This window comes from Canis lupus, chromosome 23, assembly GCF_011100685.1.
Source record: "Canis lupus familiaris isolate Mischka breed German Shepherd chromosome 23, alternate assembly UU_Cfam_GSD_1.0, whole genome shotgun sequence".
NCBI lineage: Eukaryota > Metazoa > Chordata > Mammalia > Carnivora > Canidae > Canis > Canis lupus.
The window spans coordinates 43,639,975-43,784,153 of record NC_049244.1 but is presented as its reverse complement, the minus strand read 5'-3'; the positions used below and the strand labels follow the sequence as shown (position 1 = coordinate 43,784,153).

The following is a 144,179-nucleotide window of genomic DNA, read 5'->3' as shown; positions in this document are numbered from 1 at the left end:
AGCAAGACAGAAACTCTCAGATACTCCTAATAGGAACGTTAAATAGTCCAAATCTTTGGAGATCAGTTAGGTAATACATAGTAAAGTTAATGTATCTCATGACACAGAAATTACAACTCTGAATGTATACCATGGAAAAACTCTTGTATGAATTAATAAAGAAACATATACAAAAATGATCGTTGCATAATTCATAATGGCAAAAAAACCATAAGAAAGAAAAATACATCAATTGGGAAAATAAATACTGCAATTCATCTTGCAGAATATATCAATTTTTACATAAGCGAGATCTATGTTTTTATGTGTGTGCTTGTGTGTGCCAACATGATATACATTTAAAAAATTAAGTTAAAAAATAAAATAAAATAAAAATAAAAAAATAAAAATTAAGTTAAAAATAAAATAAAATAAAAATAAAACAATAAAAATTAAGTTAAAAATAAATTCTAGAATGTGCAAATTGCATACCATTAATATAAATTTTATAATCCTCCAATGTAGTATATAATAAAAACAAATAATGTTTTGGTAATACAGGATAAAATACAGAGAACCAAAATTAAAAATTTTTAAAGCATCATTAATTTACTTTTAGAAAAACATTTAGAGTTACCATTTATCAGAAGGGAGATAAAATTTTATTAACTAAATGAGGCAAAATAAGGAAGAACACAAATACAATGAAAGAAATCTACAAATAATTCAAACCAATTTTTTCAAATTCTCCCTGAGTTTGTTAGAACTGCTAAAACACAGCATAGCATCTTTTGAGTTTCTTTTTACTTCCTCCACCCTCCATACAAAAGAGGCTAATTAACAGTGAAATGATAAAGACTCAGGGGCCAGAGGGAATGAAAGACCAAAAAAAAAAAAAAAAATCCTAGATAATTTACAAACTAGATAATCAACTCTGAACTAATCAGAATTTGACTTTAATAAATACCAGTTCACACAATAAAATTAAGTCAAATATGGAACACTGTTCTGGGACTGTTCTTTGTAATCAGTTTGACCCCTTCCACACCGTCATTATCAGGACTTAGGACTGGATAAAAAGCTTCTGCACAACAAAAGAAACAGTCAACAAAACTCAAAGACAACCTACAGAATGGGAGAAGATATTTGCAAATGACATATCAGATAAAGGGCTGGTATCCAAGATCTATAAAGAACTTATTAAACTCAACACCCAAGAAACAAACAACCCAATCATGAAATGGGCAAAAGACGTGAACAGAAATTTCATGAAAGAAGACATAAGCATGGCCAACAAGCACATGAGAAAGTGCTCTGCATCACTCGCCATCAGGGAAATGCAAATCAAAACCACAATGAGATACCACCTCACACCCGTGAGAATGGGGAAAATTGACAAGACAGAGTTTTAGGGGATCCCTGGGTGGCTGAGCAGTTTAGCGCCTGCCTTTGGCCCAGAGCACAATCCTGGAGTCCCAGGATCGAGTCCCGTGTCAGGCTCCTGGCATGGGGCCTGCTTCTCCCTCTGCCTGTGTCTCTGCCCCTCTCTCTCTCTCTCTCTCCCTCTCTCTCTGTGTCTATCATGAATAAATAAATAAAACCTTTAAAAAAAAGAGTTTTAGAGGAAATTAAAGAGATAATGCATGTAGAAAATTCTAGAACATAGTAGAAATGCAATAAATGTAAGGCAGAGCACATTCCATTGCCTTATCAATTCAATGAGATCTTTCAAGCTAGTTCTTTTAGATTCATTCTGATCCACGGCTAGGATTCCTGTATATGCCCTTCCCTCCCCATGGAGTATCAAAGTCTCCTTCTCTCTGAAGGATTATACGAAAGAATCTTAGGCTGCTGAGTACAAATTTGTTGATATTGGGGTGGAGATGGGAGTGTGGAGAGGGGCCTGGATAGAGTCTGAAGAAACAGATACGCATCAGGCCAGAATGTGAGATTTTTAGGAACAGACTGGCTGTTGGATTCACGCTGTCCCAGCTTCTTTTTTTCCCTCAGCATGTGGGGTACAGAATCATTGCCCTGGTATCCCCCCCCTCGCACACACTCTGTATAACTCCTAACTGTATTCTTCCCCTGACTGTGGTATCTCTTGATCTAGTCTTTAGGAGCAGAGGGAAAATTGTACAACAAACTCAGTTGAGATTCTGGGACTAGTGGATTTTGAGCATGGCAACAACTAATAACAGCAAACATTTGATGTTTACTATGTGACAGGTGCTATTCTAAGCAAGCTACGCATATAATCTCACGTATACAACAACACTGTTTCACAGATGAGGAAACTGGGGCACATAGAGGTTAAATAACTTGCTTGAAATAAATCAAATATCAGCTTACAAAGCTTGCATTTGAATTTAGAGTCTGGCACAAGAGTCTGCACTGAAGCACTTAGCTATGCTCCTTTCAACGAGACAGCTTAACAGGAGGTTCTGGCAAGACCTTCAAGTCTAGCTGTCAGGGGGGTGGTAAGGAAGTGGTTAAAAGATGCTTTCAAGGTGAAAATGAAGGAGTCTCTGAGTATAGAATGGGAGAAAGCACACCAGTTAATACCTCAACATAGTATCTTTCCACAAATGAGTATCAACAATAACCATAATAGATCATATAGAGAATAATCTCTCATACTAGATGTGGTGCGTCCATTAGTTTATCAAACAAGTGAATAAATCTTTTTCACATTATAGTTTTATGAGCTTTGTATTAAAATCACGTGTGAGTCTTGTCTTGCAGTATTTGAACACCAAGTTCCCTAATTTAATGTCAAAATTAACTAATAGATTTTAGAAAAATAGTCACATCTTGATTGATCTCATTTGAATAGCATATTAGCTCTTATAAGTACTCAGCTTCAGAGTACAGCGTTTCCCCCTTTCTTTTATGTGCTATCCCAACAACCATTTAAATAATGATTTTTATTTTTTTTGGAGGATAAATATTCAATTAACTCTGGTTCTTTCTGTTAAATATTTTCCAATTTTTGAAACGTTAACTTGCAATTATGTGTGTAGCTAGCTGTTCTTTCTGAGCTAAATTTTGAACTCTCAGTTGAGTTTTATATTATACTCCTGTGATAGGCTATGAATTTTAAAGTATCCTAGAGATAACACATAAATCAATTTGGTAATAGTCTATTGCTTTTGGGATAATTGCATTACTGTTTTGGTGTCAAGAGTTGTCCTGATGAACAAGAGTCATCTTGTTAGTCATCTCTATATTTCAAGCATTAGTAAATGAATGACACAGTGTGGAGTGTAAATTAGAAATGGATGAATTGGTTGCACCAAATTAGTATTCCACTTTTACTACTCTGGCATATGAAATGGTATTTCATAATTCAGAGTCACTCTTCAGAACACTTCTCCTTGCCACTTTTGCTTACCACTTTTATTCCTTTAAATGATTATTGAATATTGATTTTTCAAAGAGGAAACTATAGCATGCTCCTTGAAGTCATTTTTATGTCTTATTTGCCTTTTCAAGACTTCCTCCTTGTTGATATTTTAAGATTGTTTCTTCTTTTTTTTTCAAGCTCAAGCTTACTCATACATCTTTAGGCGGGGGGGGGTCTCAGTAATGATACTTCAGACAGTGAGAGTGGACAAATTTTCTAATGCACCCCTGAATAAATGCAACTTGAAATTTTAAAACAGTTTTTTTGATCACGTGTGGCTATATCTACTTACATAATTGTTTTACTTATTAACCTCCTATTTAAAGATACTAAATACATGATAATCATGTTATAAAACATAAATATGCAGCAAGTTGTCATTAAATGACAAACCCTCATTGGCCTATAAAGTATGACTTGATTAATAAGAAAAATACTTGTATTTTTAACTGAACCTCTATACAGTAAAGAAATATCTTTGTTTATCATAAAAGACAAATCTGACACTAATATTTTCTGATAATTTGAGTTTACTGGGAAAACTTTGTAGTCTATTGTTGGAATAGAGATAACATGATACTATGGTGAATGTTACCAAGATGCTGATTAAAAAATAGTGATATAATATTAGTATTCATGCAAACATGAGGCCTTTCATTTCAACATAGACTCAGTTCTTGGAAGCTTATTAGTATTTAATACACGATCAAATGCATTCTGTATCCACCTTGAGCTCACAGTTTATAAACAAGTACACAGTAGAAAAGTAATGAGATACATTCTGATATTTTCAAAATTACAATGTAAATGAGAACTGCTATAGAATGTTTCTGTGTGTTGAATGAAACAAATTCCCCTCCATCTTGGGAGAGTGATGTCATATTGAGGCATGTAATGTCCTGTATTGTGGCGGGATGGGAGGCAGTTCCCTGAAAGAAAACAATTGTGGCTAAAACCCCAAAGGATGAACTCATGCCCTAATACGTCTTTATATCTCACATTGCAGCAATTCTGTGGGTGAAGGGAACAACACACAAAATGATAAGAAGGAAAACTTGAAGTACTTGTGTTTCTAAAAACATCATTTAATAAATTATAAGAAGACTAAAAGGAAGTCAAGCGACCGAGGAAGCGTGGGCTATTCCCTAGATGGCCTTTAAAAGATGGGGAGGAGAGAATACGTAGTGTTGACTGTGGATAAAATATTTACAAAACAAACTCCACAAGCAATAATAATTGAATATTTTATATTTTGACTTATTCAACTTTTATGATATAATTCTTTTTTCTTCATTGAGTTTAATTATGCTTTCCCCAGGGTCAGCGCCCTGAAGACTTTGAAAAAATAAAGTATTTTGTGTACCAGGCAGGTTTCTGCAGCCCTCTTTTAACTGAAGTATATATTTTGTTAAAATCTTTTTCCAAGGGCTGATGTTCAACATTTTTAAGGTGTATGCTGCCCCATTAAAAAAAAATCAATAATGTGGCAGACAGTGCCTTCTAGGTGAAGATGTTTCTCTAAAGTTTTTGGCACAATACTGATATATTTTATCTAATATGAATAACATCTTCAATACCTACATTTAAGAAGCATAATAATATTCTTGTAAATATTTTCCACTGCCAGGTAAGTAAGTGTATATGCTTAATATAAGAGAGTATTATGGAACCATGATTCAGATATATAACCAAATATGTATATTCAAATAATTCAAGTTTTTCCTTTGTTCATTTATTTATTCCAATTATTGTTTAAAGATATTTATTTATTTATTTATTTATTCATTCATTCATTCATGAGAGGTAGAGGGAGAAGCAGGCTCCATGCAGGAGCCTGATGCAAGACTCGATCTCAGGAGCCCAGGATCCTGACCTAGCCAAAGGCAGACACAACCACTGAGTCACCCAGGTGCCCCTCCAATTATCATTTAATTTATCTATCTCTATCTCTATATTCATCCTTCCCTTTGTGCATTCATTCATTTGCATAACAACCTGCCATGTGACACTTAAAATGCTAGGAGATACTAGTAAAGGAAATAGGAAAGAAGAAAGAAAGAAAGAAAGAAAGAAAGAAAGAAAGAAAGAAAGAAAGAAAGAAAGAAAGAAAGAAAGAAAGAAAGAAAGAAAAGAAAAAAGGAAGGAAGGAAGGAAGGAAGGAAGGAAGGAAGGAAGAGAGAGAAGACTAAACCGACACCCTCCGAAACCTCCATCCAGCCCGCCCTCCTCCTGCCCTCCCAGCTCTCCTTCGAACCCGCCACCGCCGCCAGACACCCCCTCCCACCCTCCCTCCCCCTCCACTCCCTCTCCTCCCTCCCTCCCTCCCCCCCCCTCCCTCCCTCCCCCCTCCCGCCCTCCCTCACTCCTCCCTCCCTCTCTTCCTTCCTTTCTTTTTCCCCCCCCCTCCCTCCCTCCCCCTCCCCCCCCCCATCCCTACCCTCCCATCGCCCCTCCCTCCTAAGTCCAACCAGCACCTGTTGCTCAGTGGTTTAGGTGCCTTCAGCCATGGGTGTGATCCTGGAGATCTGGGATCGAGTCCTACATCAGGCTCCCTGCATGGAGCCTGCTTCTCCCTCTGCCTGTGTCTCTGCCAGTCTCTCTCTCTCTCTCTCTCTCTCTCTCAAAGAAAGAAAGAAAGAAAGGAAAGAAAAAGATTTAGTTAATGTTTCCTACACTTTTCTCTTTAGAGTGAACTCCTTCATACTTCTACATGATCTAATTTAAAAATCAGTTACCTGATTTCTTTTTTTTTTAATTTTTATTTATTTATGATAGTCACACAGAGAGAGAGAGAGAGAGAGAGGCAGAGACACAGGCAGAGGGAGAAGCAGGCTCCATGCACCGGGAGCCAGATGCGGGATTCGATCCCGGGTCTCCAGGATCGCGCCCTGGGCCAAAGGCAGGCGCCAAACCGCTGCGCCACCCAGGGATCCCAGTTACCTGATTTCTTAATGGCTCTAGCTTGGATCTTGGACAGGTACAGAGAAGTAGAAGGAAAGGACAACACTCTCCAGTTCTTTCACTCCCCACAGAATCCAAATATTGAGACCTAGAAATTCACTAAGAAAGGCTTCCCTGATTACCACTGGAAAGAAATGTAGCCATGGTGGGATATAGGAGGGCAGATAAAGAGAGAAAGTTGTTATTTTTTAATAAAATAGATCACATTTATTTTATATATAACATCTATATAACACACTGGGTTTCTTAGAGCAAAGTGCATGAATCAAAAGGAGATTTTTGGAGGATCAGCATTTATGCGTTTACTTAATTTTGTTAGAAAACATTTCCTCTATCAAAAACAGTTATCTTCACTGTCACCTTGGTGCTGCCCAAATGTGTTTTTAAAAAATAAAGCTATCTCCACATTTGTTTTAATGATATCGATGAGTTTTATTATCAGTAACTAGGGAGATAAAAACTCGCTTATAAAAAATAAGTCATAGAGGGCTAAAACACATAAAAACACATAAGAGTGGGCTATCAGGACCAATTGGAACATGATAATTCTGCCAACTACATGTCCTATATGTATCAAAACGTCAAAGAATTAAAAATTCTCTTAATGCTGGTTGTTTTTTTTTTTTTAATTTTTTTTTTAAGGTAAAGTGACTATCTTTTCTCCCCCCTTTATAACTTTTGTGAAAAACTCAAGACCTTTTTACATGGAGTCAAAAGTATTGAATATACAGGAATGGAACCCAGTTTTCTGGGTAATTTAAAATATCTCTTTGACACTATTATTTATTAAAAGATCTCCAATGTTCTTTTTCTTTTTAAATATGTAATCATCAGAGCATCCAACTCTTGATTTTGGCTCAAGTCATGATCTCAGGGTTCTGGGATAGAGCCCTGCCTCCCGCTAAGCTCAGTGAGAAGTCTGCTGGAGAGTCTCTCCCTCTCTCTCTGCCCCTCCCTCCACTCATGCTGTCTCTCCCTCTCTCTCTCTCTTAAATAAATAGATAAATATTTAAAGATTTATTTAAAATATAAGTTTATAAGTATATATTTATATATATATATTTATATTTAAATAAATAAATCTTTTAAATGTGTGTGTGTGTATGTATGTATTTATTCGATCAATAGTTAGTGACTGGAGGTTCTGTGTATGGTAATATTGTACTTACTAAGGTGACCACAGCAGTGTTGAGGATAATATTGTTAAGTCTCACATTCACAATTACCCATACACACTCACAAATTTGACTATATAATTCCAATTTTGTCCATTTTTGTCAATGTAAAGACACAGCCCAAAGTATATTTGTTTTTGATGAATGCTTATGTTTTTTCCTGACGTAATGAGATGGCAGTAATAGAAGTAGCATTCACAGGAGTAGGTGGTAAACGTTGTCAGCTTGGCATTCAAAAAGTTATCTGTCCTGCATATACTATATATAAACATACATACAAGTATATGCAGATACATATGTATGCATATGTATGCAACTGTTACCATCACTGTTTTACCACCAATAACAATGGCAGAAAATGTTGAATGTTTACAGTAAACTATTTGTTTTATTTTATTTAAGTGCTTCTAGACAGTTTCCTATTCTCCCCCCTCCCCCCCCCCCCCCACACACACACATCCATCAAGGTCTTTTCATTAAAAAAAGAAAGAAGAAGACATTCGCTGTTCAAACTATACAAGTTAATCTCTGGACAAAGGTAGTTCACTGGGAAATGTGATTTTTACCACATTGACATTGTCACAAGAATAACACAAGAGATAAATCTTCTACACACACAGACATAAAATCACAAACATACACATGTACCAGAAATACCTGTATGTGAAAGATACAGATAATTTACACAAGCATTCCCTACTTTTCTTCTGACACTCCTGACATATCCAGTAACTTCCACCTTGGACTCTGAAAATCAAGTACTATAAATCAAATAGCATAGACTTGAGACCTGATTTCCTTTTTTTCTATGAGACAGCCAGCCTCCCTCTATGGAAGCTGTTCTTAGGTCTTGTACTATAGCTCTGTTGAAAAATTGCGCTGGCTCGCCAAATATCTTAATGACTTTTCTCTCAGCAGTTGGTAATGGTGAAATGTTATTCTAGTAACCATAATGTCTCTCATAAAACAATTGCATACAATATGTACTGTACTTCTATTTTAGTGAGCTCTTCTGTCAGAATAGCAGTGCCAGTAACCATTTAGCATTTCATAGCAAAGTGCTTACCAGTCCTTCAAGTGTAATATTGCAGAAAGAGTGAAGAAATGCGTGATTAAAAACATTCACTGAGAGTGGACCATTTAACGCAACCCGATGCTGCAAAATAAACCAGCCTTCACATATGTAGGCGCTCATCATATAAATGACAGTTCTATGTGGTCATTTAATTTTACGATCTCAATTCTCGCATATATTGCTCACATAAATATAGTGTTCTCCTGCAGGGAGGTCTGCTGGGTGTTATAAAATCAGTGAGACCTCAATGGGTTCAAATGGACATCTTTTATAATTATTGCTATAAAATTTCTTGACAATGCATTTTGTTGTCCAATGGCTAAAGAAAATGATTTTCCAAAAGAATGGGTTTCAACAAAGAGAGTAACATACCCTGGGAATTTGTTCCTGTATTCACCCATACTTAAATTACCTTGGTTACTCTCACCTATTGGAGGCCGTCTTTCTCTTCAGAATAAAGTCTTTACCATGTGGATTCCAGTTAGAGGTGGGCCAGGTTTGAATTGTTTTCTGGTTTCATGAGGCAGTATGCAATATCCAAAGGGAAGGATTAATTTACTGTTAAGTGCAATTAAAATCTATTTACAGGGAACTTTGTCAAGTACTTGGAAAGATAAAGAAGGGTAGAGAGAAAAGTTCCATAAACTCAGGATTAGAAATAGTTTGGAGAAAAGACACATCAGCACTGGATAATGGTTCTGATAGTACTATGCATTGCTTGAAGGACTCTTACTTTTTCTGACTTCTTCGGGGTCATATGAAGAAGTGAATATGGTAGATTTTTCTCTGCAACGTATTGGGATATTTTGATTCTTTTTTTTTTTTTTTGTATTTCCGCTGGAATAATAAATTATAATTATTATTGTCACCTTGTGTGACAAGTGTTTAGTGGCATACTACTGGATCTGGGTATTTGTCCCTACCATTGTCCTGTAACTACTATAGCAAACTTATTGCCTAAATGTCCGTTTAGAAATCCAATGAAACGTTTCCTATTTATTGTGGAAAAGGAAACAAATTGCTTAATATGTTTTTAAATGTAAAAACCTTAATGAGTAGTCACATTCCTTGAATTAAAAAGAAGGAAAGGATGAGTCATAATTTTTCCCTTATGGCGAATGCAGAAGTGCAGAGCAGTAGCACAGGTGGAGAAAGCATATCTTGAGGACGTTGAGATTTATTTTTCCATAGGCCATTTCTATGACCACCTGTAGGGCTCATTTGTCTTTTGCTTCTACTGATTTCGGTGTTAGTCTGGCAGCAGCACTAATGGTAGGATAAAGAGTGAGCTCTCTCACTCTCACTTCTGAAGCGTGGGCATGGTTCCACCTTCACATGCAGGGGTTAGGGGGTGTGTATCAGAAGATAAAGGTGAGAGGGTTTCCTCTCATCTCAGAGATTGGTTCAAACAGGACACATAACCAAGTTCAGTTATGAAAATCCTAGGCCAGGAGATTTCAGATCATTTTGTAAGACAACTGGAAAAACAAAACCAAAAATAAAAACAGAAAATAATGCTGGTTTGGAAACTGATTTTACAGTTGTGAGGGTAAGGACCTCTGTTCCTCTCATCTCATCACCCAGTGGGACCAGAGACTGAAGTTTCCATGTGGAAAAGAACAGAAATAAACCAGAGGCAATGAAAGACCAGACCTCAGATCACCATTTGAACCCTCCAGATAAACCTCACTAAAATAAACTTGCTCCAGAAGATTTTAACTAAAGTAAGTTGAGCTGAGTTTGCTGAAGTTTGCTATTGAGAGAGCCCTGAATAATCCATATGTTTCTTTCTTTAATTTTCTCATGAAATCATTAATTATCACTCTTTTATTTTTTGCCTAAGGTCATTCAGGTTCAGTTTTAGTCACTTATAATCAGAATAATATGAATAAACTCTTCTTTGCTGGAAGCAGATTCTATTTTGATCTTTACTTCTCTTGTGTCAAAGCTATCAACTTATTCTTTCATTTAATTATATAATTGTACTGATACAACTGATACTTGAGTGTCCTCCATGTGACAGACACTATTGGTGCAACAATAAAAAGCTCATAGTCTCTGTTTCTTGAGGTAGAAAGTCTAATGACAGAGAACATCATTAAAGAAGCAGTTACAATAATGGTATGAGGGGGGAGACACACCAAGTTTTTATAAGGACTTAAAGGAAAACCAAGCCCTCATCTAGGAAGTCCAGAAAGCTCTCCTGGGTGAGGGAGCATCAAACCTGAGGTTTGAGAGATAAGTTGGATAAATCTAGAAAGGCTGAGGGCAAGATAAAGAGGAGGAGAATTAGAAAGTCCAAATTCCAGAGAAATCATGATGACTTCAGGAATCACAGCTAATTGTTTCAGCTAATTGTTTATGAAACAAAGAATGAAAATTTGGAGAATCTGTGTCTGGCCTGGTCCTTATAAAAAAGGAAGGCATCTGTGAGTTTAATATGAGGAAGAGTGATTCATTGCAGTCAACCATATCCTAGAAAACAGAAGGGTAAGGGAACCTCTTTTTAAATTTTTTAAAAAAAATGTATTTAAGTAATCTCCACACCCAACCTGGGGCCCAAACTCACAACCCCAAGATCAAGGGTAGGAGTTGCACGCTGTAAAAACTGAGCCAGCCATGTGCCCCAGGGGTGAGGGAACTTCTTAAACATTGCTGTTTTCCAGGATCACAAGGCTCAGGTAAAGTTTAATATGGTCAGGATTTAGAAAGACCACTTTGACTACACCATGGAAAATAATTTGAGAGGACAGGAGACCACAGAAAGTGTACAGTACTTCAAATGCAATTGCCCTAGAACAAGGTAGAGACACTAGGCACATGGGGAAGCAAATAGATTGAAAGATTTCAAGATTCAGAAAAAATAATCTTAGAATTTGAATCTGGGTGGTGAGTAGGACACTTAAATCTTACATCACGAGTTAATCCCATTAGCTGAAATTTCCTTCTTGAATTCCTCAGTGGTCTTTTTGATTTTTCAATCTGCAAGAGGTCCTCTGAAACCACTGTTTTCCAAACAGGTTTTATTTAATCTATGGGTGTAATTATTTCTATTTTCAGAAAATGTGCCTTCTATGTCATCTTCAAATATTTTTGTCTATTTAATTGTTCTTCTTTTCACTGCAGAAGTTATACATGCCCTGAAGGTACTTTGACTCCTCCCTGGAGTTATTTTGTCTAGTGCTTTGCAATTTTGTCCTTCTCCTTTTTATAGATCTTTGTTTCATTTCCTGTGTGTGCTTCAGCATGTCATCCTTTCTGACTTAGCATCAGGATGATGTTAGGCTCTGCTTCTGGGTTTGGGGGGGAAGAAGTCTTCTTGGACCTTGAGTCTAGGACAGATGCTACAAGTACTGCCAGCCAGTTTTATCATCTAGAATAGCATAAGCCTCTACAAAGAAGATCCCGGTATGTACAGCTGCCTCAAGAAATGCATGAATGAAGAGTGATTAATAGTGAGGCTTCTGAGCAGACACTATCTAATGGGACCCAATTTTTACCATTATTCTTATGCCCAACATGCTGGTCCAACACAGAAAAGTGCTTTATAGCAAATCTTAGAAACATATTATGTCGATGATTAATGCAAAAGCTTCTGCTTCATCAACAATTATCCAAGTCATTAATTTCCCTGATTTGACAAAAGAATAAGATGTAAATCAGATATTTAACTAAAGCATGCCTTTTTTTTTTTCCATAATAGAACTCTTCTACTATGAATACATCCAATATTTCCCTTTGCTTGGATCATTTTGATAAAGATCGCATCAATCTCTTCCTATTCTCATGTCTCTTTTAATTGCTCTAAATATTGGGAATTGGGTCTTACATGACTAATTATAAAATTTTATATCCTTTCTATACTTGAGAATAAAAGTAATTTTTTTCATCTAAGAAGAGTATTTTTTTTCTGGCACATATCATTCGCTTGATTTTTATGTGGGTTGATAGTCTTCCCATGCTTCTGCAATATTGGCTTAGGTTGGCTTCTCCAGGAACAGACTCTGAGACAGGGATTCACACAAAATTCCAGCCTTTCCAGTCTTTTCCGTGTTGTGGCTGAGTATGTTCCTCAGCACTTACTCTGGGTTTGGGTTCTTGCATGAATGAAGAAGTTGTCTGAGAGGGATGCCTGGGTGGCTCAGCGGTTGAGCGTCTGCCTTCGGCTCAGGTGTGATCCTAGGATCTGGGAACAAGTCCACATCAGGCTCCTAGGAGGAAGCCTGCTTCTCCCATTGCCTGTGTCTCTGCCTCTCCCTCTCTTTCTCTGTGTCTCTCATGAATAAATAAATAAAATCTTAAAAAAAAAAAAAGAAGCTGTCTGAGAACAGTAAGTGCTGAGGGAGGAATGTCAGTACAATGATGGGGAGTGCTGTGAGCCACCAGTTGTGCCCCTCAGATTCACCCATGCTTCACTTTAATTTTACTATGTTTGATCACTGATTCTTTAAGATAATGGCCTGTTGTTTCAAAAATAAAATATCCTTTAAAATGATACAAAATGAAGACAAAAATGGGGTTGTGATTTTGCCTGTTGGTCTCTAGGTCATAATTTGTAAGCCATACCCTTTATCTTACTCTTTAACAATCTACCCAATCTTTGTTCCCCTCACTCTTAGCCAGCGCTTCTGGTGGTCTAGGTTGTTTGCCCAGTGGATAAGCCAAGCCTTCATTCCTTGGGGATATACTAGTTATATTCCCATTTTTAAAAAATATTTTATTTATTTATTCATGAGAGCCGGAGAGAGAGAGAGAGAAGCAGAGCCACAGGCAGAGGGAGAAGTAGGCTCCCTGTAAGGAACCCAATGTGGGACTCCATCCCAGATCCTGGGATCATGCCCTGATCCAAAGATAGATGCTTAACTGCTGAGCCACCCCAGTGTCCTTATAGTCCCATGTTTAACCATGATTAATATAGTTATTAATTTAAGTTATTACCAGGCACTGGAACATTAAACATATGCCTTCTTGCCCCCTTCATGTAACACCAACCTACTTCCTTATGATGGAGTCAATTATTCTCATAGTACAGTAATATATTTTTTTTTTTGCCTGCTTGTCTACCTGCTTGAGGACCCTAAAATGACCAGATGAGGGGTATAGCTTTGTATTTAGTGGAACCCTACTGTATCTCTTGGGGAAAATTTTTCCCACTTTGGGAACCAAGAATTCTAATCCTGCAGTACTTAAATTTTAGGGACAGAAAGTACACTTTACCCAAATAGTCAGAGAATCAAGAAAAACCACTGCTACCTCCACCCTTTGGTTCTCAGATCATTGTATTTTAACTGTCTGAGACACAACACCATATAATAACCATTAATTGGAATCATGTCTCACACTTTGAAAAATAGCATCCCAAACTTGCACTTGCCTCAGCTGAAACTTTAAGAACTTACCATGTGGTATATGATTGAGTCAGTGGGTCCTGTTGTCTTTTATGCATTACCTCACCCTGGATCCAGAGCATCTCATTGAGATTAAGCAGGTAGATCCAGTTAGTATGTAGGTACTCTGCAAGATCTCAAATATGATGCTAGAGAGTAAGGGAAGGAAACCCATAGCCAAAATATATATTTGTCCTAGTAAGGATGAACCACTATTACCTCTTGAGAGGAAGGAGTCCAGTGTAATCAATTGCTATCAAGTGGCTGCTTGTTTTCTTCAGGGAAGCTCATGCATAGGTACGCAATTCGTGCTCTGAGTTGACCACTATTGCTTACAATATTCACCAACCACAGTAGCTACATTAGCCTTGGTGATAGGAAGCTTAGGATATGGGACTGATGCACAGTCTCCTCTCTTACCACCATGACTCTTCTCTTTTTAAGCCCATTGAACAAGTGTTGGTGTGACCAAGGACTGAGTCTGACTCATATCTACTATCCAGCTCATTCTGTCCTCCTAGTTTTAAGAGCTTCCTTTGTTGTGGATGCCTTCTGAGACATAAAAATCTGTAGACTTTGTGCCCACTCCAGTTGGTTCTGCCGTAAACCCCTTTCTCTGATTCCTTGGTACCCAATAATCCCAGCTCCAACTGTCTAACTCCCTGCCCAACAAATCAAGACATTTTCTGTTTCCCAGGAATCTATGTATATCCTTGTGTCAGACCACTTTTCCTTACCAAAAGAGTTAATTATCTAGTATATTGCTAGAGGATTTTCCCTCACCACTGTACATTAGGCCACCCATGTGTAGGACTGTAGTCGACAGATATCTATTTTTAGTTTCTACGAATATACTGAGTTTACTCATCTGTGAACTCTTCTCTCAACTGGTCATAGAAAATCCTCCCTACCATGAAGCCATAGGAGTGATCTGAAGGAGAAGAATCAGAACTACAGAGGTAAATGGCAGGAGGTATGGGTCATCTGTCCAAGAAACTTATGATCCACAGGCCTGGTGGAGTCTGACCTCATCTTCCTATAGCAAGTATAATGCTTTGCCACTTGGGTCATTCTGTGACCTAACCTCATTAACTCTGCCATTCTGAAAATGTGCCTTTACTGCAGACCCCATGTTTTCTTCTGGATCTTAGTAAACATAATTACTACAGGTGCTGTGGGGGCAGCAGCAAGAACCTTGAGCTCACACCATGAGCCCTCCTTATGGTTATATGTCTCCCTATTATCTCCTGTGCTCCCAGAGAGACCTCTGGCTGAGGTACACCAAGGCAGCTTCTCTTCTTCTTACCCTCCTTGTATTCTCCCTACCTTCTTCTTAAGGAGAATCTAGATCTGAGGCCCAAGTTTGCAAGCAAGAGAATGTGTAGGCCTGGGTAGGGAAAAAGACCAAGATTAGGCCTGGCTCTTATCTCCAAGTGAGTAGAGACTACACCCTCTTCTTTCCCATTAAGGGAGCCAATCCTATTGGGTGACCCCAAGACCTGGTTCTCATAGCAGGAGAAAGAGATGGAGGGAAAGGTGCATAGACAGAGTTCCAGTTGCACTCTTACCAGAATGATCTATGTCTGTGTCTGCTTGTGGAGGTCATTTTTGTATTGTCTCTCTTCCTGGAAGTCCATTTTATATAATAAAATGATATTTCTATTAATATAAACAATGCTCTATTGTGAAGTAAAATACTTTTTTTGCAATTTTTAATTATGTTGCTATTCATCTATCACTATTATCCTATTACATAAGTAAAAAAAAATATTCTTAAAAGAAAACTCTATATTTTAGTACCTTTAATGGCACATTTTTCCTGCTCTTTGACAGGGGCCCACATTTTCATTTTGCACAGATTTCTGAAAATTATGAGAACTTCTTGATAAAATTCAAAGAGCCAGAGAGGGGAGGGAGAACCTGAGGGAAAAGAAGAGAGAATAATGGGGGGAGGGAGAAAAGAAACCGCCACATTAAAGACTAGCATAATTGTAAAAAATACGTATCATATATGGAGACTTTTGTGACACTTGTAAAACAAGTTAATCACAATGTCAAAGTTAATTATTGCTAATAACAGTGGTCATCACTTTGTGGCCTTTGAGGGTGATTCTGTTAAATATCAAAGGCACTCTGTGTGTTTGTCCATTTGTATTCAACGAAGGTTTGATTTTGATACCATTTATCTGACACTTTTATTAATTGCTTAACTTTCCAGAGGTTGGAGCCAAATGTATTTGCCTTGGAAGCAATTGAAACAAAGTGTTCACTAACCATAGAAATTATGCATCATGCTCTGCATTATTATTAGGGCTACCAAGAAAAGCTTTATTTATGCAAGAATATAGTTGGAAGAAAAGTGAAAGTCAATTGCATTTTTTAAAATGGAAACAAGCCAAGTGTAATCAATTATACTTGGACATTTTGTGAAAGCAATTCTTTCTGTTGTATTAATAATAGGTGTACCAGAGGAAAAGGACTGCCAGTCAGGGAGATGTAGAAAGTACGGTGAATAAGCTGAAGGGAACGTTATGAGCTGCACAGTGGCTAAGAAGGGAGTGTGGGTGTTAACTCCCCAATAATTTTCAAAGAAGAGGAGGAAAGGTGGTGGAGTAAAGGTCAATTCAGTTAGAACCTATTCCAACTCTTTGAGGAACAAGATAGAGTTCGTTTTTTATCTTTGTGGTTCGAGATACAGAAGTGAAGTCCTTTTACTCTTTTTCTCTTCCTATGATTTTTCTCTCTTTGGATTCCTCTCACATGTTTTTATTAAGCAGGGATCTTCTGGCAGCATGTCTCATTTTCCTTGTTTCTTCTGCCCAACTGGCTTCTGTATTTCTTTGAAACTCTTGTAGTGGAATCTGATCTGTTTTCACTACTGTTGGAGGAAAACTCTCTCTACCATTGGTTCAAATGATTGGGGGCATGCAGTTAACTGGCAACAGATTAACAAGAGAAAAGAGAAAATGTATTCATACACATATGAGTGCACAAAAGAATTGGCTCCTTGAATAGCTAGAGATAGGAATTTATATACCCACTTCATAGGGGAAAGGGTGCAGAGAGGCAAGGCTTCTATAGAAAGAATAAATGAGCTTAATGGGAGAATGATAAATGGGTTTTTAGGGAAACAAATGGAAAGTAATAATAATGTTTGCTTGAAAAAAAAAAATGTTTGCTTGAAATTTCTCACCTCAACACCAGTGGTCCGGCTCTTTACTGGCTATGAAACTGCTCCAGAAAGGGGACTTACCACAGCCTCATTCCCTAAAGTTTCTCTCTTTAGTCAGATAAGGGAAGCTCCACGGTGGCTTTTCACATCTTTTCACATCTATTGCATCTCAAATCTCTTCAGTTTAAAATCATCTTCATACCAATTCTGAAGGTCTTGGTGGATTCCCATACTACCAACGACAAAGAAAAAGCTTAAGGCAAGAGGAGATTGGAGAATGCTCTGACCAAGGATCCTGTTGACTTAAGCAGGTAGCTATAAGGACTTTTCAGATGCTGGAGGGCAGCAGAGTATGACACCCCAAATATGCCAGTTTGGTCTACTGGTTATTTTGAACTGTAGTCACTTCAAAAACACCAAAATGCAAGGAGAGGCTTTCTCTGAACTTTCCTTATTTGCCTAAAAACAGGTGCTCCAAAAAGGAACTCACCTGTTATAGATCCCTTCCAAAGAGGTTCATCAACCAGGCAAGATTGACTTTTCTCACCGGAGAGGAGAGGAGACCCAGTCAAACTTTGTCATAAACTATCATATTCCTATCTATTCTTGTAAGGACCCCTTCATCTTTCCTAAAATAATTTACTCTCCATTAAAAGGCCCGCATCTCTCCCTCCCCTTTTTCTATTAAAATGGTACTTAATTTTCAATTCTAAGCCTCCTTGGGAAGTTTTTCATTTTTTCCATCGGTATTTTCAATGTATACATGAAGCATATATGTCAAAATTCAATTTGTTTTTCTTTTACTAATCTTTTATTGCTGATGTCTCAACTAAGAATTAAGAAGGGTAGAGGGAAATTTTTCCTCCCCTGCAATGTGTTGGGGTAGTAAAGAGAGAAAGAAGTGTTCTGGAAAAACAGAACTAACCAGTCAACCACATACACAAACAAAAAAAAGGAAGACTCTCCCCTAATAAAAGTATACTTCTTTTTCAATTTGTGATGGATTATATCCAGATAAATTCATTGTAAGTTAAAAATATCTTAAGTCAAATGCATTTAATGCATCTAATCAACCAAAGATCATAGCTTAGCCTAGCCAATGTTTAATGTATTCAGAATAGTTGCATTAGCTTACAGCTGGGCAAAATCATCTAACACAAAGCCTATATTAAAATAAAGTGTTAACTATCTCATGCAATTTCTCAGATACCGTAGTGAAAATGAAAAGCAGAATAGTTATATGGGTACAGAATGGTTGCAAGTGTATTGGTTGTTCATCCTCATGATCACCTGGCTGCCTGGGAGCTGCAGCTCACTGCCCAGCATTATGGGACAGTATGGGCATCACTAGCCCAGAAAATATCAAAACTCAAAGTACAGTTTACCCTGAATACATATCACTTTCACACCATCATAAAGTCAAAAAAATTGTGAGTCCTAGGAGAGTGTGGGTGGCTCAGTCAGTTAAGCTTCTGGCTTTGGCTGGGGTCATGATCTCAGGGTCCTGGGATGGAGTCACTGTTCCCTGCTCATTGGGGTGTCTGCTTTTCTCTCCCTCCGCCCCTCCCTCAACTTGTGCTTCCCCTTTCTCTCAAATAAATAAAATCTTTAAAAAATATTGTGAGTCCCAGATTGCCCTTATTTGTGTCATTTCCTCTGTTCTGTCTTGTATATCTTTTTTTTTTTTTTTGTCTTGTATATCTATAGAAGAACGCGGTCTGCCTAAAACAGATAGATCTGCCTTCAAAGACCAAAGAAATACAGTTCAGACCTACTGAAAATTTTGTATCATTTCACCTTTTATTGTTCTCGGTGTTAAGACTGATGGCTTTAAAAAAAAATTTTATTTATTTATTCATGAGAGACACACAGAGAGAGAGAGAGAGAGAGAGACAGGCCAAGGGAGAAGCAGGCTCCCTGCAAGGAGCCCCATGTGGGACTCGATCCCCAATCCCACTGTCACACCCTGGGCCAAAGGCAGATGCTCAACCGCTGAGCCACACAGGCATCCCAAGACTGATGGCTTTTTGCAGAAGCTAATTAGTATATTGATAAATGGTACAAACCAACCTTGTAAATAGTGATGCTCCCAGGTAGGTACTAATTTATGCAAGGTGAAAATTCAATAGCTTGGTCTGTCCTGATTTTCATACATCTCAAAGGAGGGTGATATTATGGATTGATCTGCATCCCCTAAAAGTTATGCTGAAATCATAACTATCAGTATCTGTGAATGTGACTTTATTTGGAAATAGGGTTTTTGCAAATATACTCAAAATAAAATGAGGTCATAGTGGATTAGAGTGGGCCCTAACTCAATCTGACTGGTGTAAGAAAAAAAGAAACACAGAAAAGCTCTGGCTATGTCAAGATAGAGGCAGAGATTGGAATTCTACTGTCACATGCTAAGAAATGCCTGGGACTACTAGAAACTGGAAGAGGCAAGGAAGGAATTTCTCTTAGAGGCTTCAGAGGAAGCAGAGCCCTACCAACACCTTTTCAGGTGTTGATGAAGATTCACCGGAAGAATCTTTCAGGTGAAGATTTCAGACTTCTAGCCTCCAGAAGTGTAAGAATAACTCTGTGTTGATTTAAGCCATCTGATTTGTGCTATTTTGTTATAGCAGCCCTAGGAAACTACAGGTGATAAAACACTTTTCTTTCTTAGGGGGCAGTATCTGTTTCACCTGGCTGAAGCATCCTTGCTTTCAGGAATCTGAGTAAGTTTCTCAACTTTTCTTTTCCAGACTGAGTTCCTCACACTTGAAAGCACTGTTGGTTCTTTTATAGACCTGGGTGAGATGTATTTTAATTTAGATATGAGTCCCCTGTTGTTCTTTCTCAGCTGGTATAAAAAGTCAATTACATTGTGTGTACTAAGTATTTCACAAAAGGCTCTCTGAATAAAATCTAATGCAAAAAAGATTTGAAGAGAAGTTATACACAAATTCAAATTCATTTAGTTCATTTCCCCTTCAGATTTACTGATGCAACTTTAAACACTTACTTGCACCTTGATTTTAGCAAAATAAATATTGGAAATAGTTATTTTAGGATCAAAATAATAATGTTAGATGCAAATAGGTTTTACTTTAAAACACTGTGCAGTACCTAGTCAGCACCTAGTAGGTGCTGTATTGTGTTAAAATAAGGAATTTTTGAAGCAAAAAATGAAGTAAAACTGGAGTTTTGACTATTTGCACATAAATGCAATGTACAGTCTAAAAACGTCCCATCATATGCTTGAGAAGGCATGGTCTTTTTGTTGATGAACACAGAATACAAATGTAAAATAGTTTAAAATAAAGTCTCTGTTGGGATAAGGAAGTTATTTTGGCACAGCCCAGGCCCCTAGTATTTTTATATTCCTAACCATTTTTTCCAGTAGAAAGTACAGGACACATAATAAATGACACCACAGGGATGGAAATAGCAAACTTTATAGAAAATTTTATAGAACAAATTACCTGGTTCCTTAAATGAATAAATAATAAATAAATTTCATTCAGAGGTGCACACACACATGAGAGAAAGAGAGAGAGAGAAAGATGGAGATGTAGGTAGAACTATAAATTATAAGAATTCTGAGATATATATCAACCAATACTAAAGTGCAGATTTATTTGGATCCTGATTTGAACACATAAATCTGTAAAAAAAAAGTGTTTATGACACAATAATACATTTAATTAAAAAATTAATGTCAGGTGGGCCGCTGGGGTTGGTGAAGGATCTCAAGATGGCTGGGTGAAACTTGCTCTAAAAACCATTGACTGGGTAGCTTTTGGGGAGATCATACCCCGAAACCAGAAAGCCATTGCCAACTCCTTGAAATCCTGGAATGAGATGCTTACCTCCAGGTTGGCTACTCTTCCTGAGAAACCACCTGCTATCGACTGGGCTTACTACAAGGCCAATGTGGCAAAGGCTGCCTTGGTAGATGATTTTGAGAAGAAGTTTAATGCCCTGAAGAAGGTTCCTGTGCCAGAGGATAAATACACTGTCCAGGTGGATGCTGAGGAAAAAGAAGAGGTGAAAAGCTGTGCTGAGTTTTTGTCCCTCTCTAAGGCCAAGATTGAAGAATATGAAAAAGAGCTGGAGAAGATGAAGAACATAATTCCATTTGATCAGATGACCATTGAGGACCTGAATGAAGTTCAGATTCCAAATTAGACAGAAACCAAATTAGACAAAAAGAAGTATCGCTATTGGCCTCACAAGCCAATAGAAAATTTATAGACTTGAGTTGAGGAGAAAGCCCTGGCTCTCATATTATAAACATTGGACATTAAAAATAATGATACGGAAAAAAAAAATTAATGTCAAATTTTGGGCCTTACTACAGTATTGTAATTACATTAAAAAAAAAACCCTGTTACCTTTTAAAGATATGCTGAAATTATTACAGAGCAAATTATATATCTGGTATTTAATTCCAAATACCAATGGGGGTAGAGGAGAAATAGATTGTTATATAGATGAGATGAAATTGGTAATAAATTGCTAGTTGTTGAAACCAGATTATGAGAAAATGGTTATTTAACATTTTTTTGTTTTTAAAAATGTCCATGATAAATTCTGAAAATGTATGTTTTTAAAAATTTGTATATGTTTTTAAAGATTTCCATGATAAATGCTGAAAATTTTTCAAAAATGTTAATAGGTCTATTCTTTGGCTTTCAGGGCTTCAAAATCTAGTTACAACATGTGTGAGTACATAAAATTAGCCACAGAGATTATCAGTTGAACAATGCAAAACTCCAGGTACAAAAATTTAAATTATAATCACAGGTGAAGGTCATAGGAGAAGAGAATATTTCTGACCTGGATGTAGAAGAATGGCCAAGACTAAAACAGGCAAAAGGATAAAGGAAGAGGGAATTATTTGATACTTCAAGCTATACTTTGGATTATACTCCCCTGTTTAGTGAAAGAGTCTTTGTTCTCCTTTACTCTTACACTAAATACTTCTGACATCAGATACTGATCACTCTAACTCCAGTGGGGATGTCTTACAATCTAATTCAGTTTTGACACTGTCTACCTGGATTTAGAGTGAGATCCCACAGGTTAAGGGCTCAGTCCTATAAGACTGCCACCACTCAAATGTCAGTCTCAGATCCCAGGTTTTCACCTGTACTTGACTGACTGCTTATAAATCAGGGTTCCCTGGACCTCCTTCTTGGGTTCAACAATTTGCTAGAATGACTCACAGAACTCATTTAGCAGTTTTTTATGAAAGATACAATAAAGGATATCGATGAACAGCTAGATGAAGAAACACATAAGACTCCACAAAGGTTCTGAGTCCAGAACCTTCTATCCCCAATGGAGTTGGAATGTGCCACCCTCCCATCACATGGATATGTTCAATAACCTAGAAGTTCTCCAAACATGTACTTTAGGGTTTTTGTGAACGCTTTATTGCATAGACACGGTAGACACAACAGATTATAACTCATTTTTTAGCCCTCTCTCTGGAGGATAAGAAGTAGGACTTAAAGTTCCAAGCTTTTTTTTTTTTTTTTTTTTTAAGTTCCAAGCTTCTAATCATGGCTTGATGTTTCTAGTGCTTAGCACCTAATCAGCAGCCCACCAAGAGCTATTTAATTAGAACAAAAGACACGCCTATCACCCAAGAAATTACAAGGGTTTTGAGAACTCTGTATCAGGAATGGATCCAAATCAAATATTAGGAAGAACTGAGGGCAGAGACTAATATATATATTTCTTATTTTCAGTGATATATATATTTCTTATTTCTCATTTAATTGTACTTCCCTTCAGTCCATTCCTTAGGCCCAAACCTAGAGGTCATGCTTATTTCTTTTTTCTCTAAGGCTTCACTATCATCAAATCTACTATCAAATCCTGTTGACCCTACCTACAAAGTACATCTGAAATCTGACCACTTTTCATTATCTTATCCATCACCACCCTAGACAAAGCCACCACCATGTCTTGCCTGGATACTATACCAGTCTTCTTACTGGTCTCCTTATGTCTTCTCTTAATCCACACTTACTCCAGGGTAATCTCCACATAACAGCTATGGTGAACATTTGACAAATGTAAATCTAATTACATCCTCGCCTGGTTAAAATCCCACAACTTCTGATCATAGCCCTCCCTGATCAGCCCTTATATGTGTCAGATCTTATCACATGACTTTCTCCCTTGCTTCCTACACTTCAGTCATAGATCAAGATTTTCCTTGCTGTGGGGTCACTGCAACTTTTGCTTCTACCACTTTGCCTTAACTATTTACAAGGCTCTCTTTCTAAAAAAAAAAAAAAAAAAAATTCAAGTTTCTGTACTTCCCTGATCACCCTCTTAACTATCCTATAACCCTTCTCTATATTTTTAAAATGTCTTCGTAACAGTAAAATTGACAATGATCTATTTGTTTAAACCTGGTTATTGACTCTATCACTATAAATTCACTTCCAAAAGGTAAGGGCTTTGTCTTTTCAACTACAATTTTCCTTCCTCCTAGAACAGCATCTGGCATGTAATTATAAATATTGATTGAATTAGTGAATGATCAATAAAACTAAACTATCTTAGACATTGGTGGGGCTGGGATCAGTGATTAGGGACAATTGGTTTAGCTAAATTGGAATTTAATGTAGGAAATTAATCAGTAAGTTTACAACACTAATTAAAAACTAGATTTTTATAGGACTAAAAACCTAGATCGTATTTAAGTGTTTCTGCCATTTAAACTATGCAAGACTCATTGCTGTTATAGGCAAATGGATTAAAGCCATAACTACCTGGCAGTCTAAAAAGTAGAGAAAAGTAACGAGGAGGGCATTTGATGGGATGAGCACTGGGTATTATACTATATGTTGGCAAATCGAACTTAAAACAAATGTAAAAAAAAAAAAAAGTAAGAACACTGCTCCATATTGAACATACATGGCTTTATTTAAAACAAAAAACAGGGGCACCTGGCTGGCTCAGTTGGTGGAACATGCGACTCTTGAATCTGGGCTGTAGGTTTGAGTCCCATGTTGGGTGTGGAGATTACTTAAGAATAAAACCTTAAACACAACAAACAAACAAACAAAAGTAAAGAAAAATAGAATGAATACTTTGACCCATTGGAAGGCTGCTGAAATAAGGGGCTTGGTTTTTTGTTTTTGTTTTTTTTTATTTCAGTGACTTTTCATCATTTATTACAAAAGACTGTAAAACCTAACAATGAATAGTAATAACAGCTATCATTTACTCATGACTAGAGACTGGGTACTCTACCAGGAACTTTGTAACATTTGGTTAATTTAAACCTCACAACTCCACAGTGAGATATATTATTTTTCTTCCCATTTAACCTGTAAAGAAGTTGAAGTTTTGAGAAGTTAGATATCATCCCCAATATCCTAATATTGTAAATGACAGAGCTATAGTTCAAACTATATTTTAATGTGAACTTACTGGGGCACCTGGGTGGCTTAGTTGCTTAAGTGTCTGCTTTTGGCTCAGGTCATGATCCCAGAGTCCTGGGATTGAGCCCCACATCAGGCTCCCTGCTCAGCTGGGAGTCTGCTTCTCCCCCTGTTGCTCTCCTTGTTCATTCTCTCTCTCAAAAAAATAAACAAAATCTTAAAAAAAAAAAAAAGTAAGCTTATTGATTGAAGTTTAACATACATAAAGAAAAATATGCAAATATAAGTGTATGGCTCAATGAATTCTCACAAAGTTGGCATACTCATTTATACATAATATTACTTATACTGAAATAGCTCCTTTAAACTTTTATCATGACCCAGATCCTTTGGTGTTAGAGGGTGGCTGGGGCTTCCTCTGTCCTGACCTCTGTAAAAGAAACGTTACACTAGACAAGTTAAACAGGAAAGGAAGATTTTATTCAAGACTATTGCAATAGGGTAGAGAAATTGAACTCAACTTTATTGAAACAAAGGGCTAAAGGGCTGAAGAGTTTTTAAGCACTGATGTGAGCCAGTGGAAAACTACTAGAGGATACTGGGTGGAGGTTGGTCAATACAACTAGGCCGTCTGTTTGCTAACTAGCATTTTTTGAAGATAGGTTCCTACCTTCCCATAGAGAAAGATATCGTCTTTTTTTTTTTTTTTTTTTTTAAGTTACATTTCAAAAAGATGGCTCCCATATCCCTTCAAAAGACATTCCTGGATTTTAAAAGAATTATATCTCAAAGAACCAGAGAAAATGTCTAGACTTACAAATTTTTTAAAATAAATACTCTGTAGTCAGGAAGAAACCCATTTAAAATTGAGTCAAGCTGAGAGGAAGGTCAAGATTGTCTTGGGCACCTACCATTACTAATATTATCACATATTCATTTCTGTCCTGAAGATGATCAAATTTAGGGCATAGTTTTGCACACTACCACAAAGGAGACATGCTCTATCTATATATAAAGATGCAGTCACTCTGGTTCTTCAGATAACTGGAATCTAGACCACAGTATTATGAATGATAGGGGATTTGCAGGACATGGTCTTTGCAGTGAGGTTAAGGGAACATTATTTGCCCAATTCTGTTTAGAGAATAAACAGTACAAATGATTGGGTGGCCTGGGTGGCTCAGCGATTTAGCGCCGCCTTCAGCCCAGGGCCTGATCCTGGAGGCCTGGGATGGAGTCCCACGTCGGGCTCCCTGCATGGGGCCTGTTTCTCCCTCTGCCGGTGTCTCTGTCTCTGTCTCTGTCTCTCATTAATAAATAAATAAAATCTTAAAAAAAAAAAAGTACAAATGATCGCGGTAGTGCATAGATACCTGGGAGGTGATAACACCCAACAGGAAAAGGAATTCTTTAAAATTGTTAAGGGTAGTGTAATGAGATATAACAACCTGAAACTAGACCATTAGGTTAGACTTTAGGAAAGTATTTCTAAATGTAGGGCTGATTAGATTTAGGAACAACTGGCTGAGAAAAGGCCACTAAGGTCACATGACAAGAAATACTCAAGAGTAGATTAGATAAAGTACAAATTGCTATTTATGACCATAGTGACAGAGCCAAATGCACAGTAATGCAGAGGAACAAATTCTGTGACCCTGGAGATATTTTCCCCCTCTATAATAAGTTCTACTTCATTTTACAAAACAACAAAAATAGAAGCATCATAATATGTAATATTAACTCACAACTGAACATTCCCACAACAAAAATGCATTTCTCTTTACCCCTTTTTCTTTTAAGCTAGCTTTTAGAGGGTAGATGTTTACATCAGTAAAGAGAATGAAAATGATGCCCATTTTACATTATAAGGAATTAATTTGCAGCCAATGTGCTTATATTAACAAATTGTTACTTGGTTAGAAAATAGCCTGAGCAGTACTTTGTCTCCTTAATGGCCCTATTTAACAATTCAGTTTAGCTGTTTTTGCTTAATTTTCATGCTAATTTTAAGCTATTCCCATTCTTTGAAGTTTAACAGTATTTTAAATTTAACAGTGTATTGATGTTTGCATTTAATTTTTATTTGATTTAGTTTATTTTATTCCAGATGGCTTGATTGGCACTTGATTGTTTTGCAAATGATGCAGAGTATTGGATAAAATTCCCATGTATGCTATTGATTTCCTATTATAATAAATGTTGGGGCAGGGCCCTTCTAACTACCATGTAAACTCTCTAGAGTAAGTCTGCCTTTCTTGTCCAAAGAGGGGAGATACTATACATAAGGATTCATTGCAGATTTTTGGCAGGTATGGCCATTTGCCTTGCTACCTTATCTCTTCTAGCTCCTTCCTGATGTAATACCTGTAACCATTTAACAAATATTAAAGAACAGTCCTGTATGCCAGGAACTGTTCTAGATTGTGAATGCATACCATGCATAAGGTGATGACTTTCACGTCTGAAAACCAAAAGAACCAGTGATCATTGTAGTTTTCCTCCTTATGTGAGAACTGAGGCCTAGAAAGAGAGTTATCCAAGTCAGAGACAAATCATAATAATAACTGATGCTTTCATAGCACCTTTGAGTTATATGCTTACAGTGGGGATGGTAAATGTAGCAAATACTTGGCCACTTCTTCCCCTCCCCAGTTCCATTCCACTGCTCATGAATTACTCTTGTTGCTGACTCAAGAAGGAAATCCTTCTCAGCAGTGTTTCAGGCATCCACTACAAACTGACATGCAAGTTGATGCCAAAACATTTACTTGTATCCACAAGGTTTAGAAGGAGTTATGATGTAGCACAAACACAGACACACACACACACACAGAGGACTTGGAGTTAGAAGACTAAAAATGAAGTATTCTTGCCACTTCGTCTTCATGTAACCTTGGACAAATCACCTCACTATGTCTATGTCTCCTTTTGATTATACGTGGAACTTATTTTTCTAATCAGCTTTGAAATTTTATGTAATTTGAGATTTCCAAGTGAACTAATTCAAAAGAGTCCTCTTGATCTGTGAATACTAGAGACACTGTTGCTGAAAATCCGGATTTATGAAATACCTTTAGCCATACAGGGATCATTTGGGTAATTACAGTTAGGTAGCAGCAATGCTGTATTTTTCTCTGATTTGAATTGGATATAGAGGGTTATAAGTCAAGAAAAGTGACACTGGGGGACACCCAGGTGGCTCAGTGGTTGAGCATCTGCCTTCAGCTTAGGGCTTGATCCCCGAGTCTCAGGATCGAGTCCCACATCAGGCTGTCTGCATGGAGCCTGCTTCTCCTCCCTCTTCCTATGTCTCTGTCTCTCTGTGTGTGTCTCTTGTGAATAAATAAATAAAATATTTAAAAAAAAGAATGTGACACTGATTTTTAATTAGATCAAAGCAATATTTATTTTATGTCCAAGGAGTATAAATCAGCCTTCTTGACAAACAGGAACAAAGAAATGACTCAGGTAACAGGTAGATTTACTTAAACATCTCTAAATTACTTAAAGGAAAGGTGCTTTTAGTATTTGTATTAAAATATCACCTAGGCATACCTGAGTGGCTCAGTTAGTTGAGCTTCCAACTCTTGATTTCAGCTCAAATCATGATCTCAGGGTGGTGAGACTGAGCCCCACATTGGGCTATGGGTATATATCCTGATTAAGATTCACTTCTCCTCCCTCTGGCCCTCCCTCTTGGGACACACACACTCTCTCTTAAAAAGAAAAATCAGGTAACTATGAAATGTAAGTATCTATTTGATACTTGGCTATCTGTTGAAATAACAAATGATAGGAGTTCATTGGTTATTTCCATATGATGTCAAAATAGTCAATTTAATAATAAAATTTCATCAAATCAGTTATTGGGGAGTATGTAGTAAAGAATTTAGCTTAGCAGAACAGAAGCTTGGTCTCTGCCCTAGGCTTCTGGGAGGTAATCTCTAAACCCTTGGAATGTCATGATGCCTAAAAGTATCTTTGTTTGCTTGAGGACCTTGAGCCAACAAGCTAGTAACAATATCATGTAGGATGGGTGCTCTGAGCTATATTTTACAATGTGATGTAGGGTGGGTGGGTCATGTGGTATCAGTTGACCTCCGGAGGGGCTAAAGACTGAAATCACCCATGTGGGCAATTAATCATGTCTGTGTGATGGAGCTCCAGTAAAACATATGGTTGCTGAGGCTTGGTTGAGCTTTCCTAGGTGGCAAATATTCATGCATATTGTCACACATGGATTTCAGGAAATCAGTGCTTTTCAGGACTTCACAAGGAAAGGACAAGGAAACTCCATATATATAGTACTTCTATGCATTTTTTTCCCTGTCTGATATAAATCTCTATCCTTTCTCTGTGATAAACCATAACTGTGACTATAACAAAGTTCAGTGAATTCTGTGAGTCTTTTTGGTGAATTATTGAAACCAACGGTGGTCTTAAGGATTCCCAAACTTTCTGTTGGCATCAAAAGTGAAAGCAGTCTTATGTGGACTATGCTATGCTCCCTTTAACTTCATAGTTATCTAACCTTCACAGGTAGAAAGTATTGACCATCCATATATGGTAGGCCATTAGTCACACATGACTTGCACTTGAAATATAGTGCCACTTGGGAAGTGAATTTCTAATTTTATTTATTTTAATCAACTTAAAAAACAAAAGCAGTGTAAGGTTTTTGCATTAATTTTAAGCTAAAATAATATATTTTGTACACATTGGGTTAAATAAAATATAGTATTAAAATTAGGCTCATTTGTTTCTGTGGTAGACTGAATAGTGACCTCCAAAGATGTTCACGTCCTAATTCCTGTGAATGTGTGAATGTCCCCTTATTGGTTAAAGGGACTTAACCAATATGATTAAATTAAGGGCCGTCAGATAAGGAGATCATCTTGGATTATCATAGTGGGACTAATGTCATCACAAGCACCCTATATGGGAAAGTTGGAGTTGAGATCATGGAGGAAGTTGGACTGATATGAAGAAGGGGCCAAGAGCCAAGGAATGCAGGGGGTGTGTAGAAGTTGAAAAGTTAAGGAAACAGATTCTCTTATCAGAGTTTCCAGGAGGATCCAGCCCTGTCAACATCTTGATCTTAGCCCTGTAAGACTTCTTTAGTATTTCTGACATCTGGAGCTATAAGAGAATACATTTGTATTGTTTTAAGCCACTAGGTTTGCGCCAATGTTACAGTAGCAATAGGAAACTAACTCAACTTCTGTTACTTTTTAAAATTTGATTACTATAAATTTTAAATTATATATGGCTGCATATTTCTATTGGACAGCTCTGGCCTAAATATTTATTTTTATTGCATGCTAATAGCATTTTTATTATTATAAGATTGATTAAATCTTTCAGTCTAAATCTTTTGTTTATTATCTCCACAGGACATTTTTCCTAATGAGTATTAAAACATTTGGTGATTTTCAAATGCTCAGAAGTTTTCTAAGTGATGTTAGGGATAAAGAAGTATTGGACATATGAAGTTCTTGATGTTATGAGAGACACACATGTAGGAGTTCATGAAAGAGACCTATAAAGAGGCTGGTCTGACCTATAAAGGTGGCTTCCTGGAAGAGTATGGACTTGGGATGAGATTACAATAATGGATAAATCGTCAGTGATTTTGAGTAAAAAATATAAAGAGTAAAGAGAGCGCTGAATAGAAGTGCAAAGGAGACAGTTAAAATAGCACAGACAAAATTGAGAAACTCCAGGAGCTTAGCTTGATGATATTGAAAATCGGGAGCTATTGAAAGTTTTTGAGGGAGACAATGATGTAATTAAAATATGTATTAGGAAGATTTTTACAAAGATATTTTTCACATTGGTTTAAAGGAAGAGGAGGTGAAGTGAATAATCAGTGAGCAAGGATATATTAGCTATATTCTATGTAGGAGCAAAGAGGGCTGGCTAAGGAGAGTGATTAAGGGAGGCTAGATTACCAATTTTTTCCCTAGTACTGAGAGTCTGGCTTTTTGTGTTTGTTTGTTTGTTTGTTTTAATTTAATGGAGACCTTTAATATAGCATTCTAAAAATTATTCAAATGACCTAGCCAGGTATAGCTCCATTATTACTATTACAACTGTAGCCACTGTCGCCATACTTTAAATACTTCTGTATATTTCTTGGAGTTGATAAAGTATAACATAAAGAGCACCAGCTATGGAATCAATATGGTTTGAATTCTAACTAGGCCATTTACCTACAAGTTAGATAACTTCTGTTAAGCCTCAATTTCCTCATCTAGAAATGGAGTCATTGATCATTTCACAAATGTCATCTTGAAAATTAAAGGGGAAATAATATACTTAAATATTCAGTATAGCATAGTGAGGACCAGGGGAGTGCAATAGTATTCTAATATTCTCATTTGAATTCCATGAATTCAACTATACTGACCCTACGAAAAGAGAGAATTCTTCACTAGTTCAAATTAAACTAATCTCCACTATTCCTCAGGAGTCTAAAACTAAAATACAAAGGGAAACAGAAAGAAATAGTTTTGGCCTTTCACTTTATAAGGTTCTAAGATCTAGAAGTTCAAAGACAGCACAATAGATTTTCACTGGTAATTTTGACTCTGCAAGATTTTTTCTTACCTGCTGACTTTAGAACCCATTCCTTGTATAAATGTAACTTCACTGCAAATGTGTTCCAGAAGTTCATTTTCAAATCTTTCATGGACTTCCCACTTAAGAAAAGGCATTAAATCCTATTATAGTTAGTATTAAGATAGTGTCTGGATATGCCTACATTTGACAATTAGCACACGGAATTGCAGGATCCCCCTGTCCCCAGTGCCAAGAAAGGGGATGTGACATCAATTTCAATTCTTGCATCCATCTAATTATAGAGAAGCCATCTTGCACATGGGTGTGGTAATGTTTTCCTCTGTTCTGTGCCAACATATTTGTAACATCTTTCTAATTCTTCTGTTGCAAAGACTGTGATCACTAGGTGACTTATTATATTGAATTGAACTAGGAAGATTTTTTTTTTCCCAAAGGTGAAAAAATACCCAAACATTTGCAAGCCAATTCGTTATGATAAGGAATAAAATAGGCCTTGTCTGGCCAGATACACTTCTGTAGTATCTAATGTAGTCATTTTATTTCTCCTTATACTTTTATTGTGTTCTATACACAGATAATATATGTATGTATCTGTTGATTTGCTTTGTTAGAGACTGTAAATGAAACTTCACAAAACCATCTTGAAAATCATGTAGTGAAACAAGAGTTGGAAACATTTTTTTTCTCCTTATCATCATTGTTGCTTTCAGTTGAATAAATGTACATTTCTTGCTGACTGCAAAAAAAGCCATTAAAAAGCTGTTGCCAGCTAAAAGGTTTCAACACATAGGGAATTACATCACTTGCTTTGTTTTCCCCCCTTAGCAGAGACAGACATGGTTGTAACAGCCAAATCAAAGAACATTTGTTTGAATGATCTGTAATCAGCACTGCTGTTGTCGGTGGAAGTTGTGAACAGTTCTACACCCTTAAAAGCTTGTACCTGGAAACCTATGTTTGTTGCTTTCAACCTAAGCACAAATATTTTATTTTAATGCTAATATTAAAATAAAATACCGACTACCTATCCTATTACTAAGTCCGTTAACTGTGAATGCAGTAGGATTAAAATGCAATCTGAACAACAAATATCAAACAAATGGTAGAAGAGAAACAAACAAAAAACACCCACTGAGTTGGGTGGTGAACTAGAACAACCTAGAGCAGGAAGACAGAAGAGTACTAGGAATTAGTCGCATTATTGTCTGATTTTTTTATTTCCCTCTGAACTGCACAATTTTCTGATTGAACTTCAGGTTAATGTCTCTTTATCACCTCGTTTGTAACACATTGCTCAAATTCCAACTTTCAAATAATGAAAGAATTTTTACAATCTGTGTGTTTTTTTTTTTTAATATTTTTTTCTTTATTTATTTATGATAGTCACAGAGAGAGAGAGAGAGAGGGGGGCAGAGACATAGGCAGAGGGAGAAGCAGGCTCCATGCACCGGGAGCCCGACGTGGGATTCGATCCCAGGTCTCCAGGATCGCGCCCTGGGCCAAAGGCAGGCGCCAAACCGCTGCGCCACCCAGGGATCCCCAATCTGTGTGTTTCTAATTGTGATTCAGTTACTCAGCTTCAGAAAGCATTGAACTTGAGTCGTCAAGCGACTGATCTATTTTTACTCTGTTCTCGGTACCGAACGAGATGTAAGAAAAGAAATAAGACTAATAAAAAAAAAAAAAAGAAAAGAAATAAGACTAATATTTGCATGGCACTTTAGAGTTTATAAAATGCTCTTACCTAAATCCTCATTTTACCTTCACAGTAATCTCTTGAGGTAGTCAATGAGGTGGTCCAAGCCATTGATTTCCAGAGGACACTATAGGATTGATTTATCATTATATCCTCTCTTTCTCTGCCAACTCGAGTCCTTTGAGCCATTTTTTTTTTTCTAAAAGATAGAGACTCTCCTGGAAATGAACATCCATCCATCGGGACGGTTTCCCCTTAGGTTACTTCTCGGTGTGCAGTAACATTGATATATACGTTTCTCTCAAAATACAATATAAGAAAAAAAAAAAAAACCTGTAAGCTAGATCTCCGGGAAAAATTGAATAGCACAAGCACAAGAAATACCTCCATTGTGTGGATTTGAGAGGAAGTGGGATCTGTTTCTATGCAGGAAGTTTTCTAAATTAACACCTTTTGGTTATCAGAGATGGTTCCACTGAATTTAGCAATGGTAAGGGGAAAAGAACTCCATATTCTCAATCCATTATGAAATGTGTTTATTCTGTTATATGAATGTGTTTTTTTTAAATTAAAGTGAGATTTATATGAAGAAAATTAGCAATGGTTTAGACTAAGAGCTATCGTGCTGTGACTGAATGCCTTATTTTTTTTCATGAACTCAGAATGCTGACCACAATACTTCCCACTCTAGAAAAATAAAATCAAAAGAAGGTTAACTGGTTGAGTTTCATAGAGATTAGTGTGGGTGGAAATGAATGGTTTGGAATTCAGTTTGGTTTAGGTAAGCAAAATAGCTTATCTTAAATCTCAGGAGTTGCCTAATTTGGTTTCCTTTACCTCCAATTCCATTTGGAATCAGGAAATGTAGAAATAAACATTGGTATAATACATACATACATATATTTAAAGTAATTACAAAAGGGAGGCAATATTTTATGAATTTTAAAAGTGAGACTTGAAAGTTTCAATTCATTCTAACTTTATTCAAAATGCTATGGCATGAGGAAGAAAAAAAATAGCAAAACAGTTTATAATTAATCATTTATCAAAACATAATAGTATATTTTTCTCAAAAGTAACACATTATTTTGTGAATATTTCAAAGAATATTAAGTAAATGCAAGCAAGGTAAGCATATAGAAATATAAACAAGAAAGCAAATCTCCAATAATCCCACAATGTAGGAATAACTTCTGGTGACATTTTGTTATAATTCTTTCAATTTCTGTGGCTTCTTCATTTTGTAATTGTCTCATTGAATCCTGAGCTTTAATATTCATAAAGCAGTAGAGGGCAATGAGAAATAGAAATGAAAGAAGCAGAAGGCAGGCCAGAAAAAGTAGCAGCATTTAAAGCCAAGACAAGTTTTATGTTATAAATCAAACAAGGGTTTAAAAGCAGTTGAAGGTATGGGACCATCTGCTCTTATTCCAGATGTACCCAGGTAAGGAACAAGATGCTTTACCTTGTGACTATGAAACGTCTGAGAGCATAAAAAGCTTAAGTTAGAGAAAAGAACAAAACCTCACAACATTTTAAAGAGGGAGATATACTATTCTCTTACTGAACATTCTTTTAAAAGATTTTATTTATTTATTCATGAGAGGCACACAGAGAGAGAGGCAGAGACACAGGCAGAGGGAGAAGCAGGCTTCACGCAGGGAGCCCGACGTGGGACTCGATCCCGGGTCTCCAGGATCACGCCCTGGGCTGAAGGCGGGAGCCAAACCGCTGAGCCACCTGGGGGATCCCTCTTACTGAATATTTTAAAGTTCATAAACCACAGGCTTAGGAAATTGTTACCTAATTTTATTTTCCAACAAAATACCTCAGCTTGGAGTTTGTCAGCTTACATGGTTGGAAGCACATCTTTCAGAAAGGTGGACAATAGTCCCCAACCTTATGATAATCTCCTAAGCAAGTGTTTCGCTAGATGGCTTTGTTCTCAGAGATGTCATTTCCTCTATGGTAGTGGGCTAGTCCTTTCTTAATGTGTAATTAATTGGTTTTATCACATTCTGGGCACACTACCAGGCATTGTCTCATTTGCTAATCCTGACCCCCAGAGTGCCTCAAAGAGGACTCTGCCCTCCTTGATGATACTCTAGGCATTTCCACTTGCTCCTCCTTCAGTCATATTAGCAAGTGAACTAACTCTTTCCACTAATGGGGGAGGGGGTGCATTAATGATTTCAGTTGGAATAATTAATTGTCTCCTTCGCTTTCTTATTTTTTTTCCCTTTCACTTTCTACAAAGTATAGTGTTTTGTGTATACTAGAGAAGAATGACAGCACAGCGTGCTCACGTGGCTTTTCTCATCAGTGGTGTCACAACTAGACAAATCCTTAACCGATACAGAGTATGAGGTCAAATATTGATTCTTTCGGATTACAAGGATGAATGGACTACCACAAAAGAAAAGAGCCTCAGGGAATAGCAGGATGGTGGTGGTTAGTTTTGTAATCAGAGGCAACTTCAAATGTTGGAAGTCATAGGACTCTTACCAGTTGTTGGTCGGTGTTTTTCAGGGCCTACCATAGAGCCTTTTGGACTTGGTTTATAACTGGAATTGTAGAAGGAGGCACCCTGAATTATTTACTAGTAATCCCCTGACTCAAATATGTAGCAAAAGCGCTAATATTATAAATGCAAATGGTACTAATAGAAGGGAGAAATCACCATTCTGTTATCAGGAGGGCATCTTTTGCCATTGATACTTTTCAAAACTCCTATGTAGACAGATCTGAGAGGAGAATGGACTCACTGGAGGATGTTCTCAGTCTTAAATTCTACAGGTTATAATTTACTCAATCCCTTTTACACATTAAAAATACCGTCAGCTCCATTTGTGAATGATGACTTAGTCACAAAAACTGTCTGTGCTCTCTGAATAAAATGTGCCTCTTCTCCTTTTTGAAATTAATTCTTCACTTGCACCTTTATTCCAATACTGTCTACATCCTTAAAGGCTTTATTCCATGAATTATGCCCTCCTTTTGTAACCTTTTCCTCTTCCTAGGTCCCATTTACTCCACCCATAAATATGTCAGGTTCCCCTTTCCCTAAGAAGCCTTTTTTCCATAACTCTCCTGAGGCACTATCTCATGTCTCATCGTGTTTTCATCACCATGCTTCTAGATAGAATCCTTCAGAGTCGTTAGACTCGAAGACTCTTAGTCTTCCTTGTGGCTGATGAATTCTTGAGGGTTTTGAGACCTGACATGGCACTGAATTTGCTCCTCTGAAGATCATCGCTGATGCCTGTTGAGCACCAGGTTTGAGGTTGTTCTTGGTCCTCACCCTCTGTGAACTGTTTGTGGTATTTGACCCTTTCAACTAAACCCCGCCTTTCTTTTCCCTTGGCTTTATGAACTCACACCTTTGAGTTCTCCTCCTGTCTCCCTAGCTGGTCCTCTTCTCTTTTACTGATTTCTCTGCCAATCCTGTGCTTCTAAACCCTTAAGAAATCATCACGTAAACTCTCTTTAATCTTCTGGCTCTCTCATCTCCCTGGGAGATCTTGGCCAAAGGATTTTCACCGTTAGCCTTATACAGATGGCTCCCAAATCAGTTATCTTTAGTTTCATTCTCACCTAGACATAGGCTTATGTGTATGCATGTGTGTATGTACTCACATGTCTGCACATACACAGACACAGATGCGTGTGTGCACACACACACTTCCAACTTTTGTCTACATATCAGACATATTATTTTTTCAGCTTCCCAGATCATCTCATTCTTTCTCTAGGCTCCTCATTCATTTGTATTAGTGGCTTCTCTGTCACTCCAATAGCTCACATTTAAAACTTTGGAACCACTCCCTATTATGTAGGCTCCTCAATCCTGCCAGGGTGCCTGGGTGGCTCAGTCTGTTAAGCATCTGCCTTCAGCTCATGTCATGATCCCAGGGTCCTGGGATTGAGCCCTGCATCAGGCCCCCTGCTCAGTGAGGAGTCTGCTTGTCCCTCTCCCTCTATGTGCTCTCTCTTGCTGTCTCTTTGTCTTTCAAATAAATAAATAAGATCTTAAAAAAAAAAAAAAGACTAAGTCCTGCCAACTTTTCCTTTCCCTTCTCCTTCCTTTCCATCTTTGTTATAATTTCCTAGTTAAGTCCCTCATTACCCCCCTTACATGATCTAAATATTCTGTCAACCACCCAATCAGTCTTTAGGCTGGTTTCTTAACCTTCACCAGTCCATCCTAAATACCACTAGTAGATTAAGATCTTGTAAGTGTGACTGAGATCACTTCATTTTCCTACTCAAAAATTTTCAACTGTCCTCCATACCTAATGAATTCTATAGAATCCTCTTATTTCATATTATTTATCACTTTTAACATTCTCCCTACCTTTTAACATTTCATTTATTTATGAGACTCCTATGACAAATATTCTTTTTACCATCTGTTTTAACTATTTCTGTCTCTTGTTTTTCCAACTAGAAAGGAAGTTCCTTAAAGAGAAGGATCAGAATTTTTAAGTTTTTTGATCCCTGTCTGTACCTAACACTGGGCCTTATTCAAAGCAGACATTTCATAAACAGGTATAAAATTTTTTTTTTTTTTTTTTAAAGAGAAGAATTTTGCAGGCATTGGTTGGGATAATAAGCTATGAAGGAGGAGTGTGACAAACTCAATTTTCTATGAGGTACAGTATGGTAAAAAATATGGCTGGCTGTTGCCCTTACCCTTCCTTTTGGAAGGTAGACTCTAAATTCTTGGGATTTCGTGAGTAATAAGAGTGTTTGTTATTCGTGGCGGGACCCTAGATCCTTTACACTAATGAGTTGTCAGTAAGACCAACGTGTGTTTATAGGCTTAGGACTTTGAGCTTTGTGAGATGACCCCAACCTCCTGGGGTGGGCAGTGGTCTGGGGATGGAGTATAACACCATGGCCAATCATTCAAGCAATCATGCCTTTCCAGTGAAATACGGATAAAACTCAGGTGAGTTTTCCTGGTCAGCACTATTTTGTGTACTGTTCCACACTGATGTGCTGGGAAGGTCATATGTTCCTGAGAATGACAGACTCTTTGTGTTTGGAACATTCTCAGATTTTGGTCTATGTGTCTCTCCCTTTGGTTGGTTCTGATTTGCATTCTTTTGTTATAATGAAACTATAATACTGGGGCGCCTGGGTGGCTCAGTTGGTTAAGCATCCAACTCTCGATTTTGGCTCAGGTCATTATCTCAGGATGGTGAGACTGAGCCCCACATTGGGCTCTATGTTCAGCATGGAGTCTGCTTGGGTTTCAGTCCTTCTGCTCCTCTCCCCACTTGCATGTGCTCTCTCTCAATCCCTGTCTAAAATAAGTAAATAAATCTTTTTAAAAGACCTGTAATACGAAGTATAGTGCTTTCTAGAACTCTGTAAGTCATCTAACGGGATTATGGACCCTCAGGGGACAGTAGGAACTCCTAAACTTGTAGCCTGCTGGTCAGAAGGGAGAGTGGCCTGGAGCCCTCCAAACTTGGAGCTGGTGTCTGAAATGAAGGCTGCCTTGTAAAGGACTGAGCCATTCACCTGTGAAGTTTGGCCTAACTTGGGTTGTTGTGGTCAGAAATCAGGGACGGCTGGGTGGCTCAATCACTCAAGCATCTGACTCTTGGTTTTAGCTCTGGTCATGACCTCAGGGACAGGAGAAGGAGCCTGTGCTCCATCTGGCTCAGGTGGAGCCTCAGGCTCCAGGCTCAGCGGGTAGTCTGCTGGAGATGCTCTCCCTCTTCCTCTGCCCCTCCCATTACTCGAGCATGGTCTCTATTTCTAAAAATAAATAAATAAGTCTTACAAACAAAAGCAATCATCACAGATGCGTACAACAATAAAACCACCTAAATATTTAACAATAAAGTGTGGATGGAATAGACAAAATACCTTCATTTATTCAGCATTAAGATGATATGTAATATTATAGAAGAATGATACTCCTTTTTTTTTTTCCAGCTTTGCTGAGATAATGTGACATAAGATATATAGGTTTAGATGTACAACATGATGATCTCATGGGCATATATATTGCAAAATGATTACAACAATAGGGTTAGGTAACATCTCGATGCCCTCAGATAATTATCATCTATCTTTTATGGTAACAATATTTAGGATTTACTCTCATGACAGCTTTTCAGTATATGATGCAGTATTGTTAATTATAATCACCATGTTAAACATTAGATCCGCAGAACATACTCCTCTTACAGCTAGAAGTTTGTAATCTTGGACCACCTTCTCCCTATTTCTTTCACCTCTAGTCCCAGGTAACCAACATTCTACTCTATATTTCCTTGAGTTTGGCTTTTGAAGATTCCACACATAAATGATATCACACAGTATTTGTCTTTCTCTGTCCAACTTATTTCATTTAGCATAATGCTCTCAAGGTCCATCCACATTGTGGCAAAAGGCAGGATTTCTTTTTTTATATATCTGAATGATATTCCATTATATATATGTGCATGTGTATATGTATGTATAAAGAAAATGTGATCATATATATATGTGATAAAGAAAATATGATTATATATATTTCTTTATATTATCTATCTATACATTATATATATTTTTCTTTATCTGTTCATCTGTTGATGGGCACTTAGGTTGTTTCCATGTCTTGGCTATTGTGAATAATATTGCAATGAACATGGGGGTGCACATATCTCTTTGACATAGTGATTTCATTCCCTTTGGATATATTCCAGAAGTGGGATTGCTGGATTGTATGGTAGTTTTGTTTTTAATTTTTCTGAGAAAAATCTGTGTCTTTTTCCATAGTGGTTGTACCAGTTTACATTCCCACCAACACAGGGTACCCTTTTCTCCATATCCTTACCAACCCTTGTTATCTCTTGTCTTTTTGATAATGGCTATTTTAATAAGCGTGGGGTGGTATCTCATTGTGGTTTTGTTTTGCATTTCTCTGATGATTAATGATGTAGAGCATCTTTTCATGTACCTATTGGCTGTTTGTGTGTCTTCTTTAAGAAAATGTCTATTCAAATGCTTTGCCCATTTTACAATCAGATTTTTTTTTTGCTATGGATTTTTGTGAATTACTTATATATTTTAGATATTAACCCCTTATCAGACAGATGTTTACAAATACTTTTTTCCATTCTGTAGATTGTCTTTTAGACAAGTATAAGAATGATACTTTAAAGTGCCATTCTAAACATATTGAAAAAAAAAAAAGGGTTAAAATATATCTGCTGATTCTGTTTTATTTAAAAATACACATGTATCTCTGGTGGCCCCTATTGAAATTATTCCTTTTGTTTTTGTTATTTTCTAATTTTTCTTCATTAATATTATATTTTTATAGGAAGAATAAAATTCAATTCTCTGAATTTTTAGAAGTACATTATTATAAGAAAACCTTTTTTTATTTCCCTAATTTTATAACATATTTCTTTTCCCATATACTGACTAGTACTAACATAAGTTCTAACAAGACCCTTTGGTGAGCTCTAGGTTCTACCAAAATGTTGGCTGGTTGCAGCTCAGCATCAGACCCTTGCTTGATCATCTGCTGTCCAGAAACCTGGGCTTGTGGCATGGTCTTCAACATTTGGACTTTACTCTTTTTGGTTTTTTGGGGACTTGGCTCTCAGCTCTCAGAGCTCCTGCTCAGGGTGCACTCTGGCAGTATGGGTAATTTTATCATTCAACTGGCAAGAGAGCCCTCAAAAAAGTGCAATGTATTCAGCCCCCCAACCCACACCTGTGAGACAAAATTTGACTTCAGGGAGTCTAGAAAGGAGCTGTCATATAACTTGATGTGTAAGGAATAGTTAAAGGCATGGAAATTCAGGACTGAGTACACCTTGTGACATCATTCCAAGTGACATAAATCCACTTGGGGAAGAGTGGTGTCACTGTCCCAGTTTTTTCTATTTTTGATACATTATTCCTGTTTAGACAATATTACTCTGTAGAAATAAGAAAAACAAGCTAAAATTTAAGATATCAAATATAAGGTCACTATTTTTCCCTCCACATTTTTTTACCATAAAGACAAACTTGGCTATTAAAGAATCATCTTCACATACAACCGTGTGCAGGCTAATTCTTCCTCTGATTTTGTGAATATTTTTATTATCTGATACTAATAAACTTTCAGTTTCTTAAATTGTGATATTCTGGGGTCCTTAAAGTAACAGGTTTAAAAGATTACCTGGCAGGAGATTTTTTTTTGAACAGCAATGTTGGAAATGATACCATAGAACTTCTCTATCTGGTGCTTACATTTTTTAATTTAATAGGACAAATATATGCACCTCATTTTCTTTCTCATCTCTAAAATAATCACTTTCTAAAGATATTGTGCAAGGAAACGAGAGTCTAGAGTCTTAGAGCTTGTGCTGTAATTGGTAATTCCAGACCCCTATTTCTGGCCCTTGTTTTAACATATTGTAACAGGAGCACATTTTTTTTTTTTTTTTTTTTTAAGAAAGAGATCTTGGCAAAACTTTTCCACTCTGCATTTTGCCCTTTGTTGGTTAATAAGCTATTAATGATAATGAGCATTGTGCTAGGTGCTGTGGGGAGTCACAAGAAAGAAAGTCTCATTGCCCACCTAGAAGGGACAATGGTCATAGTTTAAATGCTGCCTGAGACAAACAGCTCTACTTATGTCCCTACAGGAGGAACTATTTTAGTCTGGGTCTGTGGAGATGCAAGAATTCCTTTTAATGGGAGACTTTTTCCTTCTATGTCTCTTTCTTTTATGCGCATAACTCCTACATCTACCCCCCCCCCCCATTTTTTCCATATTCATTTCACTCTGCTCCAGGAAGGAATGGATAGAGAAAGAGGAAGGAGGTTTGAGGAAGATGAAGGAGCGCATAGAAAGTGTACAAAGCTGTACTCTTTTTATATTCCTAAATTAGGATTTGACCACAAATATTAGTTCAATACTATAGCTATCTATGTGGGGTTTTTTTGGTTGATATGGGTTTCATTCTTTAATACAACCAGGACCTCCAATTCATTGACTCCGCCATGTTATCATTGTCATTTATCCCTTTGTCAATCTTAGATTCTCTAGTTCACTATTAGAAACATTTTTTTGAATGGATTCCCTTGCTGGTTTCTTCCCAAATGACATCTGCCCAGCCTAATCCCAACTCTAGTTAAATCCAATTCGTAAACTACTTACACTTAGTCTTGTATCTACATGGCTGAGTGTTATTAAAGAGAAACGTAGAATATCAGTGACCATCTTACATTCAATTCTTGACACTAAGTGGGAACTTAGTGCTTGCTGTCTGAAAGACAGTCCCATTAGACATTTCCAGACATCTAATTTTCCATTGTCTCTTAGCAATAATTTCTCATCTATTCCTTTCTCTTCTAATCTTCAACACTTCCTACTTCTTGATGATATCAGACAATGACTTATTTCTTACTCGACTCAGAAAATAGAAGTAATCAGGAAAATCTACTACCTGCTGCTATCATTTTGTTTGCCAAATGGCCAGCATCTACACCTGTAAATACCTTCATGCTTATTATATACAGGCCTCTTATTGAAAGCCAACTCCACATGTTTTCCTCTTACTTATTCAAAGACTTCATTTGTGCACTGTTCCTCCTCTCTCGTAAGACATTGATTTTTCCCTCACTACTGGATAAACCCCATCATCTTGCGAACATGTGTGCCATTATCTCCCATTGAACTCTCATCTCTTTTCAGCCATTGCCTTATTTCTCTTCCTCCACCCTTATGAAATGGTTGTCTAAATACCTTTATTCATTCTTAAAAATTATTTTATTGTGGGGGTGCCTGGGTGGCTCAGTCAGTTATGTGTCTGACTTGATTTCCACTCAGGTCATGATCTCAGGGTTGTGAGATGGAGCTCCGCATGGGCTCCATGCTGGCATAGAGGCTGCTTATGATTCTCTCTCTCCTCTCTTCCCTCCTGTCCCCTGTCCATAAAAAATTAATTTATTGTAAAATATAGCACACATGTAAAACACTGACAAAAACATAATGCAGATGAATAATGTATATGAGCAATTATAAGAGAACTACCCCTGTAATCATCACCTAAGACATGAAATAGAACATTGTCAGCATCCCAATAGCTCCCATGTATCCTCCTTTAGGCACTTTACTTTTCCTGCTCCCAAAAGGGAATCCCTGTATTCACTTTTGTTCTTTTATGTTCTTTTATGCTCTTGTTTCTACCTCTAGTTTGTTCATTTGTATTCTTGTGTGATATCTTACTATATGGCTATATCCCAGTTTATTCAATCTACAATTTATATTTCTGTTGTTTGCTGTTTCTCTTTATGCCACTGCATACATCTCGCTGTTGTCTTCGTTATGGCTCCAAGTTGCTCTGTTCAAGGTTTCAGGTTTCCAAAGTCAAGGGTCAATTTCCAACCTTATATTAATGGATTTTGGGGGGCATGATTTGACATAATTTACTAACCTCCTTCTTGAAACAGTTTTTTCTCTTGGGTTCTGGGATATTACTCTACCAATTTTTCTTCTATCCTTGTGGCTGGTCTTCATCAGTGCCTTTTGCCAGCTTTTCCTTATATTTTCCATATTTAAGTGTTGGAATGCCCCAGGAATCAGGTCTTGGACACTTTTTTCTTTCTTTTTTCCTCATGCTTAAGTACTCTCATGCAATCTATGCCTTTGAATCTCCAAATTTATTTCTCCAACCCAAGTCTTACCTCAATATATGACTCTGCCAATGGAGTGACTTCATTATAAAAATCTATTTTTTTTCATTATAAAAATTTAAACCTAAAATCAGACTCTCCATTCTTACCCTCTACACTACCCTGCTCTATTGTTACACTTTCTCAACTTGGAAAATGGTGACTACGTTCTTCTGAATGCTCAGGCAATAACCATGGTGTCATCCATGAATTTTGTCTTTCTCTTTCTCATGTCAAAGCATAATATTTCAAAGTAAAAGGTATGGCTTTCATGCAAGTATATAAGGAACATATGTAAAAGACATATTGATGATGGAACCAGTAAGATATATTTATAAGCACACTAAATGATAAATATTAGAAAAAGATTGCCAGGTTAGATATAAAACTAACATCCCACAGAGCAATAAACTACAACTTTTGGGGTTGAAAAACCCCATATTATAAGTTCATAATTTTTTATGAACTCCAGAAAGTAATTATTTGCATCTTTTCTGGGAAGAAGTCTACAAATTAACATGTAACTTCACTAAGCCTAGGACCTTTAACCCAAAATACAAACACCTAGGTAACAGTTAGGTGGGCCTTTGTCCTCATAAATTTGATGCCATCCACTTTTTGCCATATTTCCAAGTTTTGAAAATTTTTCTTAATGCCCAACAGACAATCCAGCCATAAATCCTATTGGCTCCAATCTATTTTCAGGATTCAAACATTTCTTATCATTTTCTTTAGCTACTGTACTGGTCCATATCATCATTATCTCTTGCCTGGATTTTTGCAATTGCTCCCTAAGTGATCTTTCTGCTTTTGTCCTTGCCCTTCTACAGTTTTATTTTGTTTTGCTTCTCTCTTTTCTCTCTCTTTTTCTCTCTCTCCATTCCAAAGGCAGCAAGATCCTGATCTGTTCAAATTATTCCAATGTTTTCCTATCTCACTCATAAATGCAGTGTTTACCTTGGTCTACAAGACACAATACTCTTTTTCTGGCTAATTCCTTGGTCCTATCTCTTCCATTTTACTTTAGTGTCTTTGCTTATTCTCTAGGAGACATCCTGCCTTGGGGATGTTATTACTTAGACAACTCTTATTCCTAGCTCTCTGTCTCTGACTTCCTTTTTCACTTCATTTGGGTTTCACCCAAATGTTACCTCATAAAATAATCTTTTTCTGATTTGCTGTCTAATGCACTCCCACTCCTGCCCTGATTCATAGCATTTATCACTGCCTATATATTCTAAAGTTATGTTTGTTTGTTGCCAGTTCCTCCCTTCTAGAATGTAAATTTCATGGGAGCAGTGATTATATTTTAATAACTGTCATAAAAACTGTACAACGTAGATCTTAATAAATATCTATTCAATCAGTAAATGAGTAAATATATGGATTCTTCCTTGGAAATAATCTCATGGAGAAGCTTCATTTTTCAGTTGTCAAACCTATTGATTAACTATCTCATCCCTTCTCTGAACACAAATAATCCCATTTTTGCAGCTGTGTACTCCCAGCATAATTTTAAAAGCCATACCTTCCCAAATGAGTCTCAAAAGAGCCATACTTTTGTTTCACTATTAATTCCTAGGTAGGCATTAAAGTCTGGAAAGAAGTAAAAATAATAGCAGTTAGTGTTGAGGAGGGAAAATTTTTCTCTACCCTTCAATATTCTTCTGGCTGGTCTAAGTATTAATTTGACATGAGATAGATTAACAGGAGAAAAAAAATCCACAAAGTTTAATTATGTATGGATAGAGGCCTAATAATAAAGTTGAGACATAAAGAAATAACCAAGGCAGGCAGCTTTGTTTTTTTAGACAAAGGAACAATAAATCTATGAGAAATTGACAGGATAAGGAAAACTTATGTTTGGGAACTTCAGTAAGTAAGGAATTCCAAACAGAATTTATGAGGGGATAATAAATTAATGAAAGTAACAAGGTTTGTTTATACAGACTTCTCAGCTCTGAATCTCCTATCTCTAGTGATAAGGATGTCTCTTTACCTCCTGGTATAAAGGAGAGTATTTTTCACATGGGACATTTATTTTCTGCTTTATTGGAATCAAAGGAGGATTAGAGTGCTTTTCTTACACTAGCTGTTTCTTAAGTAAGTTTAATTAAAAATAATATAGTCGCACATTTTGGGGTGGTCTGCCCTTTGCCTCCATGCTAAGAAGGAAAGTAGATTGACTTTTCCAAAGACTCCCCCAGTACCAACCAAGATTTCACTAGTACAAGTATCACCGATCTGCATTTTAGGAAGTTCCAAGCCCCTTGCTGATGAACTTCTATTTCCTCTTCTCCAGCTATATTGCTTAGACCAGTGGTTCACAAAGCATAGTTCCAGAGCCTGCAACATCTGCATCTCCTGAAATACTGCTAGAAATGCAAATTTTCAGCCTCAACACCGACTTACTAAGAAATTCAGGAGATTCGGCTCTTCCATCTGTTTTTTGTTGTTGTTGTTGTTGTTTTGTTTTGTTTTGGTTTGGTTTTTGGTTTTTTGTTTTTTAACCACCTTCCAGGTGAATCTGTTGCTCACTTAGAATTAGAACTACCGCCTCAGGTAGTTGGCCTCTATACCTTGAGGCAGTGGTAAAGTTAACTGGATTGAGTCAATTGCCTCAAATCAAATCTTGGTTTTACTGATTCCTGGCTGTGTGACTTAAACTAAGTTACTTAATTTTTCTGTGTCTCATTTTCCTTGTGCATGAACTGGAGATATTAATAGTACTATCCTTGTAGGTCTATTGTGAGGATTAAAGTGATATATCCAAGTAAAAGAGGACAATGCATGGCACATTATAAGAATCAACTACAAAACAGGTAAGTGTATGGCACTACATATATAAATTATCTATATTCCTGACTGCTTTTGGTTATGTTTTCTCTACTAGCTTTTAAACTCTTCGAGGGCAAAAAATTCTATTTCTATACCCCCAGAGAACTGAGCATATCATTATTTTTTTAAGACTTATTTATCTGAGAGACAGAGAGAGAGTGTGCAGGGAGGGACCGAGGGAGAGTGAGAACCCTAAGCAGACTCCCTACCAAGCATAGAGTAGGGAGTCTGACATGGGGCCTGATCCCATGACCCCAAGATCAAGACCTGAACTGAAATCGAATCAAGAGTCAGACACTCAGCCAACTGAGCCACCAAGGCACCCTGCATATCATTACTAATATTACAAACGGAGTGCTTTACTATGTGTCATAAAATGTGCTAAGAACTTTAATTTCATTTAATTCTTGGAATTCTACTAATTAAATGTCATTACCATTTTATAATAAATATATTTAACTGAGTTGTTTGAAGTATTCTGCTGATTACTTAACAAAAAAAAATCTGTATTAATTTGTCCATTGCAATTATTTTTGCATTATTTCAGAAACTTTGTAAATAACATAACTGCTAATGAGTTTCAACCATTACTTATATAAAGATAAGTCACAAAACTATAGATCTTTTGCAGCCTAATTATTTGATTGTGTAGAAATTCTGTGTACCCATTTATATATCTTATTAATTTTTTATAAAGAGCAAAAAATTATAAATGTTAAGTCAAATTGTCTGTAAATGACTTAAGGAATATGTTAATGATCTTGCTCCAAATGAATAATTATAAAGCAGGTGCACTTGAGATATGATCATTTAACTGACAGCAAACAGCTTCTAATAGCTTCAATAACCAAGATAATGGTAATATCAGAGAAGTCTGTTAAGCTCATTGTTCATATCATCCATTTAATACGTAAGAGAACTTCAGCTGGAATCTCCCTGTAGACTCATTGTCCCGCTTACTTAAATAGCAGTTAATTTAAACACACAGCAAAAAGTCAAACTCCATTATTTCTAACATTTTTTTTTTTTTTTAGTAAACAATATTCTCCTGTCATAAAATTCTGGCTAAAAGAGACACTTTCATATATTTATATGGGCATTGTCTTCTGTTGTTGAGATTTATCCCCCAAACTTACAATATCATGAATGGTTAAAAACACAGGAAATGTGGAAGCCTGGAAGTACAAGTTTCTGACCAAGGGCCTAATGAGGTCACTGTTACCATGACCCCCAGGTTCAAAAGGAAAAGAAGCTAGTGGATATCAGCAAAGTTGATAAAATTTTAACATACTGTGTTTAGGTTGCTTAGTCGAGAGAAACAGGACTCACACTTCTAAAAACAAACTGAATCTAGAACCAGTGCTTATAAATATAGGAAAAAATCAATGTTGGTTTCTAGCTCATTTCATTTGAACCTCAAACTATCTCTTCTCAGCAGGACTGTACCAACAAGTGAGAAGAATCAAACTCCAACTAGCATAAGCAGAAATGGAAGTTTATTGACTCAAATATCTGAAAAGTCCAGATAGCTTCTCTTCCAGACAGGCTTTCTCATAAATGGAGCAAGATAACTGAAGTGTACCCAACCTATCACCCCCAAAGACCCACATCAATCCAGCTTAATGATCTCAGTTGAAAAATGGTTTCTTCCCTATTTGATGTGGCAAAAGATTCCTGGTGGAGAATCTGACTGACCTAAATTTAGTTGTGGGTCTATCTCTAATGCAAGAGAACAGGAATATAGAACAATCCCTTCCGAACACAAACATGGAACTAGTACCCTACGTGAAAGCAAGATATCATTACCAAAATAAGTGGAAAGGGTTACTGGGCAGCTCATAATAGCAGATTCCCTTACATTTACTGTGGATTGCCCAGCACATATGCACCCCCCACTTTTTTTCATACATAATTTAAAAAAGCGTAATACATAGCAACTACCATATAGATTCTAAAATATATATGCCCCTTCTCTGATGTTCAAATTTTACATATTTTTCCAAGTTTGAGATTTCTCTAGTTTATCTGCATTTGTCCCCTGGTCAGAACATGGCTCTTCATGATCTTGTCAACCATGGCTAATGGCCCAGCCCTCATTTTAGAGTCTGTTACTTGCAACACAACATTCATGACATCGGGATTCCTAACTGTAGGTGACAAGTCCAGTCCAAGAGTATGCTGTCTTTATCCTTAAAAAATATCATCAGAGTCCATATTTTTGACAGACTCTCCCTTTATGGTGGGCTGTTGATTCTTCCAAATATTATACTCTAATAGCTTCTCAGCCTCAGTGGGAATAGAATTGAGGATTAAATGATATTATGCACATGAGGAGCTGATCACAGTGTCCAGCATAGAAAGTACTCAATAAGTGATGGTCTTTTATATTTGCAACTCTTATTATTATTCTATCACCATCATCATCATCATCCCCTGAGAGCTTCTGGTAGGTAAGTCTTGGGATTGACTTAAGTCATGTGATCATACTTGTGGTAGGGAGGAAGAGAGATGGAGTCACCTCTCAAACCTGGAGAATGAATTACCCCAAGCTTAATGCGCTTTATTTTCAGAAGAAGGAATAATGCCAGGTAATCAAGAACAATCTATATCCACTACAATTCCCTTATCAACCATCTGGCCCACATATTGAATTTTTTTCCCTAAAGATCCTTAAACGTGTGCAAATAATAAATATTTTGATGTCAAAATTTGAAGCTGTGGATAACTGACCTCAGTTGGGTTATTTGAAGACATGACTACTTAAGGATATTAACAATATGTGTAATACTATAAATTATTAGATTCAGAGACTTAGTAGGATCAAAGTGTATGTTTCCAAGTTTGCAAGCTGTAGCTAAATTACATATCAAAGTATTATTTGCTAATTAAAAGCTGATTTAGAAGTCATTTCAGACGGTCATTAGTTTAACTTCTGTAAAATTTAGTACTTTTTTTTTTAAATTTAGTACTATTTTTATACGTAAAATGAATATAGGTAATATGATCTATACATATATCCCACTATCTGTTTCCAGCATTTTCTTTTAGGAGTTACTTAAACTATTATACTATAAGGAAGGGGAGGGGGGAGCCAGTATTGTGAAGATATCTGCTCTAAGCATAATAAAACAGGTGTACCTTAATACGTCTACCAGGAATGTTTTAGCTGTTAGCATCTTTTAAATGCTTCTGCTGAGAAACCATGTTTTCATAACAAGGTTGGTGAGTATTAAACCTGTGATAGTTCTTTCTGGGATTACTATAATTTACAAAAACAATAAAAACCTGCTAAAAACATTTATGTATTTTTAAATGTTGTAATCTAGGGATCCCACTGATATTTGTGGTGAAAGATTTGCCCAAGGCTACATAACCCTGCTTGTACATTGCCAGGACTGCAATCTGTTTTATGACAAAACAGATTCATTTATCTCCAAATAAATAAATTACTTTTGTGAACATTTAGAAACATTTGCATAATTAGGCTGTAAGATCTTAGCAGTCTTTTTCATAATAATTAAACTAATCTAATCTTGGACAGGGTAAACAGACTTACTAGGATGAGAGCAGCCTTCAGGCAAGGAACTTACCGCATTCTGCAGGAACTGTAAGGCTGATGATGTTTGTTAATTATGCAGAGCTTTTACTCCCTAGTAATAGCAGCGTTTGTATTGCCTGAAGCTTAGATAGCTACTCCCAGGCACATAAAATTAGACTCTGCTTTTTTGACATTCTTTAAAAAAAAAAAAAAAAAACAAAGAAGATACTTCAAAATGATTATATGCTTTCAACAAGGAGGGCATTAGCTTTCCACTGATGGATCCTGGATCTGCACACAATTGGCCCATTCTTCAGTCATGTGATCTTGATTATCTTTAGATCTGGAGCCTTTCATTCTGTATACAGATACACAGAGCTGAGGCTTAATAAAAGAGCAGTAAAATGAATGACTAGAAGTTCCTGGAATCCCAAGTTTGAAAAAAAGACACCTTACCACATAACTCATTTTAAAGAAGGCTCATTGTATTTATAATTATCAAAAGGGAATATTGTAAAAAAAAAAAAAAAGTCAAATAAAAATGAATGTTTTACAAATATTCAGTGCTTTTTCTAAACAGCCCATCAGATTGGCTGATATGGTGCTTTAAGGGTGACTTAGCTAGAGGGAACCACTTTTTCTTTCTGGTTATAACTAGTACATTTACCTTAAAAATGATCTAACAGATAAGAGATGAACTTCATGAAACTGACAACAATTTTATGTGCTACTTTTTATATTTCCTATTGCAAAACAAAAAAAGTATTCCTGTACAGATTTTTCATAAGAAATTTTAATAACTGATTTTTCCAGAACCAAGTCCTGAGAACATTAGTAAATTTAGAATGCATAAGTGAGATTTGCTGGGGCCACAGGAAACATGAACATTTAATGCATTTATTTTTGTTCATATGGGATTTAAGTGAATGTGGTTGCAATAGCACTAGTCTTCATAGAAAGGGTTGTATTATGTATTCTTTACATGTCATCTCTTATTTTTGTCTATAATTTATTCATATATGCACAATATTTTTATTTTCACTTGTAGTTAGGTGGGCTCCTAGCATGATCATTTGTTCTTGGAATGTTCAAACCTCAGTGCATTTAATTAAGATATCACAAGCCGCTGTCTCCATGGGAAGAGATTTGTGATGTCACAAGCATTGGGCATATGAGACTGACAATCAGGAAATAGAAATTAAGGATGGAAAAAAGTGCCATGTGAATTGTAACGTTTTGGGAAGAGAGTGGGAAAGACAAGGCAAAAGGAAGCCATTCATCAGTCTTTCTCAAATAAACTTTACGACAGTGAAGGTGGAAAGTATGACTTTTGCTCTTTTATAAATTACATTTTTGATAACTTGGAATTTCATCAAATATTTATTAAAATTTTTGGATTATATTCACATGTAGTCATGAAATATGTTTTTTTAATAATAAATTTATTTTTTATTGGTTTTCAATTTGCCAACATACAGAATAACACCCAGTGCTCATCCCGTCAAGTGCCCCCCTCAGTGTCCCATCACCCATTCACCCCCACCCCCTGCCCTCCTCCCCTTCCACCACCCCTAGTTCGTTTCCCAGAGTTAGGAGTCTTCATGTTCTGTCTCCCTTTCTGATATTTCCTACCCATTTCTTCTCCCTTCCCTTCTATTCCCTTTCACTATTATTTATATTCCCCAAATGAATGAGAACATATGTTTGTCCTTCTCCGATTGACTCACTTCACTCAGCATAATACCCTCCAGTTCCATCCACGTTGAAGCAAATGGTGGGTATTTGTCGTTTCTAATGGCTGAGGAATATTCCATTGTACACATAGACCACAGCTTCTTTATCCATTCATCTTTCGATGGACACTGCGGCTCCTTCCACAGTTTAGCTATTGTGGACATTGCTGCTATAAATATCGGGGTGCAGGTGTCCCGGCATTTCACTGCATCTGTATCTTTGGGGTAAATCCCCAGCAGTGCAATTGCTGGGTCGTAGGGCAGGTCTATTTTTAACGCTTTGAGGAACCTCCACACAGTTTTCCAGAGTGGCTGTACCAATTCACATTCCCACCAACAGTGTAAGAGGGTTCCCTTTTCTCCGCATCCTCTCCAACATTTCTCCTCCTTCTACTATTCTATTCCAGAAAGTTTATGTTTTCACTTTGCCACCTTTAGAATTTCCCTTCTGTTTAGATATCACAGGCATAGAGTATATGACTTGTATTCTCTTTTACTCTAATTAAATGAATAGTTATATAAAATTAAGATGGCAACTAATCTTTTTCTAATAATTTTATTTTCTGTCTACAATTGCAATTTTGTACTTTTAAAACTACTAATTGCTAATCTTATTTTAACAGCAGTAGCAGATACCTTTTATATTTTAAGAAATATATTACACTTTTCCAGAAGTTAAGGTAACTGAGATGTACAGAGATTCATTTTCCTGCTTTTGTTGCAGAGATTTGGCAATGGGGCCCAGATCTACTTAATTCCAAAGCCTAGGTTCTCTCTTTCACTGTCTTTCTCATTGATGGAGACCTGAACCATTTTCTTCTGAATAGTTTTATAATCTAATAGTTGGTTAAAATAATGGCCCTCTCCAAACTTCTATGAATCTTACAGTTATGTTAGTAAAGCTCTTTTTTCCAGGTAATACATACATACATATATATATATACACACATACATATTTATATGTGTATGTGTGTAGGTATATATATTTATCTTTAAGTTAGGAGCATGTACTTCTGTCACTAATTATTAGAATACATACTTAATTTTTAAAAATTTGAATTTAACAAAAATTTAAAAATTTGAATTGAATTTGAATTTAACAAAAATTTGAATTTAACAAAAATTTAAAAATTTGAATTGAACAAAATTCAATTTGTTCTTTTGAACAAAAAGAGACACAAAGAATTTAACAAAAATTTAAAAATTTGAATTGAATTTGGATTTAACAAAAATTTGAATTTAACAAAAATTTAAAAATTTGAATTGAATTTGAATTTAACAAAAATTTGAATTTAACAAAAATTTAAAAATTTGAATTTAACAAAAATTTAAAAATTTAACAAAAATTTGAATTTAACAAAAATTTAAAAATTTGAATTGAACAAAATTCAATTTGTTCTTTTGAACAAAAAGAGACACAAAGAATCAATCTAATAACAATTTTTGCTCTCCCTCTTTCCACCATCCACCCCAAATTAGGAATTTATATATCTGGGCTATTCAGTGCTGGGAGACAGATAATTCTTCATGGGTTTCTTCATATTATATGAGCAGAGGCACTGAGTGTCTTTTGTCCAGGACTGTCTTTTCAAGGATGTTTGTATAGTGAATCACCTTGGAAGATAGAGATAGTGTATCTTTCTGAAGCAGAGGGCAATATTTTTGCTGTGCAGTATGATAAAGGTAGTATCTGCCTCGAGGCCAAAACTCAGACAGGTTTGCCCATCGCACATTATAGAAGACTGGGGTTTCCCAGGCAGCCATGCAGATGCACTGAATATGCAGCTCTCCCTGGACTACTCAGCATTGCTCTGGTAGGACTTGAGAAGAAAGGGATACAGATGCAAATATGAAGTTTACCCTTGCGTGCTGCACCGTAAGTAATAAAGTCCTTTTCCTCTGAGCCAGGAGTCTCGTGTCTTCTGCCAATATCTACAAAACTTTGGCAGGTGAAATTTTTAGGGAACAAGTAGAATAAGTGTCTCAGACTCTTCTCCGTCTTTGACATTGCCCCAAGAACCAAAGATGTTCTACATCGCTAATTAATTTGGTTTGAAGATTGATAGTTCCAGTCACAGGAAGTGATTTTAAACTTTGGAGTCCAGTGTGTACACAAATACACATTAATCCTTTTAAAGTGCCATCCTTATAAATAACATCCATCCTTATAAAAAACAGTAAGAGCATTTAAATGAACATAGAAAAAATTGGCATAATCTGATGACTGTAAATCTGAAAATTGAGTCCCTATTGAAAGGATGGGTCTGGATTATTTGCTTATTAATAGCAGAGATTTTTTTACTCTTAAGTTGTTCTGAAATATGAGTTTTCTTTTAAATTCAGTATCTTGAAGTAAATCTTAGCCTTCAATTTCATCATAAGCTATTAAGTTTTAGCTCTGCTTAAAAATAAAATTTCTGGGTAAATAAACTTTATTACAAGAAAAAAAAACTTTTCATAAGTACTATTTACCATAGGTTTATAGTCTCTCACTCTAACCGGAATTTGTTAACCAATACATACATATATACAAACATATTAGAAATAAGATTCTAACAAAAAGAATAAATTAGAAATTTTGTAAAACATAATATGTATCTTCTGTCTCTTAATACCAAAATTTGCTAATTTATTTTTTTTCCCAAAATTTGCTAATTTGGAAGGTACTATATAAACCTAGGGGAAAATTTATTTTATGAATAATTGAAGTAAACCTATATTTCAAATAGTCTTTTATATAATCTTGAAGTTTTGAGTCAGTGTTTTCATTCTGATTAAGTCATTATGGTTGCCCATGTAAAATAGTTGCTGTAGGCTTTCTTTTTTTCTTTTTTTTTTAAGATTTTATTTATTTATTCATGAGAGACAGAGAGAGAGAGGCAGAGACATAGGCAGAAAGAGAAGTAGGCTCCCTGCAGGGAGCCCGATGTGGGACTCAATCCTGGGACTCCAGGATCATGCTCTGGGGCCAAAAGCAGGCGCTAAACCGCTGAGCCACCCAGGTGTCCCTGCTGTAGGCTTTCAGTTGCTCTGCCATTTCCTCTTGTTGCCTGTGTTCACATTATTAATATTATTGTCAATCTTTTTAATTCAGTGTCCACTATGTGTGGGTAAGTATTGTCAAAATCAGTTACTGCAACTCATAAATCCACATATTCAGGCAGATAAAAGTGAGTAATAAAAGAAAGTCTCACATTTTCTTCCTGAAACCCAGTGGATGATCTTTTATACACTTCGGACTGCATCTTATTTGGAAACCACTGAAATTATGTCAGTTTATCTATACTTCAATTCCATACCTGCCCTTTCTTTCATTTCTTTATCACACTGAAATTCATTTCCAAGGCTCCTTCCTCCTTCTGAAGCTCCACAACTTACAAAATAGGACAATGGGAGGGTGAGAGAAATCAAGATATTTCTTCCCCTGTTTTTTCCTTCCTTTGGTGTTCCTGCAATGACTAATTTCTCTCTGTGCCTGTAGGTCCTATTGGAAAGCTTCTATCTTCCTGGTTCTGTCTTCTAGCAGGAAAATCCTTCCACTTCCAGCCCTAGTCGTCATTCATCAGTCTTCTTCTGGATTCTGCTAACACCACTTCTTCTGCTTGTCCTCTGGCAGGGGTTGTAGTGACTTTTCACTGCTGCTAATCTCTGGATTGCTTTTCAGCCTATATTAACAATCCTTCATGTTAAAGTATTTCTTTATAAGATTTAGAGTCATTTCTGTTTTTCTGACCAGTCCTTGGGTGATAATACACTGTATATTAATTAAAGACTATTCTACATCTAGCAGGTCTGTTTATCTAACATGGTAAGTCCATGGAGAGAACATGACCAGCTGAGTTGAAGATGAAAACATTTAAGTATTTTCAAACGCGTGTTTGAAACAAAATAATCCCGGTTCAGATGACCAAACTGCTTAATTGGATAACCAGAAGGTTTAGGCAGTGATCTCCATTGAGATGAAATCTCATTCTGATGCCATGCCAGGAAAGGAATCCAAAATCTCTCCACTATCAAACTATAGTTCCTAAAAATGGAATAATGCCAGAATTCCACTCCATTTCTCCAAACGTGAGAGATCTTAAACTGAATAAAGACAGGCCATTTCTGTAACATGAGCCACCAGTATTGATCATCTTATCTATGTGAATTAAAGAAAGCAAACCAGGAGTGAGGAAAACTTGAAAAATAATTGAGAAACATGTCACCATAATACTAAAGGAAAAATGATTATGATTTGTGGGTAAACCAAATACCTGTACCTCATTTGTCTTAAAAGGTATAGTAGAACTTCTTATCAATGAGACTCTAAATGTAAAAATATTTCAGTCAGAGAACCATCAGACTCTATAGATGTCATAAGCAGAACTCTGCTATTACGCATGTTTAATTTCTTCCTAGAAACTTGGTTGTGTCAATAAGCTATTTATGGTCATGTGACAAATATCTCTTATGACCTTCATTAAAATCAGGATAAGGTAAATGGCATATTGAATGCTTGTGGGACAACTTTGCTCTGATATCCTGGTAATGTTCTTCAGTACATTCATCCTGACATTTTATTCGAGGGCCTTCTATGTGAAAGGCAGTGTCCTATGTGCTGGAAATACAAAAAAGATGGAAACAAAATCCTGACTGTTAAGATCCCAGTACAGTGAGGAAGATTCACAGTCTAGTAAATATGCATTGAATTATTCAGTTGGCAGCCAAATGATTCAAATATTCTCTAATTATAAGATTTATCTGCCATAGCAGATGTATTTTGTTCTCTAAAAAGAAACAGTGTTCTACGAGTGTAAAATTACCTTGTAATCTGTGTCTTGCTTTTGGATGGGCAGAAGAATCTCTGAAAATGCCAATATTTCCATTGTTTTGAAGATACGACATTGTGTCTTGTAGCTGTTCGACAAAGCTTAATACACATTTGTTTCAGTATTGATTTTATTCTAGAGCTTGTAGAGAAGGACTGGAGATATTTTCTAATTATCCCCGGCTTTTACCAACATAAAAATTATTCCATGTTGTAGGCAAAGATTTCAAAAGAAGCACTGTTCTACTCTATCGGAAGCTTGATTTTCTTTGAGAATATTCTAGCCAATTGGAAGTCTGGCCCAATGTTTTCTATTCCCTGTATAAAATATATTAACCAATGCCTCTGCATTTTAATAAGTTACTCTCAAGATGCACTTGTATTTCTGCCCCTACTAAGTGAATATGAGTCATATGTGTATGTTTCCAGCCCGTGTATGTCTGTGATGCTCTTATAATGATTGCACAATATAACTAAACATTATATAAATGAAAAATATTTATCAAAAAACTTGTTCTGTGAAAACTAATTCGAATGCCCTGGAAAGATTTCATAAATAGAATTACCACAAGTTTTTCTTTGGAATAAGCTGTACTGAAGACAAGATTGCTTTTTGAGGGGAGGGTATGGGATTACAAAAATCTAAAAGGATTCCTTGCTCTTTACAGAGTTTTAAAGTTCCTAATTTAAAGCTCTTAAAGAAAACATTAGTCTGACCACCAGATTTATAGTTGGAAGAAAGATCTTAGTTGGTTTCTAAATTAAAAGATTGGTGAGTAAAGATATCTGTGACTTTTTAATTGAAGCAAGATATTTAAGATATATTTAACAAAGTTTTAAACAACCAAGTAACCACAGGGCTAAATTGTGTGGGATACATGGCCTCTTGCTGTAGCTCTCAAAGCAAACATATATTCTCCTTACCTCCCACGCAATTTTATGCTCTTTGAGTTTTCATCTTGGAATCCAATATTTTGCATGCAACGCCTATTTTAACAAACGTTTGCTGAATGAATGGGCTACTGGTTTCAACCTCTAGTTTTAGAGAGAGCTAAGGAAATTGGCTTTTGGCAAAATAATTAGCATTGTTTTGTGTAAGTTTGCAGTCATTGATTTACATATTATTAATTGCCCTCAATTCTCTTTTTCTCCTCTGTCAATCTCTTTAGATTGAATTTCCCCATCTTTAGCCTAAATTAAAGGTTAAACTAGAAACGAAGTCTTTGAAGATGAACATTGCCAAGCGTGGTAATATTAGTACTTATCTGAGATTTTTTTTTAATACCAAAAAAAAATCAAGTATAATTTTACCTATTCCAACACCTGCCATCACCCCTCATGGAATCAGCAAAGGAACTCTCTAAGAGGTCTAGGTTTTTGCAAGTTTCCTCCATACTGACTCACTTGAAAGAAACGAAAGCCTTTGCAAAAGCAAGTCCGTGAATACCGCATACTAATCAAAATGCACTTCTTGGCACTTTTCCTGCGGTCACCCAAGGGAAAATATGTCTGCCACTCCACAGCAAGCATAAAATTTCATCCTGACTTTCAGGCAAAACACCAATGTAATTGACATGTACTACTAATCAGATGAGTATAACACATGATAATATCTTTTCCTCTGTGACTAAGAGTGATATGCTCCGGTGGTTATCGCAGCGTGCGTGAAGCAACTCTCTTTATATGCACATAGGTGTTCAAATAATGCATTCCGAACACCAGCACGAGGCACTCTATCCATATGTGGTTAAATAATTGAGGCAATTGCCGTGTGAGTTGCTGGCCACCACATCTGTATATTTCTTAGGCTGCAAGCAGCACCAGATGTTTTACCAGATGATGGTTTATGATGCCACGAGGTATTTCTGACAATCCCAGTGGGGATGCGGGCCCTGTGTTAACTTAGTCCTGCAGCCTGACAGGGAGAGCCAAGAGGAGCCAGCTTGGTGACCAAAGAGACTTTTGCCCGAAGAGCACCACCCACCCTTCCTACTTCAATATATAGCAAGAAGAATTGCACCTTCTCTCCACGACCATAGAAATTGCCAGCCCTAATAAAATCCTCTAGTATCATACCATTCTGCAATTTTTAAGTATGTGAATCACCCATTACGTTAGCCATTGCTGACTATCTTAAAAATTATGCTTAAATGTGTTGCTTATTTTACTTAGGTACTAACCTCCTGACTTTATAATGAATACATGATTCATTACAGAGGGCCAGCGTAATTGTCACTGAGAATACATTTCTATAATTTTATTATATTCCTAAATCTACATATTTAAAGTAAATATGTGGCCTATCTCTAGATATCACTCCAAGTAACTTCTTTTTGGTAAAATAGTTCCTTTTAATCATTCATTTCATAAGTATTTATTGGGTACTCTTATACCAGATACTATACCAGATACCTAGACCTTTTAGAAAGTTCATTTGCTGATTCCATGAGGGGTGATGGTAGGTGTTGGAAAAGGAAAAATTACACTGTAATAATAAATAAAACATAAAACCTTTTTCCTAGTCATATAATTAATATTAAAGCAAGAGAGATAACATTCTCCTGGAAGAGCTTTTATTCTATTGAGAAAATTCATTAAAATGACCTATTATAACATTAACACCTATGTATTATAGAAGAGTACCAAGACAATGAGATGTGGCAAAGGAGGGTGACAAGGTCTCCTCTCTGCTTAGGAGGACAGCCTGGCTCTTGAAGGCAGTGGCTTCAGGAGCCAGAATGATGTTTGCAGCAGGTGCTGTTGAGTCACTCTCAGTGCTGAAGGAAAGGCAGAGCTGCTGCATTTGTGGAGATGACCTCTGCTCTGGAGCTTCTCCTTCAAGGAGTCTAAGCCCCCTTAGGGACCAGAGTCCCTGGAGGCTAGAGACATGTGTGGGTCTTAGGAAGGTGACCTTGAGCAGCTCCTAACAGGGATGACTCTAGTTAGTGAGCATGACCCTGATAACCTCCTGGGTTTATAGCTAGAATCATCCCCCACCTATCCCCTTTCTAGAATCCAAATGAAGTTGCCTAAACTCACTCATTGACATTGAGTAGACCTACCAGCTCTTCCCTTATCCAACTCCAGTACGTTCCCTGGCTCTAGTTCCTGTGTCCTCAGCATGAACTTTGTCTTCAAATCCCAGAATAGGGAAGCTGCTGGCTGGCCAAAGACCTCAAGCTTGCCTGGCATGTGATACCCAGGGAAACGAGGGATGATGAGAGGCCAGTAATGAGCTGGGCTCAGAATGCTTTCCATGTCTGGGGTGCAAGTTGTGTACCAGGCCTGCTTGATGGCTGGGCCTTCAGTGGCAGGCTCTCACAGGCTCTACTGTGGTTCTATTGGAGTTAAACCCTGAGACCACTTAAATGTTCCTTGAGATTATAGAATTGTAGGGTCTGATTGAAAGTAACCCCAGGGCTAGAAAGTCACCACAGTTGTACCCTAGAGAAAGAAATGCTTCCCTAAATAGGAAAGAAGTTTCAAAGGGTTCATGAAAGAGTTCTAGAGAATGAGTTAATAATTAGTGAAATTAATCAGATGCTTTTAGGGTTAAAGTAAAAAAAAAAATCTCAGCAGCTTCTCTCCGATTATAGCATGCAGAGCATGCAGAGGACCTCGCTCCTAGGCTAAAGGAGGTCATGATATTCAGTTCTTTCAAACTTGACAGCCCTCAACCTGAAGAGTAGTATGGACAATAGATGACTCCTAACATGCTCTACCCCTCAAAACAGGCTCTTTCCTTTTTGAAGCATTAATTCATGTATTTATTAGCTTATTACTGGAAACAAAGGGATAAGGAATGAGATTCAGAGTATATGGGGCTGCTTCTCTATGTAGCAGAGCCTGGAGCCATGGGCTCTCTGAGATCCAGGACCAGGAGGTTGAGGCATCTATTTTTCCATCTGTAAGCAAAATAACAAGTTGGAGAGAAAGGGGCATGCCCTGGGTGTGCATTTTACTGATCCAGCTCGTTCAGGCCTTAGTCAAGTTACCTGCCCAAGGTCATAGGAGAACTCTCCTGGGTCAGCAAGGAGTTACTGTAGCCTCTTCCTTGGTCTCCATTCTGCTCCATTAGGAGGAAAGTTCTAATATGTTCTGGAACTTCAAGGCTTTATAATAGAAAAGAAACAAAAGAATATCCATATTTGTGGAGAAATAACAAAGTCAAAGTTTTTAAAAAGTCATCATCTCTAATCTTACATCTACAGGTGAACCCTGTTAATATTTTAACATCCTCCCTGCCTTCCTTCTCTGTATATTTTTCATGGTTTAAGCCTAATAAGTAGACAATATCACGGTCTGCTTTTTCTGCTTATCATTATCCCATAAGTATTTCCCCCCATTACTATTTTATTGTACATCTATTTGGTTGCTAATGAAGGCAAACTGTTCCGGCATTTCATAGAAATTTGTACTTTATGTTTTGCTAATTGTTAGATAAGCTGTCTATTAAAGGTTAACAAGATGGACTTTGAGACAAAACTGGTTGGAATTGCCTCTTGGCTCTTGGCTCCTCTACTTACTACCTGTACAGCCTCAGTCTTCTCATCTGCAAAATGGGGATGATGATAATAATATAACTGCTACCTCATAGAGTTGTTGTAATAAATGGATTAATATCTGCTTAGAACAGACACATATATGCATAGTAAGCATTCTGATAGTATTACAACTAGTAATTTTTTAAAAGATTTTATTTATTTACTCATGAGAGACACAGAGAGAGAGAGGCAGAGGCATAGGCAGAGGGAGAACCAGACTCCATGCAGGGAGCCTGATGTGGGACTCGATCCCGGGACTCTAGGCAGATGCTGAACTGCTGAGCCACCCAGGCGTCCCAACGACTTGTGATTTTTAGATCTGTATATGTTAGTTTTTACTGTATAACCAACTACCCCAATACTAAGCTGCTAAAACAATAAAAATTATTTCCCGTGTTTTTGTGGGTTAGCTAGGCATTCTCTGGGTCCTAGCTGATTGGATTGGGACTGGATGATATGGGGCTTCTACTGCAATAGCTAGGATGCTGGGGATTTCCTTTCCACATGCTCTCCCATCCTTCAGTAGGCTAGCATAGGCTTGTTCATATGGTGGCAGAAGGTTTCCTAACACCAAAAAAAGAAATTTCCAAAAGCAGACACTACTTATGTGTCTCTAATATTCCATTGGCCAGAGCAACTTACAAGGCCAAGCTCAGTTGCAAGAGGTGGAGAAAAGGGCTTCACTTCTTAATGGGAAAAGCTATAAAGTCATATTGCAAAAGGGATGCAGAGAGAGGAGGGATTTGTGGTCATTTTCTGCAATCTAAAAGCCAATGAAAAAGTAAAGTTAATGGATATAAACTAACTCACCAATTTCAGGCATTACTAGGACAAACCTGTGAATATATATGTATTTCATATGATTTATATATATCTATATATATAAATTTCATAGGATTTATATAAAAACTATAGATCGTCATCAGTTCATTCAGAAAAAAAGACTGATTTTAAGAATCATCTTATTCATGAGTGAACACAGCTAATTCTAAAGTTAATAGGACCCTTGTGTGTTCATCCAAGAGCAGAATTTGGTCCACTGTGTATGCCATTCACTGCCTTTATTTACATTATAAATTACCACATTTTATTATGTCTACTCCCATACCATCTCCATTATAGTCTATTATTTTAATATATGTTAAAATGGAATTAGCAATTAAATTACTAAACCATTATTCATACAACCTAAAGTGTTTGACCTCAATCTCCAGAAGCAGGGGGATTTGTAATTGCCTAAACCTCTATCTATGTGTGTATGGACTCCTTTAATTGTGCATGATATTTTCTTGGTGTTGATGTGGTCAGAAATTCTGCTTTAATTCTACTCATTTCTCATGAGGGAGACTAAGTTCTATCTGGGACATCATTTGAGTTCTCGTTTACATGAACAGATTTGAAGATGTGTGCCCCATAGGGTCCCTCCTCTCCTTTAAATTCAAGTATCTCCAATGTGTTTTCTTGATTAGTTATATTATATAACTATTTGTAATTTCCACCACATATTCATCAAAAGTTGATATGTTCCTCATTTTCTTCAAGTAAATAAATGTTTCTTTTTTTAAAAAAAGATTTTATTTATTTATTCACGAGAGACACAGCGGGAGAGACAGAGACATAGGCAGAGGGAGAAGCAGGCTCCTCACAGGGAGCCCAATGCAGGACTCGATCCCCAGACCTGGGATCACACCCTGAACCGAAGGCAGACACTCAACCGCTGAGCCACCCAGGTGTCCCAATAAATATGTTTCTATTGGAAGCTCCTGTGAGGCAAGACCACACTTTTTATGTCATTGCATTTCTTGTCATGTCAAGTTAATAAGTGCCTAGCATAGTGCCTGGTGCTCTTAGTTCTTTAGGGTTGCTGTGGTGACTTAAAACAATATAAATGTATTGTTTCATAGTTCTAGAGATAAGAAGTCCAAAATCAAGGTATTGGCAGAGTTGAAGTCCCTTAGAACTGTTGGGAAACCCTTCCTTACCTTTTCCCAGCTTCTTGTCGTTTGCTAACAATCTTTGGCATTTCTTGGTTTGCAGCTGCATAACTCCGATCTTTGTCTTCTTTATCACATGATGTTCTCCATGTGTGTTGTTGTATTGCACACAGATACAATTTCTTCTTAACTAAGTATACCTGCAAGGTCCAATTTCCTAATAAAGTCACATTCTGAGGTCCTGGGGGTTGGGACTTCAACATCTGTTTTGAGGGCACACATCCAGCTCATAACCATAGACAAACAACAAATATCTGTGGACTTCAACAAGTATTGAGCTTTGCTAGATAGTGTTCTTTATTCATTTCTACTGAGTCTACAAAAGAACTATTGGCCCAGGAGATGAATGAGGAAAAAGTATATTATTAAAAAAGTAAAAAAATGATTAATGACATTCAAATCATTAAAAAAGCCGGTAGGAAAATGTTCAAACTCACTATTGGAAAGATATGTAAATTACTATTATAACTGTAAGGGTCAGAGATTTTCCTCTAGAATATGGAGGATAATAGCACATTCCTAAATTTCCTTCACTTTTCAGCTTCACTTCCTTAGGGAGGATTGTTCTGATCTCTTCTCATGGGTCATATCTTTCCTTCAGTGATTTATGGGCCACCGTGTAACTTTCTTTGATAAAAATTTGCTATAGTTGTGATTTTTACATTTATTTAAGTAAATATTTGATTATTGCTCTCACCAGTGGACCTTAACCTCCAAGACAACTGTGCTTATTTTCATTTTTTTTAAATATCTGCAACACATAGCATAGTGCTTAATAACAGGTACTTAGTAATGATTTGTCGATTGATTGAATGTCCATATAGATAAATGAATTGGTGAAATGGGCTAAAGTTGGTCTTTCACTTGCTCTAGTAAATATTTATTATTATATTTGTTATATATTTACATAGGTTATTATATTATGAATATATAAATTATGCATTGTTAAAATATTTATTTAATATTAAATAAAACATAAGCAAGATTGTAAGGGCAATCTTTATTTACTCAGGTGAACAAACTGCTTTGAAGCACTTTACTAGCACATAGGTGCATACAAATATTTAATATACTAATTACAAATAGTAATTATGTACTTATTGTATGAGCCCCTTCTCTTGGAAAAACTTTAAGTAGTCCTAAAATTACTATATATTCTTGAAAATTATGATGCTAATTTCTAAAAGATTAATTAATTAATTAATTAATTTGAGGGAGAGAGAGTGTGAGCAGGAGGAGCGGCAGAAAGAGAGGGAGAGAGACAGAGAATCCTTAAGCAGATTCCTTGCTGAGCACGGGGCCCAATGCTAGGCTTGATCTCAGAACCCCAAGATCATGACCTGAGCTGAAATCAAGAGTAGGAGGACACTTATCTTACTGAGCCATCCAGGAGCCTGTGATGCAAAATTTTATATATGTGTTTTGTATTAGTTTTTAATTTATGTTGGCTTGTCTTTTCTCTATTCAGTCCAATTTGGTGCTTCCTGTATTGTTTGAAATTAAAATAGGATGTGTTTTACACACACAAACACATAAACACACATACACATACCGGGGCCAAAGTGACACTAATTATTCCTCTTCAATTCCAAGTAAATCATTTTCTCCTTAGGATTTATAAAATCACCTCCCTAATCCATGCTGCTAAAAATGAATTAACTTGCTCCGATATTTTGAAGAATGTCTAATTATTTAATTATCTCCATTATGTGACTAAAGCTTTAGTGAATTCCCTTCCTAGCATCATCATGTTCTTCCTTAGGGCTAAGCTTCATTTGAATGTACAGCAAGTTCATGCACACACGCAGACACACATACACGCACACACATCATAATGCTATAACGTTACAAAGCAATTTTAATTAAAACTATTGAGAATACGTTGTTGTATTTTCAAATCATCTTCCTCTGAGAATGATATGAAATGGTGATGTGTATACTCCAGTGGGAGACCCAGCAAATGTTAGCTTTCAGTCATTTTCCTAAGACCATGCAAGAGTTCATCTCCAGTCCCTGGTCGGGCTCTTGTGGGAATAGAAATACCATGCTCTTGGCTTGACATCAGTGCCATTTCCAAATGTTACCATGGTGATCACCTATGCAGCATCACTAACCCTTCTCACAACAGCTCAATTTGAGATTCAAGTTTCACGTTTCCATGATTATGGGAGGGTAATTATTTCATTACTCAAGGGAAGAAGATTTAAGAGGTAAATAGCTCTTCATTAAATCTTAAATGAGTCTAGTCTTTTTAGGCCACAGAAATGCCAAATATTAAAGTGATGAAATTTAGAAGAGTAAAACGTGACTGGGAATTGAAAAAAAAATTCAATTTTTGCATAGTATAACCATAAATATTTTTTCTCCAGTGAAAACATCTCACATAAAGTACAAGTATATTGTGTCAATAATTCATGATTTAAAATAATTTTCATGTAAACTAAATGCAGGGAAATGTCTGTGTGTATACTTGAATAGAAATACCTATAAAAAGAGAGGGATTTTATGAACTGGTTTGAGAGGAGGTAGTGTCATATTATATAAGGTATACTTTTTTCTGTTTATGTAGATATGAATTTTATTGTCCAAGGAAGGATTCTTATTGTGCAGATTATCCTGTTATAAAGTATTATTGTGGCTTTTATTTGCTATTGATATTTGAAGATAATGCAGCTGAAAAGAAATACTAATATGAAATATTTTCAGAGTATGCTTGATTTTATGAAATATCACAGGTCAGCTATGAATTGAGGAGATTCAGAGAGTACCTTAAAGATAAAAAATAAGTGGCTGTTTATGCTGCATAGCCCAACTACAGCACACAGGGATTACAGTGATGCAGCTGAACTGTCCAAACCTCAACTCTTGTGGAAGAGACCCTGAAATACTATAACATTTTTAGGTCAAAAATATTTGGCTGACTTATACTGTATGTTACCTAGTTTATGTTTACTACAAGACAGAAATTTCTAAACACACTCTGTTCTAAGATTTTTTTTCTTTCTTCTTGTTCTTTTTTTTTTCTATGTTTCCTCTGACAAAAAGTCCATTAAAGATTTTAAAAGAGAATTAAAGATAAATGGATGGTTCGCTCCTACCCATGATAGAGAGGATGTGCAGTTCAGTATTAGTGGTTTAATTTTGACCTGTCTGAGATCCTGTAATCGTAAGATGCACAGCCTTAGAGAGGGCAAGGAGGAATTCATGCATAATCATTTTCCCAGAAGAAAGAAAATCTGGTTTAAGCCCATTTTCCCCTTTCTCAGTCAGTCTTTACTATTTCCTGACACTGCATTAATTTACCTGTCATGCCGACAGCTTTCTTCCTTTCTTTCTTTTGCTTCTCTTTTCTTCTTTTTAGTGGAAAGAGAATTAGTCAGAACTGATTGTTAGAAGGCTCACTGATTGAGTAATTAATTAATTAAAAATTATTCATTCATAAACCTCAGGAGAGGTGGAATGGGAAGGTTAAGAGGTTCAGAGTGGCTGCAGTTTTCAATGCCTCTTTGCTTATTATTCATACGCAATCGAGAAACTCATCGAAGGTATGCTAGCTTGCACATCTCTCAGAAAACAGAGCCTGGAAGGCACAAACAATAATGGTCCATGACCAACAAAAGCATGTCAGTCATGGAAACATTCAATGGATATTAGGTTTTTAAAAGCTATACCCAATGTTTTAATACAAGCAGAGCCCTAAAGGTGTGTGGATCCCCTGAGGGGATCGCAGGCTAGTACAGAATAGGGCAACTTCAACAGAGCGAAGGTTGATGAACCAACCGTTCTGATGTTCCTCGTCCCTTCTCCACCCAGACTTTCTTGGGCAGTCTTCTCACTCAACTTATGTCTAAGTTACAAACTAAATGCCCCTCCTCCAACCCCTGCTCCCCCCAAACCCCACGGTCCTGTTGAAGGGACATTCAAAAGTCTAATCATTTAGATATCTTCAATCCAAATGCTGTCTGTGTGTGTGTTCATATGTGTGTGAGAGAGTTTGGGGGTGGAAACTTGGCTTTTATTTAAAAAAAAAGTCCTATGAAGTTGTTGATTTTCAAACAAAAGCTGTTCTTCCTTTCAAAGAGATTTCCTCTGCTTCACTGATACAGCCAGGTGCAACTACAGCCTGTTTCTAAAATAATACGTTTTTCTGTACTAAATTAGTATATACTTCAAATGTCTTACAAATTTGTCAATGAGTTCTCAATAAAGCTGCAAAAAATGTGTTGCCATTTATCTGAATTGCAATAAATCTTTGAGGGCACATTGCACAATGTTGTGAATTAGAAACATAAACGGGGAAGGGGCTCCTGAATATATAAGCCAAGAAGGCATCAGTCTCAGGGTTTCTTTTCAAGGTGCATAAACTAAGTTGTCCTACAGTGTTCATAACCTTAGTGGCTTAACACGGCAAAATTTATTTCTCACAAAGGCAAAGCCCTCAGTGAGTTTGGGGGTGACAGTCTGGGACAACCATCCTCGTCGTGGCATCTCAGCAGGCTTGTGGCTTTTCCAGGAGCGCTGTGGCAGACAGGGGAAGGGGCAGAGTGGGAAACTGAGCACGGGCTTATGTTGGCTCAGCCAGAGAGTCCGTACGTCCCTGCCACTCACACATATCATACACAACACTAGCCTCAATCCCACCTCCCAGCCATGGGGTGGGCCTAGGAAGGAAATAAGAACTGATATTGGGAAGTCCTAGATGAATATCTGGAAAAGAAGAGGAGAATGTATAAGCAAGTGGAGAAATCCTGAGCCCCAGAAAGGCATTTCTTTATTCTCAAAAATGATCACTGGAGTTTTTACTGTGATACACTTCTGTCTGATAGAGCCTGTGACGAGATGAAAGAAAGAGCTCCTTGAGAGAAAACAGCCAGTACACACTCAGTGCTTCACAGCTTGGGGAGAAAAGGGAAGAAAGCTGTGACAGTAGTTGAAGGATACCAAAACTTTACACTTGAAAAAAATTTTTTTAAACCTGCTATATTATTTAGCAGCCTACCAAAGAGAATAGTGTGAGAGGAGGAACAGCATTATTCATTTAGTTAGTGTGGATTAATGGCTACTATCATGTCTCCTGAGCAGAAGGATTTACTAAAACAACCTCTTAGTTTCATTTTGTGCTAACAACTCTACCAACTACCTTAATTAATTGCCCAAAAACTGTTAATAACCATGTCATCATAGACCATCATGTAAATGAGCTTTAAAAAGTAAAATCTGAAGAGCAATCTTGCCATTCATTTATCTGAACTAATTATAATGTAGGAATAATTCTCACAGCAGGTGAAAACTGAGAAAAAGCATGCTTTTGCAGGAAAGCAAAACATTTTAGATTTGACATCAAAATTTTGGAAGAAACAAAGAGCTTTCTTTTTCACAAGGCAGACTATTTTAAGTTTGTTATTTTTGTTACATTCATATTTTTAATGAAGTATTTGTAAAAAAAATCAAGAAGACATGGTGCTTGTTTCAATAGCACATATACTAAAATTGGAATAATAAAGAGAAGATTATTTGGCCCCTGTACAAGGATAACATGCAAATTTGTGAAGCATTCCGTATTAAAAAATATGGAAGATTGTGTTCAGTTTTCCTTTTAATGTTGATGACACAGAGTGTCATATCCTCATTTTATTTTCATGAAGAAATTATTTGCAGAACCAACAAGGAAGAGAAGGTGCTACACTTGAGAATCAATGGGTATTCATAACTTGACTGGTTCTTTTGTTTTGGTGACAGTATAATTTATAGCTATAAAATGTAGACTATATCCTGCCGGTGTGTTATTCCAGTGGCGAAGTGGTAAATAATCATGTACTTGACAAAATGGAGCTAGAGGCCATGAGGAGATACACCAGCCCAGTGAACCCGGCTGTCTTCCCCCATCTGACTGTGCTGCTCTTGGCCATTGGCATGTTCTTCACCTCCTGGCTCTTCGTTTATGAGGTTACTCCTCCAAGTGCACTCGGGATAATCTATAAAGAGCTCCTCATCCCTTTGGTGGCCTCGCTCTTCCTGGGCTTTGTAGTCCTCTTCTTGCTGCTCTGGGTTAGCATCTTCATATGAGCTCTCAAGGGTTCCATCCAGGCAGCTTCAATGAATCCCTGCTTTAGTAAATTAATTTGTTTTACTATTGTTGGAAATGTCCTACCTGCTTGCTGCTCACAATAAAGGCAGGTATGTGACCTTAAAAAAATGTAGAATATATTATTTCTTAGGAAGGCACCCTGGTGCAGTGAAAAGCATTGGATAGACATCACATCCTGATACATGCTTTTTAGCAGTGTGAGTTTGGGTTTAGTCCTTTTTACCTCATGGAGCCACAGGATACAGAATTGGGGTGAAGACAAGCTATTATGGTATGTAATATATTGACATATGGTTAAGTATTTATTGTAGCTGCATTTTTGCTTGTTTTTCACCTTTATAAGTTTGGTTGTTCACATTTTCTTGAATTTCATTACCTCTCCTTTTGAGGAAGAATCCTGTTACTTATAAACTAATTTATCCTGTGATGCTAAAAGGGGTTCAAAAAGATTCCAAAGGGGAAAATAATTGGAAACTTTTAAGAACAGTCTCAGGTAGAAGGAACTTTAAAACTCTTTCTAGAAGCAGATGGTAGTTTTAAAGTCTGCATCTAGTGAAAGAAATTGTTTAAACTTTTAGTTTTTCACGTGTGAGAAAAGTTACAGCATCAGCATAGGTGGGGAAAAAAAGCTATAAGCCCTGATAATTTAGTTATCTATGAAAGTATACATAAAAGAAACTCATTAAGGTTCCTTAAAAGAGAAAGAATCTCATGAACTTCATTACATTGCCCATTCCAACCTGGAATAGATAGAGAAGCAGAAGAGCACAAGAAATCTATTTTTAATAAAATATCAATGGAGATTTTACTATTATATGCTTCTGTAGGATTTTGCCTTCATTTTGATTTCAATAAATGAAAAGTTTGGAGGTGGCATGTAGACTTGCTGATAACTTCATCTGGCTCATCTTCATGTTCCATAAAATGTTAATATCTTTTGTTAAGAAAAATCATCCAAAACTTGTAAATAAATCAGAGGATGACTGACTTTTCAATGTCATTGTTTAACAGACACATCTGAGAATTAATTTAATTTTAAAGGAGGATACACCTGTATTGACTTAACTATTTGCTACTTAATCATTTTTTACTATTTTCCATTTCTGTGTTAACTTGCGTGTTTTAGCTAGGAGAAAAGATGATGCCACATGTTATAGTTTTATTTCTCTATGGAGTATTACACAGTTTTGTATCTTAATACAAACCCATTATCTTAGTAGCAAATCCATTTCAGCGTTCCTTTGACTGACAGTTATTTTTAAAAATCATTCTGACCCTTGTTAAAGAAGAGTAAGGAAGATTTTATTCAGGGGACTAGTGCAATGGCATTTTTCAGTAGGAGAGATAGAGATCGGGCTCAATTCTAAATACAAGGAAAGATTTACAGCCAAAGAGCGAGGTGGGAGCATCGGTGGATAGAAAATTACTGATGAGGTATCAAAACTAGGGCGTCAGTCTCCTAAAGACAGGCTAGAAATATCAGATAACAGGGGGGTTAGGGAGATAAGGAATTTGATCAGATTTTGTAGGTGATGATATATTGAGTGTGGCAATTCCTTCTAAACTGACTTGGCAAAATTCTTGCTACAATGGTGATGCAGGCCCCACAAGGAAGTACACTAAAGCCCAAGGTCAAGACTTCCAGGTCTTAGAGGAGTTTGATGAGAATTGGATCAAAAAGAGCATGTCTTTGTCATTACGTGTTTCTGTATGTAAACATCTCCTCTGAACTAGGCTCTCTATCTTACTGGCTCCTTCATTAATTAATTAATTAATTAAATCTGTAATATGTGTTCATTTTTATATTTATATGAGTCATGTTTTGAATTTTTTTGAAAATTGTACTTTAATCCTTCAATCATGAGCTCATTTTTATGTAAAGGTTTTTGAAATACAACTTTCAAAGTTGGGGAGGAGATAATGTCCCTTCACAGTAGTCTGATCTAACTCTATGCTATTAATCAGTTTTTTAACTAATTAGCCAATTATTACACACATATAGTAAGAATATCAGCATCTTCAATAAGAGTATGTTCAATTGGGCAGTAACATATTGAATGTTTCTCTCAAGAGCATTGCATTGTCATTAGGCATAATTTGGGAAAATGAGATAGGAATAGAGATGAGATAAACATAAGGAGACCAAATATTATTTTATATATCCACTGCTTTATATGCTACTCTTTTTCTTCCTTTCATGTATTAGTTTGGGTCCAAACAAAAAAATGGATAGTTGGAGGAGAATTAGTTATAAAGAGACCTCTTACAAAAGAGTGAGAATGATATCAGGAAACCACACCTGCTAATGTAGCTTGTAACCATAGGTGTTACTTACAGAGAAGGCACCCGGGAGGTGCTGTGACCTCGGACTGAGGGAGTTGATCCTCGGGGAGAGAACTGTAGAAATGAATATCATGACTTTACTCTCCTTTCCCCACCCCTGTGGGTGCTTCCAGTTGGCTAAATCTAACTAGAATCCAGAAGATAAAGTTGTAAATTGATATAATCCATATTCTTTAGCCTCCTGGGGCACAGAGTAGGGTGGAGATGGGTAAAAAAAAAAAAATGGATCTACAGGATAATATGAAAGAGCTGGTAAATATTCAACAGGGATGCTAGTTGCTAACATATAGGACAGGAGAGACCAAGACTGGAAGACTTTTCTGGCAGGGATCAGAGGTTTATGCAATCCACAGTTTCATGCCAAGGGAACATGTAGTATTGAGTGAGAGCACTATCTGTCCAGATAGAGAATTAGATCTGGAGAGTAGTAGCCAGTAAAGTCCAGGGACATGCAGATCGGTTCTGCAAACACAGGTAGTTGAACGGAATTAACATTCTTGAAACAACTAACTTAGTGACAGTGAGACAATCCCTTTAACTTGCTTAGTTTTACATTTTTCATGTGGAATGATGGAATGAATGCTGGATCTTCATATAATTTTTAAATGGGAGAATAAAAATAGGAACAAACTTTTTTATCAGTTTTTATATTGTCTTACTTCTAAGTATTGTTTTTCAGAAGAACAGCTAAAACAGCATCTTTTGTGTCCTCATATTATTATTTATCAATGAATTCTCCCCGAAGGAGGCAATCAACACCAGATTGTTAGGGTCACTTTAATCAGAGCTGTAATGGTTTACTCTACTCTATGAAGTTGATATTTACTCTATATATAATGAGGAAGCAAGAAGTGATAAAATGGTCAACTGCAAGAATTAAGTATTTATATCCAAATGGAGGGGAAAATCTTTATTTTAATTAGATACTCCTCTAGAGTATAAAGGAAAAAGGTAAGTTAGTGTCTCTATTACAAGAGAGCAACTCAAGGTTAAGTAATTTGAATGTGTACTAGTTGACCCAAAGACAGAATGAGGGAATTGGTATTTAACCTAAGGTTGTGTGCATTTCCAGCCTTGGGGACTGGAAGGCCCTCTCTGAATTTCACTGTGGAGATCGGTATGTACAGCTTGATTGTCCCTGTCAAGTGTGTGCTTGGCTTGCTCTCCAGCTTGCATGTCTCTGCTGATTACTGGCAGCTTGAAATTGTCCTGAAAGAGAACGAGTGCTCTTGATTAATCCCCGTGCACAGTATCAACATATTATTGATTCATTATCAGCACATCGTGTTTCATTTCTCCACAACAGGGATGGTCTGAAGGCAAACGTGACTTCAAAACAGATGCAACCCAATGAACACCCAAGTTGGGTACCTAGCTTCTTTTTCTGGGCAAAGTCCTTCCATTACATAAAATGCTGAAAATATGCCTCTTCTCTGGAGAAGAACTGTAGAATTTAACAGCTCCAGTTTAACAACTATAAAGCAATCTGGTTTATTTTATTATTTATGTGTTTGGTTATAAAAACGGTAGATAAACAAGTTCTCTAAGCTGGAGTGCATTAGATAGTACACACTGTATTCACAGCTTTCATTTATATCCCTGTTAAATACAAAGCTATAAAGAGACAAGTTAGCATTGATTTATTCATTAATCATTTATTTATTCAGTAGTTCACTTACTAAGACCTACTGTATTACTATATTGATGCTAGGCACCAGGAGTACAAAGGCATGGTTAGATTCAGAGTTTAAGAGAGAAAAAGAGTAGATACGTGAAAAAAAAATATATATAAAGTATTATTTATATATTACATTTAATGTATTTTATATTACATTTAATATCCATTTGGAAAGATATATAAATATATCTTATATATTTATATATATATAATATATAAATACATAATAACAGTATATTATTATAATCACATGTATATTATATATAATTGTATGTATATTATATATTATGCATATTATAGACATATATTTTTATATTATATATGTAATATACATGAATTATACATAATATATTAAATATAATAAATTACATATATATTATATGTAATATATAAATTATACATAACATATAAATATAATTTTATACAAAACATTAAACATATATGTATATATTTAGTAATAGAAATATATACAAGGTAATGACGAGTTAATGAATTCTTATAGCAGGATTTCAGAGAAAATTGTGACCGTGCCAGGGTTTGGGAAATAAAAAGTTCTCCTGGAAGACGAGGATAAGAAGTGAACTTGGAACAGAGGAAACAGTCTGTGAAAGAGAACTACAGATTTTCTTTAGGGTGCGCTTGGTAGTTGAGTGTTTCTGAAGCATGCATTTCAAGGTGGAAGTGATGAGATAGTAAGCCACAGAGGTAGATAAGGGACTGATTTTTGAGGGGCTGTCTTTTATACAAGGCAGACTGGCCTTTAGTAGGTGACAGGGTTGTGAACACTGGCATTTGATCTGCATGTTCGAAGATCACTCTGATACACTTGAGGGTTACATAGTTGGAATTCCGGATCTTGGTCACAGGCTATTAAAACAGGACAGTTGAGGAAGTGCCAATGGTGATGAGGCCAGAGAGTCCATATGTATTTTAGAGATATAATCAGAGGGATTTAGCTCAAATTGGATGTTGGGAATAAAGAGCTGTCGAAGATGCCTCACGGGATTCTGTCTCATGTCTGTTCCTCACCCACTGAGGTAGGGAAAAGCAATAGAAAAGTAGAATTGTGTTGGTAGGAAGCAGGATGGTGTGGCAGGTAGTGGCAGAGTAGTAATAATTGGTGGCATTTTCACCTGGTTGACTTTAAGGGCTGAGTGTCCAGTAGGCAATGGGATCTTTAAGTCTGACACTCGTGCATAGGAAGGCAGCTAGGTAATGGAAGAACCACCAGGCAGAAATAAAAATAGTGCATATTACTATCAGCTAAGTCATAATGGCTGTGTCTCCAAGACCATGCCCAAAATAGTGCAGGCAAAGATAGAAGATTATCCTTTGCAATTCCACAGGTTAATTATGTCCTTAGATGTTGCTTCTTTTTATTAAGTTGTATTGATCATAACTTCATTAAAAAATAATCATACATATATTATGTATATCTAGATATACATATAAATATTCACTGAAAATGAGGCTCTTGCTACGTACTTACTATTCCTACTTAAAACAAAACATTTTTTAAAAAGAATTTTTGGCTTTCATTGAAGGGGCAAAATTGGTACAGAGAATTTTTTGTGTCCCCTTCAACCAACTTCCCCCAATGATGTCATCTTGAAGAATAATAGAATTATTGAAATAAGGAAATTTATATTACTACATTAAATTATCAACCAAACTATAGACAATATTCACATTTCACCAATTTTTATATGCATTCATTTGTCTGATGCTGTTATTGTTGTTTTGGTGTATAGTCCTATGAAATTTAACACATGCACAGATTCATGTAACCACTACCATAGAATACAGAAGTGTTTCATCACCACCAAAAGTCTCTTCTATCAGTTTAGAGTCACTCCTTTCCCCACTCCATTCCCTAATAAGCAGTAATTTTTTTTCTCTGTCTCTGTAGTTTTGTCTTTTTGAGAATGGCATAAAAATGGAATCAGTATGTAATCTTTTGAAAATGACTTCCTTTACTCAGCCTAATACCTTTGGGTTTCATTCAAGTTGTTATGGGTATTAGTGGCCAATCTTTTAAATTAAAACTTACACTCACTTGCAAAGCCTGTCTCTGGCCTGCAATTACTTCGGGGTTTAGGACACTCTTATTAGCCATGATTAATAAATGGTAATGTTTCACTTATCTAACATGGAGATTTGACCATAATATATTCATATGCAAAGATCCGGGGTGGGGGGGTCACCCCATGGAGGTAGCCTTAGTGACACTAGCTGAAGGCCTCACCTGGATCACTCAGAAGCCAAAATAGGAAGTGGGTCACCCAGAATGTAGATACCTCCAAGGCGATGACAGATCAGGTCCTGAGTTTCCCATGGCTACAGGAAGCAAGGGAAACCTCTGGCTAAAGCCCACCCAAATGGTGAGATCTGAGTTGCTGAACCTGCCAAGGAAGCATAAATCTGTAATAGAGACTGAGACTGGAGCATCTCTGGTGCCGCCACAGATTCTGGTCTTCCCTGGGAAACTGGCAAGAGCCTAGGAATAGTACCTGTGGTTAGTCTGCAGCAGACAATTTCCTTTGCAAGTAAGTATAAATAAACACTCAGTCTTGCAACTGTGCAGCAAATGCTTCAGCAGCTACTAGAAGTACCATTTGAGGTTTCTGGCAGACAAGCCATGTGGCCTTCAAACTAAATGCAGGAGAGCAAGCTCCCATAGGGAGGGAGGCCCAATGTTCCAAGTGTAGGGCTGCCTATTAGTTGAATGTCTGCACTTCCATTTTTGCTAGCTTTTGAAACATTTAAAGCCAGGCTTGAAAGCTTCTGCTTAGGATTAGTCATCGAAAACATGGTATTGATCCAGTTATGGCACAGAATGACCAAAAGAATAGTGAACAGTTAGAGTTTCACAAAAGCATGCCAAACTGTTGATGGAGAACATTAGAAATGGTGGCTCCTGAAATAAGTGAGTGGAGGTAAGGCTCCATAAGACCTGTTATTACCTCTTATTTTCTTGTTTTAATAGTAAGTGTTGGGCTTTGCAAGTGAAGGTTGACATTAACATTAGAACTGCCTGATGGGGAACACCAAACATCTATAACCTTGTCATCTGAGGAGTGTAGGATAAAACACATCTTCACACACCAACAGCCTTGAGAGCCAAGAAACCTACTCTGGAATTTGCATTTTGTTAGCTGTTCACTGGGGGTTACAAAGGAATTATTTTCATTTATCACCATTTTACCTACCATCACCCAAGTGCAAAGACTGAACTCAATAAATATTTGTGGAATAGAATGAAAAAGGCTTCTGGGCTTCCCAAGACAAGATCAGATGGCCCCACAGGCATGTGTTTCAGCTTCAGAGCAGTGAATACATTCCACTGTAATGGCCTTTAATTTTTTTTTTTTACATATGTGCATATCTCTCTAATACCTGGCTTAATAGATAATAGTATCTCGGTTTTATGTGGTTGAGGGATCTAAAGAAAAAAGAGATGTTAGAAGGAGAATTTCATAGTCCTTTCAGATAATTGTGGACATTCTCTGATATTCAGAAAATTGGACAGGCAGTAGTTTCAGTTTCAAGTCAGTTGCAATGGGGGATCTAAGATCATATCAAGGAGTCTATTTTTTTTTATGCTCACACACACACACACACACACACACACACTCACATCTATATCTAGCCATTGGTTTATCTTGTCCTTTGAATGACTCTTTTATCCATGCATGATTTTGTGACAACTTGCATAGGTCATTTGGAAAATAGCGGTTCATGGGTCAAGTAATGTCCTCTTTACCTGTCTATTTCACTAGAATGCAGGCAACTTGAAGGCAAGGACTATAGTGTGTTCATTGATAGATTCCCTGTGTCAACCACAGTGCCTGACACATGATAGTCTTTAAATATTTGTTGAATTGATTAATGTATGAATGGAGGATGCATGATATTTCCACTGAAATACTCTCCAGATTCTTCCTTGCATGTGACGCTCTTTCAAAAGAAAATGACTCATTTATTTAATACACTTATTTGTTAATATACACTTAGTTTAACTCTCCTGGTTCTATGATTTATTAACTTTCTGATCCTTGGCAAATGATTAATGTCTCCTAACCTCAGGTTCCTTATTTTAATGGGGCTAACAATCCTTGTTCTGCAAACAAGTTTCTGGGAGGACAAATTAGATCATGAAATTGAAAAGAATGTGTGTATTTTGTTTGAGACATATATGGGGCCCTTTATTTACACTTCATCCCAAGTCTCTAATTTGTACTTCATTTTCCTGCTTTGATGAAATTAATGCTTAGCTGAAATAAAAATATTGTTTTTTAACCATTTTCCTACAGCCCAACACCACAAAATAGCTTTCCTTGCTAATTAGATCATATTATCACTCATAAACTGAGGATATACGTAAATCAATCTTCAAAGGCATTGAAATTCTCACATTTATTCAGAACTTTGTAGTTCATTTCATGTATCAATCCCTGGGTTCTAAGAACAGATAAGCTTTTTATGCTAAGGAGAGAGAGTTGGTTTCCTGAGAGAACCTATTTGTACACTTGCAGGAGATGACCTGACATTCAGAATTTACATTCATTCAACATATTTGACAAGAACAATATTTTGAAACAATTGACATCTGCTAGATAAAGATATGAGCATTTTGTTCTTGAGCTCTTACTACGTACTTAGTTGTCTATCAAGACTAAAAAAGCAGAGATAAAAGCAGAATAGACCCAGAACTTAAGGTCCAATTTAGGGCCATGCATGTGGCCCATGGTCCCCAACAGAAGTGAGATATAAATTCTATGAGAATTCATGAAAGAAAAGTTTATTTCCCAGAATTTCTGCAATGTGGCAATATATTTTAATGATGAAGGACATTATTTAAAAGGGCAAAAGAAAGAAAGTCGTTGGGGGTCAGGTTGACTGTGAGCACAAGGAGTCTGTCCTCTATTGTATGTGTGATGTAGACTCACCGAAAATACTGGTCTGTGAAAGGACATGATGAAAACAGCATTTTAGTAAGATTAATCTGGCAATAAAGTCCTCAGCTAATGTGAGCTGGAGCCAATGGATCTGTCACAAGTGATCCATCTAGGCCACTATTATAATACTAAGATAAGATCTTGATCTAGATTAAGAGCAGTCAAAAGTAAAGATGACTACATAGCTTATAAGGAAGCATCTGTTGCCAGTTCTGAGAGAATTAGTGGAATGCTTTGAACTTGTAAAAAAGTGGGTTACATGTTTTCCTATTTATGATATTTCAAAGTGTGTTGAAAGCTATTTTTTTAAAGTGTGCATGTGTATGTGCTTCTACCAAGAATGAACTTTAGGTTTTATTTCTAGTCTCATGGATTCTTCAAGTCCTTACTTACATCAATGTCTCAAATATGTATGCTGAAGTCATTTGACACTCTTAACGCTGTGTAGATGCTGCCTATGAACAGATGGGGTTCACCCTTCAGGTTTCAATGTTGACTTGTGTTAAAACCTAGCCTTCTAGAGTAACTGAACATGCCAGTTATTCAATCTGAATACCTATATCAAAATTAACCATACAGAAGGAATGCTGCAATTTAGTGGGGATGTTACAAAAACAGTAGAGTCAGTAGACTCAGATCATACTCTTGCTTTTGTAGAGTCATTTTTATTTTATAATATGTGATAATCAAGGGAAAGCTAATAAATGGTGACAGAAAGAAGAGAGCATTGCTTTTGTTGGTGATGTTGTTACAAATTCAAACATATATCATCATCTGTCTTGAGGTTCTTATTCTTAATAAAGCAAATATAACTTAGTTATCTGTTTGATGTGGTGGAGATTCTTAGAAATGCAAAAACTAGATGTGCTAGGTAACTGGCCAGTGAGGATATACGTACAACCAGTGAGCATAGCACACTTATTTTGGAAAATAATAGCTTGCTTGCGATGACCTGACCTGGTAAAAATAAATCTCTCTTGCTCTTGGGTGTCCAGACCACAAATCCATTCAAAACAGCATGGCCATGAAAGATTACAAAAGAATGATTCTTCCTGATGGTTTACACATAGAAAAAAAAAAAAACAGTAGAAGAAGTTATCTTGAAACTTGGGGCATGGATATTGAATTAGTTCTAATGGGATCAAAGATAGAAATACATAGAGCAGTGATACTGTGAAGAAACCTGGGGGTATTCGACTAGCCATCAGCAAAGGTACAAGAAATTTTAGTTGAAGGTAAGCTATTAAAATCAGAGATTCTGAAATGTGAGAAATTATAAAGCAATGAAAACTCACCCTGCATTTTGATGAGATCTATAGTATGTGGGCTCATCCTAAAGTTAGTAGGATAACCTGCTTGAACGAACTTGCCTAGAACTTCCGCAGTTTAGCACTAAAGTCTCCACATCCTGAGAAACCCTTACTGGTCAGCCTAAATCTTAGAATGCTCTATTGAGTAACAGGAGCATGGGTGGGTCTCTTTCCTCCTTCACTTCACCTTTTTGCATTTTTCTCCCCTTCATGGCATTCACCTGCACGTCAGCACCATCATGGTCATCATTGATGCCTCGGGCTGAAAATGGCTTCTGATGGTCAAAAGCCTTCCAAGCCACAGCAACAAGAGGGAATTTTTGCACAGACTTTCACATACATGGTACCTTCCAAGTTTGATGGGCCTCATACACGTTCATGTAAAAATCCCTTATCACTATTATAAACCATTAAACTAATAACCTCATCCAGTTGTGTTTAGTCTGACATTTAACAGCAGATTGTATTTGTAGCCTTGAGAGGTGAGGTGAGAGGAAAATTTATTTGCCTAATATTTATTTTATTTCAAAACTAACGACTTCGATATACAATTTCATATTTTAAAATCTATGTTGAAAGGTCTTCAGATGTGCTAGAAGTACTAAAATAGATACAATCTGGTAGGTTGTCAGGAAAGCAAACAAAAAAACTGCTAGGTCAGGAGCACAGCTGTTTGTGGAGGGCATTAAATATTTTTACAGTCTTTCCCATAGGCCAATATGCTTTTATGCATTGATTTATATTTTAATAATGACAGACTCCACTGGCATGAGCATTTCAGTTCCTCAGAAATTAGATAAAATCATAATTTAGACCCAGGATAAAAGGTGGAGGGAATTAGCATTTTGCAGCATTAATTAGCTTACTTGCCCTCGCTTATTTCTGATCAGATGGAGGATGCTTAGTGAAGCCACAAACACGGCTATGAGTATCCTTCAATTGTACGATATGACATTGATGTTTCTAATGCATGTAAATTCAATAGCTTCGCCTTGATTTTAAAAGTACGGCTTTAAAAACAGTGGTTCGTTTTAGATCACTAGGGTAAGCAATGAACAAAGGAAGCGAATGGATGTAAAATAGAACAGTGAAAGGACTCCTGTTAAAAGAATGCCCAAGCATTGAAAACACTCCTAGAGAATGTGCAATTATGCGAGCTTTCTCCCTGTTTGCTCCTCTGAATTTCTTCCCAAGCATTTCACTGTCTCACATCTTCATTATGATTCAAGGTTGCCAGAAGAAGCTGGTAACTTTAGCAGGCAGGCATTTCGTTTTTAAATAATTGTTTGCATTGTTTTCCAAGGCACACAACTTCAATCTCACTCAACCGGCTCCTCCCTGGCCCCATGCCTGCCCTGTAGCAGCTCCTGTATCCCTCTCAACCTGTGCGTTTTCTCCACTGTTGTCTCCCCAGCCCTTCGTTTCTCACTTCCCCTTTCCACATGGCTGCTTGGTTTGCAGACGATGCCTTCTTACAGATGTGTTCCCTCCCCTGACAAACAATTACTCCTGTCCCCCCAGCGGGAGGCCATTAGGACATCATCACGGGTTCTGCTAAGTCATCTCGCCACCACAGTTGTGTGCCATCACCTCCCATCTGAGACTCTCTAGGCATATGCCACGCAGGGAAGCTAGCAGTCGCAAACGGCGGCACCTCCAGGCATATGATTTGTTATTTGGGTCCAGAAGTGTAACAGATAATGGCTAATACACTAATGTCTGAAGGTCCCATCGGATGCTTTGACTGGCATCATTTGCACCAAACTTGCAAAAGACTGAATGGGTTATCATGTGCTAGCTGAGAAGTAAAAAAAAAAAAAAAAAAAAAAAAAAAAAAAAAAAAAAAAAAAAAGAAAGAAAAAATAAGAAAGAAAGAAAAAAAAGAAAGAAAAAGAGAAAACAAAAGCATTTTCACATTTCCATAGCAATTACACACAATGGTTCAGAAGAGACATGACAACAATAGTGATTTTACAAAGTTATTCTATTTGTGCAGACTTTCAGCATTCTGAGCTTTGAATCGGTGAATTATCTGATATTAGTTATTTTCCTGGAAAATGGTTAACCAGTGCTACATTTATTTTTATTTTAATCTCACAGACCCAGCTTATGTGGATACACAGAGTGAAGACCTATCCAAAATGTATTCCTTTTAAATCAATGAAATACACATGCAACTGAACACTTGCGGTTCTTTTTCTGAAGGTTTCTCTGACAGTTCTACCTATTAAATTCTCTTGTTTTAAGAGGTAGCATCTCACAGGGATTTTGGTAAGTTTAAGCTCAATATTTAATATATTATGAAGTAAGTGGATTTTGGCATGATGCCACATTAACACTTGGATTGTTTTTTATTGATTCTCAGGTCTAGTTTACTGCTGCACGGGGGTGCAATGTGTCTTTGTGTAAAATCAAACAATGTGCTAACAAGCTAAGACTTCCACAGAGGCCCAGAAGGCAAATGAAGCAGGGGGCGCTGTTCTCCCTGTCAGACGCCTCAACAGTTCCTTTTCTCGAGCTCCTTATCCTCACTTCCTCAAACCTCCAACATAAAATGTCATCAACTGAGATTCATTGAAATGAGATCCGGTGGAGATTAGCGGGAGCATGTGGATTACAGGATCTTTGGAAGAAACAGTTTTATTTTTGTCCAGGGCACGTAGGTAATTGAACCAAGCACCGAACACAGTGTCCCAGTCTGGCACAACATAGACACTCAATAAATACTTATTTAATTGAATGGAACTGAATCCAAGAGCTGTATAGAAGCCCTACTGTAATGAGCAGGTGAAAATTGTAATTGGAAAAGCAGAGTATCAGCCACAGGAACCCAAGGCTCTCCTTAAATTTTAACTAGCCACTTGCACTCGGAAAGATGCTCCTGAAGTACTTGATTTCGATGTGTTCTCTTAAGTACCTAGATAAACATTCCTGCTCAATGTGGTTTGTATTGTTTATTTGCTCAGTTAAACTGGTTTCCCTTGCCTTATTTTTTCCCTTCTGCTGAGACGAAAAGAAACTATAATTCTCGTTTTTCTCTTCACCTGGATTTTCACAGATTTTAAATTAGGCAAAGAGAATTTGGACTACTTATTCTCTATTTCATCCCCATCCTCTATTGCCTCTAGTAAAAAGATTTACAAAAATAAAGAAAAATGGAGTTCCAGTTGAGTTGGCCAAAGGGTATCAGTGACATAAAAATGCAGGAGCTTTAGTCCTGTCTTGATGCATCTCATTTCAACTGTCAAATACATCCAACTTCCAAATCCAGTGTCTTTGAAAGACAGAAAGAGAGAGATAGAGAGACTGCACATTGTTTTGTTTATGTACTTGGAGAGAATGGAGTCTAAAAACACATAATTTATTCAGTTCGATAAATATTTGCTAAGGCCCTCCTATATTAAAGACATTTATTAGCTGCCACAGGTAGATACAAAATGGGGAAAGGTAAGATACCTGCCTTTATGAAGTCCCAAAATAAAGAAAGTAGTGAGAAAACTATAGCACCCAAATAACAACATAACACAGAATATTCTGTAAATTATAGATGTTAAAATCAGATGGACCTGAGTTTGATCCCAACTCAGTATGAGCCCAATCATACCACTTAACTCCTTAGACCTAAATTTCCATATCCAAAAATAGAGGCTCAATAATGATGACTTGTTCCTTTTAAAGATTAAATGTACAGTGCCCCTGAACTATATAATGTAGTGCTTGGGACACAGTTAAATGCTTTAAAAAACTGGGATTCCTTAAATGGTCTGAATTGAGGGTTTTCCCAGAAAGATGATAAATGAGATTGGCTTTAAAATAGAAACAGAGTATCACCAGGTTTACCTAGCTGAGGTGGGTAAAGGGACATTCATGTTCAAGGTTATACGCAGAGTTGGCATCATTAATCCTGGGTGTACTGTTGGCCTGGACCACCTCTCTGGGTGGTGCACTGAGATCAAAGACAGAGTTGAGGAGGAGGGACTGGGGGAAACTGAGAGAAAGCAGAGGGAGCTGAGCCAGGATTCCCCGCTGGCTGTTTACACAGTTCAAGACAAGGGGAAACACCTCAATCTGAGTAACAGTTGTCCAAAGAGATTCATGGTAGAGGAAGTGAGAAGGGCATATGGGTTTGGGGATTATAAAGAAGAAATATAGGAGACTTGAGAGTTAAACTGGTTGGTACAAGTGCTGAATCGGAGAAGGCAGGAGAAATCAGAATGGCTCTCCGATGTGCCCCTGGACTCAGAGGCTGAGAGGAACAAGGGGAGGACACACACTTACCGGTCTGCCCGGACTCCACCTTGGTCAGCGGTATTCTGAATTTGAGGTGCTAAAGGCAAAGGGAAGAAACACTAGTCATCTGCACAGCTGCCTGGAATTCTGTGTGAAGCCAGTGGAAATCTCCATCTACTACTAGGCATTGGATTAGGGGAAGCCCAGTCTATGCTGCGGGTGAGGAGCACGACGTATTCCGCCCAGCTTGGAAGTACAGTATATTTTGCATGCTTGATACGAGGCCAGTGCTAAGGAGAGAATAGAGCATATGATTGGGAACTCATGGGAAAAGTGAACACACAAAAAAAGAAAGAAAAAAAGAGAAAGAAAAAGTCAATACTCTAGCCTGCAAGATAAACCCAAAGAGACATACAGAGGTAATAATGCTAAGAACACCGAATGTCAGACTGAGGAGGTATATATAATTCAGAAGCAAAGTGAACATTTTTAGATATAATCGAGAGGCATAGGGAGGTAATCAGAGCTTCATGTTTTTTTTTTTTTTTTTCTGGAAATGGACTGGAAAAATTAGAGGTAGAGAAATGAGTTACAAGGTGATTAAAAGTGAAGTATTGCTCTAAACCAATCGGGATAGAGATGAAACGACAAATGTATGGAAATAGAACAAATGGGGTTCATAGCTGGTTTGAGTGTGAGGGAGGGGCAGGCGTCATGCAGGAGGTGTCTGCAGCAGTTATAAGCAAAGCCTCTAAAGTCAGAGAGACTTTGGGCCTAGGTCTGACCATGGAAAAGTTATGTAATTTCTGTGCCTCATTCTTTCTCATCTATATAATTGACTTATTAATAATACCCACTCAAATAGCGCTGTTGAAAGGATTAAATGAGCAAATAAATGTAAAATATTTTGAAAAGTATCTAGTATGCAGTAAGTACCCCATAATTCAGAGATATTTGGAGACTTTGAGCTTCTCCTCTGAGAAACTGGTGGGTATGGTGGTGTCACAAACTGAGAAAAGGAATGTGGGAGGAAGAACATATTTGGGGGTAGAGATGAGGATGAGCTTCATGAGTCAAGTTTCCCAAATACCACCCTTAGCCACACCATGGTGCAGATAACTCTGTCAGTTATCTAGCCTATGAGGGAAAGCAATGGCAAAAGGCCAGATAGAACAAAGTAAAATCATCTAGATTCATCCTAGGGTGTGGTAGTAGGCTTAGCCTCTGAATGGGGAAAGGTTTCCTTCAGTCTCATAGAGAATGTAGCCATAATGATGTTTCAAGGCTGAGAAGAAGAAAGCTGAAGAAATTACTTTGAGTGATTTTAGTAATAAAAGAAGTTTAGGTGCCTTAGAAGCACAAAAGATCTGGAACAGTGTCAGGTAACCTGAAGAGAGTGAGAAAACTTAGAAACAGCAGCTGAAGGGATTGAAAGAGTTACCTAGTGATGAATAAAAGAAATGTAAAGTCACCTGCCTCTGGAATCTTTCAGCAAAATGTCTTTTTAGACTTCATTTTCCACATGGGTGATAAGTTTTAAAATTTAGATATTTTATGTCAACCATGAAAGCTGAAGCCCTTAGCTTTCCCCCAGATGGATGTAGCAATGCCACTTGGCCAAATGTTAAAAATGATTTTGGGCTGGCTGAAAGGTATGTGATGTGCCTGTGTGGGAGATGAAAGGGGTGTGAGACACCTGGGTGGCTCAGTGGTTGAGTGTTTGCCTTCAGCCCAGGGCGTGATCCTGGAGTCCCAGGATTGAGTCCCACATCGGGCTCCCGCGTGGAGTCTGCTTCTCCCTCTGCCTGTGTCTCTGCCTCTGTCTCTTATGAATAAATAAATAAAATCTTAAAAAAAAAAAGAAACAGGAAAGGTGTGTGTGTGTGTGTGTGTGTGTGTGTCTGTGTGTGTGTATTGTGTCGGGGCTAATGGTGTGATGGTATAAAATAACATCATTGTCAGTGTTTAATTAACTTTGGGTTATTTCCAGTTTCCCTAGGTAACATCTAAAAGTTTCTTAAGGATTATGCTAAATAAATGATCAAACAAGTTTCAAATTAATTAATTGACTTTAACAATAATCTCTTGAAAAACCTGGTATCACAAATTTCATCCTTCCAAAGTAGCCTTTCCTTATAATGTAAGAAACAGAAAAGGGAAGAGTGAAACATTCTGGCTTTCCCTGTGTGTACTGACTAGGGCCCATAAGGGAAATAAGGGATCAATTCGACGTCACTGTGGTTATTAGCACATGGAGCAACTGTTTGGATTTTAGCCTGATTCATATTCTAGGATGGCTTTCAGGATCCTGCAGAGTCATCACTGTTCATTTTGAGGTGTTTTCCATCTACTTTACATGCATAATTGCTCAGCAACTGGTAGATTCGTTGAGTTCAATATGGAGCAGCGTTAAGGCAAAGAGACATCCCATGGGCACAAGATTATTTTCTTCAATTTCAGCCTGTGGTGTCGGGAGCTGTTCTGGACTTGTGACTGGTACTGTGCTCAGCAACCTGCTAGATCTATGTTTCCCTTCAGTGGGTTCTGAATGGTTCATTTTAGGGAGTTGGTACTGTCTCGTGGGATGGGGGAGTGCCAGCTGGTTTTAAAAATGCTCTTCTAACTTTCTGTGTGGTATCTCCAATAAACCCATTCTAAGCAAAGTTTATTAGAAGGAACTTGGGATCATTTAAAACCCTGTAACATAATCCCTCTATTTAGCAATGAACAATTTTAGCAAGGTTTATTTAACAATAAACATTGGTATACCCCTGGATACTACTGGTTAGGTGTATATGAACTCAATAGGGTAATAGCAATGACCCACTGGAATAATAGTAATTATTTGAGTACTACATACCTATGCGCCAGAGTATCTTCCAACCCTCACAATAATCCTTCATGTTAGATACAATTAGTCCCATTTTACAACCGATAAAATGGGTTCTCTAAAAGATACATTCCCAGTGATCACACACCCAGTAAGTGATAAATTCTCTATCTCATTGTAATATATTAGTTAGCCCCTTAATAGGAAATAATGGGAAAAAAAAGGTTATATGGCTCCCATTTCACATGCTAGAGCCCATTTTAGTTTACAAAAGATTGTGTCTCCCTCTCCGTTATGCTAGAGTACAATACCCCTTGTGAGGATACTTGAAAGTATTAGAGCTACAATAGCATCATGTACAAAAGCTTAACGCTCAGTAGATTTCCTTCTGACCATATCATTGTGATGCTCCTCAGAAATTAGAAGCACAAACTATTTAGTTTAAAAGGAGCCGTTATAACGTTAGACTAGGATAAGATATTTTTAAACATTTTATCTACCCAGCTGCCTTTACTTAAATTCAGGAGCCATGCTTTCTGCTGTTACTTAATTCACCATCATGCCTACCAAGTGAGAGGGTTCCTGGTAAATTTTAGCTATATCTGACTCCTTTTTTTCCAATATTCACAATTGTAGGCCACTTGTAACAGATTTACACCTGCCCCAGCTGTGGGATCAATCTAATTCTTTTCCAAATAGAATTCGCATGGTTTAGATTAATGACTCGATGTTTTAATAGCCATTCAAACCTTTTCTACCTGGTATCTTGGTATGACTGTGTACTTGGTTCTAGAAACTGGACTGTTGCTTTGTTGATTACATGCATATCCCTTTCTTGTTGACCTTAGTATCATTGCCTCGTTGGTTCTGTTTCTCCCTGACCAGCTTGCTTCTGCTAGTCTTCCAGGTTCAAGTGTCCTCATTGGTTCTCAGATACCTGTGGCAGACCTTTGACACGCTAATACCCTGCCTACTTAGACCTCCACACATTTCCTAGCTCACAATTTCCTGATCTCAAGCCCTGCTTCAAGACCTGCTATTGGTTCTGCCCTGAGGGCATGTCTTCTTCTGGTGAATTTCGCTTCATCTCTGAGTCTTGATTTGAAATAGATGATCTGATCTGAGCTTTAATTTTGACACGAATTGAAAGATAGATTCTTATTTTAGAAGTTTGCTTATTAGGATATTGAATTATGTTTCTCTTTGGAAAAGTCAAAGGCGGCTAACTGTCCTTCTCAACAGCCACATGATAGGGAAAGATGTGGCTACTCTTTCCCCCTCACAGAGAGGAAACTAAGGAAGAGATAGCTATGGCTATTTCAGATCTCTTATGCATGTAGATACACAATGAACATGGTCAACGTGAGTCTCCATAATAGGCAATTAGAGTATCTCTGTGTGCTTACCACAGGTTAGCCCAATGAGACCATCGAAATTATACAGATTGAGAATACAAGGGAACCTTCCATAACTGATCTAAAAATCCAAGAAGCCCTTCAACAATCAAGCACAAATATTTCTTGAGAATTTTCAATCAGACAGTATACTATGTGTGGGGCATATACAACCTGTTCTTCACTCTCAAGAGATCCACCGACTTAAAGATTTGATAGTTCATGGATCACACGTGACATGCTACCTTGTAGTGTCATGTCACAAGGGAGAAAGAGGACAGCAAGGGATTATTCCCTTTGAAAACAGGCCATAAAGGCAAGGGTCTCTCCTTTATTGCCACAAGTAGACTTTATGGCTGACATCTAGTGGCCACTCCGGGAATTAGAGCATAGGATTAGAGCACCAGACAATGATTGAGGGTTGGTAAAGGAGGCATTAAATATTTGAGGTATACCTTCCCAGGAGCTTCCTCTCACAGTCAGGGACCTAATACATACAGCGTTACTCATACTTCATTTCCTGAGTAAAATCCTAAGTAATTATTTAATTTTGGAGCTAGAGGGCTCTCACACAACTTTCATTTAATTATGCTCCAACCATTGTATGAGGGTATAAAGAAAAGCAAAACTTTACAATTTCCTACCTTTTTTTTTTTTTTTTTTTTTTTTTTTTTTACAATTTCCTTCTTTAATGAATGTTTTAAGATCTACCTATTGGAAAGATGAATCCCTACCTGTTTACTTTGACTATGATACATCATTTTTTACTTCTTGAAAAAAAATAGTCATTTACCAACCTACTTCACTGGGGATACCTTTATCTGTAAAACAGTGAAAATAAGTATAATATAACTCATAAGCTTGCTTTAAAGATTTAAGACAGTAAGACATGTAAATAATTTTTTACAGTACTTGTAGCATAAAAAGTACTCAAATGGCACTTGATATTATTATTTGGAGGGCGGGGGTCATGATAATAAACATTAGACAGTTTTAAATGCATTCACAGTAGTGGCCTCATTACCTATGAAGAGTGTTATTCCTCCCAAATATTAAGGTCTACCTGTTTAGAGAACTTACATGTTATATGTGATATTCAGTGATCGTAGAGATTCAAAATTGAAGAGATATTCCCAATCTCTAGTCCTGCCCTCTCATTTACGTGTGAGGACACATTATGTGAGAGGTTGTGTAGTTTAGCAAGGTTATGCAGATAGTAAAGGAGGGGACTAGAACCTGGGATTTCCCATGAAGTTCAATGTATTTACCTGTACCTCAAGTGGTTCATTTATATCTTCAAACCAATCAATACTGACAAATAGTGAAATGTGAGATATATGATCAGGGGTTTGTATTATACAGGTATAGTAAAAAAGTTCAACACATTTCTACACATCAAAAAGTATTAACAATTTTGATAGTCTGGCAAAAACAATTCTTATTCACCGTTGGAAAATTAGTAATACAGGTAAACAATAAGGTTAGACTGAAAAAACAGCCATAATCCATTTCTCAGGCATGCATATATACATATATATATTTGTTATGTCCATTTATGTCCTTTATGCTATTCTATAAACAGATACACATATATTTAGACTAAAAAGTGAGTTTAAATTGTACATACTGTTTTGTGACTTGTAATTTCCAATTGATATGCATCTATGGCACCATTTTTATTGGCTTATTGTAGCTATTATATGCTAATACCAAAATTATTTTGAAATCAGATGAATGATTAACGAGGAAAATTAGGCTGTTGGTAAGCAAAAGGCAAAGGAGAGTGAGAGAAAAATTGGTAGTGCTATTGAAAACCCTGTTTCTAAAAAAAAAAAAAAAGAAAGAAAGAAAATCCTGTTTCTTCCCTTATTCTTTTAACTCAGGCCTTTATGTGCCTGCAAATGGTATCAGACAATTGAAGGAAGGTATACCTTGAGGATGTACTGCCTTGGGTCCTGCTGGAAGAGAAAGTGGAGTGTTTGGTTGAGGGAATATGAAGTAACAAACTTGGAAACATGGGCTCTGTCAATGGCAACAAATGGAGTCTATTACAGAGTCCAGGAGGGTAAAATACCAAAGGGAGAGTAAGTTGCCAAGATCTCCCCAGTGAGGCGGGGCAGGCCCATGTATCATGGAGTTCGGGCGTGGCTCTCAGTTTTTATAGGTCTGTATAAGCTTACTATTGGATTATAAATGTACACACTTTACACTTTAAAAAATGCATTGCATGCACATCCCTTTCCATAATTGTTTCTGAGAACCCAGGAGAGGGCCGACCAGCAAAAATATGTATTCAGGTGTGCAGGGCGAGGGCGATGCTAAGTGACAGTGACTGCTCCAGGGCCTCATGACAGAAAAATTCTACATAAAGAGTGTACACCGGTGACTAATAAAACACTGTCTGTTAATAACTAGAATTAAAATTAAAACACACAATTTAAAAATTCTACGTGAATTGTAAAGAGTCCATCAAATTTTCATATTGTAAGAGAAAAACAAAGAAAAATGCAAAATTATATCGGACTCTGATAGGAGTCAGGACAGAGCTACTTAATTTCTCATCTTTCTCTGAACCTCATTTTTTTCATTCTCATCCATCACATTTTCACAGTCGAGCAAAACTATACATGCGAAGGGATCTGAAAGTTTCCCAGCTCACCTTGTCACTTTCTTTTTTCTTGCATGCCATTCTACAGTTCTTTGGAACCCTTTTGAATATATATTGTGTATATTTTCCTTATGAAATGTGTTTTTAGCACTCAATAGTGCACTCCTCACTTTTTCTGCAATCCTAATAGCAAATTATTGAGAACACTAGTAATGCTCCTTGGATCCTGCTGGGTGTATCCACAGGCACTGCCTTTGATCCACATATCTGTCTTGTGTGCAGCCTGTCACAGTGCAAGTGAACAGGGGAAGCTGAGTGCCAAAGGCCCTGTTTGGGGACAGGCGCTTTGTGAAGGTCCTGCCAACCATGCCGGCCTTGTGGAATTGCAGCATGGGTGGACTGTCAGCTTTGCACCCAGCACGCTGACAGGTGGAGAGCACTGGAGAAAAATTGGCGGTTTGTGTCTTCCAGGAGGCAAAGGCATGAAATGCCTTATTCTCTTTCTTTGGAGGAGCACTTCCTATTTCGAAAAGAGAAAGGTCAAAATAATAATAGTCACAAATAGAATACTAGGGTTTACCCACCTCTGACCTTGCCCTTTGTGCTCCAGATACAATTTTTTTTCGGTCTCGGAATAAAATTCTCTGGCCATTTTATAGGGAAAAATATACAATAAGATCACAGGTAAGGATTACCTATACTGGCTAATAAAGAGTGTTTACTTAAAAAAAAAAAAAAAAGCACACAACACTCACATGTCCTCCATTGCTTCCTTTATTAGAAAGAGGCAGACGGCCCTACTAGTGCGGCATTATTGAAATAGTGTTCACACCCATTCCAGTAGATGGTTCACACACTTTAATTCCTGTTAAAAACTTAATTAAATTGCATGATTTATTAGCTTGTGTTAAATGTTGAGAAAAACAGTCTGGAAAACCTATGCATTCTGCATAAGACCCAGCCAGCTGTCTCAGAGGAAAGACTTTGGGTCTTGTGTAAATGTTGCAAACTACTGAATTGCTAACAGGCTCTTTGTTGGATGTTCTTATACTCATAATAGACTCCACATCACTTGAAAAAAAAAAAGTGGTATTCTAAAGAAATGAAAGGCAGTGTGTATTTTGTTAAACAAATCAGCATAGTCAATAATGATATTTTTCTTTGATGTCTAACAGATTCTGCTACATCTCTATAACTATTAGCCTATAAAGATATTTTGTAACATAGTCCACCTCTAATTTTACTTTCTCTGAAACCAACTGTCAACCGTATTTATCTCCATGCTTTCAAACCCTCTAGAAATGCACATCTTTCTGTGATTGCTTTTAAGAGGCGCAACCTTAATTCAGGCTTCCTACACTCCTCCGGTTTATGGTGATATTAAACTCAAGCAAAATCACTCATTGAAATCAATCTGGGGGAAAAAACCCACTGGTCTATAATTTAAGATTATTTGACTGTTCACTGGCAAACGATTAGATAGCATAATCATTTACTGAACCTCAATCTGCATTTTTTGAAATACTCGTACTTACTACATGAGAGATGAGAATGGAGAAAGGAGAGAAAAATAGCAGCAAGCACCAGACAGCCCAGCCATTCTGCAGCTCTGTGGTTGCAAGTCTACGTTAAAATGCCTTCGGAAGGGTGCCTGCGTGGCAATGTTGGCTAAGCGTCCTACTCTTGGTTTTGGCTCAGGTCGTGATCTCAAGGTTGTGGGATTGAATCCCAGTACCAGGCTCTATGTTCAGCAGGAAGTCTGCTTGAGGATTTTCTCTCCCTCTGCCTCTCCCCTCTGCCCTAGGGTACATGCTCTCTATCTCAAATAAATAAATGAATCTTTAAAAATAAATAAAATAAATAAATAAAATAAATAAAATAAAATAAAATAAAATAAAATAATAAAATGCCTTCAGAAAGATTGGAGGAAGCCTGACTAACACAATCACCTAAGGTATTTCATCTTTGTGGACAGTCACACACAGTCACACATGTGTATGTGTGTATGCATGTACACTTGCACATACATACGTACACACATACACTCCTTGCTTCGAACTCATCAGGGAGCTCCTCCCTAATTTAAGCCCAAGCTTGCAAAGAAGTCAGTTGTTATTTCTCTTTCCTGACACTATTACATCAAAACAGTATCCAGGCATTAGACAGTATTTATTAGCTTGTAAGGCCAGAGATAATGATCCCATTCAATCAGAACATATGAATAATTCAAGAGTCCCAACTTCACATAATTTCTGGCTCTACTTTTAAAACCAGTAAAAGAACTATTTGTATCATTTATTATTTTTGGTGACAATGAGTAAAAGACAAAAGATGTTTTGTGTGTGTGTGTGTGTCTGTGTGTGTGTTTCCTGGAAAGATAGCCTCTTGGCTCTTCATTTCAAACTGATCAAAGACAGTGCCAAAAGGACATGTATACATATATAAATATGAAAAAGCATGATACTACAAGGGGGATATATGGTTATTACCTCTATGGATACTTTCTTCTTTTTTTTAAGATTTTATTTATTTATTTGAGGGGGAGGCACATGCAAGGGAGGGGCAAAAGGAGAGGGAGAAGGAGAAGCACACACCCTGTTGAGTGTGGGGCTGAATGGGGAGCTTGATCCCAGGACCCCAAGATCATGACCTGAGCCAAAGTCAGACACTTAACCAACTGAGCTATGGATTATTTCTATATAAATTTGTTGAGGGTGTTTTAATCACTGTGAATAGTTTCCTATTATTTTTACACACTACTGCTAGGAAACAATTATAATTTCTATAAGACCATTGAAGCTATAATGTCAGGGGTCATTTCTGATGCAATCTGAAAAGTACATTTGAAAGAGATGGACTATTTTAACCAGCAAAGAGAAGTTGAAATAATTTAATCTTATGATGGAAAATGTTGCTGCTTATTTTCATCCATCCATCGCTCTTTTGCCAAATCATTTGGCAAACTTAGAGTGAAATAATGTTCCAATTGCTGCTTTTGGTAAGATGTACTCTAATGAATGGCATGTGACACAATCATTAGAATGAATCAAGAAGTAGCAATAGACAAATTAGATAAGTGAAAGCTTTTATTTGTACCTCAATGGCTTAACAATAGGCAAAAATGTATTATTGATATAAAAGACCTTGGGAAGAAATTGTATTTAGGAAACATTGCCTAAGAAAATATATGGTCTTCAATAAGCTAATTAGCTTTTCTAAAAATATAAAATAACTGTGCTTTAAAAACAGAAGTAGTGTTGATTGATGCTCTTGTCTTTATGATATTCTTGCAGTGGGATTTTCCTCACCCCCACACAGAATATTCTGAAGAAGAGGACTCAGGTAAAGTAAAACTGAGAGGATAGGAGTCATTGAGATCAATATATCTATGAGGTTTTTTGAAGTTTATAAACAACTACTATATCCATTGTCTCAATCAGCTGTCCACAGAAGGAAGGTCATTATCAAATCCCAAGATACAGATGCATTTGTTAACTTCCAGATATGGTCCAAGTATGTGCTTGAGCATTTATATTAGCCATTAATTAAAGGCCACTTGGGGGTACTTTGAGCTCTTAAACTGGATTAGTGAAAGTGATCAAAAGGACCAATTGAGTTTTGTAAATTGGGTTTTACAAGATAGGGAATAGACTTTGAAAAGGACTTCCTAAATCAGACATCATTGATTTCTTCATCACAGTCTTAAAATGAGGGCTGTCATTAAGAGGATTTGAGAAAAATCATCAACTTGAGGTTGACACTATCTCCACAGTAGCTGAAATGTAATGTGTTGTACCAACAATTAGTGTCAGAATTCTGGAAACAAAATCCAATGGCACTTCATGATTTAGAAGCTAAGTTTGAGACAAAAGGTTCTTTTGCCTATAATAGGGGCTGATTTAGAAAGAATGTCATTGGTATTCTTAAGAGTCATTAATAAATATTTTTATGAACCTAGATTTTTAGATTTTTGAGTTGGATAATTAGAATGTTTTAGATACAAACATAATATTCATGTATATTTTCTACTATTATTGTTCTTGTTTTGTTAAGGAGTGGCCTTTTGACTTTAAATTTTGTATATATTATTTCTAATGCTTATAAAAGCTTACAGGGTACATGTTCCTATTTTGAAAATGAGGTGTGGTTCAGGGAAGGTTCAAGGAGATAAGTAAAATTCTTTATGGTTATATGAGCAGTAGGTGTTAGAATTAAATCATCCAGAATCATCCACTCCAAAGCCCTTATTTATCTTCAACCCATATTACCTCACTAATTTTGGATATAAAGTTCACAATGTTTAATTTTTTTTCAAAAACATAGTCAACTACAAAAACAGATGTGTATGATTTAAGTCACGTGTTTTGTGGAAACCTTTTATCTAGGGTTAGGATTCTTTATGGCTTATCCATGGAATTGAGCCATTGACCATTGGTACTCATTTTCAAGAAGCATGGAATTCTCCAAAGGTTAGACCCAAAGAAAGTCATTTTTTGTCAACATTTATCTTCTGGTCATTCTATGATGTACATTTTCTGATTCAAAATCAATGGGTTTGATGAAACTCAGAGACCCTTTTGAACATTGGATTTGTACTGACTATTTTCTCAGAATAATATCTACATTATTTTATATGGCTCAAGGATCACCTGAGGCTCAAGTTTGTCTAAAGTATGACTTCTGGTTTTCTTCCAAGGAAGATAATATTATCAGGTATTTATAGGAACAAAAGATAGTGTATTTGCTTCCTAGAGTTGTCATAACAAATGACCAAAAATTTGATGACTTAAAACTACAGAAATTTATTCTTCATAGCCTGGAAGCCAGAAGTCTGAAATGCAGGTGTCAGGAGGGTTGTGTTTTCTTTAAAAGACTTCCAGGGAAGAATGCTTCCTGCCCTCTTCTAGTTTCTGGTGGCTCCAGGTTCCTCTTGTGGCCATGTATTTCCAATCCCTATGCCTCTCTTCACATGGATTCTTCCTCTATATGACCGTCTTCTCTTCTGTCTTTCAGAAGCACACTGGTCACTGGATTTAGGGTCCACCCAGGTAATCTGGGATCATCTCATCTCAGAATCTTTTACTTAATGACATCTACAAAGACGCTTTTTCCAATAAGGCCACTTCACAGTTTCCAGGGGTTGAGAGCTGCACATACTTTTGGAAGGTTACCATTCAATTACGGTCAATAAGGCCTGTTTTCTTTTTGAAACTAGAGCCCCATCCAGGAAAGGGGTCAAAATACTCCTACTAAGAATGGAATGAACACATAACAATTGATAGAAACAAAAAACAGGGAGACAAACTATAGAACTGAGTAGGAGGCAGTATGTTCACCGACATGAACATTAGGCTAACTCTCCTACAATCAATCTCACTTACATGCTCCTTGAAGACAAGCTCCTTGAACCTCTGAAATCTTCATTTTCCTCATCTCTCTAATAGGATTAGTATCTCCCTCATATGGTTGCTATTGAGGCTGAATTAAAAAACAAAAACCAAAAGAGGTCAAGAGTTTAGCATAATGCCTGGCATGGAGCCTGCACTATGTAATGCTGGCTATCATTGTATGCTCCCCTGAAGCATCCTTTTCTCGTTTCTTAGGCATAGTTATTTATCTGTTTCTGTCTCTGTCTACTTATCTATCCATCCATCTTTCACTTATTTGCTCATCTGCTTGTTTGTGTTACTAAAATGATTATAAGTAAGAATGAATCAAACTCCCAGAAACACTAGACTTTCTTTTTTAGAAGTCACCTTCATGGTCAATAATAAGTAAAATGAACATTCTTTGGCCTAGAAAGACCCTAAACATCCATTATCCATTTGCCATTATCGATCCCTATTATTTCAGGGTTGTGATAGAAAGAGGAGAGCAAAAGATGATGTAGACAGTTCTGACTACCAGACAATTTACCTTCTATTCAAGGTGACAAATGAGTTATACAATAATTGATTCTACAGTATATTCGGTGTTTCAAACATGTATGATCAGGAAACCATTGGAACCAAAGAAAATTTGGGGAATATGCAATTTAGTAGGGCAGAGGAGAGGCAGGTCAGAAGACTCCTTCCCCAAAGAATTATATATAATGGGAATAGCATAAGTCCAGAAGTCTGGAGGGGAAGTCAGAGAAATTAATCCTATCCTTGTCACTAATCAGATGTTCCTTAAAATCTCAATAATTCTCTTCTGTGAAATGACGCTAATATCCATATAACTATATTGTTGTAAGAGTTAGTCAAATAATTCATTTAGAACAATACCTGGTTCCTAGCAAAGGACATATAAATATTAACCATTTAGTTGTGTTATAATCACTGTTAATCAATTTCCTATTGCGTAAGTTCTACAAGTCTTGTGTCCTTTCCTCCCCTGAATGGCAATTCCCATCTCAGAACTATCTCCTCAAGAAAGCCATTTGTATCACCTCTCCCTGCCCCATTTTCTATACTCTCTGATAACAGTCCATGTTGAGATAATCTTGCTTCTGTGTTTTTCTTTTCCACTACACTGTAGTCACCTTGAAAACTAGAAACGTATCCTATTCATACATATTGCCCAAGCATATAATAAAAGGTTAGTCAGTGACTGTTTCTTAGACTGTTAAGATTTCAGGTACATACTTTCCTGCTCCCTGTCCAAAAATAAAATCTGATAGGCTATGAAGTTGTGTTAACATCCTCCAAGAGAAATTTCATATAGACAACTTCAGATCAGAACATTAGGATGAGGTACATTTAGCATAATTGTATTAGTTTTCTATTTAAAAGTAACTACTTACCACAAATGTAGTGATTAAAATAACATGCATTTTTAAATTTAACTTTTGGGGTTCTTCAGGGGCCTGTGAGGTTGGAATCAATATGTAGGGTGGGGTTGCAGCCTCATCAGAACAAATGGGAAAGGATTTGCTTTCCAGCTCCCTCTGGTTGTTGATGGAATTCATTTCCTTGCAGGTTTAGAATTCATGGACACTTGCTTCTTGAAAACCAGCAAAACAACAGTGCCTCTCTGTAGCAAGGTTGCTAAAAAGGTGGGAGTATTATATAACATAAAGTAATCATAGGCGTGATATCCCATGATGTTGGCCATGTAATATAACATAATAATGTCAGTGACATCCCATCATATTCACCATATTCTATTAGTTAGAAGCAATTCCCACCCACACTCAAGAGGAAGATACTGTACAAGTGGTCAATACAAGAGGTAGGGACCATTGGAGCCACCTTAAAGCCTGTCCTCCACAGTAATGTTAGAGATGCCCAAGAGTTCTAAACTTCAGATTTTTACTGCTTTTACTGAGGACTCTGGATCCAGGACCAGGATTAGATAAGAACAATAGTATACAACAATGCTATATGGCATTAAGAAGAAAAGACCCCACAAAATGTGAAAAAGAATACAAAATACCTCTAATGTAATTCTCTGTAATGAAAATCCTCTAATGCTGAGACTTGGACGTATCTGCTAGTTGATATATTTTGGTAGAACCATCATTATGAAGATAATTCATCACACTAGAAGAGTTGTACTGAGCATTATAAATTACTATAATAATATGCTGCACCTGATAGTTATTAATTTAGTGCCGTCTGATTTATCATAACATTAAAGCATTCTGTATTTGAAGAGAGACAAATAGAAGTTTATTTTCTTGGTGTTCTGAGATATGGTGAGCACAGATGCTTAAGAACAATAATTAGAAATTAAGAGTTACTGTATATTCTGGACCAGAGTCTCTGATTACATGGATTTGGTAGTTAGATGTCTTGACTTCATTATTTATTCGTGTGTGTGTGTGTGTGTGTGTCTGTGTGTGTGTGCACGCATGTGTTTTAAATAGTCACTCCATGTTTTTCCACGTGAATGTGGTTGGGAAGCTTACCTGGATTGTGGTACCTGCCTAGGATGCCATATCAACTCCCTGAATGATGCAGCCAACCTGGCTGCCTGTCCCAGAAGCCTCTTCTCTGTAGGCTAATGGGGGAAGACCACCTTCCTAGCTTGAGGAGGACTTCGTTTGCTAGGAGTTGTGCTTTTATATGGAATTTCTGAATAAAGGCCCAACTCAAAAGACTATAAGAGTAAGGGAGATGGAGTTACAGAGTGAAGAAGTTGTGATGTCAAGTAATAGTGTTAAGCAAATGCCCCATCCCTGCAGGACAAATACTAGTCATGCCCAGTGAGTTACTTCTGCTCATGAGGCTCAGCTTAATGCTGTCCAACAAGCCTTGAGTCAGGAAGTACCTATGACTTCTGTAGTTTAATTATCCACAAAGAGATTAATTTTGATGAACATTTAAGTTCCAATATGTTCTTATGCATTTTATATTTTGTGAATAAGAAGCTATTCTCCAGAGGCAGGAGCAGGCCAGATGTTCACTATTATAGGCTGAGGGATTTGGTGGCCCTCCCAAGCCATGTCTTAAAAGACATCGAACAGCTGTGGATATGTTTCAGGAGAAAGGAAGCTAAAAGGAAGAAAGTTACAACTAAATGCAACTTCTAATTCTAAACTGGATCCTGTATCAGAGGGAACTAAAGTGACATAAAGGACATTTTCAATTCACATGACTAAGGTTAAATACAAATAGTCAACTGGGTAAAAGCTTTTTGTGTCAATAATGAGTTTATTGGAGTTGATAACTATACTATGATTATATAAGATAAATTCTCTACCTTTAAGAACTATACAAAAACTACATAGAGTTAAACATAATTTAAGTTACTTACCCTCAAATGGTTCAGAAAAAATGTGAGTGTACGGAGTGGGGGCAAATAATAAGGCAAATGTAGTAAAATATAAACAATAGATAAATGTGTATAGACAGTGAGTGGTTTTTTGTGCTATTTTAAATTTGGCAAACTTTCTATAAGTTTGAAATTATCTCCACATTAAAAAAAATTTGCAATTGGTCTCATGTGATTAACTTTGCCAGCGATAATGACCTCTTTACCAGAGACAGTACTAAGTCCATGGTATGTGGGGGCCAAAGCATTACTTCTATTACTTGATCACTTGTATTTTCATGGAGTGAATTATCTATAGAAGGAAAAACTTTGGAATGTCAAATAGCTTTTGCAATAGAACTTGATGATAGGTAAAAGAACACCAAAACCGTGGGTAAGTTTGGCTATTTCTGACTGCACTAGATAATTTTTAAAAATGACAAATTTGAGGTTTTAATTTCTCAGCTCAAGACATGAATAAGGAGCCAGAAAGTTTCTAAGACTGTATGAAAAATAAAATGTTTTATTTCTTATAATCGCAGGACTGAGGTTTCCAAAACAAAGATTGCCTCTGCAGATGGTTGAGCTACAATGTAAATTGGATTCACAGCTTGCAAAGTCTCCTATGTTCAAGTTAGGATGTTGACACAAAAAAATCGGAATGTAAAAAACTGGAATGAACTCCAAATCTCGAGGGATGGAGGTGCATCTGCATTCTTTTATTTTAATTCTATAAAGCTAGATATAATATACATTCAGTGTATGTATATGGTGAAAATGCACAGTTTATGAAATTATGCCAAATATCTACACCTATGTAATTTACACACCGATCAAAATATGGAACATAAGTATGTTTATTTATTTATCAACCTAAAATAGTACTACACACCCCTTTCCAGTTAATCCCTGCCCACCTCCAGTAATCTGATTCCCATTATCATGGAGGATTTTTCTTTTTCCTTAACTTTTTGTGGTGCACAGAGTAATTATTCCCCTCCCCCCATGGATACCCACATCCTGGTCCCTACAACCTATAATTATGTTGGGTTACATACAAAGGTGAATTAAGGTGACTGATTAGCTCAATGTAAAATAGCGAGATTGTCTGGGATTTTCTGAGTGTATCCTATGTCCTTAAAAGTAGAGGAACAAAGCAGAAGAGAACATCAGGGGGAGATATGGCAATAGAAATACAGCCAGAGAGATGGGTATTTCTGGCTTTGAAGATGGAGGATGTGAGCCATGACCAAGCAATATGGGTAAACTCTAGAAGGTGGAAATGTAAAGAAACAGATTCTTCCCTAAAACCTCCAGAAAGGAACAAAATTCTGTTGATATCTTGATATCTTGATTTTAGCCTAGTGAGATCCACATTAGACATCTAACCCACACAACTATAAGCGAATATTTGTATTGTTTTAAGACGCTAAGTGTGTGGCAATTGTTATATCAGCAATAAAATAATACACCTAATATATGCAGCATAATACTGTATGTATTTTTTAGTGTGACTTCCTTTTTTTTTTTTTAGTGTGACTTCCTTTGCTCAGCCTAATATTTCTGAGATTCACCAATGTTGTTGCATATATAAGCAGATATAACTGAACAGTATTTCATTTATGAACATGCTACAATTTGTCTTGCCGATGGACATGTGAACTATTTTTATCTATTATGAATAAGCCATGTGCTGTTAAGTTCATTTTTGGTGTGTTTTTGATATTTGGGGTTCCCAAACATGAGACTGGAGCTCTTAATAATTCCTCCCATTAAATGCCTCCACCTAAAAAGACCTTTCTTTACATTGTGATACTGAATTCAAACTTTTGTCTTTTTTTTAAAAGATTTTTATCTTTTAAAAGATATGTGAGAGAGAGAGAGAGAGAGAGAGAGCATGAGAGAGAAAGCGTCATGGGGAGAGGAGCAAAAAGAGAAGCTGATTCCCCGCTGAGCAGGTTGCCGAACTTAGGACTTGATCCCAGGACCATAGGATCATGACCTGAGTCCAAGGCAGATGCTTACCCAATTGAGCCACCCAGGTGCCCCAAACTTTTCTTTAATAAAGCAAGCTAGAGTACTAGTATCATGGCTATTTCTATGAATAACAGCAGTAAACTACCTTTATAAAATAACACATAGTATGTTTTAGTTCTTGTGAAAATTTTTGCATAAAAATAACCATCTAAATCTATGTAATTTTTAAACCCACTTACAAGATACTTTTTAGCAAAACATCAGGTTCCCTTGAGGTTCTGCTTATTTGTTTTTCCAGAACGTGTATTAATACCACACAAAGCATAGTTTGGGAAAACCTGGTCTCATTTCTCTTGCTCTGATGCTTCTAGTCACGACTCTAAGGCAGGAGGTTTTGTAAATGTAGTGTTTGTCTATGGCTGTATTTATCTCTGGCTGCACTCCAAAATGAAACATAAATTATGTCTGCATAATCATTTCCTTTGTTCCTTTCCATTGGCCTATATCATCAATGGTATTCTGCTGATGGAGTTACAAATGGCAGAATGATAACATCATGCCAACTTTTAGGCACCTATACACCAAATTACTTAAAAAAATGTGTCGCAGTTGGGCACCCAAATACAAAAACTGAATTCTTATGTGCAAAGTGAATAAAAAGCAATTTCCTGGTAATGCAGAGCCCTGAAAAAGAAAAGGAGAAAATTTAGATTTGGATAGTTGAGCTCAACTTTATCAATGAAATGTATCTTAACACTCTTACCTTCCTTTCTATCTGTCCTGACAGCTGCTTACTTTCTTCTTTTTTTAGACATTGTTGCTTGATGCCCAAGATCAGATCAGCTATGTCTTCACTGCACTCCCTAACATGCTCCAAGTTTCCAGTTACAATACTTTTTCCCACTATAATGTGATTTCCTCTTTAGTTTTGTGTATTTCCTAGTGGATTTGTAAAATCTCTCTGTGTAGAGATTATTTCTCTGGTTCGCTATTGTCTTGTTGGGGCCTAGCATTGTATCTGGTACATAGTAAGTGCTCACTAAATATTTATTAAGTTAATAACTGTTCTCTCTCCTTTACTCTATAGCTAGATATAGATATAGATGCCAAGGGAAATATATACCAAGAATTAACAATTATATAAGCATAATGTCTTATGTTTTTTATAATCCTGGTGTTGATAGTATTGAAAAACACAGTGTAAATAATCTTCTGATGTTTTTACTATCTATGCTGGCTGAAAATTTCAATAGTCAGTTTTCCTAAAATGAGTATGGCTCAATTAGATTTCAGCTATTTCAACTATACATGTACTTTGTTAATGTGTCCATTTTTCCTTCACTCTTTTTTTTCCCTTTCTGACTTCATCTTTTTTGTTGTTCTTGTTGTTGAATTCTTGTTTAGGAAATAATTTTGGCTGTCAAACAGTTAAATTCTGGGCTGCACTGCTCAGTTTAGATTCTATGTGCTTGATGTTCTTATCATTAACTTTAAATAGACCTATTCTGTAGGGCTATTATAAAATACAATAGTAATAATGTTTTCATTCTTTTCAGGTGTAACTTTGAGTATCTTAGATACTTCTTTTTGAGTAGAATTTACAATCCTACACTGTAGATGATGGATCTCTGTAGGCATTAAAAATAGTGTAGTCTACAATGGGAAAAAGAAAGGAGATTTGGTATTCAATGTGTTATTCAGGGTTCTCCAGAGAAACAGAACCAATAGCATGGATGGATGCATGCATAGATACATGGATGGATGGATGGATGGATGGATGGATGGGTATAGAGATAAAGATAAATATTTTAAGGAATTGGCTCATGTAATCATGGAGGCTGGCAAGTCCAAAATCTTGCAGAGTAGACTGGTAGATTGGAGACCCAGCAGAGAGTTGATGTTGCAATTCAAATTTGAAGGCAGTCTGCTAGCAGAATTCCCTCTCCTTTGAGGGACATCAGTCTTTTCCTATGTAGACTTTCAAATGATTATGGAGAGTAATCTGCTTTATTCAAAGTCTACTGATTTAAATGTTAAACTCCTCTTAGAAACAGCTTCACAGAAATATTGAGAATCATGTTTGTACAAACACCTGTTTACTGTGGTCTAGCTAAGCTGACACATAAAATTAACCATCACAGTCCACGTAATACATCTTTTTTTACCATACCTAACAGACATAAACAGTATAAAAAGACAAAGCTATTGTGTGAATCCTGTTTGGGATCTCTTCCACCAGAGCAAAAGGTACCTAGCAATCAATAGCAAACAGGATCAATAGTTTCCACCAATAAATTCACAATAGGTTGTGCCATCAACTTGTATGGCTTTAGGTATTAAGTTGTTCTAAAACAGTGCATCAGTTGCCTCATTATCAAGAATAAAAATTCACATGGTTATGGTAAGTAGCATACACATTGTAGAATACAATCATTCCTATTGTCTGCTTGCTCCTGTGATAAATGCAGAAAATCTGATATTGAATATCAGAAATGGAACCCAAGAGGCTAGAAGCTGTCTCTAAATATAGAGTATAAGATCTCATTGGGTTCTAAACTTGACAAAATGATTGTTTCTTGCTCCCAATTAATGAGTACTAGAAGAAACATAATAAACTATATACATGCTATATTTTCTTTTACATTTGTAAGTACATCACTTACTTTTTATCCATGTTTGAATGCTTCCACAAAGCATGATCAAGAATGCTTGTAAAAATATTTGTCTACATGGGAAAGGGAAGTCCCATATTTTTGCCATGTGGAAAGACAGGTGGCCACCTGGAAGGGGTTTGCTTCTGTATGGCATAGATGGGAATGGCCTTCCCTGATGAAAAACAAAGTGCCCAAAGAACTTGTCAAGGGGCTTGTCTTAAGGTAGACCAGGTGCTCACAATACCACACAAGAAAGATACTACGCAGTGGGGTTTGTTCTCTCCTTGATGCGTGCAAGCTCCATTATAGATAATGGGAATTGCATGTGTATTTGCAGAAAGCGCTACACTGTGTGAACTGCAAAGAAAAAGAAAACACAAGCATGAGATTTTAAAAGAAAGAAAAAAGAAAAGAAAAAAAGAAGAAAAGGAACTAAAAACATTTTGCCTCTGTACTCCTATGGTGATAATAAAAACTGTTGATGCTGAAAATGAAAGCATACACTTTTTAAAGAAACTAAATGTGGTTACATACCCTCCCACCTATGTGTAAGCTCAGATTCAAGAGCATATTTGGCAACTGGTACTTTAGCTATTCATTTGCTTCCATAAAACAGTAGGTATATTGCATGGGGGTGTTGACTTTATTTTTCTCTTTTTAGTTATTTATTTTCAATGATTTAAAAATATTATAATTATAAATTCTGGAATTAATGTAACTGTATAAATATAAATTTTTTTTCTATGTAGAGACCAGACACACAGGCTCTGGTATGCATGTACATATCCAACGATCCTTTAAATAAAACAATAGTCATAAGAATTTTTTCAAGTTAGGCAATCGTTGATAAAAATATAAATTAGTTATTATTAGAACAGGTAACAACAAAAACTCAAACAGAGATGGTGCTTCTTTGATGTACATAAAATTTGGGGAATGTGTAAATATTTTGAATTCTTGCCAATAGCTAAGCACAAATTCCTAGCATGGATCAAAATCTTGCAAAATGAATCTTGGCAAAACAATAAAACAAAACAAAACAAAAACCCAGAAAATATTGAGTCAGTCTCATAAAAGGCAATAAATAGACTGCAAATAGCAATTGCTTTATTTCCAAGTCAATTCATTTTGGCAAACTGCATGGCAATATAATGTCTTTTATATGGTGCTGAAAGAATAGTTTTCAGTGTGAGTTGTGAATAGACCCTTTACTAATGATTAACCTTTACTACATGATAGTTAATATTCATAATAGAGTAGATATTGTTTCTGCAATATAATTTAATCAAATGACATAAGAATTTTCTAGGTTTTTTTGTTTTTTTTTTTTAACTGACCAACATCCAATTATCCCTGTGTGTGGTTTCTGTGTACAAAGGGAAGATAGTTTCTCCTTCACATTGCTGCCATGACCCCTGGGGCTGTAAGAATTATTAAAATCACAGCCACAACTTAGATTTGCCTGGGCAATTAATAATCCCGGAACTTATCTAGTTCCACTGGATGCATTTTCCAACATTTTAATAACAAAGTTGATAAGAATAACTATGATAATGGCATTTATAGTCTACTCTATGCTCTACATCCATCACTGTTCCTTCTCACAGGAATCCTGCTAAAAACTCCTAGTAACAATGCTTATTATAGATGAGGAAACTGGGCTTAGAAAGCTAAATATCTTTCCCATGATTGCACAGCTAGAAAGTGCTTGATTGACTAAGCCCACATGTCTATGACCCTAGAGTTAATGTTTTTTCCCCATTTACCATGCTGTATATCTTTATGTGGTTAAGTGCTCATCTTGTAATCAAGAATTAAGTTACTCTATATTAGAGGTGGTAAACAAAAATTTCATATGTCACAACAAATGATTTTTTAAGTAAATGGAAAAATAATATTTCTTATATAGATTGACATAATTTCTTAATTTTAATATTATCCAAATAAATTAAAGCTACTATGACAAATCACATCATTGCTTTGTTATATTTTAAAACAATAATACAATGATAAAAAATGTTATTGCAAGTAAAAACTCCTTTAAATTTCACAATACCAAATATATATGGATTGTATGTCTGTTGATACAGAATGCTTCAGCGTACTTTAAATTCTGGAATTGGAGGATGTCTATTAAATTAGGACATCAAAGAGCATCAAAGTCCTGGGCTATTTTGCTTATCTCAGCCCTTGTCTAAATCCATCACCAGAAATAACAAAGTGTCAATATTGCTAAGGTTCTGAGGCATCTATTTCTTTTAACCAAATGCTCTATATTTTAGAGTTCCCCACAAGTGCATAAATATTAGAAGCTTTTGCTAGCAGAGTGAATGCTAGGTGCTTAACTTTTTTTTTCCCCAAAGTTTTTGAAATAGAAAAGAAAACTTCCTTTTGTTTGACTCAAATTGGGTTTCCAGATGTTCAGGGTCAAAGGTTGAAAATAAAAGTATCAAGTTTTTGCCTACTCTAACCAGACAGCATGCCCAAATGTGTGAGAGGTTTCCCAGAGGGTGTCCTTTTGTAGTTTTATTTTTTCTCTTGTCTCTCCTGGTAAGAGGTCCATATTCATTCGACTAAATTATGCCATTCTAATTCCACCTTATAAGTGGTCTAGATCTCTTGTATTTATTCTTCAATAATTAACTGCATAATGAACCCTTAAGACGCCTGTCATAAGTGCATAAATTTAGATACGTTGGTAATTCTCTTCTTCCTGATTTTGCCATGCTATGCTCTGCTTGGTAACATTTGATGTCTCTCTTTGTTAACTAGTTACTAATATAAGATGAGAAAGTAATAAAAAATAGAGATAATTGTGGACTTGAGTTTTTAATTTTTTTTTCCTTTGGCTGAGTGACCTTTAAAAATTACTTTATATTTTAAGAATAATTTTTTTTATTTTTAATTTAATTAATCAATTTACTTTTTGCTGGTCACATTTGTTCAGAAAATGTTCTGAAATAGAAATTTTACCAGAAAATGTATTAAAGCACTCCTTTCAAAGGTTTGAATTTAAATGTCAACTTGAAATACCATACTGTCAAAAATAAACCTAGAGTCGCATCCATGACTTTTGTTCTTATTCTTTATGAAATACACTAAAGAGCTTATGATATAATTAATAACTCAACAAATATAAAATGAGCACTTACTAGAGAAGTGCTCAGCACAGAGCAGGATCAAAAAAATTATCACTTCCCTTCTGTTAAATTTAAGTTGAATTATTGTATGCCCTCTCTTTTCCATAGTTTATTCTAGTGCCTTTTATATGGATTTGAAAACTATAGGACATCTCAAGAAAAAAATCTGTAAAGCTGTATGTCTAACCAATGCTTCACGGCTGTATGGTGAGGAAGCCACAAAAAGCAGTGAGGGAAAACAAGAAGTAGGAAATGGGAAAAGAGAAAAAATATGAAGGAAATAAGATGAAGTGTCAAAATGAATCCATGATCTCTTACTACCTTGGAGAACGTAACATAAGAAACAATGTGTTACAGCTGTAAGCACAGCAATGCACTTGAGTTCTGTTCCCAAAACCTCAGACTTTTCATTTCAATGGATGCAAATACTATTCCATATTCAAAAGGAGAGCTTCCTGTGTTTCCAGTCCTATCTTTCAAAACTTGTATTTAACCAAAGACAACTATTCTTTGCCCTCTTAAGAGTTTGTTGAACCCATAAAGCATTGTCTGAGAAAAATAAGATTGTTAAATTGCATTTCTCACAAAATACAGAACAAATAATAAAATATGCTCTCAGATTTTATTAATAATTATTACTTCCTTTTAAAAATATATTTATTTATTTGAGAGAGAGAGCACAAGTGGGAGCAGGGGCAGAAAGAGAAGGAGAAGCAGACTCCTCGTTGAGCAAGAAGCCTGATGCAGGGCTTGATCCCAGGACCCCGGGATCATGACCTGAGCTGAAGGCAGATACTTAACCAACTGAGCCACTCAGGCACCCCAATAATTATTAGTTCTACATATGACCTTAATATAGGGTTCACTTAAAAAAAATGTTTGGACCTAAGTTTAGATGCTTTGGATAATATATTGAACTCAAGCCAATTATATAAAAAGAAATCTACTTGTAAAACCATTCAATTCTAAGAACTGTACTATGAATGCAATAAAGTATAGCCTGAGGAATCAGATTCCATGGCCCTTTAAATCCTGTCCCAATTCAGCTAGTAATATTACTTGTCTTATTACTGTTTCCTTGTTTATAAACACCTCTTAGGTTATTATGAGTAATAAAAGGGGTGTCATATATAAAGCACTAAGAACAGCGTCTAACACATAGCCATTATTATGAATGAATTATGAATTACAATATCCAGGGAGGCAGGGATTTTTTTTTGTCTTATTTGTTCATCAATGTATTATAAACACCTATTATAAGAGTGAATACTTATAATAGAAGTCCAAAAAATATTTTGAAATAAATAAATGAACCTCCCAATTTAAAGAATAATTTTGTATTAATCAGTTATCCTTTTATGGCACAATATGAAAATAAATTAACATTATTAAATAATAGAAGTAGAGGCAGAAGAAATAAAATCAATTTAAATGGACAGAAATATGCAGAGAAAATGGGATTTGTATTCATTTATTTTTTAAACAGGACTCATAGATTTTAGTTCAAAACTTGAGTTTGTTTTTAAGAGACACCTAAGGGGGGAATATAAAGTAGTATAAGAGGAATTGGTGGGAAAGTGTATAACAAGCAACTCAAATAAAAATTAAAGTTATATAGTAATATTATTTATTAGACAAGATAAAATTTGAAGGGAAAACTATTAGTAGTGGCAAAAAGAAGTATTCCATACTGATAAAGAAAACAATTCATAAAAAAGTGTAATAATTATGAACTTTCAAGTATCCAAAAACTTAGGTTTAAATATGTAAAGCGATTATTTACCATGACCAAGTGGGATTTATCCCTGGGATGCAATGCTGGTTTAACACTCGTAAAACAATCAATGTGATAGATCATATCAACAAGAGAAAAAACAAGAACCATATGATCCTCTCAATAGATGCAGAGAAAGCATTTGACAAAATACTGCATCCATTCCTGATCAAAACTCTTCAGAGTGTAGGGATAGAGGGAACATTCCTCAGCATCTTAAAAGCCATCTATGAAAAGCCCACAGCAAATATTCTCAGTGGGGAAAAACTTAGAGCCTTTTCCCTAAGATCAGGAACATGACAGCGATGTCCACTCTCACCACTGCTATTCAACGTAGTACTAGAAGTCCTAGCCTCAGCAATCAGGCAACAAAAAGAAATAAAAGACATCCAAATTGGCAAAGGAGAAGTCAAACTCTCCCTCTTCGCAGATGACATGATACTCTACCTAGAAAACCCAAAAGCCTCCACTCCAAGATTGCTAGAACTCATACAGCAATTTGGTAGCATGGCAGGATACAAAATCAATGCCCAGAAATCAATGGCATTTCTATACACTAACAATGAGACTGAAGAAAGAGAAATTAAGGAGTCAATCCCATTTACAATTGCACCCCAAAGCATAAGATACCTAGGAATAAACCTAACCAGAGAGGTAAATGATCTAGACCCTAAAAACTACAGAACACTTCTGAAAGAAATTGAGGGACATACAAAGAGATGGAAAAATATTCCATGCTTATGGATTGGAAGAACTAATATTGTGAAAATGTGTATGCTCCCCAGGGCAATTTACACATGCAATGCAATCCTTACCAAAATACCATGGACTTTCTTCAGAGAGTTGGAACAAATCATCTTAAGATTTGTGTGGAATCAGAAAAGACCCCGAATAGCCAAGGGAATATTGAAAAAGAAAACCAGAGCCAGGGGCATCATAATGTTGGATTTCAAGTTGTACTATAAATCTGTGATCATCAAGACAGTGTGGTACTGGCACAAAAACAGACACATAGATCACTGGAACAGAGTAAAGAATCCAGAAAGTGGCCCTCAACTCTATAGTCAACTAATATTCGACAAAGGAGGAAAGACTATCTACTGGAAAAAAGACAATCTCTTCAATAAATGGTGCTGGGAAAATTGGACAGCCACGTTCAGAAGAATTAAACTAGGCCATTCTCTTACACCAGACACAAAGATAAACTAAAAATGGATGAAAGATCTAAATGTGGGACAAGAATCCATCAAAATCCTGGAGGCAAACACAGGCAACACCCTTTTTGAACTTGGCCACAGCAACTTCTTGCAAGATATATCTATGAAGGCAAGGGAAACAAAAACAAAGATGAACTATTGGGACTTAATCAGCATAAAAAGCTTCTGCACAGCAAAAGAAACAGTCAACAAAACTAAAAGGCAACCTACAGAATGGGAGAAGATATTTGCAAATGACCTATCAGATAAAGGGCTACTATCCAAGATCCGTAAAGAACTTATTAAACTCAACACCCAAGAAACAATCCAATCATGAAATGAGCAAAAGACATAAACAGAAATTTCACCAAAAAAGACATAGACATGGCCAACAAGCACATGAGAAAATGCTCCGCATCACTGGCTATCAGGGAAATCAAAATCAAAACCACAACGAGATACCACCTCACACCAGTGAGAATGGGGAAAATTAACAAAACAGGAAACAAGTTTTGGAGAGGAAGTGGAGAAAGGGGAACCCTCCTGCACTGTTGGTGGGAATGTGAACTGGTGCAGCCACTCTGGAAAACTGTGTGGAGGTTCCTCAAAGAGTTAAAAATAGACCTGCCCTATGACCCAGCAATTGCACTGTTGAGGATTTACCCCAAAGATACAGATGCAATGAAACGCCGGGACACCTGCACCCCGATGTTTCTAGCAGCAATGTCCACAATAGCCACACTGTGGAAGGAGCCTCGGTGTCCATCGAAAGATGATGGATAAAGAAGCTTTGGTCTATGTATACAATGGAATATTCCTCAGCCATTAGAAACGACAAATACCGCCATATGCTTCGACGTGGATGGAACTGGAGGGTATTATGCTGAGTGAAGTAAGTCAATTGGAGAAGGACAAACATTATATGGTCTCACTCATACGGGGAATATAAAAAATAGTGAAAGGGATTAAAGGGAAAAGGAGAGAAAATGAGTGGGAAATATCAGAGAGGAAGACAGAACATAAGAGACTCCTAACTCTGGGAAACAAACAAGGGGTAGTGGAAGGGGAGGTGGGTAGGGGGTTGGGGTGCCTGGGTGACAGGCACTGAGGGGGGCACTTGATGGGATGAGCACTGGGTGTTATACTATATGTTGGCAAATCGAACTCCAATAAAAAATATACAGAAAAAATAAATATGTCAAGCAAAATCTACAGATTTAAGGTTGTATCAAATTCAGCCTTCTTGGCAAATTTTAACACAGTCTTTGTAGAAATTGAGAATCATGAAAAACAAATTGGAAGTTCAAAAGGATTTAGACAACATAGGTGAGTTTGATATAATATATCTCTTATGACCCTCTTTCCACAAATAAATAACACACATTCTTGTCAAAAACACTTGAAACATTTCAGAAAACTGAACACCGTTTGGGCCATATAAGGAATCTCAAAAATATCTTTAAAATAGCTATATATAGACTACATTGATTGCTACAATGCAATAAAATACAAAATCAAAAGTACAACTACAGATAGATCTTTCCCTTCCTTATGCTTAAAAACCTAAGACTCTTAAACCACTTGAAAATAAATGTATTCACATCTAGAAGCCAGAAAATGAAAAAAAAAAAAAAAAAGCAAAATATAAGAAAATATAAGTGGAAAAAAGGGGAAAAAACAGAAGGGCAACTAATTCTGCAAAAGGAAAAATAAGCTTCTTAAAAAGAATAATTCAACATTAAAGTACAGGCAAGATCAGTCAAGAAAATAACATCAAAGATACATGTAAATAATATTAGGAACAAAATGGGGCAGTAACTACAAATAAAGTGGAGATTTTTAAAAAGTTGCAAGAGTTTATGGTAAATACCTATAAATTGAAAACTTAGATGTAGAGGACTAATTCATACTGTTAAGTTTCTAAGATTGAATCAAGAAGAAATAGAAACCAGAGTATATTAATAACTATCAAAAATTGAATTGGTATCATACTCAAAATTTTAAGGACATGTTTTACCAGATTTTCAGAAAAAAATCATCTATCTCCAATTAAATTCTGTGTGATAGAAAGTATAAATAAAGCTGAACAAAATACAGGGAGGTCATTTATTCAATGCTCTAAAGATAACTTTCTTTGTTCTTTTTTCTCTGATGTTCAGTACTGCAAAGCTATAGGAAAAAAAAATGGGACCCAGAATATGTTAATAAAGGGACTCACCACATGTACCAGGAATTCCTGAACTAAGTCCCCAACATGAGCTCCCACTATGTGGTCCAGATCTAAGATCCCGATCTTTCAATTTCATAATCTTCATCTTTCAGAATGAGGAAACTTGGCCTTTCCAAGGATTCTCTCTAAAATGAAGAGTGGAATTAGAAACTTGATATGAGAGGCCATTTCTTTGCCATGAATTCCTAATCTTAACCGTAAGCCCCTTTCTCATACTTGATAAAGAAAATAGATGCCACCATATGTAATTATTGTGAGCTCCCACCCTTCAACTTCAAATAGCACACATGAAAATATCCAAAAACATACTCTCTATCCCCACTTTCTCAAAGGAAGTGGAGATAGAGAACCTGAACCCTGTCCAGGTTAATTGCATTAAAATGCTCATTAGGTTTTTTCAGCATCTTTAATATCTTTCTTTTCTTGTGAGCCTTTTCCTCATCCTCCACCATAGATTAAAAGTAAAACATCAAAACACTTGCATTAGTTTTCTGTTGCTACATAACAAATTACTACAAGTTCAGCAGCTTAAAATAAATATAAAAAAAGTAAAACTAAGCTGTTGGCCAGGACTGTTATCTCATCTGAGGCTCAGGGTTCTACTAAGCATATTCAGGTTGTTGGCAACATCTAGGACTCAAGTTCCTGGTTTTGTGCTGGCTGATGACTAGGGGTTGCTCCCAGAGTCTGCCTCCAGTTCCTTTGCCACGTGACCTCCCATAAATAGTTAACAACATGGTGTTTGGTTTCTTCCAGGCCATTTGGAACATACCTCTCTGAATCCCCCCCACCACCACCACCCGAGATCAGCTACAAGAAACTCTGCTTTTTAAAAGGCTTACCTGATGAGGTCAGACCCATCCAAAATAATCTCCCTTTTGCCATATAAGAGTGATTCTCTTCAAATTGTATTGACAGATTGTCTTCATATTTAAATAACAGAAAATTACACAATGGGTAAGGATCACTGGAAGCCATCTTAGAGTTTTACCTTCCACGACACCCAAACCAAATCCAAATAAAACAAAAAAAGTCTTTTTTTCCATCTCCCTTTCTTATTTCCCTTCACAACTCAATGTAAGCTAATACTTAGATATACTGTTTTCTCTATTTTCTCACTTCTGATTCCAAAATAGATTTTCCTTCATTTATTTGTTTATTTTAAAGATTTTATTTATTTATTTATTTATTTATTTATTTATTTATTTGAGAGAAAGAGAGCAAGCGCAAGAGAGAGCATGAGCAGGGGAGGGGCAGAGGGAGAGGGAGAAACCGATCCCTGAAAAGCAGGGAGCCAGAGGTGGGGCTCTATCCCAGGACCCTGAGCTTAGGGTCAGAGAGGCATGTCCCAATATGAATTTATTATATCTTCTCTCTTCCACTGCTCTTATTGTCATAATTAATTGCCCAATTGTTCTTCTGAAATAAAATCCAAATCCTACTTTACTATATATTTCTTATTTCCCACATTTCAACAGTCATTATGTCCTGTCCATTTTAAGTGAAGATGTTGAATCTGGTCTCTTCCCAAAACATGTAGCCATTACTTTAGTTCAGTTCTTTTTTTTTTTTAAGATTTTATTTATTTATTCATGAAAGACACACAGAGAGAGAAGAGAGAGGCAGAGACACAGGCAGAGGGAGAAGCAGGCTCCATGCAGGGAGCCCGATGTGGGACTCGATCCCAGGACCCCAGGATCACGCCTTGGGCTGAAGGAAGGTGCTCAACCGCAGAGCCACCCAGACGTCCTTCGTTCAGTTCTATTAAAGTTTCCATTTAGAAACTTCTTTTTAGCATGTGGGAAGCTGGAAGCCTGTTTCTCCCACCATTTGCAGTTACTTTTTTCCATCCTCCAAACTGCTATTCCTCACTGTCTCCTTAAAGATGCAAATATCCAAGGGATGGTTTGAGGCTCTTTGAAAACTCAAAATCCACAAGGCTACCACCATCAACTCGTGTAACTGATAAATGATAAGCAGTCATATTATAAACCTGACGGATTTAATCTTTAAAGTCACACTAGTGTAAACCTACCTGATTTTTTATGTGCTTATTTATATAAGTTCTCTACCTTTCAGAATATCAAAAAAGATCAATTAAAAAGAGTAAGCATGCTCAGTAATACAACTTCTAACCCCATTCTACTCCTCATTCACCTCCCCACCCAGATAAGCAATTCGAGAAAAAAAATATACTTATTTCAATTGCTCTTTGGTATTTCAGTCAAATATATATCGTGGTAATATCACCCTGTGATGTTTTTCCAAAACTCTATCCACTCACCCCTGAGCCATTTTTGTTTCAAAATATTCATTTACATTATCTTGTCCAATTGAGCAATGCTACTTCTCCAGTGTTACTGTTCCACAGCCTTTCCCACATTCAACCCCAACCCCTTCCCTTGATCTTGTAGCAATCATTACCAATCTGCTCACGATGATTACATTGTTCTGTGAGAGGCAATGATTAATCATCAGGGACCCAAGTGTCTTCCTAAAGGTTAGACAGTGGCTCATTCGGGCAAATTTCCTCGAACAAATAAACGACATTAGAGGATACCCTATATTCTGGATCTCAGTCCTACCAAGTGTCTCCCAAACACAGTGCTTTTCCAGACTTACCCCTCACTAACTTTGAGACTTCTAGAGATGGACGTCTTATTTTAAAAATCATATATTGGTTAGAGTTTGGGAATGTTAAAGTTATTAAAAAGTGAACCCAACCTTGTTTGTGTTGAGCTACAGCCCTCTTTTGGGTATGTCATTTACACAGTAGAAATATTTTTTTGATAAGACAACTCTGGTATGACAAACTACTAAACATTGCTGGATAATGTTTTAAAAACCCTTAGGCCACCAGCAGGCTTAAAATGGGTTTGTGTCTCATATCTTTGCTTTCAAAGTCCTGCAGTGACTTTACATATATTTTTCTGCTAATTTAGATAGCATTGAGCTGGAGACTCCACAGTGAAAACCTTTAATAATCTTGAAGCAAAATACAGTTTGGTACACTAGAAAAGCCTTTTTCTCTTACTTTCTCTGCACATTAAATCTAAAAAATTAATCTCAACCGTTTGCTAAAATCTCTAACAAGAAGAGATTTTTGGCTTTTACTTTTGGAATAAAAATGCAAAATGATCTGAAATACTTTAAAAGTATTCGATGTTTCAAACTGTTTCTAACATGACACAATTTAAACTTCAAAGAAATGGTGATTTATTCAATAAAACAAGTTGTATGGTTCTGAATGATGGCTCAAAGGACCTTTGCGGGCCCATGCTTTCCCTTAAATCATGGATGGTCTTATCTCAATTTGAGAGCTTGAATTTTTTTTTCTTTTTTGTAGCCTTAGTCATTTCAGTTTTAATATTGTATTTCTTAAGAGGTGACTAAAAGGTTGTCTTTAAAAATTGTCAATATATCGACACTGATATGTGATATGTAGAATTGTCTATTGAGATGGAGATAATGGCCATAGTTTTTCTGACAATCAGCACTAGTGTGAAAGAAATATCTGAAACAATTTTCTAAATGGAAACTTTAATCAGAAGTCTGTGAGAACTCATAGTTTTTCAAATATTAAAAAATATTGTTTTACTATCTGTTGTAAGGTGGCTTGAATGGATTTCTTAGACTACTAGATTTAAATGATGATGATTTTCTTCAAAGGCATCATTAAAATGATTTACCAAGCCTTTGCTTATGAAAGACACTTACCAAAACTAGACAGTTACTTAGAAAGATAATCCCCAAACACTAAAAATTAATGATCTACATTGGAGCACTTGGGTGGCTCAGTCAGTTAAGCATCTGACTCTTGATTTTGGCTCAGGTCATGATCTCAGGGTCGTGAGATCAAGCCCTTCATTGGACTCTTTACTAGGCGTGGAGCCTGCTTAAGATTTCTCTCTCTTCTTATCTTCTGCTCCTCCTCGAACCCTCTCCTCTCTTTCAAAAAAAAAAAAAAGAAAGAAAGAAAGAAAGAAGAAAGAAAGAAAGAAAGAAAGAAAGAAAGAAAGGGAAAGAAAGAAAAAGAAAAAAAAGAGAGAGAGAGAGAGAATTAATGATCCATAAAAATTTCCCAGGCTGATGTAAATAATCATTAAAATATATTGAGCACATGCCATATGGCAGGCACTGTTTTTTGGATTTGCTTGTTATTATACACTGTTATATATAAAAATCTCATTTTTCAGATGAGGAAAATGAGGCACAGAGGTACGTGCCTTGTCTAAATCTATTGTCAGAAGTCCTGTAAACTGTTAATGAAACAGTTAGGATTCAGACTCAGAGTCCATGATCTTAAACATTAGGGTATACAATTTTCAAAGCAGCAACTGACTTGATTGAATCCTGTTGATACTTGTAAATATTAGCTTTAAAGAGGGTACCTAATAGTGGTATATGTGAAGAAATAGAAACTGGCAACAGAAAGCCAGAAAAGAGAAGGGATAACTGCGTGCTTTTTACTTGTTGAGGATTCACAAGAGTCTGGTACAAAGCTATATTAGTATTTCAAAACCCAACTTCTAAAACCATACTAAAACATGCATTTATTTTAATTTGATAGTGATGTTTTGCCACCTACTTTAAATATACCTTTATATTTTATTTATATGAAATTTATTATATATTATATATAACTATATAACTGTATATACATATATATGTAGATTAGATATGTGTGTATATAAATATATATATTTATATATATATAAATATATATATATATATTTATCCCCATCAGGAAAACTTTTGATATTTCTAAAATGAGTCATTGTTTCATCCCTTTAAGAACATTTTCTAGGGGCACCTCTGTGGCTCAGTTGGTAAGTGTTGGACTGGGTTTTGGCTCAGGTCATGATCTCACGGATGATCAGTTGGAGCCCACAGGGGCTCTGCACTTAGGAATCTGCTTGAAGATTCTCTCCCTCTGTCCTTTCCCCCCACTTACACTCTCTCTTTCTCTAAAAATCAATGATTCTTTTAAAAAAAGAACATTTTTAAAAATTTAGGTTATTTTCCTGTTATTTTGTGACCAATAACATCAGACTATTACAAGACCTTAGTGGAATAATAATAAAATTAAGATACTAGCCAGACAAAGGGCTTTTATAAATTAGTCACTATCATGTAAAGACGATCAGAAAACGGTTTTTCCAAGAACAAAATCTGTCCTCTTTCCTATGGTATGACTCAGACTCTGAGCTATAAATAGAGAGATACGTAGAGAGAGGTTGAGATTGGTGATAGTAACTGACAACACTTCGGGCTATGATACTGAACTAGACTAATAACCAATCAATTGGTGGCTTATAAGGCTTGCAAAAATCCTCTTTAAAAGTCCTTCATGGATTTTAGTCAAGTCATTACTCAATTTGTGATAATCATTATAGTATTTCTGTGCATGTATGTATCCATATATACAGTAAATAATTTTATAGCTAGAGTATAACTATGTGCAATTTTAGTTGACCACAAATCACCTTTGGAAGTAGGAGGATGTGTGTGTGTGTGTGTGTGTGTGTGTGTGTGTGTGTGTGTGTTTCGGATACCAAGAATTATTCTTGGCTCGTAACAGATAACCCAGATATTTTATTGGTTCTCTCTGTGATGGAGATGTTTTACTAATATCCATTTACCCCATTCCATATATTTTTCCAGGATAGAAAAATTCGATTTATTAAGCACATTTTAATATGTTTAATAATTCAAAAAGCACAACACAATAGCTTAAATATTTTACTCATATCATGGTAATTCTGGAATATTTTCCACAAAATGCATCTTCAAGTAAAAGCTAGACCTAAGCAACAATTAAATATGTGTTTTTTGACATACAATAGTAGAACCAACTGTTCATTAGCTCAAGAAATAAAAGCAGCTCGAAAATGAACAATAGCAGCTGAGGTATCTCAGAAAATCTATTTCCACTCTTCTGGCTTCTTCATCTACATTTTGAGTTGGTAACAGAAGTGAATTGGTTGTCATATCATTTCTCCCCCCCCCCTTTTTTTTTACTGAGAAATATTAAGAGGCAATGAGATGTCCAAAGCCTTATGTACATGTATTTGCCATGAGGCTTTCTTGTCCTTGTTATATATATCTGCACACATTCTCCCAATTCTAGAATGACCCAGGATTAGTTTTAGCCAAGTGATGGACGATTGAAACACACGCCAAATTTAACCTGTTCTAATTACCCTGGAATGACCCTTCACTATTTATTCTTTTCTGAAATTTCCTTAGCCCTTTCTCCCAACTACACATTAGCAACAACTTTGTTGCGATTTCTTTCTTGAACCTAAAGCAAGTGATTTCAAAATAGTCTTTAAAAAATAGTGTTATTGTTATGGTGTTTTATTCTAGAGTAACTTTATTTATGTCTGTAAATTCAACTAATGATTCCTGCTCTAATGAGCCATTGACTGCAAAGATCGGTTTTCACCAGATGGGGATGTTGCATCAGGAAAGAGCACGCCTGTAGCATAAAACAAAGATTCTCCTATAACTCAGAAGTACAGAGGGCAAACCCATCTGTGTTTTCAAGGCTTGAACACAAAATTAATGCTTAAAAATATTTTTAATATATCTCATTGCGGTGCTAATATAGATGATTCCCACTAGTTAGAGATTCGCCAGTTGCACTTGATTTATTATTTTTTTCTTTGTATCTTGCTAGTAAAAATGATTTTGTTCTCAACTGCCCTTTCTGCATCCGGGTAAAGATTTACAAACATCTAAATAAATGATATTGTAAAGGGGAAGATGAAATGTGTTAGATTTTTTAATTTCTTGAGATAGAACCATAGGTCAGTCCTATGTTACCATTTCATATTTTGCTTGCATTCCAATTTATATTTCCTTGTTTTCTTAGAATACTGTATTCTTAGGATCTCTATGTGGATAACTTCACAAATACAATTTGTAAATATTGGTGCATTTTTGTTCATATTTTAACTACTATTTTTATCACATTTTTAAAGAAAAATAAATGTGGCTGACAAAATGTTTCACTCACTTGATCATCAGTATTTCACACATGAATCAACTGAGTTGTATAATATGCTTAATGTATATGTCTGAGGTGAAGTGTGAATATTCTGGGCTGGAGAAAAACAAGTTTTTCAAGAGAACTTAAGTTTGAGGAATTCTCTGAGGTGATTATCTTAAAAATACCTGAGAAAGAGAACACGTAAATATATACCTAAAAGGGCATTTTTTTTCACCTAACTTTCTTCCTATTTTGTTTCAAGTGAGCAGAAAAAAAATTAGAGGATAAAAACTTCATTTAGAAATTATTTAGTAGGCATAAATGAGCTATAAATACTATAACTTTATTATTTTGTATTTCAAATCAGGGAATAAAGAAATTCTTCAAATCTTACTCTATGCCTTGCTTTTCAGGTTGCTTTGTCCCATTTCTATACATGTTAGATCTAGGAAATAAAGTAATAGCAATAAGATTAGAAGGAGGAGGAGGAGGAGAAATCTAAATCCCCAATTCCACCTCCCATGTGTCTAGGACAGTTACTTCTAGGATTTTCAAAGGAACAGCTCCATGAGCTTCCTTAAATCTATCTACTATGGTTATCACACATTTTTCATCCTGTTGTGGTCCCCATTTATCCAATTCCATGGCCTGAAAACTGTCATCAGCTGTTCCTAGTGAAACTATAAGTGGCCATGCAGAAGGACACACATTTTGTTTGGCTTCCACCTGATTTAAAATATTAATTTGAAAAATTACAAATCGGAAATTTTCACATTAAAAATATGTCTGTTTAGCATAATGGTCCCAGATGAGCAGGAATAGCACCTGCTTATGTTTGGTGTAAAGACACAATGAAGTAATTATTAACAATAACAATAGCTAGTGTGTATTGAGTACCTACTGTGCGTCCAGCACTGGGCAAACACTACTGAGTCTAATCTACATAAAGTGTTTTTGGCACAGCGTATAGCAAAAAATCAACATTGAAGAAATATTAGCCGTTATTGTCATTCTTAATTTCCCAATTTCCATGTAAGATATATGTTATTATCTTCAATTCCTAGATGAGAAAATTGAAGCTAAGAGCAAAGAGCTGGCTCAATAAATATTGTCAATTGTTACTTTATAATAGCTCATCTTTATAACTACTTCACAAGGTAGCTATTATTCCCATTTTGCAAATGAGAACTCCATGGTTCAAAGAAAGGCACTTGTAAGTGAAGGATTTGAACCTGGTTTGGGGTCTAGAGCTCCTACTGGCCCATGCCCCTCACCCCCTGGTAAATTCCATCTGCTCCATGTGCAGTCATTCACTCTGCCCTTTCTTATTCATGCGTTATAGAGAAGCTCCTTTAGACATTGAGTAGTAGGGGGTATTTGGGTGGGGAAGTTTGAGGGAGCTTACTGTTGATCCTGGTAAGCACCTGGAGCTTACTGTTACAGCTGGCTTATTAGGTGCCAGCCACTAAGTATGTCACGGAAACTATCAACTTAATTTTTAGAATCACCCTATGAAGTAAGTATTACCATTGGGCCACTTGCAGAAAGAGGACACTGGCATTTCTATGACTTAATTAGTCAGGTGGCTCAACTAGTAAGAGACAGAATCAGGACCAGAACCAAATAGCATGCATTCAATTACTCAGCATTTCCTGAACCCCTCACTGGTGCACATTTTTCAATCCCAGAGTTTGAAGGGGTTATAAAGATAATTTTTAGGGGATGCCTAGGTGGCTCTGCGGTTGAGCATCTGCCTTTAGCTCACGGTGTGATCCTGGGATCTTGGGATCAAGTCTCACATCAGGGTCCCCACAGGGAGCCTGCCCCCCCCCCCCCCACCCCCCCCCCCCGCCTATGTCTCTGCCTCTCTGTGTCTCTCATGAATAAATAAATTAAATCTTTGAAAAAAAACATAGGTTTTAGCCTACAGTGGCTGGAACTCCAGCAAATATATAGTATGATTTTGTTTGGTTTTAAAAGATATTGAAAGGTATTATGTAAAAGATATTCAGGAAATTAACCTGGCAGAAAGGGGAAGAATGAGTGGAGTGAGGAGAGACTGGACAGGTGGTACCAAGCAGGAAGTTAGTTGAAGCAGTGGTTCAGGAATATGCTAAGAAGGGTCTTGGGAGTTAAATAAATAAATAAATAAATAAATAAATAAATATAAAAAATAAGGAATGTAGGCAGTAAAGTTGTTTATACATGAAAAATTGATTCTCTTCTAAGTAGAAGGATATGTATATGTAATGTCAACATAAATTACTGCTTTGGAATACTTCTAAAGGTAAAAGCAGTCATTTTATAATCACGGATATAAGCAAAGGTGCATCTGATTAAATACACCACAAAACTGCTTCCAAATGAGGAAATTATTTTCAAGTAACAGCACAACTAACATTTAGCTTATAAACATTACTGGCACACATAAACATTTAGTTCAAATCTCTTCATTCTACTTTTAACTTAGTATTTGCTCATTGAGCATTTTCTATGTGCCATGTACTAAGGTTTTCAATCATATAAAGTGATCCTGGAATAATCTCACCCAGTGAAAAAGATGGACAAGAAGGAGAATGTAGTTTCTTGAAATCCTTATCACAGTTCTATTTTTTCCCCATTTCAGAATAGGTACATTCTTACATTGCTCCTATCCACCTAGAAATTACCTGTAATCCTATTTCTATTAAAAAAAACACAACATATTATACATATAGGCTTTTAAAGAAATCCTGTGCTGAATCCTTTGTTGTTAATTACTCAGTGTATCCAGGTGTCAATCCAGAATCTCATGATTTATCAGGCTTCCTTAGAGTATCACCTCTATTGTTATGTGCTCCAACAATTCATGAATGAGCCGTTCTCTATTTGGAGGCAGAAATCAATACTGAAGTTACAAAATAACAATAATACTGAGAAAAATTTGTGGGAAATGAGGTTTTTTCTAATCCAGATAAAAATTTTGAGTTGTTTAGCATTACAGTGTCCATAATCACAAAGGTATTTTTTAAAGTATTTTTTATCCCACAGGGATCGTGCCAAATCTCATTTCTCAGCTGTTTTTGAATCAATTGTACTTGTTGTGATATAGGAAACATAAAGCAATCTGAAAAAAAAGGATATGTTGAGTTAAATTTGATTCATAGAATCTGATGCTTGTTTGAAAAATACCTACTTCCTTTCATGTCTCTGTTTTGCTCACAGTTGAAATGATGAGCTATAAATGACCACAGAAATCTATAGATTTTTCTAGCACAAAAACCGAAGCAGAGTCTCAAATCAGGATCTTGTTATGAAGAGTTAAGAAAATCAGATTGTCCCAAGGCCCCAGATGTGTGTGTGTGTGTGTGTGTGTGTTTGTACACAGTGAGGGAGCCACATTTTTCGATTACTGTCATGAGCTACCTGCCGTAGGGTGTGATCCTGCCATAGGGCGCGATCTAGTGATGAATCCTTACTTAATTGTAATAAATCAGCTCTTTCTTAGATAACAAATGAGACCCAGAAAGTTTTGCTATGTCGCAGCTATTTAACAATTTTAAAAGGGCTTTGATACTCATATTTTCCATAGCAAACACTAGCTTTATGTAAAGCTCTAATCACTAATATTTGGGGATTTTAGTAGAATAGGCAAAATGTGGACCAACTAGCGAAAGTATTATGATGTATAAATAAGATCAAAATACTGGGTAACATAGACTCTGGTTGCCTGTCTCTTATTCCCTATTTTTATTTTTATCATCCGGTTTTGTAACATGTTAGAATATTAATAATAAATATATGTGAACATAAACTATTTATGCCATTGCTATGGCCAGAGGACTGATTGGTATTTAAATAAAGAAAAAAGAATCAGCAAATAATATAACTGGTTTCCTGTTTACACAGATAATATAAAATTGAGTTATTAATTAAAAGTTTATAATTAATTGCAGTCATTATTAATTGGAATAATTATAGCTTTTACATTCTCCTAAAGAATAGCTTTCCACAAGCATATCTTGCATTTTATAGCAGGAATCTGAAGTCTGATAATAAAAAATCTACTGACATCTTCAATAAATATATGACATCTCTCTTAAGCTAAAACATTTTTAACCCTAATTATTTATACATGTGATGAACATGCATTATTTTTACTGTTTTATTCATGTCATTTTTAATATCAATATTGATCTTTTATTGATTTCTAGCCCCAATGCTACCACAATCACTACAGTGTTAGTATAAGTATGAAGTTACTTCTAAGGGATTTGATAGGATGTTGAACACTGAGGTGAATTTAAAGGATGTAAGCTAGGGAACAAAGAAAGATTTTGCAGGGACTTTAAGGAAAATGCCATGGAATTAGCAACCATGTCTTGGGGGAAGTGTTTCCAATGGACTGGGCCCATTTGAAAACAACAAAGTTTGGTTGTTGATGGAAGGAGATGGGAAGGTATGTTAGCACGACCTACTTCAAATAACTGAATGGGGGGGGGGCGGTTATAGAGAAAAGTATAATCCAGTGAAAGCTGGAAGACAAAGAGGAAATTTAGAGAAAAATTCTTTCTAAAATGATTCTGAGTTCCAAGTTGCCATAGTTTTGTCCTCACAGCCTCTAACGTAAGTCTACTTACTGTACAGTAATGAAACATATGTGGGAAAGGACATTAGTGCTGGCAGCAGACAGAGTGAGAGTCAGTTCTATGGCATGTGACAGTACCACAGTAGGAGTCAGGAGTGGGTCCCTAGCCTGAGTCTATGACCAAGCAGCTGCATGACTTGACAAAGGTCACTTAAACTGTAGTGTCTCTGGACAGCTTTGTTAATTGAATGTGATTCATTAACCATTTCTAAAATTGGACAATATTCCAGGTTACAGATTTGACCACCAAGTCTGGGATTTGCCGGAAAATTTTAGAAACATATGGCAGAGAAGGTACTTTTATTTTTCTCACCTAGAATGAGATGATTTATCTTTACTCTCATCTTGCCTAGAACACCTAAGTGCTAGCTGAACTGGCATGCAAGAGAAGTTTGTGTAGTTGTTTTGATTTGGACATCTTCAGGAGGATTACTGACTATGCGCCCATGTTGATCATCTTAGGAACAAGCACTGAGTTTTGACTTGCACCAAGTCATGCAGTTCATTTGTCTCCAGAATGCAGAGTGTATTATTAATAGTATAACTATATTAGGATAAACATGTTAAAGGACACTAACTTGGCAGAAAATATTAAGTGTTTGGGACACACTGTACGTCTGAAAAAGAGGGAAGGTTAAGATGAAGTCTTTTTTCATTTTTATTTCTTCTGTCAAGTATATAAATATAAATAATGAGCAAGTGAGTGAGCAAATAGTGAAAGCTACAAAAGATACTATTACATTTTTAATGAAGATAAAAACAGAATCCCAGGAGTAGGTGTAAAGTCTGCTATATGAATTACATTGAAATGGTATCAATGCAGAGAAATACAGTGGGTATCAGGATTGAGGTAATCATTAGTCTTATTACAATTGGCCCTTGAAAACACAGGAGTTAAGGACACCAAACCCCTTGTGCAACTGAAAATCCACATAAAACTTTTGAATCTCTACAAGCTTAACTACTAATAACCTACTGTTGACCGGAAGCCTTAGTGATAACATAAACAGTCAATCAACACATATTTTGTATGCTATATGTATTATATACTGTATTCTAACAATAAAATAAGCTGAGAAAAGAAAATATTATTAAGAAACCCATAGGAGAAAAGGCATTTATAATACTGTACTGTATTTGTTGAAAAAAAATCCATGTATAAGAGGACACATGCAGTCTAAACCTATGTTGAAGTGTCAACTGTACAGATTTTTAAAATAATAAGTGCTCATTGGAAGGTTGAGTTAACTCAAGGGAAGACAGTAAATGATAGTCTTAGAGTCAACAATATTTTATATTTTGCTGTGATAGAACCATATTCTTCACCCACAATTTGAATTTCCCTCAGAATAAACCAAATCAAGGCCAGGCCATTGTATTATGCTAACTAGTCACAAGATGATTACTGCTTATGAGTTCTGTAGCCCATTCACCTTATTGTTTACAAATATTGCAATATAATCTTTCATGACACTCACTAGCCTTTGGAAATATAAGCTATTTGATAAATAGCAGGAAGTACAAAGGATTGTTGCAACATGCTTAGAGCAGTGTTACTCATGGTATGCCAGCAGCATCACCATCACCTGGGCACTTCTTAGAAATGCAGATTCTTGGGCCTACCCAGATCTACTGAATTAGCAATATTAGGGGTAAGACCCAGCAAACTGTGTATCTGTGTCCTAATAAGTTCTTCAGGTGATTCAGATGGGTTCTAAAGTTTAAGAACCATAGCTCAGTGGTTGTTCAATTTTGGTATTTATAAAACTTATCTGAAGAGCTTTTTAAAATTTACAGGACAATGAAATCCCAATGAAGACCCCAACAGAATTTTCTCGTAAATTGTTCAATTGATTTTAAAATTTATGTGGAAATCCAGAGGGCCAATAACAACTATGGCAAACTTGAAAAAAAAAATACCCACAAACAACACTGGTTATTTTACACTATAAAAAAATGAAGACTTGATAAAAGCTATAGTAATGAAGCCAGTGCAGAAGTGGCAGGAGCAGACAAGTCCAACAGAATACCGAATCCAGAAATGGACCCACACCATACGGTCATCTAATTTATGACAAAGTTGACACAAATACAGCAGCAAGTGTGTCCTTTCCAATAAATTGTGCTGAGTAGGGGATCCCTGGGTGGTGCAGTGGTTTAGCACCTGCCTTTGGCCCAGGGCGCGATCCTGGAGATCCGGGATCGAATCCCACGTCAGGCTCCCGGTGCATGGAGCCTGCTTCTCCCTCTGCCTGTGTCTCTGCCTCTCTCTCTCTCTCTCTCTCTCTCTCTCTGTGTGACTGTCATAAATAAATAAAAATTTTTTTAAAAAATTGTGCTGAGTAAATTGAATGTACACGTAGGAAAAAGAATTAATATTTACTCTTACTTTATTCTACACATAAAAATCAATTTTGAATGAATCATAAAATGTAATCATAAAAGATAATAAGCTTTGAGATAAAATCAGGAAAACATTTCTATGAATTTGGTGTAAGGCAAAGATCTCAAGAATCAAAGAATTCTGACTATAAGAGAAAAAAATTACTGCATTAAAATTAAGAACTTCTTTCATCAAAACACTATTAAGAGAATGGAAAAGCAAGCTACATAGAAGAAGATGCTTGCAACACATAAAGCTGGCAAAAGTCTTGTATCAAGAGAGTTAACGAAAAATAGAGTGTAAGAACTCCCTCAAATTGGGGCACCTAGGGGCTCAAGTTGGTTGAGTGTTTGACTCTTGGTTTTGGGTCCCTTCATGATCTCCCAGTCGTGGGATTAAGCCCCATGTTGGACTCTGTGCTCAGCACAGAGCACAGAATCTGCTTCAGATTCTCTCTCTCTCTCTCTCCCTCCCACTCACGTTCTCTCTGTCTCTAAAATAAATAAGTAAATAAATATAATTTTAAAAAGGAACTCCCTCAAATCAATATGCAAAAAAGGAGGCAACCTTTTAGAAAAATGGAAAAGAGACTTTTACAGGCATCTCAGAAAAGCTCATGTCCAGTTGTATAATAAATAGATGAAAATGGGGCACCTGGATGGGTCAGTGGTTGAGCGTCTGCCTTTGGCTCAGGTTATGATCCCGGGGTCCTGGGATCGAGTCTGTATTGGGCTTCCCACAGGGAATCTGTTTCTCCCTTTGCCTATGTCTCAGCCTCTCTCTCTTTGTCTCTCATGAATAAATAAATAAATAATATTTTTAAATAAATAAATAAATATATGTAAGAAAAAGTACTCAACTTTCTTAGCCATCAGTGATGCACAAATACAACTACAAAGTGATACCTCCATATACCCATTAGAAATTGGCCAAAATAAAAAAAAAATACCAAGTATTGGCTGATAAGAAACAGCTAGAACTCTAACAGCATTTTAGAAGAATTCTATTTGTTTCCTTTCAGCCAATACCTCTTCAACACGGCAACCAGAATAATCCTTTTGAAACGTGAGTCAGATAATTTCTCTGATCAAAATCCCACAATGATTCAACATCTATGCAGAGTAAAACCCAAAGTCCTTGCATGGCCTACAGAGACCCATACAACTTGCTTCTTACTCTCTTCACCATATTTCCTACTCCTCTACCTTTTGCTCACTTTATTCTGGTCACGTTGGACAACTTGATGAAACATCTCAAACACATCAGGAGTGCTCTTCAGAGAGTGTCGGGCACAGCATGAAATTCTGGATAGAACCTTCTTTCTCTAGATGCCCTGCTGCTCAGCTCCCTCAACTTCTTCAGGTCTTGGTTCAAGTGTCACCTCAATAATCATATACGAAACTATAGTCCACATCCGACAATATACTTCTACCACTTGCCATGCTATTTTTGTCCTGTAGTATATACACCACCTTCTAATATGTAATTACTGATTATGCTTTTGCTTAATGTCTACCTCACTCTCTAAGCTTCACAAAGGCAAGAATTTGAGGAAGTTTCATCTATCTACTTCATTGATAGTGTAGTGTCTAGAAGTGTCAGACTCATAGCAGGTGCTCAAAACATATAAAATTTATTTTTTATGTCTACTTTTTAAACGTTTCTACTTTCCTCTGTCCCCACTAGAGTGTAAACATCAGGATCTTTGCTTTGTTCACTCATGAATCCTAAGCTCCCAAAAAAGTGTCTGCTACATTACAGTCACTTGTCAAGTATTTATTGAATTATGGGTATTAAACCATTAAGCGTAGGGCAGCTCAGGTACACATGAAGAGTCATAAGCATATTCTAGCACATGCTATGTTTCGGTCATGCAAATAGTTGAATGTAACTGGAGAGTCACACTGAGAAAAAGAGTAATAGAAGGAGATGAGATTGGGAAAGGAATCTGGGGAGAAATCATGATAAATAGGTAAGCCAGGGCAGCCCTGGTGGCTCAGCAGTTTAGTGCCGCCTTCAGCCCAGGGTGGGATCCTGGAGACCCGGGATCGAGTCCCACATTGGGCTCCCTGCATGGAGCCTGCTTCTCCCTCTGCCTGTGTCTCTGCCTCTCTCTCTCTATGTCTCTCATGCATAAATAAATTTTTAAAAAATCTTTAAATAGGTAAGCCAGGGAACATGGAGAGGGGCAAAAGTTCTAGATTTTATCCTTGGAAAGACAAGAAGAAACATTGGAGAATTTCTTGCAAGAAAGTGACATGGTCAGATTCAAATGTTAGAAAAATAACTTTGGCAAAAGAGGAGAGGATGAACTGGAGAAGTCTAGACTAAAGAAGGCAACTGACAATGGACAGCTATGGCAATTCTTTGTGATAATTAAGAGCTGATAGCAATATTTGACATTTTCTACTTTAACTTCAATGGAAAATTTAATCAGATAAAACTCTAGAAGATATGAAAATATATTTATAAAAGTTGATGAAATAAAATGCTTGTATATATTTTCCTTCATCTCAAAGAACTAAAACATAGATTGAAATGTCATGTTTTATCTTTGATAGACTATCACATTAATTTTTAAAATATGAAGCCAAAGGGAATCCTAAAAGGAAGACCATCACAGTTTATCCAAAAAACTACTGAGTTGGGGCACCTGGTGGCTCAGTCCATTACATGTCTGGTTCTTGATTTTGGCTCAGGTCATGATCTCAGGGTCCTGAGATTGAACCCCAAGTGAGGCTCCCCATTCAGTGGGAATCAGCTTGTCTTCCTCTCCCTCCGCTCCTCCCCCTGCTCCCTGCTTATGCACCTGACAGACTTATGCATGGCAGCCTCGCACGCATGTTCTCTCTCTCTCAAATACATAAGTCTTAAAAAAAAAAAAAAGAAAACTACTGAGCCTTTAATGCTGGAGAGTTCTTCCTCAGGAAGAACTATAATAATCTTCACGTTTCCATCACTTCTTCCTAAGCAGTTGTATTTATCCTTAATTGTCATCAGAAATGAGTGAGTCAAACGTCTTTGCCTCTAGGCAAGATGTCTCCTTCAGATTCATATACACAAATGGCTACTTGACATGCCCTCTGGCATGACTCAAAAGTATCTGTGTGTCAAATTCAACATAACCAAATTGAACTAATTATTCTATCTCCAAATCTAATCCCCTTCTAAGAGTTTCTTTCTTAGTGAATGGCTCCACCAAACCTGCAGAAATATGGATATCATCCCTGATCTTCCCTCTTTCTCACCTATTTTTTCCAACAGCAAATTTAATCGAATTATCTCCCAAAATGTTTCCCAAGTTTTCATATTTGCCTCCATCATCATCCCTGCCACCATTCTATGGTTCAAAGCTGTCATCACGCTTTGCTGCAATCTCTAGTTGGTGGCCTCCTAACTAGTTTTCTCTCAGACACTCTTGCCCCTTCCCCCATCTGAATTTATTCTTCACACCCAAGCAAAAATAATCTATTCAATATGCAAATCGGATTCTATCAAATACATGCTTAAAATCCTTCAAAGGCTTCTGATTGATTTTAGGATTAAGACCAAAGTCCTTAATAATGTGGGCATTATCTAGCTCTTCCTACTAGTCCACGCCTTGTGCATAAAAGTGCATCTCATCCTCCCATCACATGGCTTCTGTACTTTCTTCTCCCTCCACCTGACATCCTTCCCTCTTGCACTATTCACCTCCATCTTCTCCTGGTAAATGACTACTCATCTTTGGATCTCAGCCCAACTCTCGGTTCCTCTGGGAAGCCTACCTGATTCTTCGGATCATGCAAGATCTTTTACATACCTTCTCCTTAAAGCCCTGAGCACAGTATGATGTACCTTTTCCTGTTCGATTATATTGGTCAGTGTCTGTGCCTCTGGACTGCGGTCTCCACAAAACCAGGGAGTATCTGTGCACAGCCCTGTATTCCAAGTACCTAGAACAGAGCCTAGAAAATGTTACACTCAATATAGATTGGATGATGCAAGGACCTTTTGGGGAAAGCTGACTTCATAATGAAAGGCACCAAAGAGCAAGAGGATACCATGAACTCACCTGGCCCCATGGATGACAGACCAAATAAGGCAAAAGAGAAATCTAGTTTAGAGCCTAGAGCATTAAAATTGACCTCCTGTGATTTTTGCCTGGGCTGTCTTTGATTCTCAGTATACTATAGTCCTATGTGTTTATGGCATCCAAAAACAAAAACACAAAAGGTCTTCAGTGAAATTCTGAAAATGAGATACCGAATCATTGGTTCGCAATAGTTTGGGCTCAGAATAAACAATAGCCGAGTTAGAGGTTTTAATCACTTTTCTTCCTTTAGACCATCATCTGACCAATACAGGAGCTCCCTTCAAAAAGATTTCACTAGCATAAATTTAAGGACTAATGGACCTAAAGAAGCTGACTCTGAGACTTTTTCACACTCCTGGAACACTTGTTTGCAGAAAGCTGAGTGTTGATAACAGCTTAATAGGTCAGGCTGCTACCCAAGAACCTAGCACAGGCGGGATGTATTAAGATCCGCTTTGGGGGTGCTGAAGGGTTTTCTCTTTTTTGAAATGTGAGATCTAAAATAATTTGGTTTTTTTGCCTCTCACCACTGTTCTCACTCCACACTTGCCGTTTTACATATGATTATTGAGTTGACCCGAAAGGCTTTTGGGTTGGGAGGTGCAAGGTCAGCGTCCCGGCCTCCTCGCAATCTCCGTCTGCACCTACCTCAGACGTGTCTTTGTACGATCCCTGCTGGACACTGCACCTTTCCGTAATTATAAATGTCTGTTTCCAGTCACTTCAAAGCTTTCCCAGCGCTGGGAGTCCTCCTTCAAAGCCTCTGCATCGCTGAGGAACTTCTGTCATTGACAGGAGGTCCTGCTTTGAAGTTTTTCATGCCATTTATTGATTTCCCCCCTTTAAAGATGTTCAGATTAGAAAATGCTTCACCCCCTTTGAAAATGTGCATATTTTCGTGATGCGGAAGGGTTAATCCTTTGAAGATATTTACATTTTATAGCAGTGTCCTTATATGAAGAAATTTGACATCAAAAAATGCCACATGCTTTGTGGCGCTTTCCTTTTCTCTGCTGGATCCTTCGAGATCAAGATCCTCCCAATTTAGTGTGTTGTTGGTTTTTATATTATGCATTTGTTCCTTTTTATTGCAATGCTGAAGGAACTCAATAAATGTGCTAAAATGAAAGAGCTTGCATAATTTAGAAAAGGCCTTTATGCCAGTCGTTTATAGAAGTCTTCTCAAAGTTGGGACACTTCTAATGTTTGGGAGTGTTTACAAAGTTTCCTTGATCTCCTGACCATCTGCAGGGTCCTGATACTATACATAACTACCCACAAAGGTTAGCTTTGAAAATTAGCTCTACGTTACCTAAAGGGTGCACATTTCATTCATATTTTCCTTTCTGTGTATGTGCTTAAATCTCAGTCTCCTATATCTTAAAAAAGGAGCACAGGGATACCATGAGGATTAAACTAAAACTTCACACATAAAGAGAACCTCACACATAGTCCGTTAGCCACGCCCATGGCAATTAAGTGGCCAAATTCAATTAATCCAACACTGGATAACAGCCTATGTAATGTTTCAGACATTCACTTCAGGACTGTCTCTGCTGATCAGAAGTACACTACCTTCCCCTCTAATTAGCTGATTTCAGCAATTGTGTCACTTGGAATTTCTGTCATTTGGCTTAGACTTCGATTACTGTTAGAATAAAGTTCTGTTGGGAGAGGTAATACTCGAAGTCCTTGGGGTAAGTGATGATTTTGAACACATGTCCCAGGGAGGTGAAGAAATGAGAAAAAGAAACTATGCTCCAGAGGAGAAAAGGAAATGGGGAAACTGAGGAATGAAGGGGAAAAGGAAGACCCCAAATGTGAACTTTCACACAATTCTTTCAGATTAAAAATAAATTTAGCATGCATAAACACACACACACACACACACACACACACACCCCACCCATGAGCCGAATTTATAGCTAAATATAATAAGCCGTGGTACAATACACTAAAGGAAGGTGCTAAATCGAGAATGCCACACACAAAAAAGGAAAATAAACCCAACCAGGATGAGTTTTGATACCTAGTGGACTTGTAAACTCATATTAAATGTAGTCCAGTTGTTAACCAGGAATCATATATGATCTCTCTGTGCATAATAAAAAATAAAGTGGAGCTATTTAATTTCTGTGTTTGGCATAATAAGATTGTAATCATAATGCCAGGGAAACATTTTCATTTTCCTGGATGGCAGTGATTAACTTTCATTTCTCTAGCACTCTAAATGTATTGCTTCATTCAGTAATTTAATCATTCATTTATTTAATATTTATACAGTGTCAAGAAAGTACAAATGGCCAATAAACATATGAAAAGATACTCAGCTTTACTATTCATGAGGACGGAGTAAAATGTAGAGAACATGAGGTACATAGTTCATCCATTGGGTGCTTAATAACACCCGAGTGGCCTTAAAGGTGGGAGGAATTAGCATTCCTATATGTCGCTGATGGAGCTATCATTCAATGTAGATTTTTGGAGGGTAATTAGGAATATCTATGAAAATGTAAATGTGTATATCCTTCAGTCTAGAAATTTTTTTCTTACAGCTCTATTATGGAGAGACATGGTGGTAATAGAGGAAGAAAAAAGAGGAGAAAAAGAAAAAAAAAAGGGAAAGAAGAGAAAATTTACCTAAATATTTAAATAGCCACCAACAGAGCAATGTTTAAGTGACTTGTAGGTAATGCAATGCACACAATACTACTAAGTGGTTGAGCGACAAAGCATAACCTGTGTCTATATTCTCTGACATGGAAAGATCTTTTCAACCATGTAGAAGAAGAAAAAAAGCAAGTTGAAGACTAATGTGTACTGAGTGATGTCAATCATAAAAAATGCACAGAGTATATATTTTATATGTATTCTTATGTGTGTGTAAAAAGTGCTAATGCTTACTTCTGCTCTGGGGCTGCATGTAGGACGAGAATCAAAAGGAGCCCTTAATCTATATTGATTAAACATTACACTAAGAACAAACTCTTGTTTTCTTTATGTAATTCAAAAGAAAATAAATTACATTAAATGTATACGCATTTTATAGATCATCCTCTAAACAAGTTAATATACTAGATTCTATTTATATGCAAACACTGAACTTGTCTGTTAGACATTAAACGTGTATTTAATTTTGTGCAAGTTCTCCATTTGTCAAAAAATCTAATGCGCTCTGTTATTAATTCCTTAGAAGTGCAAAAAGGGATATACCTCTATGTTTTTGGATTGGGTATATCCAAATTACCCAGGTCACGGCGCCAGTTACCTTGGATGCAAGGTGTCTGCCTTGGTATACAGCATCAGGGGACACAGTCAAGGAATGTGTAGAACAAACAAAGTCTCACATATGTCTTTCTACCCAACCAACAACTTCCCTTAGCTCCAGAGCTATCTAAGGATTGACTGGTGCCAGGGCACTAAAGGAAAAGAAGGGCTCGAAAGATCGGCTTCATGAGTACATCTTTGTAGATTATCTTCCAAATTTGTCCCCATTTCCTCAAAAGGAAGTATTGGAAAATAGAACAATATATGTCCTGAATTGTATGGGTAACATCAAAATGTTCAGGTTTCAAAGACATTCCATGTCAGAGTCCCCCTCCCTTTTTCTCAGTCTTTCTTATGAGGAAAAAAAAAAAAAAAAGATATATTTTCTCCTCTCAAAAGAAACTCAATCCCTGACACTCACAATTTCACTGCAAAATCAGAATCCCTGAAGTTCACATTGATTTTGAACATAGAACATTGCATTCCAATATATTGAAATTCTCTTCTGAGGTCTTATAACTACAAAGGAAAAAAATTACCTTGTTTATGAAACAACAGAGTAGCTATTGATATAAACTGATGAAACATATTTGGCCTTAACATTTATTATACAGTATGTTTATGTTTTTTAATTAAGGTATAGTTTCTTTCAAAATTGCTCTATTTTTCACATTTGTAGGTCTTTCCTTTGGATTTTATTTCCAACACCCGAGTCTTGTCCTAAACCGCTAGCCAATTTAGCCATTTTCTGGACTTTTTATTTTGAAACTTAATCATAATTTTGATATTGCTGGTTCTAGGTTGTGGTCTTTACAGACAAATTTTATCTTATAGTTTTCTCTTTAGTGAATATTGTCAAAGAAGCCAATAGCAGTTCTTTCTCCAAGTCACTGATCCACATTATTTTTCAGCGAATATGTCATGGACTTGGCCTTTCTATACAATCCTCCATTGTTTCAGAAGATTATTTGAATCCAAGAAAAACATTAGAATGTAAAATTCTAAGGGAAACCCTGGATTGGTTATGGTTATTTATCTTCAACTATGAGTGTAAGAGCAATACCAGTGAATTAAATTGTCCAAAATAAAATGCCCCATTAACATTTAAGGAAAAAAACAACTAAAAATGTGGTATAACATGTGCCTACCGATTTTTATCTACTAAAAATGTTTCTTAAGATTTCAGTTGTTATAAAGACTACACACGTGTGAGTTTCTCTTTCTTCAAGCTCAAAGTGACTCTCTATTGTTAAGCGACACGTGCGGCCAGTGCGAGTAGTGATTTATTGACCTTTATTTTTCCCCATGGAATACGGGAAAAAATTTTCCTTTACATGCTGCAAGCACTTTCCAAAACTTACTGAGCTCTCTAGACTCCAAAATTTAAAACAGAACAAAATTACGAAAACCAAAAAATAAACAGTATCAGTTTGTAGCCCACTAATGCAGATTGGGCACATAGACTGGGAGTGGCTGTGACCACAGATAGGTGGATATTATAGGGTCTCTGCTCACCTAAACCCCAAAGATGGTCATGTGGGGAGCCACCATGTAGCCAGACACTCATAAATGAAATAGCACAGAATCACAGACCATCACAGAGCCTCAGTGACACAGGCAGCTTTCCCAGACTTGGGACAGGTAAACACAGAGGAATGGTTTGAGGGTGTAATTTTCTTGCTTTCTTTGTTTCAGATTTGTATTTAAATCCCAGTTAGTTAACATTGAGTGTAATACTAGTTTCGGGCATAGAATTTAGTGATTCAGCACTTCCATCCAACTCCCAGTGCTCATCACAGCAAATGCCCTCCTTAATCCCCATCCCACCCCCATCTAGCCCATACCCCCTTCCCTCCAGCAACCCTCAGTTTGTTCTCTATACTTAAGAGTCTGATTTATGGTTTACAGAGGATGTAATATTTGAACTGAATTTTTAAGTATCAGCGGGAATAAGCTATCTGAAAGGAACGGGAAAAAAAGGGATTCTGAATCAAAGAAATGATGGTATAAGTATGCTGAAACCCGAGACAGCATGGCATTTCAGTAGAATCTCAAACACTTCGGCATGAATGATACAAACGTCTCAAGGAGTTATGGGCATGGGGCTGGAGCATTACACAGACACCAAATGCCAAGGCCTGGTGGGCAGGAGAGCACCTGAGGGCCCTGTTGAAGAAGCTGGCCTGAACACAGTGGAGAGGTGGTCAAAGACTTCAATCGTTGGTGAGATGTCGTCAGATATATCATTTAGAAAGCCATCTTGTCATCAGGGTAAATCAATTCTTTCAGTTACTCAAAGAAAACATATATGGAATCCTGCCTTACTCTAAGCTTCCGGTCGTAGTCTAGCCCGGTCCAGCAAATCTTATTGACCTTAATCTCATGTCCAGAATGTGAGGAGTTCTCACTATGACAACCACTTCCATGTGGTCCAAATTATTACCCCACCCAACGAGTACTGCAGGTATACCCCAGCTGGTCTCCCCACTTCTCACTTGCTCCCATCTAATCTAATCACTGCAGGAGCCAGAGTACTTTTAGAACCCATCAGACCATGCCATCACTTGGTTGAAAACCTTCCAGAGACTCCATTTCTCATAGAGTGTAAGCCAAAAATCTTAACAATTGCCTAAGGGGCCAATACTCTTCTCATCGCTTCTCTGGGTCAATCTACCATGTCCTACCGTGGTCCATTCACTCTGCTCTGGCCACACTGGCCTCCTTGCCTCGCAGTCTTTGCATATGCCATTGCTTCTTTCCTGAACATTCATTCCCAGATCTGCCCTAGACTTTCATTGTCATTCTATTTAGACTCTTTACTCAGAAACATTACCGTCTTAGTAGAAACAGTTTTTACTACCTCATTTAAAATTGCAAATTGATGTCTTAAAGTTTAAAAAGTCAGGTAAAGGACTTCTTGTTTCAATTCCAATGTGTAAGGAGCTTGGAAACCTTCCTTCCTATCCTTATTCTAAGAAAAAGCTGAACGAATTGGGTAGAACTGGGACCTATCAGAGAACCAAGGTTGCAGGTGAAGGTAAGGAAAAATTATTTTCTGCCCCTGAGGTCTTCCAGCTGGACTAAAATGGAATTTACATGAAACAGATTAACAGGAGAGAAAAAAACCATTTTCTTACATGTGCACAGAAGCCCAATTTTAAAATTGAGACCCAGAGAAATGACAAGGCAGGCAGATTTTATACTTTTTTAGACAAAGAGACAATAAATCTCTGAGGAATTGATGGAACAAAGAATTTGAGCTGGGGTAGTAAATTAGCAAAACGTAACACAGGCCATTTATACAGCCTTCTGGACTCTAAACTTGCAATCTCTGGTGATGAGGATGTGTCTTTACTTCCTGGCACAGAGAGCTTGCCATTCACATGGGAGCTTTATTTCCCACTTGCAGGAGGACAGAGGGGAGTCTGAGTGTCCTTCTTGCCTAAGCTCTCAAGTAACTTTTATTTAAAATAGTCAACATTCCAAAGCAGCTCATCTTGGGGCAGCCTGCCTTTGGCTCCTACACAGGGCAAATCACCACTTGGAATTTTAGAGAGAAATTCATCCAGAAAGACACAACAGCTACATTGTGCTTACCTGAAGCAGAAGTTGTAGGAGCCACAGATAGGGATACTTATATTGTAATTTTGACAAATTGTTAGAGGCTGAATATGAACTAGCACGAGAGGGAGAAACTCCTGGAATCTACAATCTACAGTCTTTTAAGAAACCCGTATAATTTCTTAGCCTTTACCTCCATGAACCCCACTGGGTTCTCACTGTGAGGATCTAAAAAAGATCCTTTTGTGGTACTGGCAGGTAGTGTCATCATTGTGAAATATGCCCAGGTGGAGATATCGCCTAGATACTTGGATCCCTAATCCACAGCTTCTTCAGCGAGGCGGTCTGGACTAAAGACATTTCTTAAGAGTTAACATGACATAGTGTGACTTAATCAATAGTGTGTGAAAGGTCTTAGAGAAAATCCCTCAGAAACAGATGAAGATTCATATGCAATTCATATTTATTGAGAAAGTGCTCTGAGGGGAAATCCGTATGGGAGAAGGAGAAGCAGGCTGGGGAAAGGGAAGTAACCAAATGAGGGTACAGTTTTAGGCAAAGTACTGACCTGTGTCCCATGGGGGAGATTTGAAGCTTAAATGATACCTCAGCATTTGTCTCACCCAAAATCAAGAAAGCCAGATGATCTTACTTCTAGATCAGTCAGTCTTGGCTATGGGCTACCCCAGGGTTACATACATCATCAGGTACTTTTGGATCTCTGTACAATAGGCCAAAAAGATTTCAATAGCCTTAGGAAAGTCTTCTGAAGAAAAGTGTAAATGACAACCCATAAGGAGCAAAGCAACACAGAAGCCAAGAAATGAATGCAAAGAACCTACAAGAAGGAACTATGAGAAGGTAAGGACAATGAACCCACATACTTGTCACATGGTGGGCTTTGAGATCATCCGAGGTAATGGAATAAGCAGTGGGTCCAGTACAGAACTCTGAGCCAAAGAACGAAACTAAGAAAGTAGGAAGAGACCTGGAAGGGCCAGAAGGAGGAGAGAGGATTAGGGTTTAACTCCTGATTTAAGTCCAATAAATGGAGGCCATGAGAGTGTTCATTACCTGTGGAATGATCTTCGGCTAGGGCAGTTTCAGAGTGATGCCTGGAGCTAAAACCAGATTTACAGTGAGCCTCAGGGAAAGTGAAAAGAAAGAAATTGGTGGCACTCATTGTTGACTATTCTCTCTAAAGGGCTGCTCACGATCAGAAGAGAAATGTAAGGTCATGACGGACGTGCTGAGGGGAGAAAGAGACAGAGGCTTCATGACTGGGAGTGACTGCAGCATGTTTGCAAGATGCATGAAATTCTAGAGTAAAGGTTTTCCCAAATATTCAATAAAACGAATTGAAACTATATATATGAGACTATATATATATATGTCACCACTTCCTCACTCCTTACCGCTCTTTAGCTACCTCTGATCTGATTTTCAGCATCCTTCCTGTCTTTACCTGCTCCTTTCCTACTGTACCACCTAACAACCATCATGCTAAACCCTTTCTCAGTCAATGAGATTCTCATCCATTAAACTCTCAGCATTTTATTTAAACACAAATCTTTGGGTGCCTGGGTGGTTCAGTGGTTGAGTGCGTGCCTGCCTTTGGCTCAGGGAGTGATCCCAGGGTTCTGGGATCGAGTCCCACAGCAGGCTCCCCGCATGCAGCCTGCTTTCTCCCTCTGCCTATGTCTCTGCTGCTCTCTCTGTGTTTCTCATGAATAAATAAATGAAATCTTTAAAAATAAGTAAATAAGTAAATACGAATCTCATGTGTCATTTCCTATTTTGCATGAATTTTGCAGCTCTCCCTTCTGAACTGCAAGCTGCTTTAAGGCAGAAAAATGTACTCTTCCATGATTTTATCCTCTTTGGTGATTCAAGAGATTATGCATTTGTCACAAGAAGTTCTTTATTTTAAAAAAAGTCCCTTATATATTTTTGTTGATTGAATTAAGTTAATGCTAACCCTCTGAGGAAAAAAAAAAATAGTTGTTTAGTTTAGGTATTTCCCTAATAACAAAGACATGGAGTCTTTAAAATTATATAAAATCTACTAGCTCTTATATTCACATTGATTATTTTGGGGGATGATATCATTCATTACACATTAACACAGGTTTTGGAGATTCATTGTGTTTTGTTGGCTTTTTATAGTCTTTGTTTTAGTTTTCTATTGCTGTTGCTTGAAAATATCATTAACTATTATGGTTTAAATCAACACAAATTTATTATCATATACTCCCATAGATCAGAAGCCAAAATCAGTATCACCAAAATTTAGGGTGCTGGCAGGATTGCATTCCTTCTGGAGACTCTAGAGAATAGTCAATTCCTTACCATTTCCAGTTTCTAGAGGCTGTCCACATTCCTTGGATCCTTGTCCCACATCACATCATCTTCTCTACCTCTGTTTCTATCCTTGCATGGCCTGGACTCTGGCTTCTACGCCCTGACTCTCTTTTCACAACTCCTCTGGTTACATTGGGCCACCTGAAAAATCCAGTATAATCTCTCAATTTTGAGATCCTTAACTTAATCACATCTGCAAAGTTCCTTTTTCCATGCAAGGTAACATGTTCGCAAGGTTGCAGGATGAGGATGTGGACATTTTTGAGGGCCATTATTCAGCCTACCACAGTCTTCAGGTTTATTTTGTTTCTGTCTCTGATAGTTCGTGGGTCTTCCTAATAAGAATTATAAATAAACATCATAAAATAATTTACTATATTTACTAAAACCTGTATCACCAAGTAAGGATAATACCAACTTTATCAATTAAATAAAATTATGCAAATCATCAATTTATTATAATACAGATTACAATAGTGGAAATGACAACTATCTGAATGACATGTGGAATCGAAACATTCTTGATTCCTGGGATTGCTTAACAAAGTGTACATGATTTTTGTTCGTCCTCACATACCTCACTTTTGTTTTATGTACCTACCTATCTTTTCTTTGTATATTATTACTTCATAATTTTAAATATACTTGTCCATACTCTGCAAGGATGAGGTTTAAGAAGTCTTAGGCTATTAGACTGGAAAGGGAATAAGGGTTACAATCTTCTCTCTATGACCTTTTGTAATTTATAAGTCCAAATGGACTGAACAACACTGAATAATTAATTCATGCTGTGTTTAAGCCCCTATGCTTGCATGTTTTACACCCTAATTATTATGAATTCCTTCCTTGTGCAAATCTTTGATTCCCCAACCTAAATCAGGTTAATACAGACTCATATGCTCCAATTATGGTGATATCTTTCTCTTAACCTTGGCAGAAGGAGCATTATAGTAGGTCAAAAAGTATCTTTGAGTTTCATTGAGAAATTAACCCATAAGGGAATTGTGTTCATGGTTGTAGTGTTAATTAGTTTCACCATGAACATATTTTGTGGCTTATTTAACATTCAGATGCTCTCTGCATTTAAATAAAAATATATGCCCTAATATGCTAAAACCAGTCAAATGTGATTTTTACTTAATGATTTTTTTCCTTGTGAATCAAGTAATTAGCACATTGCACATTTTGACTAATTAAGAAAAAATAACTGTCACCACACCCCAGTGAGCCATGCTGGTGGTGTTTCCCCAGTTATAAAGGTAGAGAACCTGAGGAGTAACATTAGTTTTTTCCACTGGATACTGAAAAGAGAAGGGGGTCAAGAAACTCCTAGAATTGAAACCTGAGATAACTAACCCTTGAAAATATTCTGTCCGAAATCCATGGGCTACAATAAAAAGGAAAGAGCAGATGGTTTGAAGTAAGATAAACCAGGCAACTAGTCTGGTAAATAAATGCTCTGCATACATTGCACATTCCTGTGTCAATATAATTACCAACATAGCACCCTATGATGGCTGTGTCCTCTAGAAAAGTTAAATGTTATGGATGTGATCATCACACCCACGTGTCTGATCTCACTTTAGAGAACATTAGACATGCCTTATAATTATATCATGAAAATACAAATTTTCTACATGCTTGGATGAGGTACATATAGGTTCTCTTCTGCCTCCACAGAAAAGTAGCTTTAAGGTAAGATTTCAGAGTGAAGAAAATGAATTTTCAGATAAATATCAAACATTTACTGAATGTTTTAAAACTCACTTTTCAGAGTCTTGTAGAAACTGGTCATAATTGAAAAGAATGTTTCTTGAAAGTTTGAAACAATTTTTGTTCTTGAATCTGGTACACAAAAATAAGATTTAAATAAAAAATGTAAAAAAAAGTAAAAAAAGAAAAAAATGTACAACTGAGATTCTAGTAAGGTCTCATGAAATTTGGGCAATACATCCTACATTCTTACATCCTATACTGTTTTACTCTGTATCTCTCCTTAAAAGGAAACAATGATCAAATTATCAATTTTCAACAGATTTAGATGACTAGTTTTTTTTTTTAATGATTTTATTATTTGAGAGAGAAGGCATGTGAGGGGGGAGGGTCAGAGAAAGAAGCAGACTCCCCACTGAGCAGGGAACCTGGTACAGGGCTCCATCCCAGGACCCTAGGATCACAACCTGAGCCCAAGGCAGATGCTTAACCAACTGAGCCACCCAGGAGCCCCTCCATTTAATTTTTAATGATAACTAAAAAAATCTTTTTTTTTATTCCACTAAGATACATGGATATAGAAACTGCTGTAGTATTTCGATATAGAAACTGCTGTAGTATTTGATTATAATGATTTTAATGAGTGACAGTAGTTATTGAACAAAATTATACATCATATTCTAAATTAAAGCTAGTAATAAACTTTTGGATAAAGTATTAGACTAAGATTTTATTTCCATAGTACTGCCAATTCAAAGTTTTGTTTTGTTTTGTTTTGTTTTTGTTTTTGTTTTTGTTTTTTACCAAAGTGTGCCAATTAGGAAATGTTTTAAAAACAAGCATTTCTTGGACACCTAAATGTGGACAGAAAATATTTTAGTTTATTTAAGATAATATGATATTAGCACCTTTCAAGTGCAGAATCATATAAAACAAAAACAAAGCTAACCCAAATTTTAAAATACAAAATTATAAATAAGGGAACAATCACCTTGAATCATGACAGTCATATTAATGACAATATTTTGACAGACTTATTCAATGCATTTTATACGAGGTAATCTAGATATTTATAAACAAATTCACAAAAATAATTGTATATTTATGATATATGGTATATATATATTTGCCATTTCCAGTTTCTAGATTATAGATAATGCTCTGTTGAATATCCTTGTGAACACAGGGGTTGCTGCTTGTGTGATTGACTCGGGTGCATTTCTAGAAATTAGATTTCCGAGTTGAAGCAAATGCATAATTTACCCCATGTTACACATTGACACTCAGCCTTTGAGAGATTGTACAAATTAACAAACCCATCAGCAGGTATGAGAATGCCTATTACTCTCATTTAGGTGTTAAGAAATATTTTGTATTTTTTCTATATAAGAGAAAGAAAATGACATATCAATGTTGTTTGAATTTTCATGTATTTTAATATTATTAAACTTGAAGTTCTTTTCATATGCTTTTATTTTTCTTTATGTATATTGATTATATTTTAACCCTGGCAATTCTTCTATTGCTATGAACTCTTTCATATCTGTTTTTTAAAAGTGCTTCCTATTTTATTGTTATGCTTATGAACTTTTGCCTATATTATTTAAGAATAATTTTCCTATTTTTCTGTTTGTCAACCACCTTTAAATAGTAAATCTTTTTTTTGTTGTTTTTATCGAGATGTTTTGAATTTTATCTGGTCAAACTTGACAGCTCTTTATATTTCATGATTGGAGGAACATGATTAGAAATAGAATTTATGTCCCAAGGGTATAAGAATACTCAACCACATTTTCTTTTTCTACTTAAAGATTTGATGCAGCCATCATACATTTTGGTGAAAGGAGCTGAGTAGAGTGTTTTCTTTGCTTTCCTCTAAAACTTCAGTCAATTGTTTCTATAACATGATAAATATTCCATGTTCAAGGGGAAATACATTGTTTTACATTTTGAAGAACTGAAAAAGACCATTTAGTGAAAACGGTTGATTAATTCTTGGGCTCTGCCTTCAAGTAGCACAGACATGATACCTAATCCTATCAGTAAGAAAATGTTAATGGTCAGTTGCTCATTTTTAAAGATAGAATGTACAGTTTGAGGTGAAATTCCCTCTTTCCCAAGCTAAGAATTTTTTAAAAGCCAGAGCCAATATCACATCCAATAATGTCAGATGCTCTCTGCAGTAACTTTTTCATGAGAACTCTTGTTTCCCAGTTTCCGTTGATCAGTTCACCAGGAATGTCAAACCATACAGCTGTTTCTTCCTTTTTCCGATTAAAGCTTTTTGAAACATAGGACTCAGCGTTTTTTGTTTCTTTCTTCCTCTTTTCCCCCTCCTACTTGTGGACTCTTCTCATTATCCTGAATTTGCCCATCAATAGCCTATTGTGCCATCATATATAAAGCAGGAAAACAAACAGTAAAATACTTGAAACCTCTGGATGTCCCCTTTCTTTGTTGGCTCTACCTCTTTTCCATTGACTGTAAAAAAATAAAATAAAATAAAGCATGTTTCTTGGCCAGGTTGGCGAGCTACCCTACTAAAAATCATATATATCCCAAAATTTCGTTTTCTTCCAGAAGGCACTGAACATCAAATGAAGCCCCAAAAGAGTGATATTATGTAACAACTATGGGCAAAAATATAACAAAATTCAAGCTAATCTGCCCTAAAATATTTCAGAAGGATCGTTGTGGTCAATTTTCCACTTTAGCTGAGATTTGGAAAGATTTAAAGGGATTTTTTTAAGCTAAATTAGTTAAGGTTTAAAACAGATAATAATGAGAACATGACACACCTAGAAAGGAGGTACACTTCAAAGTTCTTGTGATGATGCTAAAATGGCTACGATGCCAAATTATATGGGAAATCATAACAATAGAAATATCTGAATAGTGGAAACAGCTAAATATGCTGTAAAATAGCACTCTGATAAAAACAGAGAGCAACTATTAATGAAACGTTAATCTCATTATTTTTCCTTAATTTTTTTTAAAGACACAGAGAGAGAGAGAGAGAGAGGCAGAGACACAGGCAGAGAGAGAAGCAGGCTCCATGCAGGGAGCCTGACATGGGACTCGATCCCAGGTCTCC

At 36.6% G+C, this 144,179-nt stretch overlaps 1 protein-coding gene, 1 non-coding gene and 1 pseudogene across 7 annotated transcripts; all 3 read left to right on the top strand.

The window, feature by feature from the left end:
- The first annotated feature begins 18,406 nt into the window (after positions 1-18,406).
- LOC100682988 lies at positions 18,407-21,394 on the top strand (annotated as a pseudogene).
- A 47,024-nt stretch (positions 21,395-68,418) lies between these two features.
- Positions 68,419-68,524, top strand: LOC119865495. Its single transcript, XR_005377322.1, has one exon. It is a non-coding gene; the product is annotated as a U6 spliceosomal RNA (small nuclear RNA).
- Positions 68,525-68,784: 260 nt separating this feature from the next.
- LOC119865415 (transmembrane protein 258-like) lies at positions 68,785-102,859 on the top strand. 6 transcript variants are annotated; one of them, XM_038571153.1, is made up of 7 exons: positions 68,785-69,317; positions 72,462-72,506; positions 81,436-81,606; positions 93,691-93,739; positions 97,357-97,433; positions 99,676-99,836; positions 101,922-102,859. In XM_038571153.1, exon 1 carries the CDS (start codon positions 68,785-68,787, stop codon positions 69,022-69,024), a length of 240 nt encoding a protein of 79 aa, XP_038427081.1. In that variant the 3' UTR covers positions 69,025-69,317; positions 72,462-72,506; positions 81,436-81,606; positions 93,691-93,739; positions 97,357-97,433; positions 99,676-99,836; positions 101,922-102,859. The 6 variants fall into 6 exon arrangements, 5 of the variants coding, with proteins under 5 accessions (XP_038427081.1, XP_038427083.1, XP_038427082.1 ...); XR_005377165.1 differs by lacking the exon at positions 68,785-69,317 and adding an exon at positions 71,846-72,340; XM_038571155.1 differs by lacking the exon at positions 81,436-81,606.
- The last annotated feature ends 41,320 nt before the right edge of the window (positions 102,860-144,179 follow it).

What these genes read in the sequence shown, in the direction of transcription:
- LOC119865415 (XM_038571157.1), top strand. Translation starts at nt 68,785, where the DNA reads ATGGAGCTAGAGGCCATGAGGAGATACACCAGCCCAGTGAACCCGGCT.